The sequence below is a fragment of the Meleagris gallopavo genome, chromosome 8, assembly GCF_905368555.1.
Source record: "Meleagris gallopavo chromosome 8, MGAL_WU_HG_1.1, whole genome shotgun sequence".
Lineage (NCBI taxonomy): Eukaryota > Metazoa > Chordata > Aves > Galliformes > Phasianidae > Meleagris > Meleagris gallopavo.
Window position 1 is genome coordinate 1,202,385 of NC_139411.1, and position 139,152 is coordinate 1,341,536.

Genomic DNA, 139,152 nt, shown 5'->3' on the forward strand with positions numbered 1-139,152 from the left:
CTTCTAATACATTGTGGGAGCAATATATTGCTCATCATTCACTGGGATCCTGACTTTCTCTTCTGACCCTCCGTGATTGCTGTAACACGAATTTCCGTGTGAACTGTATTGTGTCTTCCTTTCAAATTAGATTCTAGTTTTGCATGATCAGTTTTTTGTTTTGTTCTTTTTGTTTGGTTGGTTTTTGCCTAATTTATAAAAATACAAAAAAAAAAAATCAATTCCATGTTTAGTAACATACATGCTCCTATCCCAGTCGTCAGTCAGGTAACTTTCTTGCAATTGTACATAACATAGCATACAAATGGCTTTTTTTTTTATTTTTAAACAAAAATCTTCAGTTGTCAAAGCTGAAGTTGGCAATAGTCAGTATATTCATAATATCTGCAATTTCTCTGACTTCCTATTTGCCCAAGGAACGTAACTGTGGATAAGAAACAGTTCACGCTAAAAAACCTTCATTTAAGCATAAAAAGCATCCAAATTCCAATGACAATGAATACAATTGATAATAATTATAAACTTCTTAAACACGTAGAGATGCCATAAACTCTGCATTTATGCCATATGCTACATACAGTGTTTTGCCCTTTGAAATTATCTCTTGCTGCTGCTGCAGAATATCCCAATTGTCTCCAGCAACTTAGGGCCTGAGGAAGAGATCTAAAGACAAAATAGCTACATAGTAGAACCAAACACATTATGAAGTTGAATAATATGATGTTTTATATTGCCATTCTGCTCTCTTGCCATCTCTTTTCTGATGCCAAGAGTCTTCTCATCTACTCTTTCATCTCCTCTCAAACTCTGTAGCTAAGACCTTTCATTTCATCTCTCGAAGAAGTCTGAGTAATGTGCAATGTAATTAAATTATACATACACACAAAACAAGAAACAGAATAAATGTAATTCTAGGCCATGTAATATAATTCTGGAGAAGTTCCAGTCAAAGACTGCAGTCATTCCCCTGACTTCACTCTTCCCTAAAATATCTCTGAAATAATGCTCAAATTGGTGATGAAATCCTTCTGTCACTTCATTCTACAAAACAATCTTCTACTCAGCACAAAGTATTACAAAACTTAAAAACACCACTGCTTGTACACCCAAAACTCAGTGCTTTCCCAACCACATACAGAAAGGCCGTCATCAGCATCAGTATTTAACCAAATCTCATCACTGCCAGTGCCTCCCCACAAGGCCAAATTTTCTCATTCCAGGAGTAGAACAGGATGTAACAAGGCAGATGTCAAGATATTATCCTCTATCCTCCTTATCTTACAATAGCCCAGTATATATCATTAAAAGACAGGTTGCCAAACTTATCTCTAACCAAGGAAGAGCAGATGTTCAGAAATAATGGCCGAGTGCTGAGCGAGCAAATGTTATGTTTTTGGTATCTATAAATTACTTACAATAGGCATTTTCCTACTACCTATATGAATAAAATTCATCTAGAGGGCAAGTGAAGAAAAATCGCTGGATGAAAATAAAAGGCTGTCAGTTCAACTGTGAGGATACTAAAAAGATGCTAGACAATAGAAGAGACCATGGAATAGAAGACTGTAAACCTCATAAATCACTACCTGAGATAGGTGTTTATATGTTAATTATCTTGCAGGTAATTGATGAATATGCACTACCTGTGGAAATATAAAGGGCTCTGAATTACATCATCTTTGAAGTGCTTCCCAGTGCTGCTAATAAAGAATACCTGACTTAACAGCAATAAAACGCTGCTGTTAAGTTCCTACGCATCAGTTTCTTCGATTCAGTATGGAACTGCATTCATCCACGCAGAAAGAAAAGGCATCTATTGACATGCATCAATGCTTGATGAACACGTATGGAGACAAAACAGCAGGGAGAATAGTGAGGTGGTGGATACGTTACCAAAAACCTTAACCAAGAAAACTCTCCAAACTAAATGATAGTTTAGAAAGCTGACACAGGTTTATTACAGCGCTGAGTGCATGGGATCTCTTCCCAGAGCACGTGCATCTCAGAGCTAACTCATCTCTATTGTATGCTTTTAACATATCAATATTTTTCTATTTGTCTGGAAGCTCAAGAAGTCTATTCTTTGAGTACTATATAAATTGCTGAAGTCTTTTGGTATCCGGTGGCATGTTTCAACATTAGCATCAGTGATGTGAAAGACACGCCACGTTCTGGCCACGGTGACTTTTACAAGTGTGGCACGCAGACTCTTGACCATGCTGGAAGAAGTGCATAGCTAACGGTGGTCATTATGTTGAAAAATAGAGCTGAGAAGCTGCTCTCTCAAATAGTATGATTGTGCTCTTTATATCTGTTGTCATTTCCATGGAAATAAATAGGAGGCATTACTTTCATTATTATTCTATTTAAGCATTGTGTCTTAATTAGCACTGAAATTAAATTGAATCTTCTAAGCACCGAGCAATTACGGGATGAATTTCATGAATTCTGTACACAGAATGACTCTGCATACATGGCAACGTTGTAAATTTTCTGCTATAAAAAAAATAATCACAAAACTGCTAGATGTGCATAGGCAAAAATTGCATTAAATTTGAAGTTACACACAGCTCTGAATCTGTTATTTTAAACCACTGTCCTTCTTTTAAAATTAGTATTATTTTGAAATCAACTTGTTTCAGAAAAGTAGAAAAATTGATCTATTTTGTTGCTTACCGCAGTTTCAATGATCCCATGAGAATATCAAGATAAAAGAAGGTTGATATCGGGATTTGCTGGACAATAGCAAAGTCGTTTCACTGTCCTCATCTTACTTTGGAGCCATGTGAACTTTGCATAAGGAAAACCTGCGTCAACAGGTTTAATTCTGTAACCCTTATGAACTGGATGGTGTTCTGACCCTCTCTGGAAAATACCTATCAGTGAACTAGAAGCTTTCTGGACCTCAAAAAAATCTTTGAAGTTGAACAGGTACCCACCTTTTTAGTGAGTTGAAGATTTGACCATTGTTTAAGGCCTTCTACAGATGAATGTTCAGATATCGCACTAGAACTTGCTCGCAGTCTCTTCATTATACATGTTCCTTTGGTGATTTGGCTGCTGTGTATTTCACTAATGTATTCAGTGACATAATTCATGTGCAAATGAGATGCCCTTTTCAATTACAGTTCTGGAAAAAAAAAAAACTTTTTTCTAGCCAACTTTTTTTGACAGTATTTGGGAAAGAGTGGGAATGGAAAGAATGAATTCTTGAAAACCTGCAAGTCTTTTGCAAAGAAGAGGAGGAGGTTCCATTGAATTTTGTTGGTTCATTTGATTTTAGTTTGCTAGTTTTATACTCTTCCTCTTTTCATATTCCTTCAGTAACAATTATTTGAGTGTTTTTGTAATTAACTGCTGTACTGTTTATAGCTATATGGACAAAACTTTACTGTGATTAAATTCAAATTAATTACTTTCACTCAAATACTAGCAAAGTAGAATTTGCAGAGGAAGAAAAAAAAAAAAAAGAACATCTTGTGAATTCCCTCATCTGTCTCAAATGGAAACCCTTCCTTGTAAAGAAAGGGTTTTAAACAGGCAGTTAGAAATGAAAGGAACTAAACTAACATGTCTCATTATGTTTTAATTAGAAAGCTGGATGATGTAACTGTATGACAGGATGATTCTGGCTATTTGGCAGCTTTAGATGATAAGCCTACAGAGGTTTCAAACCCTCACTAACATCTTAGCCATAAATGGATTAGAGGTCATAAGGAACACCACTCTCAAATTACAAAATGATCTGTTGTCAGAAAAAGTGAAGAGCCTAAGTGAATCATTCGAGCCTCCAATTATTTTCTTCCTGGGGCAGAGATGACACCACTTCCTCCCACACTGCAGCACACTCCCAAGATGATGCCACAACACCCTTCTGCTTTGGTAGCCTGAGGAAGGAGTTCGAGAGCAGACACGAGTTTCATTTTCATAGCACATTCTGCAGAGCTTTCTCTGTCTTCTAAGTAAATAATCAGGCTGGATTACTACCATAACACAGTACAATCTTGAACTGCCATAAGTTGTCATCAGTAGAATAGATCTCCTTCCTTAAGCCAGAACCAGAATGCAATTAGGGGGCACAGATCAAATTCATGCTTGAAGGCAACCACTGTGGTGTACAAACAAGTTTTAAGGATTAAGACCTTCTAAAGGCTTGGTTTTGGAAAGGACTGACTCAAACATTACCTAGATAACTCACAGTTGGTACGAAGCATTTTCACCACTATCTTCCCAAGCATCTGAATGAGTACGTGGAGAAGAAATAATTTTGCAACAAGAGTTTATTATAATAGAGTCTGACATTCTTGAAGTAGGCATCAGAGGACTAGTAAGAAGTATACTGGGTGTACTTCCTAAATAACTGAATAATAGAAGTAGAATTCTTACTTTTCATAGATACTGCTCTGTATCACACAGTACTTTTTCCTATTTTGGTTCAGCATGAACATTTTATGTTCACAATGGCACTTGTCTCTGAGGAAGTGACAATTATGACAACTGATGACAATATCTAGAACATGCTTTATAACTATTGCGCTAAAACAGAAAAAAGAAAAAAAAAATCCACATAACCAATAATACCTAAACAAGATTAATCAATGCTACATTATTTGCAGTTCCTCAAGATGAGCATAGGTTTTCCTGATCCAGTCTTTCAACTTAGGTTTTACATTCTAGGCTTCAGTGACTCAGATTGGACATTAGGAAGAATTTCTACTCAAAAAGAGTGGTGATGCATTGGAACAGGATGCCCAGGGAGCAGTGGAGTCACAGTCCCTGGAGCTATTTAAGGAAAGGGTAAATGTAGTACTTAGGGACGTGGTATAATGGGCAATATTGGTGATAGGGGACAGTAGGACTAGATGATCTTAGAGATCTTTTCCAACCTTAATGATTCTACGATTCTAGTATCTAACTAACAGAAGTGACAGTGGTGCTCTTTATATCATTGATAGGAATAATCACATATTACCTAACAGCTGCTACCCTTAGTCGGTTATTGACGCATTTTATAAAAATACTTGTTTAAAATTCAGTTTGGCTGAATTGAAAATGAGATTTTGAGAGGAAATATTTTCCATGGCCTGACAGAGCAATTGGTAAAATATAAATAAACATAAACCAGTGTTACAAGCTTATTTCTTTCCCATGAAGCCTTATTAATGTAGATATAAATGAAGGGAATACAGGGAGGTATTTTGCTGAAAGAGTCATGTAAATCCACACCTGCCACTCACCCCTTATTTAAGGAAATAAGCAGTTGTTATGCAAAGTGTTTCTCCTAACTGGGTAGGAGCATTTTTGTGCTAGATTAAAACATAATGAAGCAAAACAAACAAACCAAATCATACTAAAATCAATCTAACCAACAAACAAAAGCTACCTTAGGGTACTTTAGGTTGTCACGTTTTGGAAACACCTCAACAAAACCACTCTTCAAGTCATAACAAATCAGATGCACTCTATATTCCACTCATACTGAAGGATCTGATCAGTGACATTTTGAGAATGCGATCTGAAGAAGACATCAGGAATGTAAGACACAGAGAAGCTGTGAGAAGGTTACGGACTAATTACACATTTAAATATAATTCCTTTCCATTAGTAAGTTGATAAGCAGACATTTTCATCAAGGATCATAGTGAATAACTAGGAAACCTTTTGCCCTCTTCAGCTCTTCAGCCTTCTGTTAAAAAGCCTAGCTCAGTGATGTCATCAAACAAGTCCAGTGTATTTTTGGTACATCTGTGGGAAACTCTGTTATGTCACATAAAATGAACTATGCAATAGTGAAAACCATTACAGCACAGAATACGATAGTAAGAGTAGAAAATATGCATGTCCACATAGAGAACTTCATAGCGACGCAAAATAAGTCTGTAGTCTGCAGTTAAGCAAACAAGATAAAATTTCTCAGGCATTTTCGGAAGGCATTTTGTATTTTCTCATTTGGATTATCTGGTGCACTGTTCCCTAAACTTTAAAAGTGCCATAGTCTTAAGAAAGGATAAATAGCTCAAAGACATGAAGTGAAATTTAAAACCTAACTCAGCAATAGAAAATTTTTAAAAAAAGTGTTATTTGCTGTTTTTACCACAACTGTCCTTGATTCTCTGAAATGCAGTTTCAACATCAGTGAATTCAGACAGAAACAGAATTTTTTTTTTGGTAAATCTATTTTATTGCAAGCCCACTCTACTAATTCTTCACAAGTTGGTTATACAGGAGAAAAAGTAAAAGGAAATTCAATAAAATTATATAATGCAGCAGTTTCTGGTTCTGTGATGCCTTTCATGGACCAAACACGTGGCAAATCTTGGGTTGCATTCCTCTGAGTACAAATATCTCCAAGTGTATGAGATATGACACATGAATCTAATTATTTCCAGAATTAAAATTAGCAAAGAGAAAAAACGCAACATTCCTGCAATAAAATAAAAATGTTAATCATCATCATCATCAAAACATAATGCTTTTTTGTAGGTGTACCCTGTTCATAGTTGATTTGCCCACCTCCTGATGATACTCTTCAAAACCAGGAAGCCATGCAGGACTTAGCAGAAATCCCTCATCCTCTATTTAGTTTTTTTGTGGGATGGTCTTTCTCTCTACTGGGTTAAAGAAACAGATGTTCATAATGTTGACAATATGGACAGACCATGGCTGAAGAAATAGACATAATTACATTTCTTAGTTTGTATTCCCTGAAAAATACGAAAACTCAGTTTATTCTATTTGACTCCTAAGCACTGAGTCAGACCCTCAAAAATCTACTAAATGCCCAAAAGCATATTCAAATCTGAGCTTATTGTACATATGTAAAGGTAGGATTTTTCTTCTCCCTACACTCTGTTGCTTCGTATTCGTCTATCTTTGATTTTATCTGCCCTTTTAACACTTCAGTGACACACTGCAGGAAAAATGGGTTAGCAAACTAGTGTCTGATCACTTGTGTTAGTAACAGTATTGAGTTAAAGACCAAACATTCTCAGCTAACTCCACTAACATCTGTCAAACGGCTCTCACAAGACAGATCCAACCATCAGGCATTTTTGAATGTGAAGTAGGATTTTATCTTAAGCAGGGTAATTATAAGAACATTATGAATTTCATCTTGCTCCCCTTGATCACTCATAAGTTAAGAAACTCTTTATTCTAGCTGAATATTTGAAGCTTTTCTTCCTTTTCTACTCCCTTATTTTTAAACTTCAAAAATGAATTTAAAAAAAAATAATGCTTTCTTATCCTCTATGTTTTCTTGCTACTGAGGAAAAAATGAGGTAGCATAACTCCATAAGAGGTTTGATCTGATTTTTGTGAAGGTAGAAATAATTACTTCAAAGTAGGAAGATATTTCTAAGTAAACATGGCACACAAAAGCATCTCCGCCCTCTCCGCATGTGATATAATCATTGGTTTCTCCCTTCTGATGAAAAATTTTTTAAATCCTTTGAGACTTGGATTTGTTCTGGTTGAAATAAATTAGTTTTTTTGCAATAATAATTAATTTTTAATTATAATGTATGAATGAAAGATTGAAGTGTGAGATGGAAGTGCTGAAGACGTGAGAAGAATGGAAATTCCTTTTCCTTTCCAGCTTTGGAGATAAAAAACAATCCTTTAAATATTTCACAGACAATTCATTTTTGAAATGCTCAATACTTAAAATCATATGTAATCTATACTTCTTACGTTTTTTTCCACCTTAAATTATATGTATGGCTCTTGTTATGCTCCTCTGTATGCCGCTACTGCTACTAGTTAAATTAACTGCCTAAATACGTGTAAGATACAACATTTTAGAATTGATAAAGTTATGATCACACACAGCACTATTTCTTATTTACTATGGGGTTACTTGCAGGCATGTGAGAACTGAGAAGGCTGAAATCAGACAAGGGATATTTACTCTTCTGCAACAAAACATTTTCATTTCTGCTGTCAAGGTCATTTATTTTAAGTGATGCGAGCCTTCAGTCTTAATGCCTTTAGTCTTTAGCTATCCTTTTAGGATAGCTAAAAATGTACCATCTAAAAGGAAAATTAGACAATTTAGAATATTTAGGAAAACTAGAGAATTTATCTTAGAATATTTTCAATAGTTTCATTTTCAGAAGTTGGAAGTTCTTTAGAGTGGTGAGAGGAGGGGAGAGGAAGGGAGGGGAGAGGAATACATTTCAAATGTTAGGGCCTGTTATGATTTATCTAGAGAAATAGTGGCAGCTCTCTAGATATACTACAAATATTGTTACCTGTCTCCAAGAGGTCACTTTCTCCTCAGCCTCTTAACAAAGGCACTCTTAATGTTCACAGTGCTGGAAAACATGAAGCTGAATGATGTTCCTTTTCCCTTTTTATATTATGAAATCTTTCTTTCTTCTTCACAGTTGCAGAATAGTACTTGATGTGTTCACAGTATATCATCAATCCTACAGCTTTCCTACATAAATAAGTATTCTCTTCTAATTGGACCAAATGAATTAAAGTCATTGAAATATTCAGACTGGAAATTAGCTCCAAGATCATCAAGTGCAGTTATTAGGGTTGGCAGTGCTAGGCTACCACTGAACCACGTCCCTAGACACACAAACGTTTTTTTAAATATCTCCAGGAATGGTGACCTAACTATTTCCCTTGGGAGCCTGGGATGCTTCGGAACTGTTTCAAGGAAGAAATTTCAGTGAAGAAATTGGTCAAGAAAAATGTTCATTATCTCCTAGAGGTATCTAATCTTATGCAAATCTCACAGTCTTTGTTTCACTCCATCCGTCTCAAAGGTTAAGAAAATCTCTATATTACACTTTTCAATGATATACATGTAGACATTTATGATAAGTGACAGATCAGCATATAATTGTAGTGGAACCATGGATGGTGTTTACTTGAACACCTAAAGATCAGCTAGTAACAAAATTACTAAAGTGATTCCATAAAGAGCAAAGGTCTGATCTTCTGTTACTTAAGCATCTTGGCTCGACTTATACTAGTAAATATCAGTCAGCATCTAAGCATGTGAAAACATCACTTGAAATCTTACTGTCATGATGTTATGTTTATTCATCTTAAGGGGTTTTTACCTTCCCCCCTGCTGACCCACCCACCCCCTCCATTCTCTCCTAATTCTCACTCCAGCCTATTCATTAACTTTGACTAAAAAATTATCAAAGTACCGGTAAAAGGGAGAGAGCTTTTATGCTGCCATCACTCAGTGAACCATCTTAAGGAATCCTGAACCCTATTTAGTGGTAAAGACTCAGATATTTGTACCATTTAACCCAAAGGCTCTATTTTCCAATACTACTTCTACTGAATCTGAGTAGGATGGCAGGTTGTGACATACTGTTTTTACTGGTGATATCACCTTCTTTTCTGCATCATCCATAAGTAATTAAATAGGGTGAAGAATCGTATTAGAGGCTGGTCTTGCTGAATTGTCCCTTCCTGCTGCAATCAAAGTGCAAAAATATTTGGAGTCGTTACAGTTTCATAGACTTCTCCTGAAATCCAGGGTTCCAAAGCTACTTATTGTCTTTTTTCTTCCATATCAGTTCCTTATCACTATTTCAAGGTCACTGCATCCAAGCCTGCCCCCCACCTTCCCAACCAGTCCTTTCTTGCTTGTAATAAAATTTATTTCTTATAAGCAACTTCAGCTGTCACATAGTATTATGAAAACGTATTCTGCATTTCACACCTGTGCCAATAGTTAACTCTAAAAAACTTTTGCATAACCACTTGAAACTGTAACTTTGCTAGTACTATTCTGTCTGCAAAAAGTTCTCAAGTCCCACGCTATCATTCACTCCAACCTTAGCTGTTCAGATCAAGCCTAGGCTTAGAATATCTTGCACAAACAAGGTGAGCAGTCTTCTACAAATCATCTAATTACACAAGAGTAATAACTCCTTCCACACAGGGAGCAACGGAAACACAGAATCAGCACATGATTACTGAATACCTTAGCAACAAACCAAAGAAAAAATAAAATAAAAAAAATTAAATACAGTTTGCTTAAATGAAGTTTAATGGGGATGCGAGTTGATTTGCCGAAGTGTTAGTTCTTGTCATTAATCATTACATACAATACGTACAGAAAACGTCATTGATTTTAACTGACAAATAAGTTCAGGAAAGAAATACAAAACATTGCACAGTCTGTAAGGCTGCTGATCAACAAAGCAAGAATTGCCAGACTACGTTGGATCTTCATCCAGCACTGCACGTCCACCCTAAAAAGACCCATGATGAATGCTGGAGTAAGAAATAACTGTTTTGCAAAACATATTAATTTACACAAAAGCACAAAACATTAACCCTTTCAAGGCTCTTTCTAGCTACCGAATAACAACTTAATTAACCCTGCTATTTTGTTGCTACTTAGAGAAGGCACATATAAATAGTATGAGACATTAAAAGTTCAAAATTATTTATTTGCAAACTGAATGATAATGGATCCAAACAAGCTGCTACAGTCAACTACGCCAGTTTTTTCTAGGCTACAAAACAGACTAGTTTGTCTGTTCTCTGAAGTTTTAAAACATTAATAGCACAAATGAACAGGACTTCAAATTCACACTCAATTTCAGAAATTCAGGGAAATTCAGAGACAAGAACAAAAGTGCAACGTTCCAGATTCCCAGCTGAGTAGACTGTTGTGTTACTATAGATTCAGTTCTGTATGCCAGCTCACCTATACAACATCTACATAAGTACGTATTATTCTGAAGAGCTAACGTAATACATGTGCTATCTGTTAAAGTGGACAAGTTCAGAGCAACGTCTCAGCAAAATTCACTCTTACCTATCCTGTTTTCTGTTCCTTCTAAATATCTGTTGAAGTCATTACAAGCATACTTTATAAATTGCTTCAGTAACATTAAATTTGAAGCCAACTACTCCAAATGAATAAGATGCACAACTTAAAGGTACATAGGCTCCAGGATGGAGCTTAATTTAGGCATATCTTTTTTTGTGTCTGACTGCAAATGAATTGTTTGTGATGCCTCTAATTTAAGTCTGCACTAGTGTCGTTTTTAATCTTTTTATGTCAAAACATGGATGTCATTTTAAAACAGCATCATGCTGAGGGCATCCCTGAGGATGCATACTACATGAAATTAAAAGGTTGATACCACGTAAGCCTGTTTCTCCAGGTCTGTTAGTCTTCAATATCTGCTTCAATATGAACCAAGAGAATATGTAACATTACAAGAGCCATCAGTGAGTCGCGAATCCTCACTTGGTCGGGGACCATGTACTCTTAGACTAGGCAAAACTGTAACTAATTAAGCAGTTACAAAGTGATCACCATATTTTGTTTTCTATCAATGTCTGATTCAACTGTTGAGCCTAGGAAAGCAGTAGCTGACCACCTTTCTGATGGTCGTGTATGGCTCAGACTTGCACACACCTTTGAAGCCCCTCAGAATATAAGGTTGCTAATTTAGAGGACCAAAGGCTGTCTCCATATTGAAAAAGAAAACAGAATAATTTCACTGGCTGTCATTCCTGTTAGATTACCTTACGCATTGTCTAAAGCCCCGTATTAGTTTGCTTTGAGTGACCCAGCCTGTAGTGATGGGATAGTAAATTTATTGCTCGAGACAGATGAACAACAGAAAATCACAGACTACAGAGCTCCAAATCCCAATAAATTCAGGTATGCTCTGCTGCCTGTGAGGATCTCTGAAGTAAAACACTGTATTTAAAAGTTTGCACTTTGTACACTGATGCAGAATTCATTGGAGGAACAGAAAAGAAAATCATAAGAAACCCTAGCTATTGCTCAAAATATTACTGCTTTACTTCTGATGAGGCAACATTCTCTGCTGTTTCTCAGTGTATTCCCTTTTTCACTCTCCTTCCCATTTCTGATCCCCACTCTTAAAAAAACATATATATTGTTCTATGTGTAGCCTAGGAAACAGTGAAGAGCAAAAATCAGATTGAATATGAATTTTGATGTCTTCAAGCAAAATAAGAGCGTAGTAGAAGACTACCATAGCATACAAAACACCTTGTTACAGCGGGTATAAAATACTAAAACACTCTAGATATAATTTAGTTGATTTATTATGCACTGCAGCTAGTCATTGAAGACATTCATGTAAAAGGGATTATTTTATATCAAAATATTTAACTGAGTGTTTGTGTTCACATTTTCATAACCTGTGGCTTAAAGATGCCATGTTAAGGTCTGATGACCCTAGCGTCTGACCATCTTCAGATTGTTTAGGAGTGACCTTCACTAACCTCCATTGGTTAAGACCCAGAGTCCTTTCTTCAGTTTTCATGGGCAAATAAGCCCGTAAGTCTGTCATAATTCCTTCCAAATCTCAACTCACCATATTTTTTATTTTTTAACTCAATTGTATTTGGTTGTAGACTGAAACGCGAGCAGCTATACAAAGTTAGTGTTCATTAAGGTTAGATGGAAAAGTGTCATTTTCTCAATCACATATTTTTAAAAGTTAACTATGAAATTAACTGATTGAATTTCTAGACGTCCCTTGACAAGCATAATTGCAATGAATAAATTATATTGCTGAAATACAGAAAATCCTGATGAATCTTCTAGCACGTCTCCCTCTCATTTTTCCAAGGTGACTGCCACATTTCCCTCTGTTCTGCATCAGTAATTTGGTTAGCAAAAGAGTCCTGATGCGAAGAGAGAGTAAAATATTATCTCAAAGTTAGAAGTTTCCATTTTATGATTATTTCATTTTCATTCAAGATTCAGTTTCCTAACATCCAACTTCATGAAGTCATTCTCCACCGAACAGCCTTTTCCTACTCAACACTTTTGTACTTTGAAAGCATTCGTAATTCTGGAATGGATGCCACCTGTTAGTATTCCCTGGTAGTCAACTAATCAAGTTAGCCTCTTTGTTTCTGTCTACAAACAATAATCTCCAATTCAGGGTTTGGGGTTCATTTTTTTCACCATCATAAGATTTTCAAAATTCTTTGAAGAACGCAAGTACTTGCACTTCACATAGAATCCCAGTATCACCGTTACCTTTGGCTAAGAGAGATTAATTTACACAGTAAACAGCCAAGGACTCCCTTAAGCCTCTTGCCAGAGCTTTGTCTTGAAACTTGCTTTTGTTTATCTACCCTAACATCTAACGTTGCTATAACATCTTCACTTTTCAGAGAAAGCACAAAGAATGTTATCGAGTCCATTTTCAACATCCATATCTAATAAAAATTATTGAATCATTTATCCAACCAGGGATGCAATAATCCAATGTAGTTGAGAGAATTATTGATCAAAAGAAGTTGAGAGCACTTAATATCTTCCAATAAGTCCCCTTCTGAACCCTAAAATACTGTTGGCAGCTATGTCTTCTGGAAGTCAACATATAAGATAGTAAAGGAGGAAAAGAAGAAGAGAGCAATAGACCTCTGCTTAGGCCTTTTCTCTCTCTCTCTTTTTTTTTTTTTTTTTTTTAATTATATCTTTTCTGGCCAAAACAGAATTTAGTGGATTTCTACAGAGAACAGAGGACAGGTTGCACTGGGAAGAAAAGTTGTGCCAGTAAAGAAGGGAACTCAGCTGGCTAAAGGAAGCAGCTTAGGTAGTCCATTTCCCTGTAGAAAAAGGAAGTACAGAATCCCATTCTGTAATGAGAAACATATTTGCTTGCTACTTTTTCCTGAGATACCCAAAATAATTTAACAAGAATACTTCTCACAGACAGTTGATTTAACTAAGAGACAAGATCAGCACTTCTCAGCTCAATATAGTCTTTTGTAATCATCCATAAAATTATTGTATAAGAAATGGAGAAACAAGTTCACCTGTTCCCCTTGTTCTGTATTCTTTTTACAAAATAAGAATACAAAGGAAGTTTTGATAGTCCTCTATCTGCTTCTAAAAGGTTACTGTGATCCCCCAAATCCACCACCTCTCTCTTAGTGTCTTCTAAATAAAGGAACGTAAGTTAGCACAATGTCATAGCCTATTACATGTCATTGTCAAAGTTGCAAGAGTGTAAGCCTTAATTTGAGTTCAGGTAAAACCATTTAACGTCTAAGAAAACCTCAGCAGTTAACAACTACGAACAAGGGGAGGTAGGAGGGAAATAAACTTTACGGACAGTGCTGCTGAGTAACAATATGAAGTATGAGAGCAACCTGAGAAAGACTTATCTTTATTCTGTTTTTCTAAGAATATTTATTCTAATAACAACCCTTTCTGAAACTTTTTACCCAGTCATAATCATTCTACTGCTCTAGTTAATTGCCCAGACACATCACTCGTCCAATTCTTTCTCAATAATGAGGACAGTCTGTGCTGTACGTATTAAGCACATAGGTCATTCTGACATTATATTACCAGGTGCTGTGCAATCAGGAGATTTTATAGCATTTTTTAATAAACAGGACCATAGATTCTGTGGAGAAGTTCTATGATTGAGATGCTGACTAAATAAACTGCCACATTTAAATCTGTAAATATTTTAGCCACTCTAAGTTCTTTAGATGATAAACTGTGCAATAAATAAAGACCAGGATGGCCTCCGTCTTTGACATTTAACAGGCTACATGGTCTCAGTAGAACGAATAAAACTGATACTAATATTCATCTTATTTATAAAACAGGCATGACCAAAAAGAACAGCTCTTTTACTATCAAGACAAAAAGAAAGCAAAATCAAAAAGGAAGATGAAATCACTTCATATATCAAACTTTTGATTAACTTTTTTTTTTTTTTTTTTTTTTTTTGCCATCTGCTGATGCATTTATACGAAGAAAAATCTCTAACAAAAATGGCTAGTAGAAATTATAATCTATCCCACATTTAGGACCAGAGTAAGGGAACTTACTAGCCTATAAAGACTCATAATAGCCTAGAATAAACTTCTGAGCCTGAAAAGGAAGAAGGAAAACCTAAGTAAAAAAATCTCATCTGGAAAAACCACTGAGACGAAGGATATAACAGATTATCTCCAAACCAGTTTGCCTGTTTTTGTACCATACACTGAGTTTACAAGCAGTCAAAAATTATAGAAGCTGTCATTATATGTAGTATTGAGCATCGAAAATGAGAATTTCATTACATTCCTGGCAAATGACTGGCATGATTTTTTCCTTGTTCCTTGTTTGTTTCCATGTCTATCTCTTCCTTCTCTCTTTCCCACTCTGACTGTCATATAACATCCATCATGAGGATAAACACACAAAATAGGAAGAAATTCATGCTTCTATTCTTTAAGAGTTTAAACTGTTCTAGACAATAACCTGATGGTAATACTAGATGAATCAGCAATTTTGACAAATACTCAGTATACTGGTATAATCCTTTCATCTTCTGTCATGCTAGTAGCATAGAGGTTGCAGCCCTCTGTCCCCCTGCTTTTGTGAGACCCCCACCTGGAATATGGTCTCCAGTGCTGGGGCCCCCAATACAAGAAGGACGTGAAGCTGATGGAGCAGCTCGAGAAGAGGGCCATGAATAGAGGACTGGAGCACCACCCCTACAAGGACAGGCTGTGAGAGCTGGGGCTCTTCAGTCTGGAAAAGAGAAGGGTCCAGAGCACCTTGTAGCAGTCTTCCAGTACATGAACGGGGCCTACAGGAAAGCTGGGGAGGGACTTATTATGAGATCATATAGCAACAGGACGAGGGAAAATGGCTTTAAATTGGAAGAGTAGAGATTAGATGTTGGGAAGAAATTCTTTACTGTGTGGGTGCTGAGACACTGGAACAAGTTGCCTAGAAATGCTGTGGATGCCCTCTCTCTAAAGAACTTCAAGGACAGGCCAAATGGGGCTTTGAGCAATCTGGTCTAGTGGGAGGTGTCCCTGCCTAAGGGATTAGGTAATCTTACAAGTCCCTTCCAACCAAAACCATTCTATGATTCTATGAAGACAGATAATTTCAGAGGGAACTGTGAATGAAAACAACTTTCGGGGACAGTAACAACAATCCATTGATAACTAAATAACCATCCAGCAGCTCTCAACAAACTCTGTCATGACTTCAATATATGACTTCAATAACTTCAGTACTCTGGCATACTTACATTTAAGACTGTATAATGTTGAAGTATTATTTTCACCTAGAATTTATTTTCAGTTTTAACTCTCCATATAGCCTCATTATTTCCTTTTCGTAAGATAGGGAAGAATAAAAGTACTACTTAAGCTTAGGTGCTTGTGGATATTTGATTATTCTTTTTATTAACTGAAGGTAGAAGAGCCAACAAACAGTTCAGCACAGGAACAGTGCTCCATCGCCCCTATCTCTTTATATACAGTTGCAGTTCGCATGCTAGCAAGTAGATGATGGACATCTAAGAAAAACTTGTTTCGTTAACAGAATGACAGATCACCAGAACGGGTCACCAAACCGAGTAATATCTGGCTTTGCAAGTTTTTCAAGTCAGCCAAAGACATGATTAGCTAGATCTACTGTTGGCAAAAGTTCTTTTTCAAGCCTAAACGGTCCAGATAAATGATCATTAGAGATCTCTCCCTGCCCAGATCTATGTGACCCTAGGTAGCTGCTTGCCAACCACAAGTCCAGTGGAAATCCTTCCTTGGGCACATTCCCAAACCTCGGCTCAGACAGCTATAGTTTTCCGGTGCAACTAGACTCAAGACAGTTAATCTATCTTTACAGTACAGTAATCAATAGCAGATGATGGCTCATCTGTGCCTCAGTTTTCCTGTGTGAAATGGGATTAAAACACCATCCAAGAAGAGCAGTCAGGATGGCACAGCTAAGTGTGAAGCAATTGGATGTTTTAAGTTCAGACTTCTCCCAAAAGCCATTTCAAATCTCAGCCTTCACATATCTCAGCACTGCTGTCATGATTAGATTTTAACAGCTTGGAGGAAAAAGGGAAAGAAAAAACAAGGGAACAAAGGCTTAGAAGATGACAATCACAATCTCCTCACTGACCATAAGTAACGCAGGAGAATGTAATCTCTCTTCCAAGGTTGGCAAATTTCTCATCATATCCAACATGCCAAATTCCTGAAGCGCGCATCATTGCACATACAAACGTCCTAATACATTTTTTAATTACAGACTTAAAAGAATACAAAATTAATTGTCCTAAAAGAAGCAAATATATTAAAATAGTATTACATCATTTGTTTTGAATTTCCACTTCTCTATACTTAATAAAATTAGTTTGCTAACTTACAGGCAGGCAACACAAAGACCCAACCCGCTCAGGATTGCTCAAAACAAGACACCAAATGTATCCACGAGCTCTGAAGAAACATAAGCAGAGCAGCTTCTATGCTAGAAGCCTGACCGAAGGGCAGTTAAAATAAATCAAGCACAATTCACTAAGGAGGATGTCTGATAATTGCAAAGGCAGTGTCGGACAAATAACAACACAGTGACAAGAATGTACAGTCCGAGACATTTTCATACCATATCTAGCAAACTGGACTTATCACAGAACATGAAGTTTGCAGCAAGCACAAGACTGCTGCAGTGCTAGTCTTCACTAGTAAAATATGTTTGGGAAAACTACTGTGTTCTTTACCTACTGCCACGATGGTTTGCACCAAGTAATTCTAGCATCATTGCAGTAATACACTGTAAGCTTGTTTGGGCAGGGAACGTGTGTTTGTGTATGTGTTGACAAAGACACCCTGAATGACCTCCTCTCAGCAGCAAGGCTAATGTTTTTATAAAACTAAGAACAAAATAATTTGTATGCATCCAGATGGCAGTCATGTAAGTAATTCTCCAGAGCAGAGATTAAACTCCACAGGGTACAAGATACACAGCTGTGCATTACGAGAGTGCTGATGTTATTCTACGCTATGTTAGGAAAAAAAAAACTATCTAGAGGATTCACAAATCCTTTGAGCAACATAGGTTCAGAGGCAGATCCTTGAAAGACGTCCTATTTCTGGGCAGCACCTCTTCAGTTCAGTTATTTCTTATTGGTCTTAAGAGAAATCAAGTTCTGATGTATCAGTATCATCTTGCAGTTGCTGAAGCAATCTCCCATGATTATTCATAGGCATTACAGAAACACCTGTGCTAAAAATCATATATATTTTTGATAGATAGAATATCTACCCCAAAGCTGCTGGTCTCTCATAGGTGAAGAGTAAACGTCCTTTTTTTTACCAAGTGAAAAATCTGGGCAGTAACTGATAGGTCAACAGATGTTTTCTGAATGCAACTCCAACACCCTTATTAGAAATGGTCAGTATCACTCCAACTTACCATGCTACATTTTAAATCTATCATGACCACAGTTAACAACCAATATCATTCTCTTAGTCATCTTCACTTGTTATTATTTGTCCATGCAAATAAGTTGAGCAAAACTGAACAGAAAATTTGCAATGTGTTCTTGTTTCAGTTTATTGGGCATAGGGATATAGCTGACATTTGCAGAAAAACAAATCGGTAAAAATAATGAATAAGACATCAAAGTACATGCACAGGAATAACTCAGACACTTCTATGCTGTATTTTGTCATGGGCACAGTTCACTCCTGAGACAATGTGATCTACATAAAAAAGAATGGAGGCTACCCCTGGATGGAAATGTTGAACGCAGGCATATTTAATTGCATTGTGGAGCCTACTTGCAAAGTGTTACGCACGTAAATGAGGATGTAGGAAGGATGTCATTATCTACCTGCTAAGAATACTAACATTCCAGTTGTAAGCACTTCCAAGAGACAAGGTATCTACTTTCTTTAAGGTAGAATATCTCCTACAAGTTACACTGACAAATTGTTCACAGAGCTAATCATCTTAGTCATCATGTGCCCTCGACCCTGCTCTTTTCAAGTTAAAAAAAAAATACACAAAACTCAAATAACTTATACTTCTTTACAAATAGAGGAAGCTAATTCAGATAGTAGACATTCAAGAATGAGTCAGGAACAGTTAGCTCTTTTAAACTCAAACTCGGCTGTGACAAATCAATATAAGAAGATTAGAGCCTTGTTATGTTCAGGTTTACATCAAAGACATCTAACATCTCTTGGTTGTGACCCAGCAGGGGTGTTATGTGAGCATTCAACCATTGGAAACCATTTTGATATATACGAGGAAATAAAAAGCTTTAGCCAGAGTAACCACAGTAGTCCTTATCCAGAAAATACTACATTCGTTAATACTTTTGCAAAGCGTCACTGACAGCTTAGATAATTGGTTGCCACGGAGGCAACTACTTATAAGGATGGGGCAAACATTCATAAAGACAATGCAGGTTCCCATTGTAGGACCTCTTACACGTTTGGAGCACAGGATAAGTTTGAAGACTTCAGCCTTCCACAACTTTTTGCTGTGCCATTATGCATTCCATCTCAATACATACAGCTTCTTTCAAGTAAGAAAGGAATAAGATTAGTTATTAGAAACATAGAACTTATACAAATGGATTTCTTGCAATAACAGAACAGTTTTTATTTCTGCAGCAGAAAGCAACGTGCTTCTGGAAGGATCAACGTAAGAAACCTCACTCTTGCACTTCGTCGACTCTTACAGAGGTACAAGAATATCCTGCCATGACTTGCATTTTGAGACTCACGCAGAACGCATCACCGTGATATTAAAATCATCTAATTATTAAAAAAGAAACGTGCAGGAGGGGTAACGCGGCGAGGAAGCGGCCGTGCTACAACGACAAGCTCAATAGCGCCACCTGCTGAGCCCCAGTTCCGTGCTCTCGTACCTCCGCGGCCAGCGGCTCGCACCGACAATCCCGTTTTACACCGCCTGCTCTGCTCCCGACCCAATTTTTTCACAGTCCCGCTGTGCTTAACACACACAGCCAAGTTCTCTTCTCCGGCGCGGTTTCATCCTCCTCTAGAGGAAGACAAACACGTGCAAGAATGGCATCTATCTGGCAGTTGCCCAGAAAGCAGTGTCAGCTGAGATGCGGATGAGCTATGAGTTTACAAGGTGGCAGTTTATCTGTCTCTCCCTCATTTTACAATGGCAGTTTTGAGGAATCTATCTCCAAATCATTGTTTATTTATTCTTAATATGACATCCTTTGTTTGCTTAATCAAGCTTCTATCACCCTGTATTAGTAGATGCTAGCTGCTCACATAATACACTCTCTCTTCCTTTCTCACAGCTCACAGAGCTGACTTATTGCAGAGAAAGGTACAAGCACAGGGAGCACAGAGTTAAAGAGAGGAAGGGAGGCAGACACGAAGCACAGTTTACACCGTCAAGCTCATAAAACTAAAGAGACCACAGCACAGACTGAACTGAACACCTCTTTCTGAGGGTTTCCATTTTCACATCAGAAGATCTTAGTCTTTAAAACACGGCTCAGCTTCTACATCACTCGACACAGCTTTCCTGTTAAACCTCAAAACACAGGTCTTACAGTCAAGGTCGTGCACTGGCAAAGGGCAAACGCACAGCTAAAGATCTAAATCCTGTTTCAGAATGAACTTATTTCCTCATGGCACCATGCTCGCTCAGAACCAGGGAAATATGTTTTCAAGTACTTGAAAGGAATCCAAACATCGGAAATCCTGCCTATTTCCAGCAGACATGGACTGCTGGTTGTAGGAAGTAGGCAGGAACTCCATATGGATATCTGTAGCATTACTCCTGACATACAGAGCACAATCTTGCTTTTTCTTATCTGCAGTATATTTTTCCCGTGAATATTTGTGTTCCACATACATGGATGATGCATATGAGAGCACACTAGGTTTGTTTGTCCATTCACTTATAACAATTATCTGGAAAGAAAAAAATACAGAGCATATTCCAAAGATGAAGAATGAATTACACTCTGAATGGCAGATCCCAACAATGTATTAAGCAGATCAAGTTATGGGCAGATTGTCATTGAGCTTCACAGCTCAATGCCAGCTCTATGCCAGCCTCCCTCCCAGTTTTCTGTTTCCTTTGTGTAACCCTGACATGAACGTTTAGAGGTATGCACAGGAACGCACTGTGTTTGAAAGCTTTCAAATGTGACATGCAGAACTGTTTTCATAAACACACTGAATTTTGTTTTTTTCTAGCATGCCACATAAAGTGTCTTTTGCTTGAAGTAATTTATTCCAAAGGAGAAAAAATTTCTTTTTTTCTCCCCCATGCTACTCCTGACTTCTTTTATCACACGCATACTATGCCATTTTGGAGAAAGATGAATCTATTTGCCAGGCACATGCACTTAATCTTTCCAGACATATTTCAGTCTGTGCTAATTCTGTCTTGATAAGTATTCTGTCAAAATATAATTTCCACTTCAATTTCATATGATGAGGAAATTTTGTTATAATTATCAACAGGATGATGCTGTCAGCCGACTTCAAGTTTGCACATGCAAATGTGAATGCTTAAGTTAATATGGAATACATGCATTGAAGTGACCAGTGAGGCACACAAGCACTATTTTTTGTGGATTGATTTCTATGGTATGTTACCTTAAATAATGAACAAAGTGCCTATTTAGTTGCATAGTAGGGGCAGCCAGAGCAAAGTAGTGAATTCCGTATCCTATAGATCAGACAAATAATTAAAGTAGGACACTCCTCTGATATTAATATGAATGAGATGGTTTGTACTGAAGTCCTATTTTAAAGCCAAAAAATAATAAACTCATTTAGTTTCAAAACAGTGTTTGTTTTCTTCAAGTTATTTAGGCACCTTCTGTAAGTCAACTGATGACAACTGCCATCTCCCGGGTTTACCAGAGCTCACATTTTCTCTGCACTTTCTCCTCAAAGCTGCATAGTCCTTTTAAGCTGGAAATTGAGAACAGAAAAAAGGAATTCTATCTGAAATGACAATGGCAGATAGAATCATTTCAAATACATAGTCATAGAAACTATTTCCTGTCGTCTCTTTTATTCAGTACTTTGTTTTTTCTTATACTTCCAGAGGGAACACTACAAACTCATCTTGAGTTCAACTTCATTTAAACTTAACGCCTCATTAATTGGCAAAGCAGTGGCAGAACGCATGTTTTCAACCTTTACTTTCTGTTTTTTTTTGTTTTTTTTTTCTCCTGATAGGAACTCGCATGAAATCTTGCAAAGAAATAACGCATTCATTTTTCAGGATAACTCTTTTGCCTCTGTATGGTGCTGGCAGAAAGAATAAAATGCTTCTCTCTGCACAATTTTCTATACCTCTGTTAGTGGGATATGAGAAAAAGCCAATGAACAGAGTCACAGAAGCATCTGCTCTTACGAAAAGCTTCCACTAAGTTTTCCAAGAGGAAACAAACAAAAAAAGCGTACACCAAATGCCATGAAATAAGACATATGCTGTAATACAGCCTAAGCACGGATGGAACAGAACACCAGAAGGACCTTGCCTTGCTCTAGGTGGGCAGCCAGAGAGGCCCTTGGTATCAGCAGTTACCTGCCCAGGTACTAACAGCTACCTGTTAGCATACAGAACCAAGCCACATAACCTGAGTGAGCTGGCAGACAAATCAAACCTTACACCATTATTCAAACAGAAACTAATTCAGTTATACTCCAGTTAGATTTTATCACCTAGAGTCAGCTGGATATGGGCAAAGATTGAGTTTCTGAGAAAATTCTGCACTAACTTTTTTCAGAAAACCTCTCTACCATCTATCAGGGGTTGGCTAATCCCTGCTTTGTGTTCTTGGCACAATGCAATTATGAAATTAAGTATTCACAAAAGTCTATTTTGGACTGCAGACCTTCATTATTATCCCAAATGAAATCAAGATATAAATCATGGTCACAAGGTTTAATCCAGTTTCAAATAGAACCTTTTTTAATATTCACCTGTAAAACTTTGGTCTGATCTGTTTCTGACCAGAGAGTAATTTCAGGAATGACAATAAAATGCTGTTAAGTTTGAATAATGAAAGCTGAAGGGACCAAAGCTATCCAAGTCTGTGAAAAACAACAGCTAGTCAAGCCTCTGGCATACGTGTAAATTCATATATTCTCTACTACAAAAAAAAAAAAAAAAAAAAAAAAAAAAAAAAAAAAAAAAGCAAAAAAAAAAAGCCAGGTCCAACACAAAGCTTTTCAGAAAAGTCATTGAAGTTCCATTTCCCCAGGCTGGAAAACACATAAGGACTAAATTCTCTCTGATCAGCAAAACCACCCTGTGCATAGATGAGTGAGAAGCTCTTTAGAGATCACTAAAGAAAATTAATGTTCTTGCTGTAAGAGTTCTTCTAATATGAGGTTTCACTGTACAAAATAATAGAGAACAGGATTTTAACTAAATGTTATTTGACCTGTCCTCACAATTTTAATTGAAACATAAAATTCTTTATGATTTTAAAACGTCCTAATAAATTTTATCTTAAGCCACAAATATATTGGCCTTACTTCAGTCTTCGGGAGTTTGCAATTGGCATCAGCAAGGACTCGATTCAATTTTATCAATAATTTTACAGCCAAAACCAAAGAAAGCCAAGAACAACCGATTTCTATCACAATGAAAGCTGCCAGACTCGCTCATATTCAAATGTATTGAACAATATTAGACGAGAATATAGATCTTAAAACCTTGCTGAGTAAGTGAAATGAACAGTTGGTGGGAAGTAGCCAAAACACAGGACGTGTCTCCTTCTGTGCCAAGGAACACGTACATAAAATAGCGAAGAAGAATATCATTGGATGTAGAAATTGAATGAGCAGCATGATCTGTAGTTCTGAAGTCAGTTTTTCTTTACCGTCTCATGCTAAGGAAATAGAAGAGCAACAAATGATTTTCTACTTGATAAGTTCTTCTAGATCATGGACTTCTGAGGAACATGATCAAGGTCATTCATCAATTAGGAATTTCACATACATTTAACATATAATATGCTCCATCCTCTCTGCCCTATTCAACACTTCTGTTGTAGTATGATTATCAGTCAGCAGCAGCTCCACGATTTTCACAGACATATAATCTTTTACTTTGACAGACCTGTAATCTGCACAAAAACACCAACAGGTATGCTCAGCACCTTCCCAGTACACCTACTTTGGCACTACGTAGAAGAGGACTTCACAAGTGTTATCATGCTATACTATAGCAACCCAAAAAATCACAGTGCTCCTGCAAATTCTAGAAAGAAACTACGACTACAAGCAGCAATGCAAAGATGAACATTTCACAGTACAGAATACATTATCTCTCATGAAACGTTATGCAAGAAAAACTTGCAGCATCTCAGGGACATGCAGTCAAGGGTTTCGCTCTGCAAGTACCACCGACTTCGCATCATGTAGGATTTTTTTCCCTAGTTTTGAATTCTCCATTCTTGATCTCACAACAGCCTTCTCTCAGTTTCCCAGACTTCTTAGTGAAAGTTTTTTCTTCCGAAATATGAAGTCAAACTAGTGAAGGGATTTTTTGTTTGTTTTTCACTTAGTCTTGTTGAACTGCTAAAATAAATAGCACCACTATTCACATTGATTCTTCTGTGTGCCCGCAAGGTGTCCACTGAAGCATTTACCTGAAATGCACAGAATTTTTCCTGGCTTGCTTTCAATTCTGTTGACCTCATTTTTCTGGGTGCCCACAGAAACTCTTGATGGCAATAGCAGTAAGTACAAGATTGCAAGAATTCTCTATAGAAGGGCTCAAGTCATCATGAAATCAGATACACAGGACTCCCAGAGAACTGATGAAGAGACTTGACCCTTAACTATGTGGATCAGAGCTAGATGAAATGGAGTAAAAACACTTAGATTACTCTGCTCAAGTTCTAGTCCCAGCAAAATCAGCATGAAGCTCTCTCACTTGTGGGGGCTGTGGCACTGCGATATGAACTTCATAATTATGCCTGCCAAGCAAATGGTTTGCCAATACCCATACACTACACATGCAGTACACCTAATTCAAGTACCAACAGACATGTTTTCATCTAAGGCTATCATTCTCAAAGATGACTCATTTGGCTCATAATAAATTAATATTTCACAAGGTCAAAGTAATAAAAAAATATGAAGTTAGACTACTCTGTAAGTACGAAAATCTCACCTTTACATTAACAATGGGACTATTGTACATATGTTACTTTCTGTCTTTTTTCACCATTAACACCATTCTCCAGGTTCAGCATTGTCCCCTACCTGATTTTTGGAATAAGAGTTTCGCAGTGAAGCTTAGATAACGTGCCTTCCTCTTACAAAAGGATAGAATTCAGACTGAGAACAGTTATCAGTTCCTCTCATCTCCAACACATGCCACAACAGATTATATACACTTACACACATGTAGTGCAAGCCTGCAACTATATAAATCTAGAAAGCAGAAAGTGAGGGCAGTAGCAGAAGACCTTGGTGTTCTATCAAATCATTGGGAATTAGAAACGATCTTGATTTAGCTAACTACTGATAAGCTTAATATGGTCCACGCTAATCACAATGCTATACCTTGAAAAATACTACTTGAGATTAGAAACGATTCAGAACTACAGCAAGAGGAATGGTAGTTTGCAGTCACAGATAGTTGGCTAGAAGATAGAAAGTTGGATATAGCTTTTTTTTGGAATGTCTCTTTTTTACCTCCTCTCCATCCCCCATACTTTTGAAAAGTCAAAAACGTTTTTACTGTTAATATTCTTATTTGAATCAAAAGCTTCTGGAAGCATCATATATCCATAAGAAGACATAGAAGTTACATCCACTTAAGGACTGATAAATAATAGCTACCAAAAACCACGTATAAGTAAAAAAAAAAAAAAAAAAAAAAAAAACACAACCCACACTCATTTTGTCTTCATTATAACTACGTTCTTGCATCTATCCAGGCAAATCTTAACAGCAGCATATTCAGTTTTACAAGAAAATTTAATTTCAAGGCCTAACGAGCATGATGAAGTCTGAGGCAATAAAATGTACCACAGCTTGAATGTGTCATTCTTCTCTTTCAACTTACAGAAACATTGCTCAGTTATCAGAAACGTGTTTGTTCCTCAGTTATCAGAAGCAAGAATCCCCCTGAGCTAGGTGAGACATTTACTGTAACCAGAGCCGTTTATACTATTAGAGAATTTCTGAAATGTTGGAAAGAATTTTTTCAAAGTTGAGACTGTGATGAAAGACCACATATTGGGAGAACAGAATCAATTTGGGGATTCTGGAGTTGAAAAAACTTAGCCAGGCTTGGGGGGGGGGGGGGGGGGGGAACATTGAAACATTATCTGTTTAGTACTAAAATCAGAAATTGAGCCTTTAATGTAAAAATCAGACCACTAAAGTAGGAGGCTGTTGTTTTCTTATTTTTCTTTTTTATTCAGTCTACTTGACTGAGTATAATGAAAAAAAAACAAAATCCACTGATACATTATATCTAAACACCAGTGAGAGGTAAGACCACCTACTTTTATGTTTAACTGACATTTAATTTTCATTAATTACTTACATATTTAGAACATTTTTTCCTATGAAATGCTAAAGCTTAATTCCAACGTAAACTGTAGCTCCCAAAAAGGAAACCCAGCAAACCCGTTTCCCTGTCTTATTGTCCATGCCACTTGTAATGCTACAATGTGATAGAAACTACAGTAATAATAGCTGGGTGGTTAAGTCCTTGGCTGCAACAAATGAGGACAAGCCCAAGTGCAGCAGCCATGGACACAGAAACGAAAGGGGTGGAGGGGAAGGAAAAGAAAAGAAGAAAAAAAAAAAAAAAAAAAAAAGGCTATTCACCTTCAGAAGACCTCAGGTAGGCAGATCTCCAATGAAAGATTCCCTCACCTCAACTGCCAGCCCTTAAATGAAGTCTGTAAGGTGTGGATCCTGGCTCCAGCCCTCCCTGTCACTCAGCAGCATTGCGTGCACCTGAACTCCCCTGGGTTGGTCCTGCCTTCCTACCAGGTGCTCCATCACTGCTTCAGGCCATGACTTAGCATTTCCACTATGCCATGGTAGAAATCTTCTGCTGATGTACACTGATAACGATTCAACTTATTCTAGAGGAGTCAAGCAACTTGCACTGAAGGTCTGATTTCTCGTTATGAGAATCTGCAAAACTGCCTTGTGAGATTCCAGCTGAATTCTTGATGTGGAAAAAAGTATTGGCTACTTCTAGATGTCTTGCTCCAAGCTGCATATTGATTACCGAAAAAGTCATTCAAATAACTTATTTCAAAATCAATCCTGACTTTAGAATCTTCTGTCTAACCTTGTATCAGCCTCAGCCTGCCATAAGGATTCTCACTAGAAGTAAGTGCTCAGAATTATCTTAGGGCAGGCAGGAGTGGGGACAGGCCGGGGGAAAGACCTTTGAGAAAGGTCTGCTCCATTTGTTAGCAGCTGAATTATTTCACCTGCAATAGTCAAGCCACACAGCTCTTAACAGAGTTTATTAAGCGCATACTTTCCCACTTTTATAACATAAAAATATGACCTGGCATTACTCATAATTTTTGCATGCATAAGATATTTCCTGCTTTCAATTGGTCTTTGGGTTGACCTGAGCATTTTCTTTTATGATTCAGCCTTTACTGTCACTTTGTGCAGTAAGGGCTTCCAAAATTTTCTGCACACTCTTGTCTTGGAAAGGATCACTTGGAATCTGGTAATCACAGCTTTTTTTTTTTTTTTTTTTTTTTTTTTTTTTGAGAAAGCTTCTTTTCATTTCCTGAGTAATTTTAGGGTATAGAAGGTAAGAAAATAATTATCCTACATTCCATACCTTATATATTAACTTACATCTATGTATAGAAACCTTATGCATGGAACCTTAGAAAGTAAACCACCCATTTGACAGAGTATAACAAAATTTCCATCTCACGTAACAGATTTTTAGAAATATGTTTCAAAAAATGATACTGTGGCAGATTTTTTTTTTAATTTTATATCACTCTTTGGACTCTCTCCTAATTTTTCTTAAGTCAGTTCTTTCATACAAAGGCTTCTGCAAGAGACTGAATGCATGCATATCTAACTATCACAGCTAGATGAGAAATTCAGTGGGCCTGCATGGTGAATAAAACTACAGCTGGAAGGAACTCCCCCAGAAACACAGGTGTATATACTTGTAGCTCAAGTTAAAAACTGATCCTAATTTTTAGAGAACACTTTCACATGGTTTGCAAATGAAGAAGGAGAAAACAGTACCAATTTTTAAGAGGTTAAAGGAATATCTCAGAATCACAGATCACTCAGTCTTATTCAAAACCTGATGAGTTGCTAAGTGTTCTGAAAAAACCCTTAAGGTCATCCCCTTCATAATGCCCTGTTTTATCAAAAATGCCTGACTACAGCAACCCTTCTAGCTGACTTAACAGCTAGTAGCATAATCAGCACACCTGCTTGCCTACAAGATATCCCCCAAACACTCTGATGACAAACTTTGGCCTTAGTGAGGCACTTGCAGAACTGCAATCAAAATTTCTAAAATTAACTATTTATTATCAGACTAAGAGACTTGAAGTGTTGTCTTCCAGAGGTCTGATCTGAAATTGTTCTTTATTTCCTTTTTTCTTTCTTTTTTTTTTTTTAACTCTTAAAACTCTTTTAATCATAATCTCTGTAAATTATTTGACTAATGAAATAAATTATGCAATCAAAGCATCATACTGAGAGATTTATTATGCATTTTGGATGAGAGGAACTAATCTGAAGATCCATTCATTTGAGACCAGGGCATAAGGAGGAGATATGACCCTAAGACATTCATGTCTTACAAATGTATCCGTAAGGAGGAGAAATAAAGAAACATAATTCAAAGGCAAACAATCAGTGTATGTCAGGAAAGAATCTGGCTGTCAAGATTAAACCTAAGAAAGTGTCAACAATACAGGAAAATTATTAAGAACTGCTCTAGCAGGAATATTGTAAATCTGAAATGGAGCAAATTGGTTTGCTTTGTGTGTTCCTGGTGAGAGCTCAGCCAGAACACCGACTGCAGCTTGGCCAGTCTGCTTATAGCAGACAAAAGTGAATTACAGAGTCCTAAAGAGAACATAAAAAAGAAAACCTGCAATAATAGGTTTTAAAAATATGACCTAAAAGGAAAAGCTGCAGAAATTCATCAGGGTTAGTCCAGAACAGAGAAATCCTACAGGTAACAATGACAACAGCTCTCTAACATCAAAGTTGGTAAAAATACTCTGGTGATAAATAATAAACAAATATCTAATTCAGAAGCATCCTATGCTCGTCATCAGAATAGAAGGGAAGTTGTTAGAAAATCATAGAATGGCCTGGATTGAAAAGGACCACAATGACCATCTAGTTTGAACCCCCCGCTATGTGCAGTCACCAACCACCAGACCAGGCTGCCCAGAAAATGCTTAGAAAATGAAGGACGGACACCTGCTATGAAGCCTATCTCATTGAAAGGACATGAGCTAGATAAAGAGGTTTTTCTAACATTACATTTCTATTACTTACATGCATAGTTTTGTGTCTTTTATGAAAAAAAAAAAAAAGTACTGGAAAAGATTGGTATTTGCAATTTTGCCGTCAATAAAAAGTCCACATGGTTCCTGAAGTTCTTCAATTGTATTCATCATCTCCTTTCTGTATCCAGTCTACATTCTCTTGTGCCTTTAAACTCTGAAGATTGTAGCCATTTATACAGTTTTACAGGGAGAATGATAGGTATCAGTAATCTTTGATTAATAGATAAGTCACTACTGAATAAAAATTCTGCCCATTAGAAGCTTATTGACTTCCATTTTTTTTTTTAAAAAAAAGCTTTTTTTCTTAGTCATTTAAAGAGTTTGAAGAACGACTCAACCATTTTCTGCTAGTCAAAATTAATAGCTTAAATTTGTGCAGTGTTTTGCTGACTTACCCTCAGCAAAGTTCGTAGTAAACAAACAAAACAGCCACAGAAGTACTAATTAGACAACTTTTTCAAAGCACTGATTCACAGTGTACATTCATATCGTATGTCTGAGAGCCATGAAATCAAGTGCTGCTGAGGATTTGCCCATCTTTAATTACTTACCAAAGGAAAAACAAAACAAAAAACACTTTTTAACGTCGATTTTGTATGGAAATGTCAATACTGTCAATAATTTGTCTCCAGTGGTATTTTGGGAACCACAGTGTCATCTTACCATTTGGTGAATGTGACTAATAAGACTATACTATTTAAGCCATTAGGTTTGTAATTTAGCCTTGGCAGTGCTGTGCTGTATCACAAGAATACATTCCCCAAATTTAAGACTGCTTTGTGGTTTTCCTATCCCTGTAGTTACTCACTTGAGACATGTAAACAATCATACAAACATATACAACTGCCTTCTGATCACATGATAAACCTTTATAATACAAGATAGATTTCTTCTCTTTCTTTTCCCTCTGTTGCCAACCATCCTCCAGGTTTCTCCTTGATTAAGTTAATGAACCCAGTCTTTCTCAGTTAGGAATCTCTTGCTCAAAGTTGTGGAAGGAAAGGTCAAAATACATCAAGGGAAAAAAAAAAACAAACAACCAACACAGAAACACAAACCACAAATCTATTTGTTTTCTTCATCTACTGTTAATATCTCAGCCAGAAAGCTATAAGTTAGATTACATATATTCAGCTTGTCTGAATACAGAAGTAAAGAAATGGAAGAGAGGGAAGGAAGAAAACCTTTAATCACAAATACTCAAAAGCCTGCTAATTGTTAAAGGAGCAACTTGATAATAGAGATTGAAATTCAAGTGTTAAGACTCTCACAAGGGTCCTTAAAGATCATCTGATTCCAGTCCCCTGCTGTGAGCAGGATTGCCACCCACCAGATCAGGTGCCCAGGGCCTCATCCTTGAACACCTCCAGGGATGGGACACCCACAAAATCTGAGGGCAGCCTACGCCAGTGCCTCACCACCCTCTAAGTAAAAATTTCTTCCTCACATCTAACCTCAGTCTCCCCTCTTTTAGTTTAAAGCCATCACACCTCGTCCTATCACTATCAGACCATGTAAAAAATCAGTCCCTTTCCAGCTTATAAGCTCCCTTCAAGTACTGGAAGGCTACAATGAAGTCTCTTCTTCAAGCTAAACAATCCCAGCTCCTATAATCTTTCTTTGTACAAGAGGCACTCAGCCCATTGATCGTCTTTGTAGCTCTCCTCTGGACCCAGCCCAACAGCTCCACAACCTTTTTGTAATGACAGGCCTGGATACAATACTCCGGATGGGGACTCATAAGTGCAGAGGAAAATGAGGACAATCACCTCCCTTGCCTTGCTAGTCACTCATCTCAGTCGTCTTCACGATTATTTTCAATAGTCAGAATTGTGAAACTCTTTCTCTTCCAAATTTTTAGTGAAATATTCAAAGGGTGATGTGAATCTGCAATATCAAAATAAATAATACTGTCTGTCCCTCTTGGACTTCACAAAAAAAAGAAAGTTTTCCTAATAAAACTTCTCTAGAGACCTTGAAAGAAGACCTCTTTGCAGTGATAACATAGGAGAGGAGAAGCAGAAGCAGCAAATCATGAAAAGCAGACAGGAACTTTAGCCTGACTCCTGAATGAATTACCGCCTAGTGATTTTCTAGCAGGGATTGATTTTCTTTCCACTTCATCTCAGTCTGCATTCTCTACACTACACCAGTGATTCCTATGGCATTCCCAGACTAAAGAGAGTAGATATTGCCAATAGGTATACTAACGAAGTGGTGGGGCAAAAACAGTGCTCATCATTCCTCTCACCTGCAGACCAACTCTCTAGGCAGCCTTATTCTCCAGTTGTTTCACAACCAGTGGAGGGTAAGTCTGCAAAAAGGGCTGATACATTTCTTAGCATTTATTTATTTTGTTGGCAAATGCATCTCTGATCCCACATAAACAGCCTCTTCTATATGCATGGTTGGAGCAGGAGCAGAATTTACTATTCTGGCAGCACATCCCTATGTCTTCTCAAAAAGATGGTGGTGAGCCAGACAGGAGCCGGGCTCTCTCAAAAATCATCCATTTGATTAAGCTGGCCAATGTATTTTCATTTGTCTGCCATATTTACATAAAAATTATCAATCAAAATTGAGACCGTCAGCTGAGCATTCTTGTTGATATCCATATTCTGGATCTTAATTTCCCATAGAAGCTCTAATCAGGAATTGCTGAGAAGCATTTGATCAAATAACAAGGAAAGAAAGATCGTTCAAAAACAACTAATGATTTTAGATACCTCATTTTTTCATCTGAGTTCCTTTGAAAGGATCTGTTCTACGAAACACTAGAAAATATGAAACCTTACAAAACGCCTCCAACCAACAAAACAAGGCAATGCAAAACAAAACAACTCATCACATTTGAAAAGCTGGGCTGTGGCATGCTCCCGACAAAAGGCTGTTTTTGAAATTGGCACTGAGATACAAATCATATGAACTGCAGAACGCTGTCTGCCAAGATCAGCCCTCTCTGTTCTTACACTTCTTGGATGGGAATTTAATCATTCTAGCTCATAAAAGGATGCTGCATCTACAAAACAAGTCAATTTTTCTATTGTTCTCTGGCTTTAATTTCAAACACAGAGCACCGCATGCACAACAAAGTGCAAAATACTATTAAAATATTTATTTTGAAATAATGTGCTAGCTACTTGTCTCCCATTGCAGAAAAGCAAAAAGAAAATGAATTCACTGACATTTCAGTACTCAGACCTTTCTCAGTGACTCAGGGGACTTTCTGTGCCCGGCTCCAGCTTCAGCACAACATTTTCAGTGATTTGTCTGCCAAACTTTGACAGGGGTCCAATTGCAAATGTCCACACAAAAACAGAATGCAGCCTGATTATGTTTGTCAAAACTACTTTAATTACACATTAAGTTATGCACACTTGACAAATTTTGACAGTATATGGCAGCAGGGGATCCCTAACTTGTAAGATCACAAAATAAAGCCAGTTGCAAGGGGTCTTGGATGCTATAGTTGCTGGAAAATCTATTTATACCATGAACAAGTGGGGAAAAAGTTCACCCATCAGCCGGGTTCAATAAAATACCAATGTAGAAGTGGCAGCTTATCAAAGTACTGGGACTGTGTGAGCAGGACAATCCGAACTCAAGAACCTTGTCCTAGTGAGTAAAACTCTTGAATATTTATTCAAGTGAATAAATACTGTCACACAACCATTTCTCAGAAGAACGCTAAAGCTTACGAGAAATCTGGAGACAGAGTTTTGAGAATAAGTATCACTGTTGAATTCTGCGAGTTGAACAAAATCAAGTAGCATATTAACGCACATTAAAAGAGAAAGTGATGATAGTCAAATCGAAGTACTCTGGCAACATCTCTTTCTTTCTTCACAGACATTTGGCCCAACAGGAGTTTGCTGGTTCTAGAATTACAAGTGATCATCACACTAAGCATCCAAAATAATGAGCTTTTCTTAATGATTCGCACAGGGTTAGATCTGAGCTAACATATGCTCACTTGTTTCAGGATTTATACGTCTCACTCAGCATTTTCCTTGCTGCCTTCAGGTCTCTGAGTACAGGACAAATACATTCCCATCTGCTTGCTACATGAATACTCAGAGCACAAGCAGCCATTCACATCTGCATAAATAAAACTGTTCAGACTACAGTCCTATTTTCAGAATGTGTATACCAGGTTACAAAGGAAGTTAGGTGAGCTGAACTTCCGATGGAATTAATTTTTTGAAGCCCTTCTTTTTACATCTGTTCTTTTTACATCTGTTCTCATGAGGTTTTCTCATGAGAGAGGGCAGCACATACATTACATTATCACAAACATGCTGTGCTCTCTGTGTAACATGATAGTAAGGCAAACTATTTTCACCTAACAGTTTGTATTACATTATTTACTATTTGGCTTGAAGTTATTCCATCATTAAGTTACAGCTGCGGTGGACCTTCACTGGAACACAGTCCATCATGAAGCGAACATTTTTTTTATTTTTTTTTTTTAACTTTTATTGCCAGTCCACTTGCAAATGTATTCTTCTACAGGTTGTGGAAATACAGTTTCCACAGTATTTTAAGACCTCTTCTGCAGCACTCAGGAGTTTTGAAACTGTAATGTTTCAAAACTGTGCCAGCTGCATCCTGATACTCTGAATAGGACTGAACTTCTCTTTGGTGGAGCAAGAGGGATAGAGAATGTCAAAGGAATAAAAAATTGTCTAAATTCCTCTGTCGCAGATGAATTGAAGCTAAGGATTACATGCTTCAGAATCATAATACACAAGGCATAGAATATGAAAGGGTTTGATGTACATTAATTGGCTTTTAGTTCACAGAGGCTGTTGTGACCATCTAACCTTACAACCCCATTATTATTATTCTTTATATCAACATCCTGCTTTCTGCATTTTGAAGTTTGTCTAGATTATTCTCTGGAGCTGGTATTCTCTGTCTCCTTTTTGGATGGAGCTGTTCAAGAAAACGCAGCTCCAGCTGCTTCCAATTCTTCTCTGGTGTTAAACGAGGCATACCAATGCAGTATGTACCATCACAATCTGTACTCCTGCTAAAAAGTGTTTCAAGATTCAACTGTGCTGTGCACACAACTCCTGTGCAGTGACAGCTGCCCAGTCACAGTCCCCTAGCTGTCAATGTCCCAAAGCTCAATAATTGCCCATGACAAGCAGTGTAGAAGGAGAAAGAAGATGAAGGAAGGATCATAAAATACATTGGAGAACCAAAAATATGACAAAGAAAATCTGTGCAGGCATTCCGGCTCTAGTGAAGTTAACTAGAGGTCTCAAGCATATGAGTAATAACACTACAAAAAAAGAACATGTGCTTGAAGCTTAGCTACTACTATTCATCAATCTGGTTTTAAAATAGTTTGGTATTTGACAGTGACTTTGACATATATTTGTGACAGTATGTTTTACTGAATCATTTCTGGAAATCAAAGCTAGCCAAGTTTGATTTAAAAAAAAAAAAAAATAGTGAGCTTTTTCCTTTCAAAAACATCTTCATTTGAAGGTCTAGCGCTGCATGCTACTGGAAGAATGCTTGTCAGCAGTGATACCTAACGTGAAACAGATGCTTTTCCAAGATAATTTTCACTGTTATTCTTTTAGAAAGAAATGTACAGATTTACTTATCTCTCAGTGAGCTTAATTTTTTGTGAGGTATGTTTTACAAGTTCTCCTAATGTTTTATGTATGATTCACTGGCTAGCAGCTGGCAATCAGATACCTAGACCAGCCCTTGTGAGTCAGTTGTTCAAGGACAGCTCAGTTCAGGCTAATGGCTTACGGAAGTTAATGTAAGATGAACGCTATATTAATAGGGTTCCCAGTACGCAGCTACCTAATCCTGTCAGAAAACCTCTGCAGGTGAGTCAAAAACAGAGTCAAATTCATCCTCCCAGCCTTAAAATCTTCATAAACAAGAGGAAATGTACAGTAACATGGTGCTGGAAGCCCAGCAATGCAGAAAAAAATTTTTAATCTTTAACCCAATACCAATGCTTATCACCACGTTCATTGTCTTGAACATCATCACGTTTTTTTCTGAAGGTATAAGATTTCATTGTATTTTTTTCACAGACCTTTTTTCTCTGCTCCTCATATAGACCTAACACTCTACCAATGCAATCAGTGAGAATTTTGAAGTTGATATGCATGGAAAAAATAATAGCTTTATACCTATTGCATTACAGTTTCAAGTAACGTTAGACCAAGTAACATTAGAATGCTGACTCTTCTACTTCATACAAGAAAGCAAGTTGTTAAGAAAGGTGTAGAATAAGGAAACTCAACACAAGTCAGAGACTCAAGCTCTCAACAAGATTAATTTAGTGGCATTCAAGTCAGTATTCAGTGCACAGAAATAATTTTGTAAACAATATTGTACTTTTACTTTAAAAAAAAATGGTTTCTGAGCAGATAATAAAGGGTTTTTTTTTAATTTTATTTCTTAAAAAGAGTAAAGATGAGAATTAAAAACATCTCTAAATGGTTTCATATAAAACAGTATTAAAATACAAGTCCCTTCTCCAACAGGAGTTTATAAAACCTTCACTTGAGTTCTTTAGGGAAAAAAAACAACAGATCTCTCTTGCATTAAACCTGAGTGATGCTGGGGGGATTGCTACTAGCTAAAAGGTTTGTTAGGATATGGACTGGAACGTATTACAAATGGCTTTTTACTGAATATCAATGCTGTATTATTGATAATGAGGGATTTGCTGACTGTTTACCACTGACATTTTGAGAAGTTGTTCTGTAATCCAAAATGATCTCCTATGATACAGTGCTCATTTTTAAGCTAGGATCTAGAGGGAAAAGAGCAGGCACTCTGCACAAAATGACATTTTGATGTGCTCCGAAGAGTTATTAGAGGACTTATTTCCAAAGTAGCAGGACAGATTAGAAAATACAGAAGGACAGTATTATTACAGATTGGCTGTTCTCAGACAGTTCCTAAGATTTTATACAAAGCACAAGTGTTCAGATGCTCCTCTGAAATTTTTTTCAAGGAATTCAAGAATGGGGTTCATCTGATTTATTCACAGAAAGATCTTGCTTCTCATCCTTTATGTGTCTCCTTCTATCAGACACTTAAGTTGGAAAATTAAGATTAAAAGCAGACATGCACAGATTTCCAGGAGTTTTGGATTAGGTAGGGCACTGGAAGAGCATTGTTATAGCACTCAGTTCAAAACTAATAAAAACCAAGAGCTTATAAGAATCTCAGAAGACAGCAGAAGAGGAAACAAAGAGGTATTCCTAAATTTCAAGAGTTCAGTACTATTCAGGATAAAAACAAAGAATTCAGCTTGCCTGAAATTGCTTTCCTTTACTTAATCAAATTGTTTGTCCAGTGTTTTTCCTCTTTACTTTTTCTACAATGAAGAATTTTGAACAATTCTGGTGGCTGTGAGAGGTTTCAAGCACATATTAATGGTACACTCAAATGACTACAACTTACTGGCAAACACTTGTGCTTTCTAAGCTGTGGGGGAAAAGAAAAGAGATAGAAAAAAAGAAAAAAAAATAAAGCAGGAGAATCATATAGGGATGATATAGGTCTTTGAGAGAAGAGAAGCAGAGGACCCTGCTGTCAGGAAACTGAGGAAGAATTGAACAAGGACCCTGAAGCAGTTCATAGGCTGTTTTGCAATAATTAGCTGTTAAATTCTTGCAGAAAATATGATCCACTTGCCCCTTTTATAGCCTTACAATTCCTACTGATGAGAGATTCTCACGATGTGTGTAGAAATAAATTATCCAGAAATGCTAAAGCTTTGTGACTCAACGTACGCTCCACATTTTCCAAGTCTTTGCAACTACACTGTATCTTAACTTTTCCAAAATGATAGATATCTACTGTATGCATTAAGTCACATAGAATATCAAAGACTTCTCAGCTTAGCCACTTTTATGTGGGTGCCAAAAGATGAATTCAGAAACCCAGATCAGAACAAGCAAATACGAAAATTACAACCATTTAATATTTTACAACACAATATAATGCAATAATTTGCATACTTCTTTAGGAAGTAGAAGACCACTGGCAAAACTACAAAGAAGATAGTGATGTCACACCACAAATTCACAGCCTAAAATGAAAGATCTCCATCAAGGAAATAAATAACATCAGTCTACTAGCCTTCCTGAGACAGGACGTCTCTGTGATACTAATATAAATTCATTGAGTAGATATGTATCTATTGCAATATTTATTCATTTTCCTGTTGTCAGCAGTGACAGATTGTTTCCTTACTCCCTTTGGTTTGAAATTGACTTTTTTTTTTTTTTTTTAATATCTCTTGTAACACTTTCGCAGTTGTACCTGCAACTGTTACAGAAATCATAGCAACTGTGTTTTATCAGACACAAAACAGCAGTCACTACAAAGCACTGAGCTTAAAGAAGGCAAAATTCTCCAGGATTTTCACCAAAAAAATGGACAAGCTGACTTCTGAAGAGGCTTCCATGACTCTCCAGAAGCAGCTTTTGGGTCAGCTTGCAGTCAGTGTTGCTTAAGGAAAGAGAAATCCCACCACTGCCACAGATGTGGCACATAAAGACACGGTTTAGTTGGCATGGTAGTGATGGGTGAACAGTTGGATCTGATGATCTTAAAGGTCTTTTCCAACCTCCCATGATTCTACAAATAAGCTAAAGTTCAGTCTTAAACAAATCCCCACCAAGCAGTTAAAACCAACATGCAACACGTGGGTATTCTTGTTTCAAACATCATGCAATAGCTATCCTAAATACCAGCACAGTTACCTTGACAATGGTGGGAAGCTAAGTCAAGAGTAAAAACAAAACACAAACCTCACCTTACAGTCTGAATGTTTCTGGAAAACGGGCTCCTTCCTTCAGCTTGAGGCAGCATGGCAGCGTGCTTCCTTACTGTCCTCCCCATTTCTACAGTCCAAACTGGGCAAGTCCTCTTCAGAGGATGGAGAACCACAAACCAAAGTAATTCAGTGTGCTCTTGTGCATTTCCTACTTATATTTCACCAGCTTTATTCTGTCAGTCTGCAGTTGTCAGAGAAAGAGTTATCCTTCCAGATTTTGAGAACTTCACTTGATAATGAAATAGGTAAAGCAGTGTTAATTCAGCCTCAAGTAGGAGCTCTGTTCCATTAAAATTTCATTGATTTGCTGCTGATATAAAACGAACCACCAAAGACATTGATAAAAAAGCTTTGTAAGGGGATATGGCAAGTGATCATCAATTACTAAAGTGTAACTTGAAATGAATTTTAGCACCGTGTTGAGATGCAGACACCATCTTAAAACAGAGCGTTAGCCAGCAAGCAGGCTTCTCCTTCACTGTTGTGAATTTAGTTCATTATTAATAGGGCTGAAGGAGAAAAAGACAGAGATTTAAATTAAAAAAAGCCCTGACGCCTGTTAATTTATCTGCAGCCTGTGGCCCAAAGTAAAAAGCATCCAAGCCTTTTCAAATCACCCTGAGTGCTTGGCAGATGGAATATTTTTAGCCCATTGGATTTTGAACAACTTCTAAGAACAGCTAGGTTAGCACTTCACGACTGTGTGTGGTGCTGTAGAACAGAATAAATAAAAAATGACCTGGCTTTGAAATCCTTATTACCCATTTGTTTCTCACAGACTTCAACAAATTGTTCAAATCTCTGCTCACCAATAGGAAAAAGATGGCTGCAGCAGTTTCGTAAAGCTTCCTTTTAGTCCTTTGCAAACTGGCTGTTATTTAAAGCAGAGAGGAAAAAATCCTTTTTTTCTTTCCTATCAGGAAAGCATTTCAAGATTTCAAACATTTTTTCATTCTCTGATAAACCTACATACCCTCAAGTAACCAATGATCTTTCACAGAGAATCTGATACCAGCCTGATCTGGAACTCTGAAATCAAAGTTCCTTTTCCTATATGATGATGGCTATTCTGTAGGATGCACATCCACACGTAACATATCTTTATATAAAAATTACACGCAAAATCTCAGTTGAGAAATTCCAATGTACACTGTATGTAAAAAATTTCTCATTTAGGTGGATTTTGTTTATTTTTTTGTTTTTAAATATTTACTATTTGCATGTAACCTGTTCACTGCAAATGTTTCATCGAACATTTGGCTGTGTAGTCAGAACTTTGTATTTCTTAATCAGAACCCTTCATCCATGAGGAGAGTGCTGTTGTGATTAGTCACAATGACAACTTAGAAAATTATATCTTTTCTCCAACAGAAAGTTAATTAATAGGCTTAGCCTTTTACATAACTACAGCATAGATAGTGTAGTCCACTTTCTAAGAAATTGGAATAGTATTTTTAATTTCCAGTGTATTACTTATCATTTCTCTTAATGATTTTTCAGCACTCAAAACTAAGAGCATAAATTGAAATCATACCAAAAAGATCCAAGTATTTAATACAAAATATTCAAAATCGTGATGGATATTGTTGTTTTTTTTTTTTTTTTCCTGAATCATCTAACTTGCTAGCTTGATTTTTTTCTGAAGAAAACTCTACTTGGGGTCTTATTTAAGCCTTCATATATACACTTCAGTTGTCAACTCAGATTATTTAATGGGCTTGAAGTTCTGAATAGCTATTCACTGCGTATTTCCAGTCCTCCTTAAAAGGAAAATAAGGAGCAAATGGATACCTATTCAAATTTCAAAAACACTGAATATCTGTATTGACTTTGGTGCCTAACGCAACACATTTTTGAGAACTTAGTAAAGCATAGAAATAGTTTGAGATAAACTTTTGCATACTTCTCATATTTTCTCCAGTAAAAAATGCCTGTAGATACTTCGAAGCTATTTAATTATAAAACATGGCTATGTTTAGAAAAGCTTTGAATATTTCAAAAATAGGACAGTTTTGAAAATGTCAATGCAAGGTTTTAAAAAAACATTTCTTTCTGGGAAAAATGAAGGGTGAATGTAAGAATTGCCACATGAATTCCAGTGGATGTTGTGGTTGCTCGGCATTGGAACTGGGTGAAAATTTTTGACCCACACAACAGTTTACTCATATGCACAGCACTTATCGGCTTGTTGTCTTGTTGGTTTCTTTAAGTGCAAATAAGTTGCCGCGCAGCACATAGCAGACCAAAATTCAAAACAGATCAACCAGCACGCTGTGAATGCAGCACTGAAGAAGTAACAAAATACTGCCTAACAGACCAGAACTGTGTGCATTTAGCCATTGCTTTCTGATTTTTTTTCTCAGATACTCTGAGATAAAAAGTTAATGGTAAAAATGATAACATCTTACATACTGCAGTACATCCTTCATGAAGTTGGACTGCTATCACAAACAAGAGGGGTTTGAGAACTAAGAAGAAAGCACAACAGGTTATCTAAGAGTGGTGCAATGTTTAGTGTAGGCCTCTGAAATGATTTCCTGTAGTATTTAAGTCCATTATTAAGTTTAATCTCCTAGATGAGTTTCTGTTTTTTTATGACATGGACAGCATTTCCTACAAGAGAGGAGTATAACCTGGGACAGCTTTATTCCTTGTTGAATTTCAAGTGCTATAAAAATGACAAAATTTCATTATGGTTTATGTGGTGAGCAGTGTTTATCTCCTACATTCTCATATCCCAGCAGTTATGTACAATAAATCTAAAAATTCTCTGCCAAATACCACATAGTAATGCATAATAATTTGCCTGCGAGAACTATTTCTGATTTCCCTTTCAGGCAATCTACACCCCAGGAATCTCTGGAATAATAGAAATAGCAATAATATTGCACATGACTTCACATGGATTCAGCATTAATGACAAGAAAAGGAACTTCTACAGAACAAGGATATGTAAACACTCCTAGCTCTACATAGATATACAAATATACAATATAACAAATATACAAATCTACAAATAACTATACAAACTGTCGTTACCGTATTCTTCATCTAGATTTTCACTTACTCTTTCCACACAATACTTTCATACCACTCTCGGAATACCTACTGTTACTCATTCAACTCCATTTGGGAGTTATATGCTGTTTGAGTATTTTCCTGTTGCTGTTGTATAAAAGTAATGTCAGTAAGTCTCACCCTAGATCCTCTGAATGCTAAGCAGGTAAAACACCGTGTCTTATGAAATATTAAATGCAAGACTTGGCCAACTGTTATATGTAAAACTCTGTGAAATAAAGACAATCTGAGCTCCTTTTCTTTCCTATTCTCTAAATTGTTCATGAGTGCATGACCTTCTTACACACAGAATTCTCATTAAAACTGAGTACAGGGCAGAAATGGCAGCAGAACTTTAAAGGAGAACTTTAAATGTGCTAAGTGTTTCCTTCACACACACACGTCAAAAGGACACAATTAAGACCAAACTAATATCCAACATCTTTTAAACTGATTTATTCTCCATAAGAAAAATCAAATATCAACGTTTAATAAAGATACTATAAAATTGTTACCTTAATTTAAAACTACTGGAAGAAATTCCAAGGGAATAGAAACAAAATTCACTGAAGGCTCCAGCCTAGTAGAAAATTTGCATTAGCTATGGATCATAATGTAAGTGTACAAGCTACAGGACTAATTGCTAGCAGTAAACAAATATTTGAAGAGGTTTCATGCAGCACTTGCATGGCAAGAAACTAGCTATAAAAATCAATTAAGTATCATTATCATCAGACAGTATGTCAAAAGATTCATCTCAGGAAACACAAATCAAACATCTGGTCAAGTGCAAACACATCATTCTGTAACTGATAGCCCAGCCAGGGACACGTTATTACTTCACAGAGGTCACTAACCCCATTCTCTCAAGAATAAAAAAAGAAATCCTAAAGCAAAGGCAGAATAAGACAGAAAAGAAAGCCAGTCTTTGAAAATCATTGAAAAACAGACTCAAACTAGTAAAAGATGCAAATAAATTCACTAACAGAAAAGAAGAAAAAAATGTTATCTCATTGTGAACAGCCCTTTTTCACTTGAGATCAAGTTTGTTTTGTTGCATTAAATAAAGAGAAGAATTCAGACTGCAGTGAAATGCGGTGTAACTCCATTAATGCTCTGCAGCCAGGCTTGCGGGGGCTTAGGGGAATGAACAGAAGCAGATCTCTAGTTCTGAAAACTGAATTGTTTTACTGTCGTCAGTGTGTTAACCCTGGTTCACTTCGGCAGAGAAATGTGTTTTCAGGATTTGATTCAAAGCCATTGAAATCTAGTGGAAATTCTCACTCTGAATTCATGGTGTATATGAACAGTTTCTACTCAGTAAGTCTGAAACTAATCGCCACTTCAGCTAGCATTTTTACGTAGATATCTGTTGAGGCAGGAGCTATCTTTTGTTCAACACTTCATCAGCACAAAAAGGATAGTTTGGGTTATGCTTTTATGCAAGTAGTAATATGTAAATACGCTCATTCTAGATAATTGTTTCATTACAGTAATTATAGGAGATAATAGACTACCACCTATCTTCTTTGAGGAGCCTTGAAAATCTCATCCATGACTACTGTCAATTCCTTTCTTGATTTTTGCTCTTCCTTACAGGAGACATCAATAGCAAATAGGAAATATCTATGTATGCACATACAACAGATTAAAACAAAACTAGAAAGAACAAATTCAAGAAAAAGTAAGAATAAATCCTCAGGAGCTGCTTTTTCAAAGATGTGTGCAAGCAAGCATGGGAACTTGCATGCCATTTATCTATTGCTATCAAACAGACATAAAGAAAAGTGTTTAAAAGTTTTCCTTATTGCTGTAACATTTTTCCCTGTGAAACAGAATTACTGTAGTAGGTCTCTCATATTCCCTGTGGTCTCACTGACAAAAAAGAAGGCCTGGCAATTTTATAATGAAAATCCATAACACCTACCTTGTATGACCCAATAATAGCTACTGATAGAAAAACATATCAGAAAGCGAGGCTTAAAGGTCACTGCAAAAAAGAATAAAACTGCCCATTCTAGACAATGAAACTGCAGCAGAGGAAAAAATTTTGTACACGGAGATGAACAGCTTCAGAAAACAGCAAATGTAGAGGTAGACAGGATAGAGCAGATACAGTGTTCAAGGCTTTAAAATGGACCAGGCCAACTCTTGTGAAAGGTACACTGAGCTCAAACTCACCTTACTGCTGAAAGCTCTGAGGCAGCAGTGCCTACTCTTCCTCCAAGGGCAGCAAACTGCTAAAATGCTTCCAAAACTATGAGATAAGCACATTTTCCCCTATTATTTATCAGTGTATATTTTCCCCCTTTTTTTCTTTTTTTTATCAGTGCAGACAGCAACTGCACATCTCTACCAAGGAAAGTTTCTGTTCTTAATTTCTCCTTGCTATGATCTCCCTTTGTTTCTTTCAAAATTTATCTTCAGTCAAGTTGCACTCTATTTCACTGCTGCTGCTGCTGCTTCTTGTTATATATTGTCGAGTTTTTCTTTGCTGATTCTCTATGAATTGGCTAGTTGTTTTTCATTGTTTCTGTGAAGCTATGGAAAAAAAGCAATTCCTTTATTTGAGAATTCTGACATTTATTAGCATAATAAACTTCTCAGATGAAATTGCAGTTTTCCAGACAGCAATTTCATTTGCAGAGGAACTTAAAAGAAATTTATTTTAAAGCCAGGTAAAAAGTAGAACGAGAAGTGGATGGAATCAGCAGAAAAATTAACAAAACTAAGGAAATGTAGTCCCAAGTGAAAATGATGAGGCTGTTATGATGTTGACTACATCAGAACAGGACACATAGGATAAAAAGCTATATGTCCAAGCCTTCTTATCCCTAAAATAAGCAAGTAAATAAATAAATAAAGGGAAGATGCTGAGAACTTTTTAATTAGAAATTAATTGAACTATTCTCAACAGTCTCTGTGAATGTCAATTTCTTTCTTCAACATTCTGGCCTCAGAAATATGTATGGGTACTTACAAGTATGGATACTTACCTCTGAAAGGTAAGAAAGCAGCTAATAGATACGGGGGCTCTTCGGAGGGTTTAGATAGCTCTTACTGAATGTTCTATTGAGGGCAGAGGGAAAGGCAGCTTACTTATGGCTTCTACAGTGTCCATATTTGAAATGCACAGTGAATCACCACTGTGCTGAGCTCCATGTTCCGGAGCACTGTTGTCCCAGATGAGACATACCATACCAGGCTTCTTCTTTAACAGAGATCATAGATTGTACGAGAGGAGTTAATTAAGTCTACATTCAGAATTGCAGAGCTATATTCCATCCAGACCATGGTGATCTGTAGAGGACCATACTTTTAAAAAAATCCAAGACACCCTAGGTATCTTGGCTCTTTATCTAGCTTCCAAGTCACTTGGTATCTCAAGAGATCAGCTGCAGCTAAATCATGTCCTATCTCAGAAAACTCAGTTGCTGTGAAAAGCCCAGATGTCTTATCTGGGAACTGTACACTAAGAGCAACTCCAGCTAATAAACATTGCTTACATACTGCATTTCCTGAATTGATTGAGGTGTTACAGTAACCACTTACAGCTCAGCCAAGGAAGAAATCTAGTACTAGAGCATAGTAAAAGTAGGAATCTCCAGCATGTATCTCATACATCAGAAAAAAACCTAAACATGACAAGGTCAGTATGAGTCGTAGTTGCTGCTACAAATCAAATAGTGGTTACGAGAATAACAAGTTTATTCTGAACTGATCGTTTTTTTGTACTGTAGAATTCCTTCCAAGGCAGCTCAACTGCATGTAATTGTAAACAGAATGAGAGTGACTGTTCCGACTGTCTCTGCTGCAGTGAACTTTGTCAGTCTGTATTGAAAAGCAGGATACAAAGACTCCAGCTATATCTAATCATTTGAGCAATCACAAACTGGAAAAGGACATGTTAAGACTGCATCGCTTGCTTCCAAAAGTGCACAACTGAGTGAAGAGATCATCAATAAAAACTGACAAATTTTGCTTTGGAATAAAGAGCCTGTTCAACAATATTGGTACATTACACAAGGCTCAACGAATAGTTCCCAGCCATACTTCAATCTGTTAAAAGTATATGATTTTGCATTTTCAATCTTAAACGTCAGGAAAATTAGGACAGCAACTTAGCTTTCACTACAATTGGCCACAACCTTTTAAAAATTCCTGGAAATAGTCCTCATCTGTAATCTGTCAGTAGTTTTTCATCTTTAAAAAGCTTGCAATATGAATAATCTTGATAAATCACATGTGAAGCAGAAACATTTGGGGTCTTCTAATGAGGATACTCTTTGGCCACAAGACCAGTGGCTTATAAAGTCTGTTAATTACTTTTTGGTGTTTACTTTTGTGGCTATCTATTATTACTGCAGCTACCCAGAACACATTTCAATGAATCCTGATTACTCAAATAAAGGGCTGTAGTCTGGTGGATTCTTCTGCTGTCCGCACGGCTCCAGTAGCAGCTCCCCACCTGAGGATGTGATGATTTCTTCCTAGAAAGATAAAACAAATTAGAGTATAATTCATAGACATCTAAGTCTTTCCCTGAATTCTAAGAAAAGCTGATAGCGTTAAAAAAAATCACTTGTTTGGTAATCAGCTACAAAGCATCCTTTATAAAAATAAATAAAGATCAGCTAAGGGATCCTATCAACTATGTATTTTCTTCTTGCTTTATTTCGTATTTATGTCAGTGATAAATTGTGCCAGTATCAAACAGGTATCAAATTGGTATCAAATAGCTGATGCACCAAAAATGCTGTGATTTGACTCACCTCTAAGTTGCTATGCTAAGACAAACAGCTATAGATGCATTAAAGTGTTCTCAGTGATTAATTTAACAGACATAGCGGTCCTACTGAGCTACTCCCACAGCCTCTGTGATGCTGGAAACTTTCCCAAGAAGACTGAGCAAGAGCTCAATGCTGAGTGCTCACACACAACAGCCTAACAACTTTCTGGCTGACAAGCAGAAGATAGTAATCTTGCTAAGGTAAAAATAATTTTAAAAATAGCACCTCTTTTCATCAATTAGATATCCACATGACAAACCTGTAATCCTAGTAATTGATCACTAAGATGAATAATAATAATAAGGAACTTACTAAAACAGTAGAGAAAAGTGGTCTTTGCATTACTTCTATAGTAACGATAATTCATTTTTGTTATTGCATAAGTTGGGGATTTACACATGTACTGTTACTGACTGCAATGGCATAAAACTTGATTCAAGTTTTAGGCCTAAATTTTTCAAAAGGGATCCAGTTTCCATTAAAATGCAGTGGAAATTTGGTGCCTGGTTTCCTCAGAACGCATGCAGAGTCCAAGATGCAGTTCCACCCAAGTCACTCATCAGGCTAAGTTCAGAAAATTCATTACTCAAATTATATACTTTTGAGAAAGTTCTGAGAAAGCAAATACAAGGATTTAGCAATTACGTGGGATATATTATTGCTGCTTGCTGCACAATACATGGGTGCAAAGAACTGAAAATGGAAATTTACATTCTTTCTGCAAGATATTTGTTCTTCCCATTAACAACCAGTGGAGTGATTTCTTGGTGTTGACTTTTTTAATTGAAATGAAGCAGTTGTAAATGAATAAGCGCTAATAACTGAAGGACTAGTTATGCCAGCCTTGCTCATTTTGATTGAAAGTCAAAAGGAACCTTCAAGAAGTTTTGGCATCTTTTGGGTTAGGAAGCTCTACTCTTGGCAAAAACAGTAATGAGGAAGCAGCAATTCCTCAAATAATACAGCAATAGCTGGAAGAGAAAGGTTTTTGATTTGGAGAAATCAAAATTGCATAGCCAGTTACCAAAAGGCTGTAGGGCACTTGGCAATGTACATCACCAGGATGGGCAGGCAGAGAAGCTTCTGAGGAAACCATATGAGAGAGAAGATAAGAAGCCTGCAGAACTGGTTGTCAAAGGGAGCAGTTTTAACGTAGCTGTTAAGCTAGACACTTAAAAGAGAACTGTGTGGTGACATTAAAGGTGAAGGAGTTACTCTGATAGGCCTAATATAGGGGGAACTAATATCTATTATCAAGGGATATCTAAAAAAACCTTTAAACATAGGGAACTAAAAGCTATTCAGCTTCTGAAAAGTACTCTACTGCTGTCTGTAAATAGATAGGTTTCTAGTACAGCAATTGCCTAGGATGAGAAAAGTCATAACAAAAACAGAACAAATACATCATTTTCAGTCAACCTGAATGAGTTTGGGATTTTCCGCCCTTGATGACCATCTATGTTTCTATGAAGCATATCACACTATAATTCCTCTTCCTTCATAAAATGCAAATTCTGAGAAACTCAACTTCATTTTGTTAAACCAATAAAATCCAAAAGAATTGACTTACAGTATGCTGTACTGCTAATAACAGTTGTAATTTAAGGAATGCAGCTCCAGGTTTGACGGAAGAGAAGTTGCAAACTAAGTGAAATGCCAAAGATTCAGAATGGAAGGGAGATTAGAAGAAAAATAATCTCTGCTTAGTGTCTGTGAGACTGAATATTGGAAAAATTAAATGCTGTGAATGAAAGAACAAAAAAAAATAATAGAATTAGTTTGAAGTATGAGTGAAAAAATGATAAGGGGGTAAAAAGATGAAAAAAGAAAAAGGACAGAAAAATAGAAAAGAGGTTGAAGAGAAACTGAAAGCTAGACAGCTTTCAGTAAGAGAGAAAAAGAGAATTAAAACTGATGAAGAGGATGGAGAAAGAGATGAGATGAAAACAGCCTATGCTACCAGAAACAGCGCTAATATTTCGTCTCCTTTTGCTAAACAGGAAACAAGAGTTACAGACAAAGTAATTCAAATCTATCTAAACTCAGGTAAGACCTCAATTAAGTTACTCTCATCAAGTCATTTTGGATGATAAGGAACAACTCTTAGCACCTCCCTACAACAGAAAACCTCCATATTCCTTTCTTTCCTGCAGTGCTCCACTGCTCTGCTTTAGCACATTACAGCCCTCACATCAAAGGCTAAAAATGCTGAAATTTCATTAAAAGACCTTTCCCGTGGTATTTCTCATGCAATTCTGTAAAGCAAGGAGGCTCAAAAAGTGTTCGTTCTCTCAACCCTTACTAGTCTGTTTTTTGCCTATGAAAGTACAAATGGCATAAGACTCCGCTTAGAAGAAAACACAAACAAGAGATGTCTGCAGAGAAAGGAGAACAGCTTTCTGATTCACTGCAACAAAAGATACCGACTATAAATGTTAAAGCAAGGCTTACTCTAGAATACATACACACACATATATTCCTTTCCTTGCTATCCTTACTTCTCTCTAGTGTGGTTTCAAATTACATGGCTACTCTTTAAATTATTAATGACCTCCACTCAACTATTGATCTCTACCTAGTGAGTGTTACCTTGTGAAAATCAATAAGGTCTGTCAGTGTTGCATGTCGGTTTGGATCTACCCCCAAGAAACTGTAGAAATCCCCCGAAGCATCAACCAAGAAGTGTTTGAACCCGCTTTGTTGGCGATAAGACAATGCGTAGCCCCAGATTTTCTCACTGACTCGCACCAGGAATGTTCCTTCAGATTTATTCATCAGCAGCTCTTCTGCCTCCTGGCGGCTAATAATGCCTGGCAAAGAAAAAAAGCTGCAGTTAAGATGACAACAGATTGGCAGAACTTAGCAGAACCAATGAAACAATTGCAGAGTATAAGTAAAATTAAAATTGCTTAGCTTCTTAATATTCAAATGATTGTAGGAGGAGTTACAGCTATGGAGACTACATAACTGCTATCTGCTTTTGAGAGTTAGCTATAGAAGATGTGATGGTGTTGCATTAGATATGTCTTTAAACTATCTGGTTAAGAATCACTTTTTCCCACTTTACCACACTTTCAGAGGAGGTGCATAAACACAACTGGTACATCAGACACGTGGTTTGTGAACAAGAGATCATTTATTAGAACTAGCACAATTTGGCGTTGCAATTTGAACCTGAACTATCTCGCTGATATTTGTGATTGCATTGCTATGCTTCTGACTTTCAAGTGTTTCAACAGATCCTAAGGAATGAAAACTATGCCAGTGCCTGAAGTGCCTGAAGAAAAAGCATTTTGCTAGGGTTTTCTTCACCCAACAACTTGTTTCAGATGCATACAGATAAACTGGAGCAAAAATAAACTGGCTCTGGGCAGCCTGGTCTAGTGGTTGGCAATCCTGCCCACAGCAGGGGGGTGGAAACTAGATGAACACTGAGGTCTTTTTCAACCCAGGCCATTCTATGATTCTATGATTGTATGAAACCAAATCCTGCAGCTATCAGAACTGTTAACAGAGATGAATGTATTAGGTTATCTGGTCACAGGCTTGCTTTTCTAGGAAATGCTGTTACAGAGGAGAACAAAAAACAAAGATTGCAGTCCTCTTCTTTTAGCCTTAAGTTCAGAGTAATAGCCTCCTTTAATTAAAATATCTGTAGCCATGAACTAGATACAAACACAAATAAGTGGATATTGGATACATTAATCATAGTTGAGCTAGTGTTTATGGCTCATAATGAACAATAATGAGTTATGCACCTTGCACTAGAAAAAGACAAAATTTTGTGAAGCTTCTTGCAGTACATAGCTGTCATCCTGTGGTTTTATGCTATTTTTCCCCCTGAGCCAACCTAACTTCCTAGAAAATGTGTCAGGGAAAAAGCTCTCAATATCCTGGTCACTAACTGTTTGCTTTTTACATTCCCCCTCCCTGAATTCATTTCTTTGCTGTATGACAAACCTATTTCTCAGGAAACAAGAAGGATTACAAATTCAGATCAGTAAGCAAAGGAGAAAGTTTAACAACAGCAGAGCTTTCAACTTTCCCATTTTATTCTTATGTGCTGGATACATCCTCATCACTTCTTTCATTTCTAATCCTAGGATATAGCACTGATGTTGCTGGTACTTTTGCAGGCAAACAGGGTACAACAGATAAACCCTGAGGTACAACGCAAACGGTGTGATCAGAAACATGTCTCACTGTTCACATGGAGAGTTTGGTTCTTATTTGTCTGATAGGCCTAGAGGACAATAAGCTCATGTCTCATAATTATCTGTAAAATACCAGATGCTCACTTTAATCAAGAACAGATGCTGAGTTAGGCCATCCTGGATGCAAGCAGGGCATATATGTCAATAAATAATATATATACATGTTCCAAAGTTACTCTCTGTAAGCTAAATACATAAATATTACAATATATACTATATTTAAGGGAACTGGTTGTCATTATGTAACGCTGCACACATCCCAGTGAACATTCCATGGAGTTCAAGTGCTGAAAACCACACTGTTTTTTAGTGTATTAATAAGCACATCCCAGGAACTGACAGTACAAAGCAGAGCCTACCTCAAAGACCAAACTGTGGGATGCTCTAATTAAGCCCATGCAGAAAATGATCACTCTGGAAGGTGTGGGAAGGGACTGACGAGATTTGGATCCTAATAGCAAGCAATGTGTGCACTGTTAAGAAAGACAGAAAAGTTCTTCCTCATTCCATTTTTGTCTACCTTGAGGCAATGAGTTTCTTTTACAGTTTTACTTGGTGCAACGCTGACAATGATGACAAAGGCTCAGAGCCAGAGGGACTCAGAGGTCCCTAATGAAATATCAGTAGGACTGAGTAGAAACATATACATACATGCTCTGCTGAATAAGGTACAAATCATTTATTTGGAGGATATTACATCATCTTTACACCTGCCACACAAAATAAGCAGTAAACATGCAAACATATGCACTTGTTCAGAAACAGCATGCAACTGCTCTGTTATCAGTGTCAATTGCTACACTTTGCAGTACTAAAAACGGAGTTACTGGGAGAATTCCAAGATGAATCGTTAAAAGTAACTCTCAAACTCTGCTCAAATGAAAAGACAGTACAAGTATGAATCCATATGATACAGCGTATTATGCAGAGCCATATACCAGGTGACACATGCCGAGAAATCCAACTCTTCGTTAAGGCAAACATCCAGCCTTTAAACTAACTGAATTTGAATACACTAAGAAAGATTTCTATTATTATTACAATACCTACTTCCATGAAAAATCTTTCCCAGAAACAAATTTAGACAAGGTATATACCATAACAAGTTCACAGCACTCAGTGGTGCAGGAAAGAACAAACAGTTCCATCAGCAACAAAAAGCATATTAGCTCCAATAATCAATGTTTATACAGTAATTCTAGGTTAAAAACACACTGCTAACTTTGGGGATAGGAAGTGGGTGATGTTACAATTACCCTTCTCTAAGCCTAACCAGGGCCTGAATGGTTACACAGCTCTGATGATGAATGAGTTGGCCTAAGCAACTCGCCAGCTACAAAAAATTGTTTATAAAATCATAAAATCAAAACAAAAAATGGCTTGCATTATATGATGAACCGTAGTCTCAAGATACCATCGGGTATACAATATCAAATTCTTTAAGCAACAATTAGTTTAATACTAAAGAATCTGTGCACCCGCTGTCAGATCCCACCAGTAGAGCTAAAACATTGCAAGGCTTCCACATGATGTTATCTTCCTTGCCAGAGTGTATTTCTGGTCTGGGCACTTTTTGTCATTGAGTAGGTGAGAAAAGCTACATTGCTCACAGCCAATTTCTTTTTGTTTTATTCTCTTTTCTACTAAAGATAGTGTAATAAACTGTCAGCCAGATACTTTCCTCTCTTTTTCTCTCCTGACTCTCAAATAGTGCCATTTCTTCCCCCCACCCTTCTCTCTCTATCTTCCAATTATTTTATTGTTCTATGGTTCAATTCTACATTGGGTGGTGATGGCAGCACTGAAAGTCTTGCTTCACCCCTTCGAAAATATTATACTATTCTCAGGACAAGTAGAAAAAGAGTGGCACTGCACACTCCTGGAGTGGCTTAGAGAAATTAACAACATCTGTGAAACCCTTATGAACGTTTAACATCGCTTGAACCGAAGTCAAGAAACTTTGATTTCCCAAGGCTCTGGTAAGAGGTTTAGAATCACCAATGCTCTTCTTTGTGCTAGTTAGGATATTAAATGGACTCTGGAAGAGGAAATCACTGGTTATTTGAAAGGGATTTTTTTCTTTCTAATCCTTGCCAGTCTCTTAAAAAAAAAAAAAAAAGTAACATATTGTTGGTGTACTTCAAACTTTTGTAAATAACATTAAGAGAGTTACATTTATGTATGCCAGCTGAAGATTTGGCCCAAAGTTGCAAAATCAGTGCTCTATGCACAACTTTCTGAAATAGACAGTAAAAAAAATTATTCGTCAATCATCAGTATCAGCATTTTAACTCTGAGTGCCCCAACACATACCAGTGTGTTTGAATAGAAGTTAGCTACCCCACTGAAACTCGCTTCAGTGCTACCTTAATGTTCCACCTGTCATTTCAAATAATGCATCTCAGAGGAAATGTACTACCTATTGTCTACAGCAAACTACAGAAGAGCAATAGAGTTTTGACTGGGAGAGGATCAAAGGTGTAACTCCTCTTGAAAACAGAAATCCTAGCAGCTGGCTTGATTTTTAGTCTCTTTCACATACAATGTATGTACCTATCATATTATACAAATCTACATGCCCACTTCAAACATTCTAATTGCAATGCTGTAAAACAAGCATTTTAAGTTTTTAAGGAGAGAATAAAATTTTGAAAGACAGATTTTTCAAATCATAGAACAGAAACTTATTAATCATCAACTGATCTGTTCCCAATTACTGGCTTTCTTTTTATATACACAGAGTATATGATGACAATTTGGAGATGATATGCAAGTCTTAACAATTCTGTTGTAATCATGATTTTTTTTTTTTTTTTTAATGCCAGCAATCCTCCAGAAAAAGAACATCCTGTTATTTAGAGCATAATAAGATCATACAACAACTGCAGATTCCATTATGTGTTTAGTGGGCACAGCCGAGAAGTTCTGGTGCTGCCTTCAGGTTTGCAGGACACTCATTAGCAAGAAAATACTAGTCTGAAATATTATGCAACGATATTTCAGCTTCCCACTCTTCTCTCAGAATTATCCTACACTCATCCTTGATTGAAACTCAGGAGAAGTACATAAATATTTGTTAAGACAATGCCATAACAAGAATGAATCCAAACTAAAAAAGCTGATAAAATTTGCCAAGAAGGGAAGACAATATACTAGTCTACAATTATTTTTTGATGATTCAATTCAAGTCATGTCCATTGACTGTGAACATGCCCATGTGATCTAGCAGTGACCTAATACATAGGTAACTCCAAAACTAATGTCTCCTCTTTATTTCTATGGAAACTACAACAGAAACAAAGAGAACAATAGCACTATTTCAGAGAGCAAATTCAGAGCTACAAAACAGAATTTTCAAGATAGTCACTACCATTAGCTGTATGTTTTCAGAATTGATGAGCAAAAGCCTCCATGTCAGTCATAAAAATCTGTACTGCCATCCGTAATGTGGCTTCTCTCTTATCACTGTTTGCACTGCTGAAACACCTCACTGCGCTCACATCTGTTGTTTGGTCTTGATAAATTTTCAGCAAGAATTGACAAATGTCAGTGGGTCCCATTGTTTCTGTGTGGAGGAATTTAATTTGCTTCATACAGACTTCCACTTGTTGGCATTGTGGGCCATCATAATAGGAGACATTACTTTTGAGATTGCCCTGCTACCATATGTAATATAAATGCCAGTACAGAAACTTAATTTGCCTTTAATGATCAATACGTATTTAACATGCTCATATGCACTGATTTAAATCAGAGGTTGACTGAGATTAGAGGGACAATAAGTATAAACACAGCCCAGAAATGCTCACCTCCCCCCTTGCAACAGAAACTATGCATTTACCTGATGCGTTCTCGCTTTTCATCTCCATTTTCCTCAGTTTGAATTCACTTCAGTGCGAGAGGTTTTATACCCAGAGCAAAAGCAACACAAATGCAAGCTTGAATAAATAATTCATGCCAAAAGTGCTTTCATTATCATTATGAAAAGCATTCTATTTCATGAAAAAAAATTGATTTGTTGAACAATCATGAGCATTTGCAGATAATCAATGATTAGGAAAGAGACTTATCCTGTTTATGCAACTGAAGACATGTAACTAGGGAAATGTGTGATCTATTTCTACAGTCAAAATTAGGAAGGAAGATCCAAAACACAGATAAGCCAATACTATTATCTCCCTTCTCTTCAGCAAAATTTGATCAAAACTCACACAAACTTAAATATTACTTGGCTATCATCATATGAATAACTCACATGCTAAAGTTCATAGGGACACAAAACTTTGAGAAAGTATATATGACAAAGGAGCAAACACAAGGAAATACAAGAATTAGCAGAATAATAAAAAGGACTGTAGTTGTTCAATTATATGGGCAGGTCTAAACTATACCTTGAGAGAGAATAATTGAATTACAAAAGAATTTGCTAAGCTAATCTTTCCCTTTTCTGGAACCGAATAAGTAAGCTGGACAGACATACCATTTGGAATAAAATAGTTTTTAATTGAAAAAGAGAAGTTGTGATTTGAGGATATTTCTAAGCTTTTTCTGCCTACATGATCCCAAAGGTAAAAACACGTAGTTGGATGTAAATAACCAACCTACTCAGAACTTTATGACTAAAGGCAGTTAGTTTTGAAAGAAATCATGAGAAAAGTAAGTTAAAATTTCAAACGGATCCTAGTGCATCTGGATGGTTTTAGATGAGCCTACATGGATTTGTTTGTTCCTAATGTTTACTGAAATTATAGCAGGGTAGATAAAAATCTAAATACAAGTTCAAAAGGGACTTCTATGAAAAACAGAATTCGCACCTCTTATACTTATTGTAAATTTATCTCTTTATTGGCAATATTTTGGTTTTATATTAGCCCCACGTGGTTTAATGTGCTTACTAATTGGTCTTGTCTTGTAAGCATCCCACAAATCCATCTTAAAAAGCATTTCAAAGACAGATTCATTCAAATTTTGAATACAAGAAAAAGAAACTTTGTCATAAATGCTTACAGACCATAAGTGTGAAGAAAATACAGAGAAAAAAAAGAGGTAGATCAATACTGACAATATCTAGTAGGGGTGAATTTGTATTTCTTTATTCGAAATTACTACATACACAGCTCACCTAAAGAATTTCAATAGATGCCTTCCATATTAATTTGAGAGTCCCAGATTATTTTAGAAAGCACTTGTGACAGGTAATTGCTACGATCCATGAAGAGATGTAAAGGTATCCTTCTAGTAAGCAAGGTATATAAGCCAAAAAGAAGCGTGAAATCTGTTTATTGTGAATATTCAAAGGAAAAAAAACAAAACAATATACCCATTCATTTCATAAAACTAAAAATTATAAAGCAAATAACTGTTTAAAATTGCATTATTTAACATGGAGAATACCATAAAAAAAAATTACTCTTGTGTTTTAAAATGCAACATTAAAAGGAAAATATTCAGTACCTGAGCCAAGAAAATGTATTAAAAAGTAGTATAAAATCATAAAATAAACTGTGATTGTACCAGTGTAAAAGCACTTAAGTCTGTTCCTATAGTAACGACACCAGAAAATGTAGGGATTTTAAAAGGACATAAAGGCCGTAGCAACGTCACCTCCTTCCTGATAGTGGTAGGATAAGTTCAGTATGTGTACTCTGCAAGTACACATAGCAAAAAAAGGTAATCTACAACTGAAACAGTTACAAACCTCACTTTTTTTTAATTTATAACCCATGCTGAACCAGCGGTACAAGTTCTTGAGAAAAATCCTTTCCTCCTTCTGCATAAGAATTCCAGCTGGGTAAAGCTGTCTGACAGGCAGTGGCAGCATACCAGCAGTGGTATAAACCACTGTAAGGAAGTACAAGAACAGTTAGTAAGAATACTGTGCCATGAAACTAACTGAAGAGGAGGATCGTGGAGTCTGGAGACCACAACAAATGAAGTTATACACAAGTAACAAAGAATAGTTAAAAAGAAAACTGAAGCTGAGGAACCAAGGGCTAGAATATAGCTCGCTTTTTTCTTTTTTGTACGCTTAATAAATATTCCCTAATAAGGTGGAACAGAAAAGGCTCAAAATACATGTTCAAATGTGTGACAATAGCTACTAGCTCTGGCCTAGGAAAAAGTCAAACATACAAATCCTTCAGTCACTCAGAAACACAAAAAGAATAAAAGCAGGGAAGGCGAAGTGATTGCTTCCCTCAGTGCAAGAACTGAAGCTATAGTTCATGCTCTCAAGAAAAGCAGTCTCTATATCACTCAAAGCAAGTTTCCTCAGGTAGCCGTTTTCAATTCTCTCCCACGGGTGCAATTCTCTATGTGAACTCTCAACTGAACACATTACCGGTGTTCGTTGGGAAGGGCACAATTCATCAAAAAAACTATGAAGTCTAGAATGAGTTCTTTATGTTATCCTTGAGACTACCAATGTCACATACAGTTTAAAGAACTTTGTTACCAGTTATAGTGGCTTATGGACTATCTGTAGCTGAAATAGAACAGAATGCACGTGCGTCACTCGAAAAGTAATACCTCCTATTTATTTCTTTAGAAACTACAGAAGCTAAAAAGAGCATAGTAACACTATTTGATAAATTGTTACCTGAAAAACACTGTTTTTTAACACAGTCATCACCATTATCTATGTATTTTCAGCAGCAACGAACAACAGCCTTCATGCCATGCTCTTAAAAATCTGTGCCAGTAGAGGTGACCCACTGTTGTTGCCACCACTTCTGAAACACACCACCCACTGCCTTGCTGCGCTCACATCCACAATTTGGTCCATATAAATGTGAGCAAGCATCAATGAATGTCAGTGGGTGATATTTTTTCTACAATGAGGAACTCAATGGCACACCTTTGCTTCAGATACATTTCCATGCCAGACATCACTTTGACACAGTGCCCCTTGGCTGCCATCTGTCACCTGGCAACCAAATTTAACAGAATATTGGCAAGAAGGTTCAACTTCTACTGCCCTACTACCAACATCCACCTCTGATGTTGTGGACCAATATAGTAAAATGAGAGGGATTATTTTAGACCTTGTAGGTCAAATCTCTGGCATTTACAGCAGAATTAGCTTGCACAATTTAGTATATGCACAAGTATTTTCAGCAGTGGGATCTTGCTGTGTACCAACTTACTAAAAGGTTTAATTTTCTTTTTCACTTTCCTTTTAAAGAAACTTTGTTTTTTAAATATGGTACAAAAAACAAATAGTGAAAGAAGAAATCAATAGTACTGTGTGAGAAAAGCTATGGCTGAGACATAACAATAGCTCTATCTCTGCTGTTTCAGAATAGAAGCAATAAAGACAAAAAAGCAAAGCAAGGGAGTAAATCAAAGCCTAGTGGTAATAGAAACAAAGCTGCTAAAACCATTCACCATCTGCTGTTAATGCAGAATAAACTCACATGGGACAAGACCTTCAAAAGAGTTCTACTCCCATTTAGGCATCAAAATAAATGCCCAGGTTTTCAAATAATAATAGATAAAATAAAATGCCACACACCATCATACTAACAGTTGAGGTTTTTGCTTGTTTTTTGTTTGTTTGTTGTTTTTTCCAAAATCTGACCACAAGTGTCACAAGAGCCCAAAATGTCCAGGACTGCAGTGTTCCTATGAAATGCTCTTCCTACTTACAGGTGGTGATAATGCAGGTATTGTTTTTCTTCACGTTGGTAATATGATTTAAGTCCCAGTGTCCATAACAGTTATCAAACAAAGGTCTATAGGCCTTTGTGCTGATAAGAAAGAAAGACTGACAACAGGTCACATAAAGCAAAACCTAAAATATAGGTTGAATGAAATAAAAACCTTCCTGTATGTTAAGAAGAACAATGGGAAGGAAAACCAGGATGTACTTAGAAAGTAACTGGTAGAATGTAAATTTGAAGTACACTGGGCATTTCACAGACAGGTTTCTGGTACTCATTGGTCAGGGAAGAGCCAGACTTCTCTGAGTTACAGAGGCAAAGTGAACAGACATTTGGTTAGGAAGCCTGTGCAGACACCTTTCTTTATTCCAGATTCACAACCTTTTCTACTGTGCAAGCTCAGCAGCAGTGTTAGCATGCCTGAAATAGAGATTAATCTGCACTATGGAAAAATAAGCAGGAGTTCACTACCCATTCTTCTTCATTGCTCTTCTTTTTAACCATCCTGGTAGATAGAAGATACAAACAGCATTGGGAAACAACACTTCAGTGAATTTCAGCTACCTCCCCTCCAAGCCTTGCTCAGCATGGACAGCATGTTCTGGGCTACAAACAGATACGTATAGAAAATGAAGACTCAGAGGAATAATGTGCTTCTGATGGCATGAGATCCCTTCAGGCAAGGATGAGGAATATTAATAACACACTATGCTTTTGAACAAGCTCTCCTTGAAGACATAAGGTGAATAGAACTACCCTTTGCCTCTACTTACAGGAGAAATTCACCAAGACAAAGTGTCATAGGAATAAATACACACTACTGATGCTTTGTTTTGTTTCATAATACAGGTTCATCTCTCTGTTCTATCAGGATCAGCTCATAAAATAAGGAAAGCTCAGATCTCAGAAGCTTCCTTAATTCCCTGAAGTAAAGATTCCTTAAAGCAATTAAAAAGGTACTGAAATTCAGAAAGAAATTAGTGCCTTCCACTCCCAGGGATCTCTGAAAATCCTATCTAAATGAGTAATACAGTTATAATGGGTATTTTCCTTCAGATCTACAGAAAATCAGATGTGCTACATTCATTGCTGCCAGTGTGGCTCAGAGTTAATTCCCTATGCACTTTGCTGAAAACATACCCATTAATTGTCTCCTTTAAAGTTCATTCTACATCCAGACTATCAAATACTGTAAAAAGCCTTTTATATTCACTGTCAAAATATTTACACCACATTCACTAACAAGCAGTGCAGCACATAAAAGATAGGCGTTTGCATTACTTGCCTGAATACACCACTGGTATAATAGAGCTATAAATTTGTCTGTTAATGTCTCCTCAAAGCACAGTGCTGGTTTCTTTCTTTCCTTACTTTCAGATCAGCATATAGAACGCATTAGCCAGAAGGAAAACAGATTTCAAACTCTTCTCTTTGCACATTATTGTTGCCCATCAGAAAAAAATAGTACAATAAAGGGATTTAATTTTTTATGTTTCTAATTTTACGTCATATATACGTATGTATTTGAACTTCCCTTTAGAGATGGGCTGTCCTGCATTAAACTTCTGCTATTATCCCTCAGTTTTTCTCATCTATACAGTTTTTGAAAAGTAGGTCATTTAAAAAAATGGAACAATTTACCATTCTATTCTCAATGTCATCTTCAACCATATTCCATGAATGTAATTTAACTACTTATTATCAGTAACTTAATAAAAATTTAGAGGCAAGAATATTTTATGTTATAACGCTCACACTGACTTAAGATGGAAGCCTCTACGTTCTCGTAAAGTCAAGGTAAGACTGACACCAGGGAATGCCCTTCATAAACAATGCAAAAATTCTTCATAATTGTGTTTTTCTCTTTGGATGACAGGAAAATAGAAAATGAAAGTTTTATAAAAGGAAAAAAAAAAACACATCCAGGCCTGGATGTGTACAAGCAACCCAGACACCACTGTAGTTAGTTGACATTTTTAAGAAATACACAGGTCACTCTGAAAGTAACTTCTTGCATTACTACGTAGTAACAGGACAGGGCAACTAATGGATGGGAGATTTAGAATACATTCCAGGGTGAAATTTTTCACAGGGAGGGAGGTGATATGCTCGAACAGTCTGCTCAGCGAGGCTGCAGATGCCCCATCCCTGGAGGTTTTCAAGACCAGGTTGGATGGTGCCTAGTGGATGGTGACCTAGTAGGTGGCAACCCTGCCCATCGCATGGGGCTTTTAACTAAAGGATCTTTGAGGTCCCTTCTAACCCAAACCATTCCATGATTCTGTAATTCAAGAACTGTCAGACCAGACTTTATAGCATGGAAATAAGCATATTCATGGAGAAGTCTGACGATAAGAAACAAGCAGTCTTTGAAAGAATATCAATATGCTAATCCAAATAGAGAACTTCATTACAAATATTACTCCTGTAGGATATATTCACCTCTTTATCATATAAATGGAAGCGTATTTTTATTTCTGTTCAATGTGAAAAAAGCCAACTAAACATACTATCAATAAACTTTTGTGATTGATGTATGATGTGACTACTGCAAAGTAGATGTTAAAACCTTACTGTACCTCTTGAAATATTGACATTTGTAAAAACAGTAAAGTACACACAGGAACACACACAGCTGACTTGAGCAGCCCGACTAGGATAGAAACTGTAGGATGGTGTAACACACAAAAAAATATCTGAAGAAGCTGATTTAAGCTTTGATCCTGGCCAAGTAATAGAAGAGAAACAGATCTGCTCTAGTACAACAGTCACTGAGAAAGTGTTGTGTGTGAAAACTGAAATGCTTGGCAGTTTCTTAGAAAGCTGGACAATACTGTACTTTCTCCAGGCAGGCAAAATAGTTGCACTCATTTGGTCCTGATCATGTAAGTAACAGAAGAAAAAGAAAAACAAATTCTAGGTTGTGGGCATCGATTGCGAGCAATTCTTCTTAACTATATCAGTTACTGATCTTGTAACCTCCCATTTAAATCCTCATACTTTGATTTACTGAATTTGAATTTCTGAATTCAAAAAGGATAGAGAAAATCTTCCAGTATGCAAATGAAATCTACATCAAGGGAAAAGATAAGAAAGCCAGTCTGCAAAAGGAGAGGATACGAGATCAAACGCTCTCCCAGGATCTGCTTATGTTCTCACAGCTCCAGCCATCATAAATCCTTGCTCCTCCTGACTACTTCTGAGGGCAGCATAGACACAAGAAAATATAGAAGATCAAGCTTTTATCAAGCCAATTACACAAATGAACTTCTTGGTGAGACTCTTTTGCTTGAGTTTTCTGTAAAAAGACAAAGTTGAAGAATTAATTTTAAAAGTAGTCCCTTTTTACATGGCTCCTTCCTGGCTTCATACAACTAATTTTGAAGCAACGTTGTCAGATTACACTCCAAAGGTAGAAAATAAAAAAGAGTGGTGCACAGAATAGCACTACTATTAAATAGCCTTGGCCAGGATGACATCCACACAGAGATGTTTACAATAAGATAATTAAGCTGGGAGGTACAGTTCTAAACATGTATAACATTTAGAGAAGTATGTGAGGCTGGGGGAAATTATTCTTTGGATAAAAAGTTCATTTTAAAAACAATTTAAAGAAAAGGTAATATAAAAGCGGAAACCATTTGCAAGTCAAAATTATCCATCACAGGAAATTTTGAAAGTTGAAAGCATTAGAATCAAAATTTTGTGCAAGTTCTCTGATGCAGCACTAAGCTGCATTTGGAACCTAGAACTCAAGACATCTGCTCTCTTAGTGCGTGTGTATTACTACTTTCTGTAAGTGGAAGGCAACAAGTCTGAACAATTGCAAACAAAAGGTTTGTAAATGAGACCAGACTTACTACTGGAGAAACAAGATTTTAGTTAAAGATCTTTGCTCAGAACAAGACTTCAACAATTAACAGTAGACAAAAATGAATGGGCATCTCATCACCTGACAGATGGGGAAATTCACTGGTTTTACCCCAGCAAAATTTGCAGTAAATCATCTATGTCAGCAAAAAAAATAGTCAAATTGATGATCCATAAATATATTGGAGCTGGTTAATATGAATATTCCAGTCTTATAATATTTTTAAATATTACTGCATTTTGTTTTCAACTTTTAAAACTACAGATTAATTGAAATTTCAAAGCAAACGTTTTCTGTTCAGAAGGAATGGCTTTTATTTAAAAACTGACAACATTATTTTGAATACTTTTATGGTATTTCCAAGTCAAAAGATTCACCACAAAATAAAAGTCACTAACAACTTCTAATTAACAGTTCTGATTTCAATGAATATTTCCAAATTTCAAGTGTTCCACAAGAAAACATGCAAATAACCTGGATAACCTGGAGAAGAGACTTGATTAATAATAATCAATAAAAAATTAATAAGCTTTAATCATTTAAATATGCAGACATACTGACTACAATAGATCTTACTGTGGAAATAAGTAGACAGATGAAAGAGCACGATAAAAGCAGAAAGGGGCATAGGATTTATGAGTTGTTCATGACAAGTAGCGAAGTTCCTAACTAACTTGAGTGAACAATGCCCCTGCAGAAAGTTGTTTTAGAATTTATATCCTAATAAGCCTAGCGAGAAATTCTTAAATGGATAAATTGCTTCTGAGAATGAATCTCCTTTATATCCCTAAGTTCGTATTCCCAAGAACCAACGCTGCTACGGCTGTGCTCAAAACCACAGTAATTATAACGTTTACAACATTTCTAATATAACATATCCACAGGCAAGAAAACACTGCACCAAAAGTCGTCCAAGTGCATTTGGTAACTCTACTATACATTTTTTGCTTTTGCTCACATATGCATGCAGTGTCACTTCTAAAAGTGCTTTGCAGTTTCGTTCAGTCACTTGTTAAAGTGGCACAAACCAAATGAAACCCTGTCCTCTTTCTGAAGCACAAGAAGAAGAATCAGGATTCAGATACAGTACTAATACTATTGGATGACAGCATCATGTAAACGACACTTCTGTACAACACAGTACAGAGAAGGAAGAAACAAATTAAACAAATAATATCAATTAAATTTCAAGTGTTATGCTTTGAAATCTACCTATCACAAAATTACTTACAGCTGGTTAAAAATATTTTCTACCTATATGCAAACACAGACATGTAGGTGGGTTGCACTTTTCTGGATAACGCTCCATCAGAATATTTAGGCTTTTAAATTTTGGTTAAACGGACCTTCTCCTCTTTTGCTTGGTGACATACGTACCTAACCAATAATAAGAATGTTTGCTATTGTCAGTGTTTAACATTGTGTTTTATGCTCTTTGAAAGGAAAAAAAATCACTAACATTTGCACCATCATAAATAGGATCAGGTACCCGGGAATCTGAAGAAATGAATTTAAGTCTCTGAAAGGTTTTTTGTGTACTTAGAAGAGATGATATTGCATCTTGACTAACGTTAGAAAAACAGATTTTTAAAATGGAAGTGAGTTTGTTCAAACAAATAAATCTGAATTACGAAAGCAAGAGAGTAGAAGAATATGGAAAGGAGCAGGGTATCCTCCCAAGAACATTCAGAAGGACAGAAACAGTGCTTGTGCTGCTTCCACACAAGTTGTTGCTGTCTCGCTCCGATTTATAGGAGGGAGATGAGGTTCTTTTAATATTATATACCCGGCGTGAGATTAAGAAACAACGGTTCAAATGTTGGTCCGACCAGTTTATTATAATCTTAATCAGGGAGACGGGGAAGGGAAGGAGGGCGATAGAAAGGAGAGGAAAGAAGCAAGAATTGCGTAAAGCGGGGATAGTCACCACCAGGATCCAGCAGCGATCCCGTTGCACGACGTTTCGATGGTTCGAGGTAGAAGCAGTAGGGGGGGGAGAGAGAAGCAGCGTGGCCGGCCTTGGGCAGCAAGCAGGTGGCAGAAGGAAGTCGCGGAGCCGATCCAGGAGGAAGCGGCAGGACTCAGGTAGCAGGCCCAGGGGAGTCCGCCAGCACGCAGGAATTCCGTGGTGAGGGATCTGATGGCAGACACCTACCCTCATGGTTTTCGGTTCCTCTTTTATTCTCCTTTTTCTCCTGCCTACGTGACATCCCTGGGCGCTTGAGCAAGAGTCATGTGCTATCCCCCGAGATGGCCATCATCCTGAGATAAGTCCACACAAAAGACCGCTTCACAGCTATTTAGCTGCAGCTTACCTTCCTCTCTTTGCCCCTGGCCTTGTCCATCAAAGTTCTCCAGACAAAGGATTTCACCACCTTTGCCCAGAACTTGCCTGGACTTGTTCATCTATGTCCTTCAGACAAAGGATTTCACCACCTTTGCCCAGGACTTGCCTGGACTTGTATAAGTCCATCTGTGTCCCCAGCAAGCTTTGAGACACTGATGTTAGCAGAATAATATCTTACAGTTGCTCAGAAGTTCTTACTAAGAAGAAATAGATGTTGAGTCCCAACGTGGCAACAGAGAAGAAGATAAAAAGGGTTTAAGAAAGATATTAATATAAACAAAGCCTTCCCTGCACTGAGCATAAGTTCAGTACATCCTAATCCCCTAAATTAGTTTAAGTGCTCTACAAAAGAGTAGTTTCTTGATATGTTCAGAGCAATAATTAAGTAAACCACCAAAGATGGGCTTCATTTCATTTCTCCTTTTCAGATGTGAAGACAACTGTTAACCTGAAACATCTGGATCCCTTTGTTAACAGTGTTTTATCATCTCAGTAAAGGTAACATCTTGTCCTCATTATGCTTTGCGTGAAGCTGTCAGAAAATATCTCGAGAGTAATTAAGTTGTGCAGTACAATCTCTGTCATTTAATTTTACTGCTTTAGTTTTCTTCAGATGACTTCTCTCAATTTTGGCACGAACTGGATTTTATCAGCTTCACTATTCTCCCTTCACTCAACTATAAAAGTACATTTAACAAAAAAAAAAAAAGAAAAACAGTGCAAGAAGAAATAATTGTATTTGCAAATCAACAAGTGTTTAATCTGAACAAGAAACACAAGTCAAGGACAGAACATCTATCTAGAAGGATAAACTGCACAGTCCTTTAAATTTTCCAAAATAAGCATTACTGACTGGATTCTGGAATACTTCACATAGCATATCATTTCGTAATTGTTAGTTAAAAGATTAAGAACTATGTATAGAGTATAAAAGGAAGAAGTCCAGATGAGCTTTAGATTAGGAAACGTGATTGATAGTTCTATGGGCCCAAGTAACTTGTTTCTATTTTATTTTTATATCTGTAGCAGAAATAATATTTACAAATACTTAGCTAAAGTGCTTTACAGAATGGCAATTAATACCTAAAGCAAACACGAAGCTTCACAGTCACTACTTTTCAACATAAGTAAGGACTACTAGACATATAAAGTGTGCTTATGTGTAAAATGAAAAGCATATCTATCTGTAAATAGGCAAGCTTCAACATTTTCTGTAAACAAACATCCTGAATGGTGTAATATAAAATGTGCAGATGTATGGAAAGTTATTTTTATAATTTTACCAGCTAACTATGGAGAGGTGACATCCAGGTTGATAGTGTTCAGAGCCTTCTTACAGAGTCTTCTCGGTATACTGCTACATTAACTGGCTTTATTTTATGCAGGTATTGATCTGTCATTCAGCACACTGAGAATGCATTATGAATACAATTTCATTAATTTAACAGTCTCAGTGTAAGAGCATTTGCCCAATGAATAGACACTGAAATGTCTAGAAGTTAATTGAGTAACATGGTAGTAAACAAAATATCACATTACAGCCTTGAACAAGCTGCTAATTTACTAGAGCTGCTAATATTTTCCACTGGCCTTTTATACTGATACCAATTTGTATTGATGTACCTACGTCATTTTAATTTTAATTTGCTTTTTATCTGAGTCTATGAAAGTTTAGATTCTTCATTGCATCCAACAAGAGTCATTAAAGTTCCTGTTTGACCTATAAACAAGAGCTGACTTTTTCATTCTGAGTCTGTTCTACAGCAGCCCTGGGAAGGCAGCCAGGGCTCACTCGGGTAGGGTCCAGAAAGGCATTGTCAACAAGGTGCAGAAAGATCCAGCTTCTCCTTTCCCATGTTAAGTTTCCTTGCACCTTACAACATAGGTGACAGTTGCTGTATGATCCTAGCATGAAACAACTAATTTCAGAAAGAACCTAGAGTAGTGCTACAAATTTGGCCCACAGTTTGTAGCCAGACACACTAACACAAACACACTGAAGATGATATCAGTTCTAATGACAATTCAATTTTCTCTGCGATCACCAAAACTACTTAACAACGTAAGATAAATAAAAACTTCCCAGAGGCTCTATTGATAATGTTCTTCATTGTGAATTAGACACAGGAGAAAGGCAGTTGAACACACAAAGACATTTGGTTGATGACAAAAAATACATCCACCACTAAAAAATAATCAAGACATCTCCTTTCTATAATGAAATGAACAGATCCAAAAATTAGGAAAATTTAAGGAATTTTTTTTTACATGTGTACAAATAGCCACGTGCCTATCACATAATGTTTACTACCAAATGAATATGTCCATGATGGTCTTCAAAAACACATTTCACAATGTACATAGAACATCTCATAGATGTTGAAGAAGCTGTCAAGACTTGTTTTGGAAATCTCAATGACGACTGTAACGGCAAACCACAATAACAGAAGAGCTCACTCAATATAAGGAGAAAAATCAAAGTCACAGATAACATGCAGCCCTACAAATGAAATTTTACAATCTATCTTACAACAGGAAACTAAGCAGAAAATATACTGAGTTCTTCACTTTCAAAGCTTTTTCACTGGTGAAGGAAAATGTTTTTGCCTGAGAGTATATTCACTATAATAAGGTTTAAGAATGCGTTATTTTTTTTTTAGTAGTAGTCAAACTAACATTTGTTCTCCTGATCACATTACTGGACTTAGAAGGGATCTTTCTACACGCCTGTTTGTTTGTTTTTTAACTAAGCAGTCATTAAAGATTTTATTCCTAAATCAATACCAATTTAAATCATGCTACAATTTAGAACATTTTCCATATTCGTACTAAAATAACATCCCAGATAGATTTCTATTAAGCAGTTTGTTCGTGGTATTTTCTGTAAGTACTTAAGAAAATGTACTTCTTTTTCTAACTCAAACTAAAATAAGTCAGGGAAAACAATACGTTATTTTTCTTGTCATACAATTGACTAGATTTCAGAACTTTAAGCTAACTTGTTAATTACAGTCCTTTCTAGGTGCTTGCAACTTTCTCGTGTTTTGATTTAGTCAGTCAGACACTGAAATACTGTTGGAAGTAAAACGAGAATAATATCTGGATAGTGAAAACATGCCCAAAGAACAGCATGATAATAACCATATGTGGCTCTTGCAGTGATCCAGATCTGGACATCCTTTAGAGTCCACCCCAGTTCTCTGTTAAACCATTAAAAATGGTCACCATTACCTACAACTGCAATTAAAGCAAATGAGCTAGCAGCTAGACTCACTTGAACATTGTTATCTAATTTTCATCCATCAAATAATTTTACTTTTCATCATAAGAGGATCTGGACACAGGTTCAGAGTATGCAGAATCCCTTACTGCAACCGGCACCCTATGATCTCAAAGCTTACATGCTTTTACACTCTGAAAACAACAGCATGGTTAAGAGTGAAAACAGAAGCAAGTTCTGTCCCATGGTTAATTAACTCTGTTACCTTGCACAGAAACATCTATAAATGTTTGCATCTCACTACAAATCCAAAAGTACATCATCAAGCACAGTGGAATGGATTTACAAAAGCTATGTGCACTCAAGAAAGACAACAGTGACAGCATTAACAGCAATGGCAGAACGTTCTGTGGAATTCCATATAACTTAACTTCCATATCATGGATTAAGGTCTATTATGTGTTATACTACAGGTATAATCCTGGATGCAGAAGTAAGGAACGATACAGGAACAATATGCTAATCACTGTGTTATTCTATCGAGCTCTTTTGGAGTTTTACCTCAAAGTTTTACAAGAGGGTGATGTGACAGTCCCATTCACTGAAAGACAAGGAAGTAGAAAGAAGAACTGACTTTTCTGAAATTCAAGAGGAAAGAAAAGAATTGTCATTCCCTTGCAGGAAAAGAGTGAATTTGTGTTTCCCACTCTGCACCTCATCCTGCCTTCATGCCAGAATCATATCGAGAAGCTACTCATAAAGGTTTAGCTGCCAACAGACTCAGAGAAATCTCTTTGCTTTGTTTCATATCATCTCCTACTGTTTATCTCCCGTGGTGAGAGCACTTTAAGTGTCACAATCTGCTTCTAACTGGTCGATCTATAGTTAAGACTAACCAGCAACATAATTTTGTGCAGGTGCATGCTTTCCCCCCCTGCATGACTACGCAACATACCTGCTGATACCCTGTTTGAGAGAGGTAGGTTTGCTTAGCAGGAAAATAGCATGGTTTCAAAAGAGCTGTCCAACTGATAACTTGTCATCCTTTGCCTACAGGCCGGATCAATAGCACCGTGTTTTCAGTACTTTGCGTAGTAAGACGGAAGGATCAGTAAGAAGGCTGAGCAACCAGGAAAATTTTCTGACCTTGAGTCTAAAGACATTTGCTGTACTTCAAAGAGAAAATACTGCAGGTAAAATAATAAATGTGACTTACTCTAGTGTAAGCTGAAGAAGGCTAAGTGGATGCCTGTAAAGCAGAATGTATGTTAGTGTAACCCTGCAGGCAAAGAAACAACGGCTGCAGGAACACATGACAATCAGATATGGATCACTAATTGGTAGGATATCAGTAATTTGTCCAACACTAACAAGGTTCTACCCAGAACACATGTGCTATGCTAGAAAAGGAGAAATATCCAGAAAAAGAGAAATATCCAGATCCAGTATTTAAAGATATGTAGTATGAGCTGAATACCTTATGCTGGCAACGACTGACATCTAAGTGCACTTTGCGTGCAGATGAAATAACTAATGAAAACACACGACTGACACTGAAAGGAGAAAACATGATCCATTGCCTATGGAGCAGACTACAGTATATGTAAAACAGAAGCACAGCTCAGATTCAGGGAGTTGGTCAGACAAACAAGGCCTTCTGCATTCACTTTTATCATAATACATGATGAACATAATTTTCTCCAGTCATAGAATACACAACCTTTGTAGGTAGAAGGGCATTGTACTTGAACATATTCGTCCTTATTTTCTTTAAAATGCGTAAGTTTTAGGTCCTTGTATATGTTTTTTAATTTTTTTTTTCCAAATAATCTATGCTCTCACTTGATACTTTTTTTTAATATAAATATTTCTTTCATTTCCATAGATAAACAGCAGAGCTCTCAGCTCAGGAACATCCTGCATCAATGGACAAGGGAAGAGCCACTAATATCATCTATCTAGACTTCAGCAAGGCCTTTTACACAGTACCCCACAACATCCTTCCCTCCAAACTGGAAAGGTACAGATTTGATGGATGGAACATTCAATGGACAAAGAAGTGGCTGCAGGATGAAGTCCAGAGAGTGGTGGTCAATGGATCAATGATGGATCAATGTCTAATGGAGATCAGTGGTTAGTGGTGTCCCTCAAGGGTCAGTGCTGGGACCAATGCTCTTCAATGTCTTCATCAGTGACACTGACAGTGGGGCTGAGTGCACCCTCTGCAAGTTTGCTGATAACACCAAACTGTGGGGTGTAGTTGACATAGCAGAGGGACAGGATGCTTTCAGAGGGACATGGACAGGCTTGAACAGTGGGCCCAGACGAACCTCATGATGTTCAACAAATCCAAATGCAAGATATGGCGCATGGGTTGAGGCAACCCTCAACCAGCTTGTACCAATACAAGCTGAGGGATGAAAGGATTGAATACAGCCCAGTCGAAAAAGACCTAGGGATACTGGTGGATGGGAAGCTAAACATGAGAGAACAGTGTGACCTTGCAGCCCAGAAAGCCAAATGTACACTGGGCTGCATCAAAAGACGTTGTATTGAGGGACATGGTTTAGTGGGAGCTATTGGTAATAGGTGAACGGTTGGACTGGATGATCTTTTAGGTCTTTTCCAACCTTGGTGATTCTATGATTCTATGCATGACCAGCAGGTCGAGGGAGGCGATCCTGCTCCTCTATTCTGTACAGGTGAGGGCTTACCTGAAGTACTGCATCCAAATGTGGAGTCCTCAGTACAACAGAGACATGGACCTAATGGAGTGTGTCTAGAGGAGGGCCACAAAAAATGATGGAACACCTCTCCTAAGAGGGCAGGCTGACAGAGCTGGGGCTGTTCAGCCTGGAGAAGAGAAGGCTGCGAGCTGACCTGATAGTGGCCTTTCACTATCTAAAGGGGAGCTGCAGGAAAGAAGCAGACAGACTCTTTAGCAGGATCTGTTGTGACAAAACAAGAGTAAATGGATACAAGCTCCAAGAAGGTAGATTTAGGTTGGATACAAGGAAAAGATCTTTTACATTGAGGGTTTACACTTAGGGTGGGAAGACATAAGAACAGGCTGCCCAGAGATGTGGTTGATGCCCCATCCCTGAAGACTTTCAAGGCGAGGCTGGATCAAGCCCTGGACAACCCAATCTAGCTGTGCACATTCCTGTTCATTGCAGGGGAGTTGGACTAGACGACCTTTAAAGGTCTCTTCTAACTCTACGGACTGTATGATTATACAATCTCTCCTTTTTACTTTATATAATGTGATGTTACGTACAGTCTGAATGAAATAGCTATAGTAATTGAGAAAAACTAACCACCTACAGTCCACTTCAATAAGGCGACAACACAGAGCACTAATGTAAAATTACTGGCAAATACACTAAGCCATCACTGTGGCCTACTAAATGAAATCATAAATGCTCGTTCTAATAGAAGCACACAGAGAAGAAAATCTTTAAAAGTGTTTTAAATAGAGGGGGCAACAAGTCTCCAGAGTGTAAATCAATTTCATTTTTAATAGCAAAATATTTTTCCATTAAGCGATTAATAAGCTCACCCAGAAGTAAGCTCTATGAAAAAGATTCAAAGAACTTTCTGGCACAAGCTTAAATTTGGAAGGACATACTTAGAAAAAAAAAAACAAACATTTTTTAATCTTTGATCAGGCATGGCACCTGATCAGTTTGTATTAATGAAACTGTTAACACTTTAAACTTGTTTCCACTCCTGTGGTCACCTGTGATTTATAGTCTCACATTTTTAGCGTCTACAATATCTCCTTAGTGAAATTGCCTTTCTCTATCTCATCTACATCTTTAGAACATAGCTTCCAGTTAACAAGCAGTCAAGAAGGACAAAGTATTGTAGAAGAATAAGAAAACTAATTTCACATTAGCAATTAGCCTATTCACATTAATTATTCATTTACCTCATTCTACAATTTCCCTGCTGCTCTTTTGAGCTTCCTTTCTCCTTGCCACACGCTACAGCTCACATTACCTCACTTTGATACTTTGCTCCCTTCCAAGTGGAGCCATGAGTCTAAAACATTTATTTTGTTTGCTAATAACCTGCCTGTGTAGACACTTTGGAACTGTAATGGCACTAGAAATACAATTCCAAAGCCTTCAAAAGAACCAACACACTAAAACAATCATCATGAGCTAAGTAGAGTGACTTGGTATATGAAGGATCATCTTAGTTCTCAGAAAACAGCAAAACATCTATTATTTCTTAAGGAAGAAGCAGAGAACTGAATTAGAGCTGATGAAGGATTTGGATTTTTGCCACAATTTATGTATCTGACTTGACTTGTAACATCCATAATCAAATGCAGAAACCTATTGCAGGATCTGAACACAACTCCAAATTTTGTCTCAGAAAAACACTATCAGAAATGCAGTAGATGTTTGATAGTGAATTATTCTGGGAGTATGAAAAACAGCGTTCCATCTCCCAAAAAGTGAATAGGTAATCATGATTCTAATAGCTATGTTTAAATCCACCCATGTAGAGAACATGTAGAGCCCTGCAAGGACAAACTTCCTCTTGCATAGCATTCCAAAACATAAAACCTATACGTGCAGGTTATAAACACTACTACTTTATAATTATTTAAAATAAATTAAAACTACAGTATGGCTATTATCTACAGGCTATGGTGCAAAACCAGATTGATCCTGTCGTCAGTCCTCCAAATGCTAGACAGATTTTCCAGCCTGACTTGCCTCATTCAACGTGTAGCGAACTCCTTATTATCCAACAGAGGGCTCTTTTTCATCCTGCATAACAGTTGGCATATGAACATCATTCATCTCTGTGTCTCAATTCAGCAGTGATGAAAAGCATGAGACTAACAGCCTTGGAGACTAATGTGCTCTGTGTAAGCACAGAATAGGGTCAGTATGGATGACAGAAATGTATACCTTTTTACTGATGCCTAACAGTACGCCTCTATGTATTCTCTAATGTAAAGTTACATGATGAGAACATAATTTGGGGACCAAACTTGTTTCAGATCTGCTCTTGGTAAGACTTCCAGAAAAGGTGATAGCAAGTCCTAAAAACACTTGTGGTTATATCTACGTAGAATAGGAATGACGACTAAAGGCAACCTGTGTATTCCTTCAACCAGATGGCAATAACCATCAGCGTGCACTGACCTGGTATTCTCCCCCAGCACTCACAAGCCATGAAGTTTACAGATATTCTTTTCCTGGAGAAAAGAAGGCTGCGGGGTGACCTCATTGCAGCCTTTCAGTACCTAAAGGGAGCCTACAAACAGGAGGGGAATCAACTCTTGGAAAGGGTAGATAACAGCAGGACAAGGGGAAATGGTTTGAAGTTGAGGGAGGGAAGGTTTAGGTTGGATGTCAGGGGGAAGTTCTTTACTATGAGACTGGTGAGGCGCTGGAACAGCTGCCCAGAGAGGCTGTGGATGTCCCGTCCCTGGAGGTGTTCAAGGCCAGGTTGGATGGGGCCCTGGGCAGCCTGGTCTGTTATTAAATGGGGAGGTTGGTGGCCCTGCCTGAGGCAGGGGGGTTGGAGCTTCATGATCCTTGAGGTCCCTTCCAACCCAGGACATACTGTGATTCTGTGATATTCTGAACAGAAGCCTTTGAACTATTCTTTCAACCTCCAGGCAAGCGGAGGTGACACAATGCTGCATTAAGCACTTAGCAAACATACATGAAGCCACATTACAGGCAGGCAATATGCAAATTCCTCATTTAGTCATCTCACATTATACTCAGCATACTTATGAGAGATCCCACTCATATTGTAGATAAATAACATCAACAGTAGTAAGACATTGGAATCAACTAAGCTGGGGAAATATTTAGAAATCAACCACTCCCCAGACAAAAAGGGAACTAACACTATTGTATGTTCTGAATGAAGAATAACTAAATACTGAACAGAATATGTGATGGCTAAATGTCCTACATTTCTGAAGTTTCTTCCAAAAATAATGGCTGGAAACCAGTGGGAATAGGAAAAAAAAATAACACGATTAAGCAGATTTCAAGCAAAAGAGAAAGGCTAAAGGACAAAGGAAAAACAGAGCAAACAAATTATACTATCACAGAATATCCTGACTTGGAAGAGACCCACAAGGATCATTGAATCCAACCCCTGGCTCCACTCAGGACCACACAAAGATCAAACCTTATGTCAGAGAGCATTGTCCAAATTCTCCTTAAACTCTGGCAGCTTGGGGCTGCGACCACTGCCCTCACAGACTGTTCCAGGGCCTGACCACTCTCTCAGTGAGTAACTTTTTCCTAATACCCAACTTGATCCTCTCCTGATGCAGCTTAATAACATTCCCTCGAATCCTATCACTGGTCAACAGAGAGAAGAGATGAGCACCTCATCATATTAATGTAATCCAAGATAAAGATCTTGGGTTCTAAAGATAACAGCAAAGACATGTTTTTTTATTATTAGTCTTTTTTAAATTTAGCCAAACAAAAACAACCCAAAGCCTTCATCTCTATACGAGTAAAAATATCAGACATTTATAGTACAATTTGAAGACAGCAAATAGGCGACTGCTTAATCTTGAATAAAAAGCTGAAGGACCTGCCAGTCAAACCTGATAAGCAAGGGCCTACTGACCTCAGCAAAACCATGTAATTCTGTACCTAACTAATGCACTTCTTCAATAATGCTGTAATAGATATCTTAATGCACTGCACTCAAAAAGATCTTAATGTGAGCAGAACAGTATCCTCCCATTTTATGGTCCAAAACTGGGATAGAAGAAAATACAGAAGTTCTTCAATGATGTTTTTAGAGACTCTTGAGGTTTTGAAAACCCATTACCATAATATTAACAATATTAAATACTAGGCAGTAGTCCTTTCCATAGAAACACCCACCTATCCAAACAATTATTGCGTTATTGTTTATTTGGTTCAAGTAGTTAGCCATAATTCTGGCTTTGCAGAATAGCTTTCATTTGTAATGCCAATTCCTTATGCAAGACAGACACATTCTTCTGTATTCCCAGGACACTCAGAAAAAATTAAGACGTCAATATTCCTTGTTTGCAGAACAACGAGAGAAAAGAAAGATACCACGGTATGCAAAGTGCAACAAGTGTTAGACACATGAGTTCAAATCTTGCTTGCAAATCAGGTAAAGAAAAAACTTAATGTGATATGTTCACATAACATACCACTACATTATTTGCCACTTCATTTTAGTGTTCCCCTCATCCCATCTTGGTCTGTTCTTCCTGCTTGGCTTGCCATAATACAGAAAGTATATATATATATATTTTAATCAAAATACTTCTGAAAAACATCAGCTATTTGAGTCACAAACCAACTTAATCAGAAAAAGAAAATAGGAAAAGCACATACTAAGAAAAAGGAATGATGCAAAAAAAAAAAAACACTGAAAATGCACCAGGTTTCACATTGTCAGTAGACATTCCTTTCTGAAAGGAAAGGTCAGTAAGATTTACCTCCTGAAGGTACACTTACAGCTCTATTAGATGGGAAAGTAAAGACCAGGTTATTACCGTGAAACCACTGAGCAATCCTGTTGGTGTTCCTCTCAAACCCAGCACGTCGAGGGACCTGCTCTTCTCTGAACCAACGAATGATAACTTCTCTTGAAAAGGGTCTAGAAGGACGTTCCCAGATTTTACTACATTAGAAGGCAAGAAAGCGGTCACATAGGGAATCAGCAGTGTAAGAAAGCAAAGGTCAATATAATTCAAAATCTCTTTTGTATGTATTTTACAACACACACCTAAAAATACAGCATGTTCAGTGTAATTGCTGTTCAGTATAGATCACTGAACAATTTTAATTGCACAGTATGCAAAAGGAAAAAACTGAATAAGCAAATGGGACAAGGTAAAACTACAGGGGTTGTGCTTCACATTGAAAAACTAGAGATATGACACTAAACCTGCATTCCTTAGAAGCTGAAGGTCTGCCTCAGACCAGCTGTAAGTAACCACGTACTGTACATCTCCCCTTGAATTCCCACCTCATCAGAGAAGGAAAATTTTATATACCCACATCCTTTCTTCACTATACTTTTATTAAGTGTAGGAAGTTGATCTATATACATTTACTTATATGCTGTATCACAGTATATGTTTAAAGCATAGCTTATAATAAATAAGCAGTATTGAACATGAACCGTATAACCATCAGAACATATCTCAGTATTCTTTTTCAAGCCCTTTTTCAAATCATTCATGTCTGGTACTACCAAATTCACAGAATGGCATGGGTTGAAAAGGACCTCAGGGATCATCTAATTTCAATCCCCCTGCTATGTTCAGGGCTGCCAACCACCAGAGCAGGCTGCTGAGAGCCACATCCAGCCTGGCTTTGAATGCATCTAAGGACAGGGCATCCACAAATTCCTTGGGCAAATTCTACTGAAAGTATCCTCACTTCAGAAGCTCAGAACTTCTTGTTACAGATCATCTCTTTTAAAATACATCATTTTCAGTAGTGTTTATAGTACTCCATTTCAAAAAAGACTTTTATTTAAGTTGCTCAGAAAAATAATAACAGCTCTGACAAGTTGATTTGATGGTAATTTTAAATATTCTGCTATCTCTCAGTCAGTGATATTTTGATTCCTTTTCAAACTGCTTTTGCTACTACTGTCAGAGGTTTTCTGATTCAACACAACACTGAAAAGAACTTATTTATCAAAGCAGAACAGATTTCCACACAAGAGGGGACTCCTCATTGGTGCAACACAAATCGGTAAAGCAAAGTTAGATCTAATGTCACTTTCAGCATTTAATGCTACCATTCTGACAGAATTCACATTGTCACTATCATCGCAGGAAGCCAAATTAATGACAGAAGATGTATTCAGGAAAACAGTGACTAATCAACATTCTAGCACTTATATGCTGAATTCTTTATACAACACTCCCTGAATGGTTGGATGGAAGACTAATAAACAGAAAACACTGAACATATTTGATTTTGCCAAGAGAAAACTCTTGGAAATTTAGGAGTATGACAAGTGTCCATAGCATGTTTTCAAAGATCATGTGGCTCTGGGCAGCCTGGTCTAGCAGTTGGCGACCCTGCACATAGCAGGGACGTTGAAACTAGATTATCATTATTTCAAACCAGGCCATTCTATGATTCTATGATCCATTGAGAAGCAGACAGTTCCAGGCTTGAAGGTTAAGACTTGCCTAAGAATTTGTCCATTTGACTTTTTTCATGTCAGAGCCTTGCATGCTAATCCAATCATGATTTCTGATGGGCCCATCTCTCAGTATGGGCTCTCACAAATCTGCCTGAAAAATAATTTAGTTGGCATTAAGTATTCAGTTGTTTCCACCCTAAAAACACCCTGGTAGGCAGTGTAAAGGGAACAGTTCAACAGAACACGCATTTTCAAGTTACTCTTGTACAAACAGACCTGGATGTCACAGCGTGAGACAGCAAAGGACTCGCACTGTTGCTGTTCAGTTTTGCCTCCTGATCGTTATTCAGGCTGGTTCCCTGGAACAAATTACTCAGATCAGCCACTCTGCCCTTCTGGATGGCCCGCAAGGATTGCCGCCGGTACTCGTCCCGCGCTCTGCGTGCTTTGTGGCTCCTTTCCTCATCCGCAGCTTTGGAGCGGCGCACTGAGTCAACGAAGGAGAGGGGTCGGGAGGAAAAGCTTTTGAAATACATGAAATACTGACATTTGCCCTTATTTATGTCATTATTACTCATGTTACCTGATTTTAAAAACACACAAATTACAATGCGCTATCAGTAGAAAACTAAGCAGATAACCTCCCTGATGCTTCAAATACAGGCCCAACAGCAGAGGAAGCATGCCAAATTTGTGCTATCAATGGCTTGATCGCTACAGGCAAAAACTGAGCCTCCACAGACTGTGATTACATCTGATGCTTGCACTGGATGTAATAAGAGAAATTCTGCTGCAGGACATCTTTTCCACTAATGGTTGATCAAGTTATACGTTTCAAGAGAGAATATTAATTATTGCTTGAGCAGCAGAGAACTAGAACTGCAGGAGGTTTACCCAAAATGTACAATTGCGAGCACTGGTATTTAGATTGCTCTATTTCTTAACATTGCTTTCTTTCTAAAAGTGGATGCCATCATCATTACGATGTTTAAAATCATAAACATCTCCACCTTAAAAACTCCAGTCTTAAAATTGTTTCAGGAACAGCACAGGAAATGAATAGCCAACGTAAAGCTTATTCTGATGCTACAGATGGTGTTATCTCCTATTTCAGTCTCTGAAATTGTATATAAAGACCCAGAGTCTGGTCTGGCACATTCAATAGACAAGATGATCCTTATGGGAATATCCCATCTTAGGATATCCTATCATTCTAATACACACGTATCAGTGGCACTGACCAGGAATACATAAGTAAAGCAAACTAATTTCCATAGCCTGAAATGATGGAACTGCAGCTCTGGCCACCACAGATCACACATCTTTCACTAAAGCTTCTTTATTTGAAAAACAGCGTACTAACTATCCCCTTGTCAAACTGGTGTGACTTAAATGCACAATATGCAAATATTTGCCATCTATCTGCTCTTTCCTGGTGCCTCAAGCCCCATTTTGATGATTTTTTCAGACATGAATAACTTCAGGCAGGAAAATTATTCCAGTGCAAAACAAACCTTTAACATTCAGTGAAGCAAATATTAAAGCAGGCACGCTATTGCCTCCAGTAGCAATTATCAATCCTGCCATGACTATCCTGGCTCAGATCATACCCAATTCATAAAGTGCACACGCTATTTCCTACTCTGCTGTGATTGTACCTGTGACTTGGAATGCATGATATAATACCAGACAGCTGCATTTCATTAGGCTGCATGCCTCTGGTTTACGCTTCTGATTTCCAGCAAGCACAGGTTATAATAGATTTCTCTGAGTTATGTAAAGGTTTAATGGAATAAAAAAATAAAAGCGCTTAACAGAAAAGATAAAATAAAACACTTTAGGCAAATGAAGGAATGAGAGAACACCTTTAAGTTTAGTTATAAAATATTATTATAGGTAGAAAGATATATATGACTAACAACTAATCAAGACAGAATAATAAACGAGTCATCATTACTTGCTATGCACACAACTTCAGTGTATTTTCACTTAAATACACACACTGTCATTTTAGCTAAATACAGTAACAGTCATACAGCACAAAAAAATGAGTACTGTGTTCTACTATTTATCTTACAGGTCCTTTTTAAGGGTAGATAATCTTATCTAAATACGCTACTTCAGTATGTCAAGCGTACTAGATACAAAAATTTCTATGATGTATTCTTTGTAAAGCCACTGAGCAATGATTGCTTTAAACGTGGACTTCGTGTTAGCAGCAATATGAGAGAGAGCAATGAAGATGAGTAGAACATAGCTGGGTAGGACATTTGGAAACCAGTCATTGTTCATTACAGACAGATTGAGGGCAGATTGCGTGGAGCTTTTCAGAACTCCTTTCTACTGATGTACAGACTGACTGGCAAGGAAAAAAAAAAAACAAGGTATATTCATGCTCAAGTTTCCTCAGCGATAGATTTTTCAACAGACATTCCTACTGTCTTTTTGCTAGCTAATAAATCTATGTTTTCTCTTTCACAATTGCGAAATAACTTCCCAAAAATATTCTGCAACAGGACTTGACTTCAGCAACCTTTTTATCTGAAAGTACGTGAATAATTCCATCCCTATTCAGCAACGTGCTCTGAAATCTATTGAAATTCTATGAGCACATATTAAGATTGAGCATGTGCTTATTTAATGCAAAGCTGAAACGGGAGCTGTTTGCCTTAAAAAACAGCATTTTATCAAATGTTCCTGCCATTAAATTCCTTCACTTGAATTTCTGTGGAAGGTAAGTACCAGAACAACATAAAATCCTTTGAACCTCAACAAGTTCATAGGCACATCTTGTTGTATAACATAAAAATATAGAAGAGGCCCTACCAGATCAGCCTGGTATCCCATTTCCAACAGAGACCAAAGGTGGGTGCTTCAGAAAAGATATAAGAATATGAACAGAGCAAGTCACTCAAATCTATTTGCATCTTTTCAGGCTTATTAACTGTCTGGAGAGGGGTACAGTTGGTCAGACAGTATCCAGGCATTTCTTTCCTTGGTGCAGTTTGCAGGAAGTTGGCAGTGTACTGACAGAATGCCTTTTGCACTAATCAAGCAGAGGAATCCTTATGCTACAAGTTCTCATATTATGCAATGTAAAAACCTTCTTTCTGGTCTCACACAGCGGAGTCACACTCAGAGAGCATGGCATAGAGTATCATTTCTTGAATACTCTAGAAACATACAAAATAGACCAGCCTGTAGAACAATTCAAAACCAATCAGAATACATACTCTTCTATCCAAGCTTAGCTTCAGTTCTCACTTCTCAGAATAAAAGCTTGCGAAAGTGGACAATCTGAATCATTCCTTTTTACTATTTGTCTTCTCATTTACCAGCCTATATACTCCACATATTAACTTGCAACTGCTCTCTATAGTACCTCAACACATATTATGTGCATAATTGCTACTAAATCATTTTTTCCTTAAAGTGGTGCTTTTTCAGGTTTTTCCACATTTGTCATTTGTTACATTAAAAAGCACTGAAATTATCTATTTCAATTAACAAAGCAGTTCTATGGGATTTTATTGTTATTTGGCACAATCAAGCAAACCACAGAAGCAAACTGAACAGAACAATAGAAACTAATATTAGCAGCACTTTGCTTATCGCGTTGGCAGTAAACTGAGGGGATAATGCGACGAGGAGAGATGAATCCTCATCACATTCTAAATTTCATCTGCTAAATAAATTACTGCTGTCATCAATATCATTGCTACATTTGCTCTCCACAATAGCTGCACTAGCACTGCTGTTCCTCTTCAGTACTGACCCCAGCACTGTTGAATATGAAGGGCTGACTACAAGGTCACAAGACACAAAGGAGCTTGGCCTACTACTGGCCAATACGGGCTCCATTGCAGGTGGACAGGAGACAAAACATGTTAATATTATGTCTGCTTAGACCTTTCTCACACGTTCATGCATTTATTTCTTGCTTAGGAAAGATGACAAACGGACAGCTTTGCCCATCTTGACTAAATTTCCTCTCAGTGTGTTGAAGAAATATATGAAGACACAATGAAAGGATTGCCATGAAAAGGGGGAAAAAAGATGTCACTCGAACTGAACTTAAAGCTGAGAAGTCTGGTGAACCTGAGCACTAGCTCATTCCCTAGCAGTTTAACACGTTTCCTCTTCCAAATATTTGTTGCTGTCTGTTTGCTGAAGGTTCTGATGTTTTGGCAAAGTTAAGGGAACAAAAGATATGAACATTCCTCAGGAAACTCACCGTAGTTGGATGGCAGAGTTTAAACCAGCCCAGGAACTGGTTTCAACCAAGGCACTAAACACTATATCTTCATATCTTAAACTGTCACAGCTATTTGGTAATGGAACACAGTTCTAAGCCCTCAAATCAACTGGGATAAATTGAGACAATGAGATAAGCATAAGAGGATAAACAAAGTTATGATACACTCCAGTCATTACCCTGCAGTTAGTTTAATGCTAAATCAATTCCTGATAACAGCATAAACTCTGAGAGCACAGAATTTATAGCAGGCTGCAAACCTTAGCCATGGTGCAGCCAAACAGACCGTGCTGACCTTTTGTTTTGCCACAGCAGCACTGTTACTGGTGGTAACACTTGGTATCTCAAAACTACCTGAGAGCTGCAGTCAGTCACTCTTCTGAGCACAAAGATACATCCATACAGGAAGCAAAATATATAGAGTGAGGGTGACAAAGGATGTACCGGTAATTTAGAGTTCCTTCAAAACACATAGAACACTCCAACCAGAGGTTACATAAGAAAAAATAACCATTACGTCAGTCAACATATGATGTAGTTGAAATCTTTTTTGGACTGAGACCGAATGCCATTAAAGAAATGGTCCCATTCTTCCATAGCTTGTTTATTTTCCCTCTGCCTCTTCTCATAATTCCTTTGTTGCACTTCTGACATCTGTCCCTGTACAACCAGGATTCCTTGAGAAAACTGAAACAATTTCAAAACCTTCACTTCTCTCTTCAATGCATCAAAGTAAAATAATTGCAGTAATAAAAAAATATCTTTTGTTAGTAATGTTTAGAGTATTTTTTGTTGCCACTCTCAGTATCAAAATAGGCTGCACTTTTCTTTGTAACATGGTTGCAGGTGTATTTTCTTTCCTTATCTACCATCGAAGAAATATTTAAGTACATTATTAGTACATAAGTACATAATAACGCCATCCTCTATGCTATGTTGCTAGCTGATGGTAATTGACAACATCTAATTTTCAACAAAACTAAAGACTATTTCTGACCTAATTTAGTCCAAACATAGAAAACTATAGTTTTCCTTTCAGAATAAATACATACACCTAGATTTAGATGATTTAGGAATCATTACCTTTTCTTTATTGACAGCGTAATATGCAGAGGTTCTATTGATCAAAAATAAGCCTAGCCCTGCTACCACCTTGGAAAATGGCACCAGTGTATCTTATATAATCTTAATTCATTTTGTTAGAAAGATTCACTGTCACACCAATCTCAGGTAATAGGAGTTCAGTAACTAGTCTTCAGGAACTGCTGAAGTGATTACCAACACTATAAAATTAACTCATAGCATATTCTGAAACAGTACAGCAATATTTTCTTCTACTTCATGAGGTATTTCACATAATACACATGCTATTTGTCAGTTCCATAAAGCTCTATTTACAATATTAGTTGATTAAACTTTGCAGTGTATATAATTAATAGAATACACCCATGTGAGCTATAACATTACAAACATCACACTTTCTGAAAAGTAATCAAACAAGTATTACTGCAGGAAATAATAATATTCTTCCTCCAAGAAAATGCAAATTTCCTTCTTCTACAGTTAATTTCACAGTAGATTTCAGATCAAGTAGACCTACAACATTTTGTTCACAACAACCTATTGAGGTTATATCTACAATGTATGTATATACATTGAGTCACATGCTTGTCCCGTTCTTTAATGTCTTTAAAAAAACACAACTATATTTATAAATTAATCACAAAGACGACAGTAAATAATTTCAGAGTGGCCAAAAAAAAAAAAAAAAGGTCTCCACACAGGGAGAGCACCACCATGCGCATTTTATTTTTTTTTTTTTCTTCAGGGAAATCTAAGTGTTATTTATTGTAATCCCTCAAACTGAAGAGCTGAAATCATAGCTTTATCCCATTATCATATGGAAGGAATTAAAACACAGATGAGGACAGATTCTACCTCTTCAGAGATAGCAGAGAACAAGGCATCTGAATAAGTGTGTCCATTCATTCTAATTGATACATTTTTTCTAAGACATAACATGGACTGATATTCAGAAACGTGAAATTGGCAAACTCATAGAAACTTTCACTTGTAAGATAAGTTTGTGATTTCCTGAAAAATAATACACTGTTTTGCATTGCTCTTGGTACGAGAGATTTTTTGCAACACCTCTTTTCATTCTAGAAGCAAACAGAAGTCTTTCAGAAATACATAAATCTTGTGAAGATAGTTTTACTCACACTGTTCTTCCCACTCCTGATCATCATCGCTGTGTTGACTATGCTGCTGAGCTTGCTTGAGGCTCAAATACAGCTCTTTTGCTCGGATTTCCTCCTGCTGCCTTATTTGTTCTTCACCCTTTTGTCTTTCCTCTTCTTCTCTTTTCTAAGCAAAATGAAGCAAAACAGAAATGACTAACGCAGAACAATATGCCAAGTTAGGACACTGCTTCAGTTGCTTCTGACCAAAGTAGCTACGGTACCTTGAAAAAATGCTTTCTTTCAACTTAAGAGTTTCATCCCATATAAGTATAATAGAAACTGCAGCAATAAGGAACTTCAAAGGATCTAAGATCTAAAATTTATAAGGAAAACACCTCATCACATGGCACCAAAACTTGTACTGTTCTACAATTCAGAAGTAGCGCTCTTGTTTTCAGTACGCACAGACTCCTACTGGAATCATCACTCCCACTCAAGCTTTATACACATCTGTAATGCTATAATGGGATGATAACAGCAAGGTGGCAAAGTCTTCAGCTACAGTAAATGAGAACGAGCACAGAAATGCAGGAAACACAAAAACAGAAATGAAGGAAAAGAGCTTTGGAAGACCTCAGGTAGGCAAGGATCTCCAGAGAGAGAGCCTCACCTCTACTGCTAACACTTCAATGAGATCTAGGAAGGGGTGGCTCCTGGCTCCAGCCCTTCCAATCACTCAACTGCATTGCATATACGTGGGTTGGCCCTGCCTTCCCACCAGGTGCTCAGTCACTGGTTCAAGCCCTGACTTAGCATTTCTGCTACAACATCTTTTCTAAGATCTGTACTATTCCGAATCAGATTTACTAGTGTTCTTATTTGGGCAACTATCACCATGTGCCTTCATAACCAACACAGAGAACAATGTTCTTCAAATATCAAGACCATTATGTTCCAGAAGAAAAGCCAGATCCTCCAGCATATGCTAAACACTTTGCAAAATGTAACAACACACAAAAATTTCCTGTGCAAGAAGACCATCACAGAGATGGAAACCTGATAGAGTAACGTTACGGCTGCCCTTCTGCATACTATCGATAACCGAGGTGCTTAATTAGTGCAGGAATAGGAATCCACATCTGTTTTTCTATATTTTTCACTATTACCTTAGGAAGAGAAGTAAATTTATTTTGTTGAACTAACAAGACTGCTACTACAAACTAAGAAGTTTGTGCTGTGTAAATAATTATCTCGTTAAGAACAGAGGTCTTGAATGAATAAGGAAAAACCATTATAACCACAACAATAAGAAACTTATGCAGAATACTTTCATTAGTAGCCTCTGAGTATTCAGCCACCCTCAATTGCTAACTCAGCTAAACTCAACCTAAGCTAGAAATGAAGCCCAGGTAGACTGTCAGTTATTGCAAATTGTTATCAAATGTCTAGCATCAAGCAACTGATCCAGCTGAATAAACTACGATGAAACTGCTTTCACATTAGGGACTTGGGAGAGATACTTCTGTCTTACTTAAACCATTGCATGTGGGGTCTTTTTGGTTTGTAAAAGGTCAGAAGTTTCCTAACTTCTTCCTTTTGGGTGAGATTTTCATGTTTAATTACAACGAGACAGGCAATAGGTCAGCACAGAGAAAGAAAAAAATAGGATTAAACCAGAAAACGACTCTCTCAAATGCACCAACAGGACTGATCAATTTTCAGAACTCATATTTCAGCAAGCAGATCTTAACCACGGGGCTTTGCATGAGTTATTTCTTTTTCTTCCTTAAGACACAGTCTGAAACTAAGTTCAGATAAGACTGCTCCTTCTTTCAAAGGGGAATCAGATATATTTAGCTTCATTCACACCCTGTTTGTGCACTGTGAACTTTTTCGAAGGCCATTCTTTACAATACTGAAAACAGTTACCTTCATAATTTTCAGCACAGAAGGATTCACAGCACAACCAACACAATACGCGGTCTATCTTAATAGGAACTACAAATATGAGTGTTAAGATAGATGAAAAACCTGACTTTGAGTATGCTCTGTGCTACATGCTGCATCAGGAGATGCACTGCCAAACTCAAGTGATGTTGCTGTTAATCCTGCAAAAAGTATCTTAGTCATCTAATTTTCCACATTTTGGTTCTTCCTGTTGGAAGATGTTACCAAACAGCATTGCTTTTTTAACACATTTAAGAGTGACCATCATCTGTGTTTTTCCAGTGGTGAAACACGTCTGGAATACTCATCTGAGAATCAAGAAAAATTTTATCCACCATGGCAAAGGTTATTGTTTGTTCACTGGTTTGCTTTTTTAATTCTCTCCAGCTCTGCCAGAGTTATTTTTTGTTAACTGCTGGAATTGAAGGAGCACAGTTCAACTTGTTTTCTGAAGACAGCTTTTCAAAGCAAATAATATTGTTATTCACCATTTGTGACTCATGGAAGCCTAATGAAGACCCAATGCAGCAAAAAGAATCAATACTGTTTGGTTGTTCCAGTTAGGAATGACACAATGGCATGTTTAAGTAAAAACGACATCTTGTAGTTGCATGAATGTGGAAATAACAGTGCATAAACAAGGACAGATGCCTTGAGTTTCACCAGGGTGCTTTGGTTTTTGAATAGTCAGACAGCTGACACAGTTCTGTAATGCTTTTGTCCATTGACAATTAAAAAAGACTGAGAAGTAGTAAGCAATTTAGCAGCAACAATCAAACATCTTTTTCAGTGGAAAAATGGAACAAATGCAAATCTATGCAGTCACAAGAATTCTGCAATTTTTCCATTTCCTCAAGTAAATGAAAACAACATTTCTCCATTTAGCTAAGCTGAGCACCACTAGTTTACACAAGCAGAGGAGGTCCCCTTGATCCTATTAAACTAAACCTAAAGACCTGAAAAACTGTTTATTGATAGTGATGTACATGCGTAGCGAATAGGGGTTTTATAGCACACATGATGAACAATAAATTAGGCTGATCTTATTGTTTCTGAGAAAGAAAAGCCCGGTATTGTTCTTCACTCAATTTTTCATATATTAATGCCAGACTCTCTGATTATTTCTAACATTGTCCTCGCACTGTTATCTCCTGAGTCTTAAGAAGATTAGTTGAGTGGACACTTCATTATTTCTGAAATGTCAATGCTTTTATGCAGCACTGATTTCAAAGCCCAGAAGCTTCTTCAGAAGAAAAAAAATCCCTTTTACATCTCCTGCAGAACTAGACTTTTCTTATTTCAGTCGCTAGCAAATGTTTTTAATTCCTTCTTGGAAAAAGCATCCAATCAGCTATTCTTTATTCTTAGGAGGTGAATGTTATCCACCAAACTGCACTGCTTAGAAAAAAATTCCACCGCATGGAGGCTATCCTTTCAGGAAGGCAGATCAGCATAGAGGTAATCCTCAATTATCAAAATGTTTCTGTTCAACATCTTAAACCACGAAACCAAACAACAAACAAAACAAAAATTACCAGAACAAACCCCACAAGAATCCACCTCAGCAATTTCCCTGAATCATACAAGGGATTTGTCAGAAGTTTGGTTTCAATGCAGCTGTTGTTGAAGAATTTCTAGTATAAAGATGAAAATCCCTAAAAAACAGAACTCAGTTCAGTTCTATAAGGAAAACAGCAGTGGCTATTAAGAAGTGTAGCTTTTTTTTTTTTAGTGGGAACAAGAATCTGTAGGTCAAAGAAGAAATAACAAAAGCATTCAACATTAGCACTTGACTCTGAATTGACAAAACTTGTTTTGCACCATTCTATATTTTTGAGCAAGTTCGATTTTAAATAGCATTTACTCAAATTAGTGCATGAATGCACGTGTAAGTATATTTGGGAACAACTGTCTGTGAGGGGAAATGACAATTCATAGCACGACGTAGGACAGATGAGTAAGCATTTGGATAAGTATGAATAAAAACTGTGAATTTTTATTGAAAATGAACAGCAATTGGACTTTTCGCACTTAGACCAATGGAAAAAGAACAGCACCACGTTTTTCTGCATCTCCCTGCGAACCTAATCCTTCACATAGAGTTGAAAGAAAAGAACTGTAATAATCTCCAACCATCACCTTCTGCCTCGCAGCTGGGAGAGACTGCACTGTGTGCAGTGATCCTTTCATGTCTTCCAGAATAATTAGGAAGGTGACAATTCAGTGCATGGTTGCAAGTTGCCAACAAATACCAACCTGCTGCAACAAATCATGCTGGCAATTCAATAGGCAAGAGTAATACTCTCCAGCTTTAACTCCACTAAAGAACGTGAACATGCTAAATGATCTTATCTAGCCCCTGGCATTTGAGCATTTACCACAAACTTGTTACTGTAAATGTGCATCGCACAGTGTTTGATAGTGCTACCTCAGCCAGCTCTAAATAATATTTAATCCTAGCCAGGGTTAGCTTCAGGTTTTTCAGTCCAACATGGATGAGAGAAGATTAGGTCAGTATTTGGTTTCTGCTGCAGAATGATTTTTAAAATGGCCTGGGACAAGACAAACACCTCACCTCATTGTTTTCCAATGGAAAATGGAGCTTCTGGCTGCTGAGGCTCTTGGGGCTTCTCTTGGAAGGAAGTATGCAGGGCAGCTGAATGACTGCTGCTCTGCTTGGGGCAAAACCCACACAGAGGGTGCGTTACAGCAGCCCTCTCTGAGACAAAGGATACCTGGGATTCCCTCCACACTTCAGGCTGTCAGGAAATGTCCCTGGCAGTCTGAGAGCTGAAGGCAGCCTGCTGCAGCACAGCTGCTATGCATTTACTTCAACTCCCTGCAGTCAGCCTTGTGTTAGGGCACATGTCCAGGCCACCTGCCAGAGTACTGTGAGCACAGCTCATCTTTACATCTGAGGCCTTAGGTCTCCCAGCCCTCAGTCAGAGAATCTGAAAAACCCAGGGTCCTCGGCTCCAGGACAGTATTCAGTCAGCAGGACTGGAACAGCAGGACTGACTTCAGAGATCAGCATTCTCCACAAACCCACCTGGCAGTTTCCAGCAGAGCTGTGTGCACGTATCAGCAGAAATACATCCAACCACTTCCCAATGTTTTTCTGAGAAAATCCTCCCACTTGCCTCAGAAAGAAAAACGTTTGCAGAAACATTTTCTCTACTATCAGTGTTTCAAGAAGAACAGGGGGTTTGCATTATTTCACCAGTCCATGCACACATTTGCATGAAGACAAATGCCATCAGTGCAGTTGCGCTTTATCTAAAATTCACATTTCACTAACAAATGAGCCCCAGGGCATGCTATTCATATACAGCTCATTTGGGCAGGTGCCAACATCACACTCAGCTTTGCAAAGACCATGTTTTAGATCAAGTACAAAACAAAGGTGAGGACTAATCCTGATTAGGAACGATCTGAGATTCATTACATGTGCTGGAGCAGACCATTCTTGAGCAGAATCCCCTGATGGCCTGTTTCTTCTTCACAGTTCAAATTCCTGGTACATCAACATTCCCCTCAGTGGTTCATATGTTCCCATTTACCCATAGGAAAGGTCATATTTATGCTGTGTCCAGAATAAGGACATCAGCTTCAGCAGCACAATCAGTACCCATGTTACTAGGGAAAGGATTTTTCTTTTAAGTTAATGTCACAATTCATTGCATGTAGGATAGGAAAACTTTAAGATCTGTTTCCTTGCTGAAGATAAAAACCATTACAGTATCACTAAAGAAACATCCACATTAAAAAAAAAATAAATCTTAACTATGGTGTCAAAAAAGTACAGAAGTGAAGCATTACCAAAATACTGCAGTTGGTATTGAATGTACCGAAAGGATTTTCAGAATGAGTTAGATGCAAAATGCTGTCAAGAAGCTGTTGTCTTATTCCTGCATTCTGAATATGCTATCCTTGGGAACGAGTTCAGTGTTTTCTCAACACAGGGCACATAGCTGAAATTACAGCTTATTTGCACTTAAAGATAAAAAACAGGCCCACTTAATTACCTGATATTTACTTGGAGACAACTTTTTTTTTCTTTTTTCTTTTTTCTTTTTTTTTTTTTTTAGAGTAGAACAGAATGCTCACTGCTAGATTGCATTAAGTGCAAAGTACTGTAAGTGGCCATTGTGACATTTTACTGTATTCCTAAGCTCAATATCTGGCAGCAGCTACCTGAAAAAAAAAAAAAAACAAGTCCACAGCATTCCGGGCCCAGGAAAGCACTCACAAAGCATGTGTTGAAAGCCCATCCAAGCCAGCGGGACAGAAGTGTGCTCTGAGTACTAAGCACAAGTGGTCCTTATTACTTTCCTGAGCTAGAGCACTAATTACTCTTTTTCTTCCCAGAAGGTTATTTATAAACCTGCCTTCTTTCATGAGAATGAGAACAGCCAGGACACAGAAACTCTCCCGTCACTCAACACAGTCCCAATGGGAATTAGTCATAAACACTTGAATAAAAATAAAAATTAAAATAATGACAGGAAATTGTAACGCTATTCTTCTCTTATTGCCTATGATAAAAATAAGCATTATTTCTCCATAAGTGCCAATGTCATTAAAAGTCCCACTAAATATTTTTTTATACATGAAGACACACAGTGTCGATTAAACTCGATACATAATTTCTGATTAATACCCATAGATTTTTACAAGATACAACCTAGCTTTATTGTCAGTTGTGCTTATATAATTACATTTGACAGGTATCTGATGTTGTCACATCACAGATAGCACTTTACTATTAATATTTTCTTGTTTTATGGAGACCACGAAGAACTGAGACAGTATCTCTCATTCCTAAATGTAGCTGAAGGATATTATCCTCTTCTGGCTCACTGAGGATCGCATGTTTAATTTATCCTAGCTCTGTACATTGTTCAAGACTCTTAACAACAGATAAAAGCAGGAAATTATGTCTATGATCTCACAGCCTTTGTGAATTTGGAAAAAGATTAATGATAGTAATTGGCTCTCTTATTTGTCCTTTGCAATAGATGCATCAAAGAATAGCAGTTCTTGAACTGCAAAAATAGAGCAGTGAACATTTATATTCTAGCATCATAAATTAAAGGCATTTCTGTTTAAGAAACACCAAGGAATGCAGTATTTTTTCAATAGTGTTACAAAATGGAGACAGGAATCATCATTCACTTTGATATGTGAGATATCATTTATCTAGCGTAGACAGCCTTAAAGTCCCATGATAGGTCAAGAATATAAAAGTGTTTTAAAAAGGAGACTTTGTGATACAGTGTGGCCAGAAATTAAACATATCAGCAAAACAGACAGAGTTCCAATCTCTCAAGTCAAAATTCTTCAAGAGGACAAAGCCTTCGCAGACACCGAGGTTTTTCATACCCTAGCCTTGGGGACTGCTTTAACTACATACTGGTCATTATCATACCAAGATGATTACCATATCTTAAGTATCTTAAATATCTTAAACCTGCTAAAGTGGGCTAGGTAATTGATCTGCATTTGATTCCACACTTTGAATCATTCATGAAAGGTGCATTTCTTCCTGATTTCAATGATTGCAATCATACATAACAGAACTGATTAATTCATCTCTTTCCCAACAAGGAACTGAGAAAAATTAAATAAATTGGTGGACAGAGAAGCTGCTGCTGCTGAGACATGACCTTCTCATCAAGCAAAGTACAACGAGCAGAATTTGGTACCACTCTTTTCAAATTGTGGAAGGCTAGCTTTCCTTAAAAGAAAAGAATGTGACTACTGGCCACTGAATTTTCTGTAGTTGCTCATTCAGCTTTTTGAAAAAATCTCTTTGAAACAGAAGAACAATGAGCTTGTGGACGTTTAGACCATCAAATGCATTGTGAAACAGCCACAGAGCCACAAGTGAACAGGCCTGCAGCAGTCTTAGTTCAATAGCGCTTTGCTTTCTAGAAAGCAGAGGAAGGAAAGCAATTTAATTAGTTGCTCTGCTCATTATTCATACATTAATAAAGCTACTTGAAAGGTATAGTTTCATTTCTCATTGACATCAATTTTCAAAAGCCTTGTTCTCTCCTATGAGTTCAAATTAATTGTGCAAAGGTAAATCAGCAACTTTGTGCTGCAGAGACTTTTTGCTATATAGCCATCCTCAAATCCCAGCCCCACTGTTTATAGAGAGACAAGAAACTTGCTGAGTTTTCTAGTTGGGAATCAAACCATATAAACAAACACTGAGATTTTCAAAATTTGTCCTGTTAGAGGGGGACAAGGTGAGGATTCCATCCACAGTTTCTGTGCATTTAATCACCATCCCAAGAAGAGAAAAAATGACATGAGCAAACTGTCAGCTGGGTAAAGTGAGTGGTGTGTAGATGGAAATGGCTGCATGTAGATCTCCTAGGAGTCATGCTTTTCTCCATGGAAACCCAGCTGCATCAATCTTGTGCAGTCCCACAGTACACATCTCAGTCTCTGAAGTCGTGATAATGTCCCTGCACACTAAGACAATTGTGTTTTGCTGTTTTTATCATTACACAATAAATTGAAAGAAACAGAGACCTCCATTTCCTGTCTTGTCTTCAAATTATCTTTGACAGGAGAATCTTAAAAAAAAAAAAAAAGTATTTCAAACCTACATTAAAATACTGTAACTGAGTTTACAGAAAATTCACAACGGTGTCAATAAAAATCAGGTAAATGAACCTCATGAAACAAAGCTTTTTCCCATATGTTGAGTAGGAGAAAGATCCGCTCTTCATTACCTTAATGAATGTGGGGAGAGAATTTTTAAGTCAAATGTATGAGTAATGCACACAAAATGCATCAAATACGTTCAAGCAGACTAGCTCAAAAAGATACGTTCCACAATTGAACATTTTTCCCCCCAATATGATTCACTCAGTGGAGCTGACTAAACAATTCCATCAGTGTGCGAGCTGAATAACCCATATGATTGTCCTGACACTTTCAAATGAGATATGTAATTTTTTTCCCCATCACTCAACCAGCTGTGCCACTGAACACCATGTAGATATTTGCATATTCCAGGATGAAAAAACACAACTTTGGTTCTTAAAACTTATTAATAAACATGCACCAAAGCTGAAAAGAATTTTGCATCTTTGTAAGAATACTTAAAGCCTATATACGATTGCCCAAACCTTCAGATCCTCCTGAATCTTTTCCTCCTCCAATTTTGCTGCTTTTCGATCTTCCATTTCTATCTTCCATTTTTCTGCTACTATTCTGGCTTTTTCTTGAGCCATAGCATCCCGGAATTTCTTTGTAATTTCAGCTTCTTTTTGTCTCCTTCAGAAAAGAATTTGAAAACAAAAATGATTGAAGATAATTTAAGGCACAGTTTTTGAGTTTTTTTTTAATTGAAGATGAAATTCTAGATCCTCGTTTGCAACAAATAATTAGAATAAGACCTCATGAAAATACAAAAGAAAACATATTTACCAAGAAACCTAGGAGGAATGGATTTCAGAAAACCATACGGACAAGAAACTTTTTCAATTTCCGATGAATGTCCCATTAAAATATCATCTTCTACATGAGATCAATATTTCTTGATTATTTTCCAGCCATGCCCTGTCTTGGCCAAAAGCAGATTTCTCCTAACTATCTAGCAAATCGTGGGAATTTATTTTCTTTCAAATACCAGTGAAAATGTCTGCCAAATTTTAACAGTAGAGCATTTATTAGCCTAAAAGGAGCACAGAGCTCAGGGTGAAGTTTTAATCCCTGCTTAAATATGGAATCATTATAAGCAAGAAGAATCTGATATGCAAAGCAATATATAGAATAATCTGATATTTAATGTGTTACTTCTGTGCACTGAACTGCAAAACTAAGTGCAGGAAGCAGATGGCCTACGTCCCAACAATATCACAACATCAAGCATCAAAAGACTTTTCAATCTTTACCAAATCTGGAATCAGCCCTACTGGAAACACCAGCATGGCACTTGTAGTAATCAGCTTCTGAACTGCTGGGATAAGAACTAATACAAACAGCATGCACGTGAAGCCAATTGAAAAAGAAAAAAAAAGTGTTACACGTACAAAATCCCTATTGTGGGCATAGATGTGTGATGCAACAAATATTTTTTGATTTCACCATCTCAAAACCACATTGTTTCACAGAATCACGGGACAGGCGGGGGCTGCAGTGAAAGCTGAGCCAGGACAAGCTTTCTGTTTCCAGTGTTCTGTCACAGTAAACAAGTGCTTTCTTGTGTTCAGGTAAAACTTAGTGTTCCAGTCTGCATCCATTGTCCCTTGTTCTGTCACTGGGCACCAGTGCAAAGAACCTGCCCCAACCACTTGGCTGCTACACTTAAAATACTTATAAGCATTGGTAAGACCCATCCTCAGTCTTCTCTTCTCTTCTCCAGACTGAACAGCCCCAGGTCGCTCAGCCTTTCATTACTGGGGAGATGCTCCAGTTCCCCAGTCATCCTAGGGCCCTCCACTGGATCGCCTCCAGCAGTTCCCTGTCTTTCTTCAACTGGGGAGCCCAGAACTGGACACAGTACTCCAAGTGTGGCCTCAACAGAGCAGAGTAGTGCAGGAGAATAAATCCTCTCGACCTGCTGGTCACACTCTTTTTATGTACTCCAGGCTATTGTTGGCCTTCTCAGTCACAAGGGCACACTGCTATCTCATGGCCAACCTGTTGTCCACCAGGACACCCAGGTCCTTCTCTACAGAGCTCTCCTCTCTAGCAAGTTAGCTTCTAATCCATACTGATATGTGTGGTTATTCCTCTTTCAGTTTAGTACTCTACTCTGCCCTTGTTGTAGGTTCCTCTCCATCCACCTCTCCAGTCTGACCAGGTCTCACTGAAAGGTAGCATAGCCTTCTGGTGTGCCAGTTACTCCTCCCAGCTTTGTATCATTGGCAAACATGCTGAGGGTGAACTCTATCCCTTCATCCACATCACCAATGCAGATGTTGAAGATCAGATCCAGCACTGACCCCTGGGGAACACTGCTAGCTACAGGCCTCCAGATAGATTCTGTGCCACTGATCACAACCCTCTGAGCTCTGCCAGTCAGCCAGTTCTCAATCCACCTCATTGTCTGCTCATCTATCCCACACTTACTATGCTTACTTAGGAGGATATTGTGGAAGACAGTGTAAAAAGCCTTGCTAAATTCAAGGTTCGCAACATACACTGTTCTCCTCACATCTACCCAGCAGATCATGACATCATAGAAGGCTACCAGACTCATCAAGCATGACTTTCCCCTGGTGAATCCATGCTTACACACCAGGTAACCTGCTTCTCATTCACCTGCTTGGATATGAAATTGCTTGGAGATGACAAAGAAAAATCACATGCCCAGGGATGCAGGTGAGCCTTCCTTCTTTCCTTTCTGAAGAGTGATATACATTGGCTTTCCTCCAGTTCTCAGGCATCTCTCCCATTCTCTATCACCTTTCAAAGTCAGTAGAGAGCAACTTGGCAATCTCCTCTGCCAATTCCCTCTTTTTTATTTACTTACAAACTGGACAACGGTTAAGCAAAATTCCCCAACAGAAAAATATTCACTATGATTTTTTGTGCAAGAGAATTTCTGTTTTTTTAAATATTAAAATAAAATTCAATTTTTCATACGATGAAAAATCATCAAAACAAATGAAAGCAAATTTGACAAGACATACTTACCATTTTTTACCCACCATTACCTCACACCTTTCTACAAGGCCATGTGTCCCATAATGCCAAGTGGACCCCGAATTCAGATTCTTAAATCCTCACCATAGCTCTTCTGCCTCCTTCTGTGCTTGTTGCCTGGCGCGTTCAGCTATTAGCTCCTCTGATATCTGTTCATACGGCTTGTCACCTGGGGCTTCTCCCATAACCCAGACCCAGACCTCACCATCCTTCCCACGCAGCCACTGCACATGTTTGCCATTACCTGCAATAGCCAACAGCAGGAAAAAAAAAAAAAAAAAGAAAAAGCAAACACGTAAGTGCAGGCTCAAATTCTTACCTAAATATAGAGGAAAAGACAGTAATATGGAAGCTATTTACTATTCAGAGTAAGATATGACAGACTTGATGAAATCTACAGATTCGACCCATCTACCTATCTAGAAGTGGAGAAGAAAGTATTTGTACAATTCAAAGCATATTATCCTCAAAGGCTCATTGCTCTACCAAAAATAATAATTAAAAAAAAAAATCTGACTTATTCTCCACAATTTAGGGACTACGATCCCTTTTAATTGCAAAACTGTATTGTCTTGCTTAATTCAGTGAAGGATGACCAAAGAGAAGAGAAAAAGAGATGGAGAGATAGAAACAACAAGTAGCATTATACAGCTAAAAATGCTTTAGCCCACAGAGAATTCTGAGTGTCAGGCATACAAAGACCCAAGCTGAACCTTCACAAAATTTGAGGAATTCCCTGCTTCCACTGTGTGAAGGAGAAGTTACAGAAAGCCTACAACATTAGAGCACACCACTCAACAGTAGAAGCATTTCTGTTCCAGTAGGCAATTCACAGGGATTAAGTTCCTGATTCAGTTTTCATGAAAGATACTATGCAAAAATGTATGGCTGCTGTGCTGGCAGAGAGATTTCACCAACAGAGCTTGTGCACTCTTGACAACACAGACATTTGGCAAGCATTCATTTCCAAAACATCTGTGAAAGGCTTCCTGCTGAGTACAAAGGGTACTTGATTAGATCCGATGTGACTAAACTTTAAGTCATATACACCACCTCACTCTTGTACATTTAACTCATATACTTCTATGCATTTTAGAGATTCATAAGAAGGAATAAGTGGAAATACCCTTTGCATCCTTTTTCATTTCTTGCTGGTTTATTGAAATTGTCCTTCACAAAAGGACATTCCACCACAAACACTACAGCCAAGATAGGTAACTTGATAAATATAACTAGATAATATAACTAGATAAAATGATAGGAAAATCATTTAAAAAAATACAGACTAAAAGGCCACAAGGGATCAGCAATTCATCTCATTTGCTCTACATTAAGCAGGTTGTTCCACAAGTTATACCTTATATTTATTTCCAGGGAAAGAACAACGGATAAAGAGAACAATAATACTGTTTTAGAGAGCAAATCCTCAGCTAACAAATAATATTTTTCAGCATAGTCACCATCGTTAGCTAGGCATTTTCACCAATGATTAAGAGCCTCTTGCATGCCATGCTCATACAAATCTGCATCAGCAGAAGTAACCAAACATTGCCACTGCTGAAACACACCACCCATTGCCTCACTGTGCTCACATCCATTGTTTGGCCTCTGTAAGCATTCAGCAAACATCAATGACCATTAATGGGCTTTTCCACACAGAGGAATTCAATGACATATTTTAGCTTCATATGCACTCTCATGACAGAAGCCATTTTGTCAGAGTGCCCCTCTGCTACCATATCATGGCAACAAAATGCAATGGAATATTGGTGAGAAGGTTCAGCTTCTACTGCCATACCACCAACACCCACTTCTGCAGTTGTGGGCCAACATAATAAAATAAAAGGCATTACTTTCAGAGCAGACCTCATACATTCCACTAGATTTTACCCTCTTGCCTTCATATTGAGACCAGTAAATTCTTGGCGGCCACTTATTACCCTCCAGAAGGCATTCTGCCTCATTTCAAGATATGAAGAATTGGACAGCCCACATTTTCCTAGCTAGTTTTTCCCCTGATCAATCTTGTAGGAGTTAAAATAAATTTGGTCCTAACTGAACCTTCACTTGTAGTTTTTTTTGTTTTGTTTTTCCTACAACTTTCCACTTCATTAGCTTTGCTACTCCTACCATCTTCAACTACCTGCTGTTCTACAACAAGGCAATATCCACTTAACCAGATTAAGGTTTCCCAATGTATAATCAATAATATTTTTGAGATCCCAGACTGAAGAGAGAAAACTGCAGAAGGGAACGAAGCAGGGCTGTAGGCAGCAGGCCATGCCAGTGCCAAGCCACTCTCACAAATGCTTACAATGCAAATTGAAGGCAACGAACATATCAAATCTCTCAATGATATTCTACATCAAATTTGAAATGTGATTTGTAAGAATTCCCTCTGTTGGCGTAATGGTGCTAACTTCATTGAGTGGGAAAATTCAAGCTAGTAATGTTTCCCTTCAATAACCCCCAAACGCTTTGTCCTTTCACAGTCTATCAGATTATGTCTCAGGATACAAATGTGAATGTATTCTACACTGTGGTTCTATTGTGTTCTGTTAGCATTGTATTTTTTCCTACACAACATTTGAAAACCATCTACCAAGAACAGATTGGTCATATCAATATGTGTCCCTAAGGCTGTCATCTAGTTCATTTCATGCATTTCACATCCTGAGAAGTACAGAATGATTTCCTAGGAATACTGTCTCCACATCTGAAAGGTGTGGATTTTACAGCTGGACCACTTGATGGGTAAGGAATTGGCTGGATGGTAGCATTCACAGTTTTTGCAGTCTGTGGCTCAGCGTCCAGATGGACATCAGTGATCAGGACTGGGAGAAGCACTAATTTTATCTTTGTTGTCATCATGGACAGTGGGATTGAGTACTTTCAGCAAGTCTGTGGACAACACAGAACTGAACTGTGCGGTCAACATGTTGAAGGGAAAAATGCCATTCGGACAGACCACGACAAACTCGAGAAGTAGGGCCAGGGATATCTCATGAAGCTCAACAAGGCCTAAGTACAAGATCCTGCACTTGTCAGGTACTTTCTCAACATCTCATGTTTCTCAAGCAACATATGCTTGCAGTCCAGAAGGCCATTTGAGTCTTGGGCTGCATGAAAAACAGCATGGCCAGCAGGTCAGGAAGGTGATCATCCTCCTCTGCCCCACTTTCCTAAGGCCTCACCTGCACTACTGTGTGCACCCCCTCTCCAAAAAAAAAAAAAAAAAAAAAAAAAAGAAAGAAAGATATGGAGTTGTTGGAGCAGGTCCAGAGGAGAGTCACGAGGATGCTCAGAGGGCTGGAGGACCTCTCTCCTGTGAAGAGAGGCTCAGGAAAGGAAACCTTTTCTCTCAGGAGAAGATGTGGCTCTGAGGAGACCCACTGCTGCCTCCCAGTACCTAAAGGGGGCTTACAAGAAAGCTGAAGAGGGACTTTTCAAAGGAACATGCTGTGATAGAAAAAGGGATAAGGGCTTTAAAAATCAAAGAAGGTAGATTTAGATTAGAAATAAGAAAAAAGTCTTCAGTATGAGAGTGGCAAGGCACTGGAACAGGTTGTGCAGAGAAGTTGTGGATGCACCATTCCTGGAGGTGCTCAAGGCTAGTATAGGGGGCTTCAAGCAACCACATCTAGTCAAAGGTGGCTCATGATTTTAAGGTCCCTTCAAATCCAAGTTATTCTGTGATTCTTATATGTTCCTCAGACACACAATTTAACCATAATTACCAAGTCACTTAAAACAAGTAATTGATTTGTAGACACATACTGAGATATTGTTCTTTTTCTTCCTTTTAAAACAATAGACCTGTCTTGTAAATCTACAGACAATAGATATTTAAAGCATTTTGAAAAACATTGGTGCAATATACTGCAGGTTAAGTACTATACTACAGTACTATATACTGCTATATAGACAGACACAGTTCAAGTTGGAAGATAAGAGCTATCAAACAATCTGGCAATTTGAAGTTTCAGTGTTAAACAGACAGATTTCTACACATACATTTTTAAAATGTTTGAACTTGAGCACATATACCTATATTCATCTTTTTCTTTAGAGCATGAGAAAAACTTTCAAATTCAACCATCCTTCATTTTACATCAAGAAATGACTCCCATACAAATCATACTTTCAATCTACTTGAGCTTCATTCCCCATAAAGTTGGAGATTGGCTTTACTGCACAATCTGACCATAAAACCTTGCCCTTTCTTAGCACAAAATAACAACCAAAAAATGATGAGTGGTCAGGAAAAGAAATAACTCTGGGAGATCAAGTTCACAGTGGTCACTGTCAGGCATTTTGGGCCAACAATACTGAGCTTGAATTTTCAGACTGTAGAACCAATTCCAAGATATGAGCTGAGAGCACAGAAAAACTCTTTTCCTCAATATTTTTAGGAAACTAGCATTGTCTGCCTTACTAGTGCAGAATTACTACCACTGAGGGCTGATTATATTAAAATAATTTATACTTTAATACACTTCTAAAGTATTACATTTTTCAGAATATACATATCCTATTCATATAATTTATTTCTAAATGTAACAAATTTGAAATAGAGAAACTCAGATAAGTATAAAAGAGACAGATGGGTCCTAACTAAATAAATTTGAAGTCTAAGTGAGAAAGCAGCCAGGGAATCTCATTTCTCTTCTTCAGAAACAGAGACATCTGAGCCTGGGAACAAAACCTAATACAAAATCAGGAAATAAAATCATATCTCTTGAGTCCCAGCCTGGTGCTCGATTACAGAAATACTTGTCTTTTCCTGCAGATTGTGGCAGGCTGTGAACAGTTTGCATTAGGAAGTACTGGACACCAAGATTAGTCCAGATGAGAAAGCCAGAAAAAAAAAAAAAAACAGTTTAGAAACAAGAATTACCTTATCAGGAAAATGTACTGAATAATTCACCAAGATTTTTTTCTAGCTCTACTGCTCAGACCAACTATTTATAAAGGTACAGAATATTGTCGTGGTTTTTGTCTAAATCAACTCTGTAGTCACTCAACAAGGCAACGTTACTTGCAATTCTCTTAACATGTCTATGGAAGAGCATCTCTTACTGAGGTCTCCCGAAGCTACAGCTATACTGCTTTAAGATCAGTGAATAGGTTTCTGCATATTACCACTTATACCAGGCAAATGCAAAATCAAGTGTGCTAAATTTGCAGCACAAAGAGATAACAATGCAAACTTTGAAACCTACAACCTGAAACAGCAGCAACATAAAATTGCACTTATAAACACAAATGCATACACACAATCAAAAATGATCAAATATGACCAAATCATCTTACTATTTATTTGTATTTATTCAGTAAACTGCATAAAAGCTATGTAAGAATGAAACAACGTCCCAGAGAGCAACTCAAGTGTCTCACCTGCAAGAACAGCTAGTCTCTACCAGCAATACTGCCAATCTCACACACACACACTGAGCTGGAGGTCAACCATGGGCTGGGCTGTACACAACAGGATGCCCTTTGAGCCTGCCTTAAGAAATCCTCAGTGTATGCAGCATATTGTTACTGCCACGGCCAAGCGCTGCCAGAGAACGTGAACATCAGTGACATTAGACAAGAGCGAAAGGCTATCGGGAAAGGAACCTGGGAGAGGGATCCCACTGCAGGCAACACTTATACTAAACTAGGGATCAGCTTGCGTTACTTCAGGCTTCCACGCTGTGATTGAGGCTTAAAGCAAATGGAACTGCAGAAATCTCCACCTTTCATCGCCTCTGCTGATCAGGATGGAGGAGCAGAATCACAGTTTTTTTAATGAGTTGGGTTTTATCTAGCTTCATTTTCAAACACGCTTGCAATTAAAGGGCTTTAAAAATAGCAATAATCAGAGCAAACAGGATATCGTTGGAGTCTGTTCCATCCTCTGAGCTCACTCATTATTGTTTTAACAGCTACAACACCCTTGACAATTCCTATTTGTGATCCATCTCCCTGGTTTTCAGGGGAGGAGTTCGAAGGCCCATCAGGGCTCGATACAGTGTCAGGCCTCCCAGCTGTGCTGTTATTTCCCCACACCTGCCCACTCAGCCCTGCCAAACAAGGAGCACCAGTAATCCCCCTTGCCTTTATAGCACAGGGAATATTACAAGCTCCGTCAAGTGCAAATTGAGGAAATTGAAAGATCACTGATTTATAATTTCAGAAGCACAGAAGGGCTTTCAAAGTATGCTAAAAAGTCACTTTCTCAAAACAGCCTGCTATTTCAATGAACAGCCTTGTTTCTATAAGGTTTGGCTTCCCACCACAGCTCTCCCACTTGGAAGCTACAGATCTCTGCAATCGCAAATTACTTGATTTCCTCACTAGCTGAAAAGCTTTGTAGTCAGTTAAATATCTTTTGACCTTCTCTTTAAAAGTATTCTTTCTCTCACTCTGCATTAGAAGAATGCTCCTGAACCTCATCCTGCATTTGAAATAGACTGCGTGAGCATTCACTGCTGACATCAAGCTGATCGGTCTGATCTGCCTTTGTTGGTCAGAGATAAATGCAGTTTGTGGGGTTACTTTTGCTGTTGTTGTTCTTTGGGAATACAGATATGTGGCATACTCTAGACTGAGCACTATGTGTTTCCTATAAGATTTTAGCCCTTGGCTTTCTGAAAAAACAATTGTTACATCTTTAAGACAGAGGCTTGCATTTTCATAGTCAGCAGAGTACGCAAGGTTGTGCTCAGAGTTTTATGAGGTACCAGACATATAGTAGAAACACATTGATAAAGATAGAGGTGAGGATATTAAGCTACCAGTTTCTTGAGCTTACCCACTGTAAGTATCTTACGAATACCTTTTTTAAAATCAATCGCAGCATTTCCCTTCTTTTTAAGGAGAAAAGACAATCCATGTTTCTATGAATGCTTCTGTAAGACTTATAAAATGACAGAATGCACTTTCCTGAATACTAACGTCTGTAGATCCATAAAAATACGTATAGAATAACTAGGTGGTATAACACAATAGAAAGCACAGCAACAACAGCAGAGCAGCAAGGTCCCAAGCTACAGCAAGTGAGAATTTGCTCAAACACAACAACTACAGGCTATCAGAAAGAAGCTGCTTACTTTCAGAAGGCCTCAGGTAGGCAGAGTTCTCCAGCAAGAAACCCTCACCTCCACTGCCAACCCTTAAATGAGGTCTGTAAGGGGTGGATCCTGGCTCCAGCCCTTCCAGTCACTCAGCTGCATTGCGTGCACCTGAGCTCCCCTGGGTTGGTCCTGCCTTCCCACCAGGTGCTCCATCACTGCTTCAGGCCATGACTTAGCATTTCCACTACAGGTGGTAATGATGAAAACAATGAAAGTAACATAAAACCCACAATAAACTGCAGATGTACTACAATTAATTATGTGGTCCACCCCTGCTAGCAGTCATAGGGCCATGAACCCATCTCTTCTAAGAATACATTCTGAGAGCTCCGTTGCTTCAAACTAATCTTTGAGACAGTAACAAAATGGGGAAAAACTCTAAACTTCTCAAGCAGCCCACCAGCATTTCACTTAATACACTGTCCGATTCCGACAGTGAGTTGTGTGCCTTCCTATTTGAAGGAGGATTTGCAAGGGGAGCAAGAAAATTCAGCTGGTTTACGTTAATTTATCAGCAAGGGTTGCAGGATCTCAACATTGCTGAAAAATGAGCCTTCATGGCTCTCCAGCTGCTTTCTGATCATATAACAAACCCAATCTTATGTTTATGGAATTACAGCCTGTTGCCATGGAAATAATTATGCTGCAATATACCCCTGCAGGATTAAATAAAGGAAGAGTGACTGCAAGAGAGCAAACATAAAGCGAGGAAACAGTTACCCAAATCAGAATCCGGTAATTAACAAATGTGGCAAAAATATCTATGCATAACACTCAAAGGTAAATGGTTTTGCAATATCAGATAATAAAGGTTTGAACACTGCAAACAAACAAAAAATAAAATAGCACTTACTTGATCTCTATCCAGTATGCCCCAAATATTTTCTTGGCCCCTTGGGCAAAGCACACTAATGCCTATTAATTTTATGCTTTGCCCACTTTTAACTGTGAAGTAACATTCAGAGCTTATTCTTAAAGACGTTGCTGTAACTCTATGAATTACAGTTTAGCAGCAAGCTCAAGTCTATCCATTTTTATGTCCCTTTCATTGGAAATGGTATAAAAGTGCAGATGCATATGAGATCAGAGAGGAAGCTTATGAACTCATTTGCATCAATAGCATTCATTTATTTTCCGTTCATTAAAAAAAAAAAAAAAGAAAAAAGCACTATAATTTCTGATTCCCAATCCCAATTATCTTTTATACACAGTAAAAGTTATATGCAAAGCTTATTTCTTACTAAGAGCTATCACAAAGCCCCCAAGTTTACATGCTACTACAGAATAAATTAAAGCAAGTCTGCATGGCTACTTCAAGGGCTGATGGAAAGTCATTGGTATCCCACTACAGCGAGATTTTCCATCATCACGGCACAGAAGTGCATCGGGAGGTTAACGAACCATCATCAGTGTCTGACTAAACCCATCACTCACTTGAACTCATCAAGTTTTCCTATCTTTTCCAAATCCTGCCTTCAAAACCCAGTGCTTCTATTGAAAACAGGGACAAATTGCAAGAAAATATAGAATTAGCTTGGGCAAACCTCACTCTCTCCTTGGCTGCAGTGCTGCTCTATTTCCATATCAAGTATTTATGAGCTTGCAACCAGTCACAACCTCATATCATTACCAGAGCACAGCTATGTACAAGAAGGCCTGTCTACCACCGCTGTGTCCCAGCGGGCTCAGCAGCACCGTGCAGCAAAGGAACACAGAACTTGTCTCTCTGCCAGTGACTCGATTAACCCAGTAGCCTCTCAGAACACACATGCAAGAGAGACCTTGGTTGAAATAAGACCTAGATAGCTAGCAATATTCTGCTCTCATGTTTTCTGCAAAACAGCGAAGTCAGCTGCAGGGCAGAGGATGAGACTAAAAAGCACAGACTTAAGGGCTAATCCAAGGAGGGCAGAGAAGTCCCTCTGGATTTGTTCCATCTGGTACATATCCAGGTCACATGGTGGTCAGAGACGTTTGCTCTTCTCAAGCTGGGGCTAGAAACATTTAGAAGCCACTGTTTAAGCATAGCTCAGTACAGAGCCACACTCGGCATGAACCCTGAGCAGCTGAGATCTGCCTCAAGGTATCTAATACTAACAACACTGCACCGCATCACAGCCTGCTATATACATGTTGTGAATGCTACATCAAAGCTTTCCAACAATTTTGAATTAGTTGGCTCAAATCCCTAATAAAAATTATTGGAATGTTTTCATTACATTTTCAGTCCTCTCTGAATTCAAAATAATTCAAAAATAATAATTCAAAATAAATATGAGACTTGACAGAATTCAAGACCACATAAAGCCAGAACCATCAGAAATACTCAAGTCTGATAGTTTTGGTTAGACCCGTATCCAGTGATACAGGGAACAAGACAATGAATGCTGCCAGGAGCATGCCTCTGTAGTGTTAGCCAAGCCTTAACTAAGCATTACCAGGACGTGGAGAAGATTTACTACAAATGAGGATTTACTACAAATGAGGAATGCATTCCTGAGTTCAGAAATGTAGAGGAGTGTCACTGTGTACATCCGCACACCCTTAAATGCAAACACTGAAACATGTACTTGCTGGTCTTCACCTGCAACAGTGATCTATCCTCTAACTATCCATTTGTGACATTTGAAATACTTGCTTTCAAATTGCTTCATCCATTCTCCAATGATTTTCCAACACAAATGTCATTTAGATGGAGAAATTATTTTCTAGCCATGCTGTGATAAACCTACCTAATTTTCTCCCAGCTACGCTTGTTAAAGACAGGTAAATAACAGAGTTTACAAATAGCTCCTGTCTGAACATCCTGAGCTGCAGTTCACAATGAGTAAATGTCAGCATAAGTAGCAGCAGTCCCGCATTGTCTTACCTCCCATATGGCTGCTCTTCAGCTTCCTAGAGCTCAATAGGCTTTGAAATCTCATTTTAGGTATTCTGACAGCTTTGGATAGCACAAGAGTCAAAATCCAAACTGGCAGCATTCTTCACTTAGTCCCAACTCCACTATACTGGTTAAAGGGCTCTTGCCTAATGACGTAAATGCACTTCATTGCAAATTGCAAAGCTGCCTGTCAGTCTGCTGAGAAAATCCCAAAGGAATCCTGAATTTTTGAAGAAGCTTCTCTTAGCGGTATTAGCACGAGAAAAGGCAACCTGTTTTTATTACAATGAAGAAATATCCCTGAAAGATCAGCAGAGAAATAATTTATAAATAGAGGACAACCTCTAAATTCCAATAACTCTGTTCTTCCTTTTTCAAGTTCTTTCGGTACAAGCCATCAGTCATAATAAAAGCTACAAAATACTTTCTTTAACTTTGAGTAAACTCATTAAATACTGGTGTTTTGGGAGGACCCGAAGCAATGCTCAAATTCTACAAATACATTCTAGGGAAAGTACAAACACAGGCTTGGCAGAAACAGTAAAAGCATCAGAGCAGTTCACTGTCAGCTAAAGGAAATATTTCATCCCAAAGAAATGTTGCCTTTATAGTATTCCTTTAACACATTGATTTATATTTTAAAAAGGGAGGAATTTTAAGCTGTTGAAGACCATGGAAACATTTCATTCAGGCTCAAAATGAAATACTATCTTTAACATTGGCTCAGTCTGATATAAATCTCAATTGTGACCTTTTCCTCAAGACACACGAACCAACCAACTCAAACGTAAAAGCAGGTATGATTTAGCTGTTACTGACGAAGGCTAATATTATTTTCTGCAGACTGAGACTGATTTCATGTAGAATGCTATACTGTTTTTATTGCTAAACTCTCTCAACAACTTACATCAAGCTTCGTGGCATTTAACAGGACATCTAAGACAATCTCTGTTCTTTGGTTTCCCTATAAAAAAGAAAAATCACTGTAGGCCTTGGGAATTTGCTAGTTAGTTTCCACACCAACTGAAAAGTTATCACACTGAGCAGCATTCCCTAAACCTGTGGGTGGTTTTAACTCAAGAACAAAGATAATCTTCTTCTTTGACCTATGCGTGCCACTTTTTTCTTCCCCAATGCTGGGCTCATGGTTTCTGCAAAACAACATATCTTGCCTTGTATGGCAAGGCAGTTACACAGTGCAGCTTGCTTTGCTTCAAACCAGGATTTCCAAGAAAGAGCTGACGTGGATGACACCCGGGCAAATCAGAGTGGAGTGGCTTCAGCAGCCTGCAGCAGACAAAGCATCTCCTGTAAGCCCTTCTCCAGCAAGTTCTGAGTCCTGCTCTTACAGAGCAGAAACCTTCTTAGGTTTGTGTAACCACTCTTCACTTCACATCAACACTCTCATTTTCACAGATATCTTGCTGATGTAGTTGCCAAGCCAACCTCAGTCTTATTTGAAAAGTCATGGCTGCAAAGCAAAGTCCCTGGTACCATTACTTCCATTTTAAAAAAAGAGAGAAAGGAAAAACCAGGGAACTACAGGCTGGTGAGCCTCATCTCCAAGCCTGGGAAGATTATGGAGCTGAACTTCCTGGAAGAGACATTAAGATAATGCAATATAATCGAAACTGCATTCACTATCATTGCAAAATTTTGAGAAATGCACCCCTTTTGATTTGCTGTTCGTTTTGCAGAGTAATAAAAGGTGAGCTCTTGAACTGGAGGAGAATTGTACCAGTTGTTGCATAGGACTGTAGCTCAAGCCTAAGCACTTTCTGGAACACTTTTAAAGAAATGCTTATTATTACCAATTCCTTTTGCACTATCTCACCTTACTGCCTCCCAAAGAGGCAGGGTATGGGTTTCATAAGTAAATATTCTATCGATGAGAAAAGTGGAAGAACCATTAGATTAGAAACATTAGATAATAAAAGTTAAGATATATTTTCAGTGGAACCAAATGCCTGACTTCCTCAACTTAATTCCAATAGTTCTCTCTCAAAAACTTCGGTAAGATCAGTTCTCCAGTACAGTTCTGTTGGATGTGGTATGCTTTTATCTTTAGTCAAACCAAAAGGATAACTCAAATTGTTAATTTAAGAAGGTACGTAGGTCACTCCAAAGGTAATGCCTCCTATTCATTTCCATGGAAACTACAATAGATACACAGAGCAGAGTAAGGCTATTTGAGAGAGCACATTCTCAGCTACACAACACTATTTTCAACACCATCACTAGTTATGCATTTTCACCAGCAATGAACAAAAGCCTGTATGTCACACTTGTAAAAATCCACACCAGCCAAGTGACACACTGTTTCACAGCTGTTATGGCATTGTTGCTAGGAAAACATTCCCCATGCAGTCCATCTTTCATTAGCCCAGACAGATTGAACTCACGGAGGCACCAAATCCTGACAACACGGCAGGCATGATAGTACAGTTCAGCCAAAATTGGCAGAGTGCTCCACAGTCTGCAAACCACTATAGGGCCTGGCATTATCACATTGCAAGAGAAAGATCATCCTCTATTCTTGCTACATACTGGAAATAGAAGCCTTCAGCTTAGTCAGGGTCACAGTGTAGTAGTCAGAATTGGTGGTTTGTGTGGGTTTCAGGAAATCCAGAGGAATCACCCCTTTTCTATCCCAAATGATACACATAACTTTACACACTGAGGGCTGTGTCTTGAACTTCTTCAGCAGGGAACCCATGTAGCCACTCCACGTACTGCTGTTTTGACAGTGGCTTATAGTAGTAACACCATATCTCATCATCTCTTATGACATAATTCAGGCAACTGCCATCTGCAACTTCCTATTAGTTCAATAGGTCCTCACAGATATCATACAGTGTTCTTTCTCTTCCTATGTATTGCCGCCATGGTTTCCAACGCTTTGAAGCCAGTATTCCACTCCATCCATAGTTCCCTTGTCATAATCTATCAATTCACACGGACGAGCTGATCAAGACCTCTTCATTTGGTGGTGTGACAGCTGTGTATGAAATGTGGCTTGTCTTTCACATCACTGTAACACTGCTGAAAAGCATGACCCACTGCTTCACTGTACTCACATCCATTGTTTGGTCTCCATAAGTGTTCAGCAGGTGACAACTAATGTCAACAGCTGGAATTTTTTTTTCCACACAGAGGAATTCAATGACACATCTCTGCCGCGTGTGCCCTTCCATGTCAGACACCATTCTGTCCAACTGCCCCTCTGTTGCCATCTGTCTCATGGCAACAACACGTAACGGGTATCGGTGGGAAGGTTCAACACCTGATGCCACATTATGAACATCTGCCTCTGACATTGTGGGACAACATAGTAAAATACGAGGCACTACTTTCAGAGCAGTCTTTGTAAAATGTGAAATAGAAAGGTGTTGATGTGACATTTTACTCTATGCGAATGTGAACATTTTTGTCAGTACAAACACAATCTACAAGTTACTGTGTTGCTCCTCTCCTCCTCCTCTAATTCTTTATAAATCAGGAAATTAATTACCCAGAAAATAGTCTCCTGTAGTAGGAAGCTGAACAGGTTTAATGCATAGTTTATATATGGAAATTTAGATGTCAACACTGTGACAAATCATCACATAAATATTTTTGCAGCTAGAGTTTGCAGCATCCATCTTTCCCAAAGAATGAGCATAATGCAGATTATCTCAATGATAAACGGCTGTTGTGGTTTAAGGATCTGAAAGACATTTTTAATATTTTTTTCCAGCTACAAATCAATCGAGATGAACGAAGTTATTGTGCTATATGAGAGAAGTGATCCTGATGCCATCTTTCTTAGAGGAGAGATATTCACTGTAAGAGCAGTAAGACGAAGAAAACAGCAATTAAACAGAATTTGGTTTCCCAACTTCTACCTTGCCAAACTCGCTACTGCTAAATAGACTGTTCTTAATGTTCCCCCCCTTACTTCTAGACTACCGTTGTTACCTACCCTGGAGTCATTTTACAAAGGCCCTAGCTTCAAGTGAGTCTTGAAAACTAATTTTGCTTTGAAATACATTTCTTTAGTCATAGTGTTTGAATTGCCAAGTATCTGATTGGATATACGAAGTACTTTGTAAGGTTCGGCTGCTCTAAACTTTTTAAGAAGTCTGACAATTGAATCCAATAATGTATCTGCATTGAGATGCTCAAAGCAAAGCCTTCTACTATGGCTAAGAGTTAACAGGAGCAACACTTTACATAGTGACTGCAGCTGTAATCAGCTACCCAGGATTATTAGTGATTTTGAATGTTCAGACTTGAATTGATTTAAAGACTGGATGAGATCTTTAGCATTTCACAGGGAGTGTTTGACACATCTCTGTGACATCTCCTTGCTGAGTGAGGAATGGCTGCAATTACATTTTCATGAGAAAATTGTTTTCTATCACGTGTCCACTAGATGAGGAAAGAGTTGGAAGCCACTTACCCAAAAAGGACAACAAGGAAATATTTCTATTTATTCTAAACCACTCGAACCCAAGATCAAACACTCGGTAATGACCAAGTGGAAAAATTTCTTTCTTTTTTTTCCCCACCATTTCACTTGCTTTCTAAGCCAACACACATTCAGCACTCAGACTGAGGATGGAGCTCTGCAACTTCACTACATATTCCATGAAAACACATCTTCGTGGTTCTTTTTCCACAATTTCTCTGTTTTTGTCCTATTTCCTATCATCGATTTGAAACTGTATAGTTGGACATCTAAACTCACATGGTGTTACTGTTCTTACATAACATCTTATTCATAGTCAACCCCTCCCAAGCAGCTCCAATTCACAAATCTATGTTCTGATCCAGTTACATGTAAACAATTAGTGCCAAGTTAAGAAACCTCAACAGCACAGGTAAGCCTGCCTTCTGCTTGACTGAGGAGCAAGGGATGGCAGGCAAAGAAAAAAGCCTCAGCAGTGGGAGACCTGGTAATCTCCAGTTACCACTGAGAAAATGGGAGCGGTGATTTCTGTCTGAAAGAGTTACTTTGAAACAAATCCCCTTGCTCCCACGCTAAACTACTCCCTGGAGAAAGAATAGCCTTGAGAGACAAAGAGCAGGAACGGTGTTTTTGCTGCCCAAGCCTGTTTTGCCTATGGGGACAGCTGGCAAGCTTCCTTGTAATCTGTTTCAGAAATGCTGTATCACAGCCAGTTGCATGCCCATCTCCCCCAGCTCCAGAGCAAGCATAGGAGGAGGATACAAGCTTACTTTGTTTGCGCCTTGCTGTTTTTGTCAGCATAGCCTCCTCCATTCGTGCTTTTTCTTCCCTCTCCTTCCAGCGCCTCAGCTGCTCTTCTCTCATCTTGTAGAACAAGATTTGCTTTTGCTCTTCATTCAGCTCTGCCAGGAGCTCAGGGTCGATATACATATCACGCAAAATTTGCTGCAGCATCACTACTCCAAAAGCGAAGAGAGAAACTTGCTCCCAACTACCTTCAGTACAGCGAGGAGATCCCACCTACAGCACTCCAGAAAGCAAACTGCAGCAAAGAAATTCTCCTTCATCTGCCAGCCCAGCACAGGCTCGATTCTTCTTCCTCTGTCCCTCTTCTTGCAGGCATATTCTGCTCCTCTTCTCTTACAGTGACAGAATTCTCTGCTTATCTCATCCACCAAAGGTAGTGACGGGTGTCGAGTGAAACGAGGGGGGAGGAATGTAGAATGATGAGGAAATAAATGAAAAGACCAAAAGAAATAATAAGACCCTTCAGTGTTCCTGACTGCAAACAGGTAAAAATAAGGGATTCTTGACTGCACCCATCATTTTTGCTCCCTTGAGTAGAAGGAAATTCAATATAATGCAAGTCTGAGACTTTTGGCTGAAGTGATAATACACTCCCAAGGGTGCTGGTGTTGCCCTGGGGGTTTTAAGTGATGTCATGGTTTAAGGTATCACCTACTCCAACAATATCTATGTCACTTTGGGAACTGATCTCTTCTGATAAGAGAGGAGAAATGAGTTTGCATATTATTTCACAGTGTAACCTGTTAACTGCTCTCCACGGGTAGGTCATATCAGCTCATATTTACCTGGTGCTGACAAATATGGTCATGCAAGTGATTAAAATGTCTTTAAAATTAAAAGCAGATGTAAGAAAAGCCGCAAGAATCTTGTTATCACTTTATAAATAGTAAATTAATATTAATTAAACAAGAGGTAGTTCTCAGCAGTTCATGTGGACCACGCGCATCCTGCTGGCAATTCACTTTCTGCTTTGTGACTGCAGAAACATATAATGCTGCTCTTCAAGCAAATTGTGACCTTATGCTATTCAGAGTTTTTACCATAGTCTGGAAAATAAAATTTCAGCAGCAGGGCCAAGAGCCACTAAATTAGATGAGAACAGTAAACACTGAATTCCACATCCAGCTTTCCCTGGGCACTCCTCCAAGGAGCAGCAGCACGCCATGAGGAGGGGACACTGTCCAAGAAGAGAAAAGATGGGGCCATCCTGAGTTTTAACAAAATGAAGAACACACCTCAGGCTGTAGCATCCCATTGCATGATACTTGCACAACCTATCTCTTTTAGGGTCGACCACTAGAAGGTAGACTGTACAGGGAAGACTCACACTGTGTTGCCAGAGGGATAGGAGTGCCACTCCTGTGGCATTCAGAACAGGGCAATGGAACTGCCGTGGAGCAGAACTGCAGAGCAGACATCTTACTTTTCCACTCCCTGTCATTAACAATTTTCAGAAGCAAGATACCTACTTTGCAGTAGCACTAGATTGCCTGCAAGGGAAGAGGAACACCGATGATCCATCCACCATCCACCTGTATCGTTTTTCAAATTAGATATTAATTGCTAATATGCTTAACCCCATCCCTCACCTGCAATGGTTCCTTACTGGCGTGCACAACAGGTGACAAGAAGATGCCTGCTCACTTAATGAATTAGTATTGAGTTACTAATTATTTCTGGTGCTTGCCCTCACTCAAACCTGAAATGAAAAGTTCTAAAGCTTAAGGTCTTCTCAACAATGCTACAAAGACTCAGGGCAGAGACACCACAAAATGATGCATTCCTCCTGCACAGAGAAACAAACCAGGGAAACTCACATGCAGGTGCCTCCCTGGAGAGTTGCCTCTCTGTTTCCTCCTTTCCCTACTCCTGAGGGTTCTTCCCTGTTTTCCTTGCTCCAGGAAATAAATGGAAGGATTAGAAGACAAGAACACAAACTCACCAGTCTCAATACAACCTACTGACCACCCGTATTGTCAGTGGCCTTTCTTCCCCTGTTAATGCAGGTAATTACCAATTACAGTGGCAGCTGTCTATGTTGCAAAACCGAGCAACACCTATCTTAGTGACATTCATATGCAGACACACAAAGTTAAAACAAACCCTCAAGGAATTTTGAGTTTACTTAGAAAAAAATTGTGTACCAGCTCCATTTGCCTTTTACAACACTATCCTTTAACTGCATGATACGTTACATTCTTCCTCGAGAAGAAAATAGCTTTATATATGTCTTAAGCTCTTACATGGCTTTCATTGTCCTCATATTCAAAAACTTACACTGTTTTTGTGTTTACTCATGTTAAGCTCCTTTGAAGTAAACAAAATATCACAATTTAAGCAGAAAATACTTCTCACTTAAATTAAATTTCAAGTTAACAGACTCTATCACATGGAAGCACAAATCTAAAGATTCTCCTTGAACAACGCCTTCAGATGTTTGCTCTGAACAGAGTCCAGTTCACTCTGCACTTCAGGTTATCTCTTATGCGCAGGTTTTGTCTCATAAAACAACATGCTTCAATTTTATTTGGCTTTTGTTTGTTTGTACATTTTTGTTTTCCTTAAAGAAATAGAATTTGGCAAGAAAATACCTAGAGAAAGAAACACTTTGCTTCTATTTGTTTCTTCTATTTTTCTTGGTCAGGTATAGAAAGAGGAGAGCCTGGGGGATTTGGCCTTCCTTTCTCTGCTTTTATTCAATTATACTGAAACCGTGGCTTCGCATTTTGGCACTAATTGAAAAAGACTCGCTTTTGTAAAGGCTTCAGGGCAAGCAATTTTGCTGTTCTAACCACTTGTCATCTTTCCAATTTTATTTTACTTGACTTTGCAGAACAAAAATCAAATTGTGATCACAAGCTATCACAGTGCAAGGAACAAACTCTTCATCAAGGATTACGTACGCTTAAGCATGATAAGAAGCAAGTGCTGTTTCTGAACAGCATTCAGCTACAGAAGTAGCTCAAGACGGAGATTCGAGATGCAAAACAGCGTACAACAAATTTTCTGCAGCTACTGGTAATGTTCAATGATCAATCACACAACAAAAACAGCAAAAACAAGGAGATGAAATACCTACTTCATGAATAACCCACTAACTGAAGATTATTAACTCAAAACATATGAGAACACTAACACACTAACCAAATAAGAATGGAATTAGTTTATTAATTTGTGGGTTGGTTTTGTTGGTTTTTTTTAAGTTCACATGTGGAAGTGATATTTTATAAGTACAGAAATTAAACCACTAAACTTCCTCTAGTTTAATCTGACTTCTATCGCCCTAGGTAAGAGGGTGAAAACGAAGCAAAGCTGCCTTGTTGCCTGCATCTTACTGATCATCCTGTCTTAGTAGAACATCCTTAGTAGAAGAGAAGATTTTTAAGCAATACCCTTTCCAGAAATTCTCTTTCTTCATTGGAATCATTTTAGACATTAATGTTCTCCTCACACTAAGCCTTTGATGATCATTAAAAGTAGACTTTTCACAGACTACTCAACAACATCTAAGAGAGATGTCTGACTATTCAAGTGATGCAAGGGTTGCTTCTCTCTTGACTACCTCAGTGAACCTGTTGGCAGTATGTGAGACATTCACCTATGCAAACCTAAAATTGAATTTTTAACCTAGTACATACTGATCTTGTTATACAGTTTAACACATCTTAAATAATCCAAATTGGTAAAACAAAGCCTCAATTGTCAGTAAGAAATCACCATGTGTTCTTACCATAGAATGGCCTGGGTTGAAAAGGACCATAGCAATCATCTAGTTTCAACCCTCTGCTATGTGCAGGTCACCGATCAGCAGCCCAGGCTGCCCAGAGCCACATCAAGCCTGGCCTTGAATGCCTCCAGGGATGGGGCAGCCACAGCCTCCTTAGACAACCTGTTCCAGTGCTTCACCATCCTCTGGCTGAAAAAACTCCTCATATCCAACCTAAACCTCCTCTGTCTCAGTTTAAAACCATTCCCCTTGTTCCACTATCCACCTTCACAAACAGCCGTTTCCCCTCCTGTTTACACGCTCCCCTCAAGTACTGGAAGGCCACAATGAGGTCTCCCCAGACCCTTTCTTCTCCACACTAAACAAGCCCAGTTCCCTCAACCTAAACAAGCCCATTTCCCTCAACCTTTTCTTCTGGCTTCTGAGAAAATATAAAAACCTTACAAGGGCTGAAACTCAAAAGGCAACCTTGAGGAGACACAAATGCAGTATTAAAAACCTCTCCCTTTTCCAGGATTAGTTCACAGTTAGAAATAGCTTGGCTCAGCAGATTCAGACAATTCAAAGGAAGAAGACTATTCAGAGAAAACATGAAATGAAACTTCCTACTGACAAACAAAATTTCTCTTTCCTTCCTTTCTCAGACCTGATTACAATGTAGATGAATTAATGACTGGCAAGAGCAGAGAGAACTGAAGAAAGGATGACTGACTGTGGGCATTCTTCATCGCCCCAGTCTTTCTGAGAAGTTTATATGGACAATGATTCCTCCATTACCCTTTCTCCTTGGTTACCCCTACTGCAACACTCCAAACTAAGCTAAAATAATTACACAAGGATTACATCTCAAGAGCATATGAACAAAATAGAAGATAACAATCAGTGCAGTTCCTTGCTGGCCAGTTGTTACCCTACTATAACTTCCATACAACTTGATGCTCTAATTAGTACTAGTCCAGAAAGGAGCTCAGAGCTGTTTAAAATTTAAGAATGGAGATTTCTTTAATCTTTAACAGCATCTTGTGGGACTAGACACACAGCCTCTGGTTTAGCCATCTTCCTGGCTAAACAATGTTCAGCACTGTCACTAGAATTCTCCTGCTGGGGAAGTAAGGAAGAAGAGGAAGCACAGAAAGATGTTGTAGCCCCATTTTCAAGAAAAGGGGAAAGTGTTTAATTGGCCAGGGCTTTCTCATCTCTTCATCCATTTTCTTCCAAGCACATGCATCCTTTATTCCCTGGGCTGAACAGCTCACTGGCAATGCTGATGAATGCTGAACCAGCAGAAGAGCATTTTCTTTCAGATTTTATAACACAGCTACCTAACCTACTTTAGCCATGTCATTTACATAAAAATATTCAGCTATAACCTACATACTAGGAGGAAAGATGCAGGAGTAATAAACCTCTGTCCATAAAGAAAGGAATGAAATTGTTAAAGAAAGCATAAAAAAAAAAAATGCGGCAATGAAAATGTGGCTGAACTCTGCTGTCTTAATCTTCATCTGTGTTTTGTTCCTTTTTAAACACATTTTTCTTCCCCCCCTCCCTGTCCAAGATGAAGCAGTGCACGGTATCTGTATTTTTCAAGTCCCACTGCATCAGCATCAAAATGAGAAGAGAAGAAGCTGGAACTGAATAGTGCAGGAAGGAGCTGGCTGTGACACAGGAAAGGTAAAATTACTATTTTTGTATGAGGCCTCCTAAACACGAACAAACCTGTCACTAGAAAATTAAGTACATTACAGCACTCACCATAACAAACCGGTCTTGCATTTGGTATGCACATTGCTGCCAATTAAAAATTAGAAATAAGCCATTGAGAATTATCCCTTCCCCACCTCCTCCATCAGAGATAGGATGTAACAAAATGTGCCTTTCTCCTCCAGTTCCATATTCAAGTCTGTGGCTCCCTCTAAGGGCTAAAACAAGCTGTGACTCAAGACAAACTCATAAAGCCGGCTGGAAGTCTACAGCACAATCTGCAGAGCAATCAGAATGATCAGCAGATCATTCCCCCGAAGCTGCTATTCCATTACAAAGCATCACATAGAATAAGGATGAGTGAATGTTTTCCAGGCCTTCCTTCTCCAGATCGAGCTAGCAACGGTTTTTTTTACTATGAACTCACTCTGTATGCTTATCACCTTTTGACTGGCTCAAGATTGGTATTTCTATGGGGCAATGCCATAGCCCCCTTAAAACTCCATCCTCTGCAAAAAAAATAGACAACCCCAAAGATAGATAGCACTGACAATAGGGAAAGAAGAGGGATGGAAACTAATCCAGAGAAAGCAGACTAAACCATAGATGCAGACTATAGAGTGATCTGTCATTGTACCACTTCCCTAGGGTTAATTCTGCACTCTGCAACACCACTTGGCCTTCAGAAGAAGTCACATCAGTGATTTCTGCCTAGCAGCATAGCAATCCTACCGAGCAAGATTACCTAGGCCTATCCTTTTGTGTTCTTCACTACAGCTGCTGTATGAACAATTACACTGGAGCCCAAAATGCCTCCATGGTTCAGCACAATTTATCAAAGATTTGAGAAGCTGGGTAGAAAGGGCAGCACTCCAATTTTTTTTTCACATTGATAGCTGATATATGAAATTCTGACCTATGTCACCAATGTCAGAGGTTAACACAAGTTTGTCTACTTTCTTAAGCTTAGGCTTGTTTTAACTTTAATGCTTCTATAGTAATAGACATGGACACAACCCAAACTAGAACACTGCATGTTTATGCTATTAATACACTCACAAGACCAAGATGTATCCAAGAGCTGCCAAGTCCCATCACAGTTTTTCAATTGGAGAATGAAAAATCCTCATAACAATTATTCTGAGTGAAAGCTAATAAGGTAGACTAAACAGAAAAAAGTCAAGGTTCTATGAGAGAGTCACCCTAAGAAAACACAGTCTGCTGGCCTGCAGCAACTAAGGTCCCATCCCATAAGCCTAGCACTGGAAAAACTTAACTCACAGGGTAGGGGCTAAAGAGGAAGGGAAAACACTCACACTGCAGTGAACCCAGTCAGAGCTCTCAGTGCACCACTGTCCTCTCACTTGCACTGTGCTGTCTAATTCAGTTGGTGTCTTTGCAGTTATATCTCATTTACAAAGCAGTAACTAAGCTTTTCAGGTCAGCCCCTCAGCTCTGAGCAGGGTGTACTTGGTTGGCAGACAGCAGGTCCTGCTTAGGAAGCAATTAGAGCTCAGTAAGTGTCTGCAGGGATCTGTTCTGGCCTTAAATAGACTAAAAGGCCCAAGGGCAACTGTCTCCAAGGAACCTCTTAGTTAAAAATATATGCAGAACACAGTGCCCTTTGCTCTCCTATTTACACTTTCTTGCTTATGTCAGACTCCGATGTTACACCACGCTGTATTAGATGTAGCATGTGCTTCCCCTGCATGATGCAGTTCAGCTTCGTGCTACTTAAGTACAAAATGCATCAGTCCATCTGTTTCTCAGCAGAAGCCTGTGTAGCTGAAGGAAGCCATCCGTGGCTCTTCAAAGCAGTATTGGTTGCCTTTCAACTCAGGATTGATAGGCTTTTCCCAAGACCCTGAACATCTTTTCTTTTTCTCTATTTACTTATTCACCTCTCTACGGTCTTTGTAATGAACTGCCAAACCGAGGTGGGACTTTAAGTACAGACAGCCTCCTAAAAATACTGGTTTTGTCAACTCTTCTCTTCCCTATCCCTCAGCATACACCTGGCTGCACAACAACAGGATACATTTCTTTAAGAAGGAATTTGGTATTCTCCTTCACATGAATTATTCACTTTGTGTATCTGCAAAGCCCAAGAGACCTTTGAATACCATGACCCAATTACAACATTAAATTATTCCAGAGTTTGGTACATTTTCAATGAAATCCATTACAATAAGCTACCCAAGAGATACCACATTCTAAATTATGTGAGTTTCTTCTCTCAGATATATATTAACTTTTGAAGATGTTTGCTAAATTCACCTTTTTCCATCTAACTGTAAGTGCATCAAAATGTATCATGTGAGGCCTAATTTTCTTTAATATACTCCCTGGCACAATTTATCCACATTATGTATAATGTAGCAGTCATATCATATCAACTTCTCATCATATTAGACACTGCATTATGGCAGCTAAACTGATTACTGGTATAACTGAAGGCCACCAGTAGGAGAAATTTTAATCACTTAAATGACTCATCAGCTTTACATATGTATTTTCTTGCCTTAGTGGCATCAAGCAAGTGATTTTCCTGCAGGACATAGCATTTTGATTATTTAAACCACTTCTTATTCTTTTCTTCCTTGCGGGCAATAAAATCCTACAGACTTACACAAGGCAATCTGGACAGGATTTCTTATAACCACGGGACTTTTGCTTGCAGGACTTGATCAACATTTCAGATACCACAAGCTAGCTGCCATTTGTGATGATTTCTGTTTGTTGCTTTCATAATTTTTTTTAATACATATTTCAACATAAAAAGTCAGACTACTTCTTGTTTTCAGATGTCAAATATATCCACAAGCACTTTTTCATTGTATTATTCTTTAAAAGGCCCTGTGATTTTCAGCTTCGCTTGCTGCCCGTCCCATAAGAGAGAAAATCCTCTGCCACAAGATCCCTAGCTTTCTGCTGCAGGTCATATTCAGCCCTTTCCGTGTTCTGACACTTCGATGCTGGGCAAAAGGTTTAAAAGACCAGAACCAAATTTATCTGAAAATCGTTCTCTTTTACTTTGTAGCCTTTTTAAGACCTTCTCCATTCTTGTCATGGACTGTAGGACAAAGAACAGCTCAACATTGTTGGGACCTTTTTTTTTTTTTTTTTAAATTTAATCATCTCCACAGTTTCAAGCTACAAAACCTGGATTAAGCCTGCTGAATCATTTTCACAATACAAGACTTAGCAGCTCTGGCATTCCTGCCCGTATTCCATTCGCTCGACTGAGAGAACACACGCTTCAAAGCTTTTAGCAAATTCAAGACAGATCCAAGTTTCACAATGGGGATGTGCCCCATCACTCTCTTATGAGGTAAAAAAAAAAAATAAATCTCCATTTCTCGTCATCCTCTTTTCTCTCACCATACTCTCAGTAACAACAGTTAACTCCTCAGCTTTTTCCAGCAGTGTCACTCAACGCGCTTCTTCACACTCTTATTTTTTCCTTTCTTCCAAACTTCTGTACTGGGTTCCCCGCTGCTGCTTTCTGTGCTAAGCCTCCAACCCCTTCCAACTGCTTCCTTCAGAGAAAGAGGACCAGCTCATGGAAATTCCTCCAGAACTCCTCACTGCAAAAGAGGTTTGTGCTATCCCTGAGGCATCTCACTTTTACTCTATCTCAACAGAGAGGTGAGCTTCCTCTACATTCCCCACGACTCAAAGATGCAGAGGTTATACACTGTGTTACGTAACATATACTGTACAGTACAAGTGCAAAATGACTAACCTACTCACATGATTGAGCAAGTTTTTGCTACAGAAATTCTTGCTCTGGAAAAAAACTGTCACTGTCCTATACAAGTTAGTTCCCACAAAGAGACAACGTTGGCCAAATTTTCTAGCCATTCTTGAGTGAGGCGATGGCTAGTGGTCCAGGTCCCTTCTCTCACTAAGCCATCTTAAGCCACCTACACATCTGAAGAGGATATCCTGGGATTCCCCAAAATAAGATTATATCCAATTGCCAAACAAGATTATTTCCGTGTGTTCATCTTAAAATTCTTTAAGTACCTATGTAGCTTGTCGTAGGGCAGTAAGTATGCCACCCAGGAAGGAGATAATACACTATTACTGTTCCGCATTTCTTTCCTCTCTCTCTGCTAACTGTATGGCTCCTCAGCAGTTCAAATCTCTTTCATTTTCTGCCAAGTATAGAATGACATAAGCAGCTGTCGGCCAACTTCAGACATCTGCAGGACAGTTAGCAGGTTAGCTGCTGCACTTCAGTTATAAGAATTTGCTGCTACCACGAGCATATTCCTATTTTTCAGAGCTCTCTTCTGGCTGTAATGGCTACAGCCTCCAGCTCCCAATCACACACAGTTGCCTGCAGGCACAATCCCATTACAGATGGAATGACTGGAGCTCCATGATGCCTTTTAGCACGGCTGGTTTGGCTCCTATGACATTTTCAGGAACCCAATGGCTCATAACAAATTTTACACACTATCAGTAGTTGCCATCCTACTCAACCCTGTCTTCTCTTCCAAAGGCCTCTTACCATAACTGCACAACTGAGTTGCTCAGAGATCTCCTCCATCCACAACACCTTAACTATTCTGTTCTAAACTACAAAGAAACTTATCTTTTTACCCTTCATTTTCTTTCAGTTTATTCTAATAACTCCAAAATCCAGGCCAGCATGGCAAACAATCTTATGACCATTTTCTCTGTAGCTCACTGCATATTCACAAGGCTGGCCCTCCCATAGAAAATGGTCTTACACCACCCTTGAGAGCACTTCTACCTTTCAGCTAAATCTATGAGGCAGAAGAGCTCATTCGCTCCTCAAGAGAGCACACAAGTAGATCAAATTAGCTTATGGAAGGGGAGGCATCAGAGTACTCAGTCATTCCCAAAGTCTCAAAATCGTTAGCATAAACAGCCATCTGGCTCCCAGTCTGAACTATCAAGGTAGATCTGGTCCCTCCCATTTGACGACATGTGATTTTAACATTAATACTATTGAGTTTGAACTGAGCCATCCAGTAAGTTATATCTTACTGACACAAGCAGCAACTTTGAATACATTATCCTGATGATTATCAGTCTCCTAGTGAGATTACTCATAAAGCTAAAGCCCAACTTATCAGCCAGTTTTTCATTTTTCTCCACTGACACCACAAGCAGCTCTTTGCAAACCAAATTAAGTATGATACCTGAGTGCTAGAGTGCTCCAGTAATTCCTGTGAAGTCAGTCCATTTTCTCCTATGGAATTCAAACAAGTCATAGAACTGTTATTTGTAGCCTTGGGAACAAATGTTGCATGGATAGCTGGGTGATTTTTTAACGGTCTGTGATGATCAAGATGATCTAACAGTGCCTTCTGGCTTATTTACTGTGAATCTATATACTCACTCAAGAGTCAGACAGACTGTTCCCAAATGGAGTTGTCACCGAATAGCACAAAGGAGGACTTAAACATGATAGCTGCCAGAAGGCACCACAGTAATGCAGTACACGGGCTGATCATTTTATTCAGTCTTTACTTTGATCATATAAAGTAATAATCCTTATAATCATAATAACCATTAGAGAAATGAAAACAAAGCAGCCTTCTATCCCTCCCTAGGATTTATTGGATTTGCTCGCAGCTTTGTCACCAGCAGAGTCCTTCCTTTGTTGGCCCAGCTGTTAATGAAAATACAGACAGAAGCAAGCACTTAACTTGATACAGTAAAGGCAACACTACTAAAATCAATGGGATTAGCTAGAGTGTGCAATATTAACCAGCTTTGTAGGTCACTGAAGAATTGCCATTAGACTACTCTTTGATGAAAAGCTTAGGAAAAACAAGCATACATGTGTGAGTATTACACGATATGGAGGAGAAAAGGGAAATACAGGTCAAAGTGTTATAGCTCTTCAGAAGCTGCAAGGAGCATATAACCAGCATAGCAAACTTCCAGGAGGCTCTCTGTCCTGCAGGCTGTGTACTCCATAGTCTCTATAACATCTTCAAAAATATATATATAAAGAAAAAATAATCAGCAAACAGATTGGCTCAAGGCTGAGATCCAAGACAACAACAGGATGCTGTAAACAGGTGGCTTTTTCGGCAAAGATATTCGTATATCCAGGTCTCCCTGGGCCACGATTAGCAAGTAGAGCACTAGAGCAACCTTGAGGCTTCCCTATGCTACACAGCTACTTAACTTGTCCCAACTTTGCTTCAGACCTTTCCTACAAAACTCCACACAAAGAGCTGAAGACTTGAAGACCTAGATATTGTCAATTATCCTTTATTTATTTTACTTTATTTACTTCAACCTCCTTTCGTTTTGATTCCAAACATGTTCTGAGGCTGTATTTCTTTAGCTTTTATCGTTGTTACCAAAATGTGCATTAGAACTCTTTATTTTCAGAAAATAAAATACATCATGGAGCAACATGGACAATATTTGCATTCTTTAGAAGTGATACTACAGACATTCATCACGTAGAACAGTAACTCAACAGCCTATTCAGGAGAAAATGAGCTGCAGGATGATGCAGATGTTTGATATAGGAAGTCATTTTAAAGTCAAAGCTGCATTAAAAACAGAGGGGGAAAGGAAGAGCTAACAGTATTAATAACTGAAAATGAAATTAAGGAAAAATAAGGTACCCTGGGTTAGTAAGGTGAAATCTTGTATTTTACCTTATAAAAACAATAGTCTGGAAAAGCAATGCAGAAATTCTTCTGCTAAAGGGATTCATTTGTGGCTTAAGGATGGCGTGCTGATAAGTTAGAAACTCTGAAACTGGAGTTGAAACCAAGGGCCAGATTTAATGATGAGGGCCTTCCAGAAACTGATGAAATGTAGAAGTAGCTCACACCATTAATGGCACTTGATCTTCTCAACAGACATTTCATGGTCTTTGGTTAACATTCAATAAAAGCCGCATACTGGAGTATGTTTCCATCTTTATATACTCCTTTATCATATGAGCACTGTAAATCAATATATATATATATGAGCAACTCCACTATAAAAAAAGAAACCTTATCATCACATAACTTTTTATATCTAAAAACATGCTGTCATCACTGAACGAGATGAAGAAAGTCCACAGCAACCTCAGAAGAAAACAGGCAGTTCTGAGTAACATAAACACTTGCACATATTCTCTTCTTGACATCTCTTTTCCTAAGTTCATGTGCACCAGCAATAAAGCAATATATCTTTCTTGTGGGTTCACATTGCATCTTACAGGCTACCCTGTATCGTACAAAGTCAGACATTGCTGCAGTTTCAATCATGCCATGTGCCCTCTCTTAAAAAACTGCACTGAATCCTAATGCAAATTCTTAGTTTTCAAGGAGGTTTTCAGTACCATCAGCATAATATGCAAGCCCTTTCCTCCAAAGAAAGCAGCTACTGAATAGCTCTATTACTCATCAGATATGTGTTCAAGATCAGGTAACCCATATGTGAAATTATTCAGAAGAGTATTTCATCAGGACTCTGTAAAACACCACAAAAAACAACCAAGGCTGGGTTCACTTTAACTTCTAGATTTCTGCTCAAGTCCAGCAGCGCAATCCTCCAACATCCCTAGCAAGAACTACGGTCAATTCCTACATGGCTGAGCTGTACAATGTTTGCTTCCTTCCCTTGATGTTAGAATACTCGCACTCTCATGAGGCAAGGATCTGGGAGCACCTCTAGTCAGAACTGCTCAGCTGGCACTGAATCTGCCTCGAGAGCCTCAGCTCTCGAAACTGAGGGGGAACTGTTCTAAATAAACAGCTATTAGTGAATATTAAAGGAAGTGAAACTTTATTCTCCGAGGACTGAAGAAAACAAGTGATGCTAAAAAGAGTCTTAGCAGAGAAGAAATCCCTCTGATCTCCATTGTAAAATGAAAAGAAACAAAAGAATTTATATAATTTTAGGTAGTTGAAAAGTGACATATAAGGCACTGAATATCTCACTAGCATTAATTTCTGCTGTCTGGCTCAAGTTATGAAGTAAAAAATGTGGTTTCACTGAGCATAACGGGTGAAATAACTTGAGTAAAATATGTACTCATGTAGAAGGTACAATCAGTCTTCCCTTTTGTGCTGCATATGCTGCAACTTGGATGGACACGATTACAGCTGATCAGAACAGTATTTCCTAAATCAAGGTCTATGAAAACCTCAATATTTCATATTTATCAACAGGTATCATAAAGAAAGGATAATCAGGATTAGGTCTGTAATGCTATAATTGGATACAGAGTACCACAGTAATAGCAAGGGAGCAAAGTCTTTGGCTACAGCAAACAAGAAGGAACCCAAATGCAGCAACCAGATATACAGAAACAAAGGAAAAGAGCTGCTTAACATTGGAAGGCCTCAGGTAAGCAAGGATCTCCAGCAAGAGATATGCTGGCCTCCCCCTGCTAACCCTTAAATGACTTCTGGGAAGGGGTGGATCCTGGTCCCAGCCCTTCCGGTCACTCAGCTGCATTGCGTGCACCTGGGCTGGCCCTGCCTTCCCATCAGGTGCTCAATCACTGGTTCAGGCCATGATTTAGCATTTCCAGTACAGGTCTAAGTATGAATGTCAGACATTCATTGCATGGGCCATATTATTTAAGTTTTTGAAGTGCCTGGATGAATTTTCATTCAATCCCTACTCTCAACAGATATCAGTCTGAATAGAATCTGCCCATTTCCACACCAGCTTTACCCACATAGCTGTATACATGTACATGGTCTTCTAATTGAAATACCAGGGTTTCCATTCCAGAGATGTCACCGCAGTGAAAGTTTATTTTTGTGGAAACCAAAATACACCAAAATCTTCCCAGTAGAGAAGAAAAAGAAATGTCAAAACCTGAACAAAATGCCTGAAACCAATGTGGTGGTGTGTTGGCAGCTGCTACTGTAACTCATGTTACGAGGGAAATAATTTTCCTACTGAACCAGACAAGATGAATGAAAAATCTATAGCTAATTTAAAATTTGCTAGGTACGCAAAACACACAGAACATTTCACAAATGCAGAGTAGATAAGAGATTTGCTCAGTAAGCCCCCAGATCATTGCCAATATGACATTTCCCAGTCTCAGAAATAGCTAGGAAACCCAGGGAAAATTGAACGCACATTTATTTCTTTATTTCTTGTTTGTTTGTTTGAAGAAACTATATCACGCTCAGTGAGTGACAACATAGAATTTCATCTATGCAGTATATTACAGTCGTAGAATCAAGAAATGGAAATCAGTATCACATTCACAACCATAAGGGATTTCCAGGCAAAGGAGGCTGCTCGAGTTATTAATTGCACTTTTCTTTGGTCACACAGATGCACAGCTCTTGTGCCATTAAGATTGCGTATGTTTTAACTCCCTTCCTGCAATTCACAATTAGATTTCTAATTCACTGTGAGCCAGTTAATTTTCTGCCTAGTCAGTTCAGGCTCAATGTTCCAGGGTGTGAGGAAAAGTCTTATCCTTGTTTTAAGTATGGGCACACTGAGAAGAAACGCATCTTTTCACACAGCATATCAAAAGCAGCCCTCAATGTGCCTCTCGAGCAGTCTGACAATATGCACCTCCACTGCTCCTGTGCCCTACAAGGTCAGAGAATGAGAGGCTTGCTGGGGGCCTCAATGGGAAATTCTAGATCACCTTACTTCCAATCCTTTCCAAATAGTTTGCTGAAGTATGACCACAAGCTCCTGCTCCGTCCTCTGATGTTCTCACCCTCCATTCCAACTCCTCTGCTTTCCCTTCTGTTTCCTTTGGTTTATTTTCATCATAGTTACAGAAATAACATCATGTTAAGTGAGTAAGCCAATGACAACTCCTCTTCTAAAAATCTTTTGATTTTCCCAAAATAATTGCGTCTACTAGACCTGTGAACCAGACTAAAATATCCTTTCATTCGTATTCAAAGGCAGAGAAGAAAAATGGTATCGTACATGAAAGCACTGCATATTCCCTGTGTAAAGAGACCACCTCAGCAAGTCTCTTGGCATTCTGGTGTAACGACCAACACAGGTATACGTTGCTGACTCTCTCCTGAAGACACAATCCATTCGTCAAGAACACTCTTATACTTACTCTAGATCATTCCTTTTACCTTTGTGAGTATTTTAACTTTTAGAGTGCTGTTCTACAAATCTAGATTACTACCTGTCTTATTTTGCTGTAACCTATGTAACCGATTAGTTTGCATATAAAAATCATAGTTCATTTGGACAGGATTTCCATATCTGGCTGCTTGTCAGTGCTTTGTGCAGTATTATGAACCTGTTTTCCCATTAGCATTCACTGCAGCAAGTTGATGAATAACACCGTAGATGAGTTTATCTGATGTGATTTCTTGTCTTCACCAACTTACTATGCACCTCATTTTGTTTCCTTCAGCCTTTTACAAAGGACAGGTGTTATTTTTCCCCCTATTATGACTGTTTTGTACGTATCCATGAGTGTGATACGTTAACTGAAATCTTTTTAAATTTCCCATTAACTTCAGGAGGCACTGGAACCGGCCGCTATGCAGGCTGAATGCTTCTGGCATATGTAATGCCACAGCAGCATCACCACTTCCTTCTCCCTGTTGTACTTTGTATTTTACCTCCTTAAGGGCTTCCCCCTTTAACATGCCTACCCACACAATGCAAGCAGTTACCCTCCTCCTTTGCCTTTAAGAAATGTCATAGCCTCTGCCCACACTGACAGCTTGTGGCAGCTTGGTCAGCACCCCAAACACAACAGCAGTACCTGAAAGATATCCAAAACTGGTCATGAACCAGTTCATCTTGTACATCCCTGAACTGGCAGGAAAGTCTCACTGGGTTGGAGCAAGCAGCTTACTCCATGAGTGATCTTGGTCCTTCTTAAACAATCACCAAACACATGTGCTTGGAAGAACTTCTTTACTGTCAGAGTGACGGAGCACTGGAACAGGCTGCCCAGAGAGGTGGTGAAGTCTCTTTCTCTGCAGATATTCAAGACCTGTGTGGATGCTCACTCATGTGATCTGCTGTAGGGAACCTGCCTCAGCAGGGGAGTTGAACTCGATGATCTCTGGAAGTTCCTTCCAACCCCTACAATTCAGTGATTCTGCGCTGTATTTCTCCATTATCTGTGGAACACACTTTTCCAACTGCGACAATGCAAACAACTGAAACCTACACAACCAATTTCCCCTGTCAGATTTAGCGTAGCAATCTTTACCTTAGGATTTTAATTATCCATTTGCAGCTTTGCAAGATACCCCATTATGACTGGGGGAAAAAAAAATGCATTCCGTTCACCCTCCCTCACCCTGTAAGCACAGCCAAAGGAACCAGCTTTTTAATTACCTAGGAAGAGAGTCAGGAAAAAGTCCCAGCCTCCTTAACAGGATCCTCAGGCTCCAAACTCATTATCAGATTGCCTTCCATCTGTAGGAGTCAGCGATTTCAACTCCCCCCAGCGTTATAACCATCACAGTCATCACAGCACAAGCAGTGCAGCAAAGTTTTACAGCACTACAGACTCAGAGCCCAGCGCCAAACCTGCCGCAATACATCGTGCCGCCCTGGGAAGCTCAATCTGCTTGTTGGAGCCATCTTTAAATAGCATTAACAGGCAGACAGCTTTTCTTCAAACTCATGCTACAGCAATGCCGGGGGTTGCAGAGGATCCCGAGGAGAGCACAGTATGTACTTTCTAAGCCATCCTGTAACTGGCTTGTATGTTAGAAGCCCTACTCTCAAATAGAATAAAGAAGGCTGAAAAAAAGGCATGTACATTTTTTAAACTATTGCTTAAAATATATCGTTATGTTTTCTTTCCATAACAATTACTCCTCCCCAAACGCAAAACATTTATAACACATCCCCCACTCGATCAAAAACAGCGAGCCAGAAATGGCAACTTCAGGTTCCAATGTTATCTTTGTGAAAGAGAAAAGAATACTCCCACATGCTTCTGTCACACAAACTTGAAAGGAGAGTGCAAAGCAGAAGTTATAATAAAACAAGTTTGGATCAGACTTTTTCAAGTGCTCGGCTCCCACCAGGTGAGTTTCATGTGTTGATACAACTTGGCTGGACTTCAGAAAGTGCTTCAAGGAACCAAACACTTCTTAAAATGGCCAGTGTACTTAGATGCCAATAAGGGATCAGGGCTGTCTTGAAAATCTGTCCCTTATTAGATTCAATAATCACTTTTCCTGAATGATAGCAAAGAGAAAATCACTATAAATTATTCTGAGGACCTGAAAGGTTCTTTCCCAGCATGATAACTGCTGTGTTTCCATTTCCGTTAATGACATCTAAGAACTGGAAACACAAGCGGTGGTGGAGGATTAAGTAATTATGGAGTATTAGATGCATTTGAAAAGCAGGGTCACAGAAAAGAGAAGGAGAAAAGAGTGAAGCGTGCTGTGGGCTGCTCATCAGCAGGAAAGCTATAAAATATCGCCCTTGTTCATAGCTTGCTGACTGTAAAGGACAAAGACTCACAGCACAGACCAGCTATTCTCTATTGTCCCCACCCTGGAGAGCTGCAGCTTTTATGGGTAAGTAAAGCTCTTGTTAACTGTAGATAGATACGATCTCTAAGACATGATTAATTTTCTTTCTCATACAGGAATTGAAAATATATGTGCTAGAAATAGAAAACAAATTTAGGGTCATTTAAATATAGCAGTGCAGCTCGACAATAAATGCAGCGCTGTAGGTGACCTGAAATCTTACGTGTTCTATTTCAAACAATGCTTTACACTTAAAGTCACATGAAAACTAAGGTTTGTTTAAATAACACCAGAAAATCACGAGGAGGGTGATGAAAACTGAAGAAGGCATTGGAAAATTATGAGTTTTATGAACATAAGTATTTTGAGGGGAATTAAAATTTGTCATTCGCTATTGACAGTACAACGTGTACCAAAGCAAAGCTGCTCACATGCCTCTTATTCCACTCTGTCAAGCAGTACTGAAAACACAGAAGATGCGTTTGTATAGCCAGGCCTATGAATGCTTCTCTATGACTCAACTCTTAACCTAGATACAGACTGAGTGTAAGCCTTGAAATATGATCATTCCATGTGAAATTAATGACATGCAGGCTGGATTTAAAATACAACTCTGAGATTTTAGTTTTCGTTACCGTCCAGATAATCAAAAAGTTTCAGGTAACTGGATCAAAGGGTTCAAAGCCTCCCACCTTCACTCACATGATGGTAACTTACTCCACAATTAGATCCCATGACATCAGCGGAACTAATCTTAGTATTACTCAACATGTTTAAAGGTGAAATAATCTGCCTCTAAGTGGAGTATGACAACTGAGCAGCTTTCGATAATAACTATCTTCCTAGGCAATTAAGTAATTGCTCAAGTGAAGTAAAAATCTCAGTAGTTCTGGGATGCTGATAAAGCAAAGCATAATATTAAAGGGCCATAAGCACTCAGAAGAGATTCAAGTTATCTAGCATAGGCTGCAGCTGTTATAGACGTGAAGTCTAAAACTGCATCACAACTAAATGTGTGCAGACTGTTATATTTCTTTCATTAGTTCATCCATTGTTTTCTCAAGGTGTCAACACGTCTGAGCTCCCTTTCAAACTGCACTGTTTGACATAATCACTCTATTACTCCCAGAACAGCTACTGGCAGCTCCTGGTAGCAAGTTCCTTGCAGAGCCTGGGAGCTACACACCAGCATCCCGTGTGCCCAACCAATGTCCAGGCAATGCCAAGCCTCTGTGCAGCGCAGTTCAAACCATTCATACAGCAGAGTTAACTGTAGGCAAACGTATTTTAGTTTAAAACAAGAAAAATTATCCAAATCAAATTTTCAAAAGTTAGGTCAGCCATGTCTACCTAAACACCTTTAAAATCTGACCCTTCTTGTTGCACTAGTAACGAGCACAAAATTAATACTTGATAGGAACCAATCAAGTGATGTATCAATAAGCAGATTCTGCTGAGCAACTCAGGGTTTGGAGCAGAGGTTTAAAATACAGGGCATGCATTACAGCAATGCATTACTTGCATTAAGCGCAAATAGATCTCCTAAGACCTTATTTTTAAAAACATATTAGAGCTCAGAATGCTCGTTTTTCATTACGTGGTATCTTACGCCACATAAAAAATGCCATCTTCTGCTACTAACTTAGAAAAAAAATATTCCTAGCATATCCATCACATAATCTACCTCAAGTGTATCTTCCAAGGGTTTCCTTCACATCCCTATGAAGAGTACAGTGGGGTCAAGTTCACATCAGGGTTCACACTGTAATACTGAGTACTCCAAAAGCTTCAGAAATGCCCATAGAAAAAAAAAAAAACTGCCAGAATTTACAGAAGTTGCCACTGTAGTCTTTTTTTATTCTGGGAACCTCTGAGACTAATAAGAAACTGTGGTAACTGCACTGTAGGTCATGTTAAGTGGAACTCTGACCTTCTCGAGGAGTGTGGAAACAACAATGCAATGTGATTTTGCAGGTCTTGGTGGAGGCCCATAGGCAATCAGCAAGGATACACCAGGTGCAAATAAAGGATGAGGTGCAGGCAATGGAGTGTGGGATCTTTTTGTCCCATGCCTGTTTAGGTAGAGTCCAGTACTTGCATTTGCTATGTTCCCCAGCATATGCTCAGATAGCTCTCAGGCTATTCAGTTTCCTGACTGGTTCCCCAGTGCTCCCGCTAAAGTCTCTTTTCTAGACCCTATGTGAGCATGCTGTGTTCACTGCAGTGATCCTTTCTAGCTTTTAACTGCACATCAATATGATCCAGCAATGCTCATATGCCAACCAAAACATCCACAGCCAAGCAGGTGGCTTTGAGACCCATCCCTGTGGACATGTGGCCTGTGTGCACTGCCAAGCCAGGGAAAAAACTCTTCTACTAGTTAGGTAGGCAGGCAGCTGGATAGGAGGAATAGCAAATCTTTTGAGATGCTCAGCCTACCACTCCAAAGTCACCTCTAGCACTGGCCAGCATCTTTTCTCATGACAAGACACGATGGCGTCTGCACAATACTGACTACATTTGTCACTGTTGTGCATCTGTGATCTCTAATTCCACCTACACTCCTGAAAAACTCAGCAGGAATAGTTGTGGGCTGAGCTGTTGCTTTGATATCAGTGCAAAGGCTTGTTTATTCACAGCTGTTCTTTTACCCAGCTGGAAAAAAAAAAAAGAAAAAAAAGAAAAAAAAAAAACTTGCAGGAGTTGTCAGCCAAAGGAAATTAGTGTTTTCTCTGCTGTGAAGTCTAATTGGTTTTTCCTCTACTGACAGCTCTTCAAGCTAAATTTAGTGAGCCGGGGAAATTAGACTGAATGCTATTTGGCTGAGATTATGGCCTACTTCCCATATACATGTCGTGACCAACAGAAAGGGCTCCTTTAATTCACTTTGTGCTGCAGGACTACAGATGTGAGCAAACAGCAAGACCATAATGTAAAGTTAAGCCAGTTAAGATTTATAGAAACTGCGACCAACAGTACCTTTAGAGACTAACATCACTCATAACCAATTCAGAGAGCTAGGTTTCAGGGGGCTAGCGAGACAGAGATGGAACTACATTCATTTCCATAAATGAAATCAGTCAATTTATATTCAGCTGTCACCATTTGTCCTATTACTTCTCAGCTCATACTGCTGTGGAGTCAACACATAGGTTTGTCAGCTCTGACAACTCACCTCACATTTGACAGTACTTGGTGAAATCAGCCTCTGCTAGAACTGAGCAACTAAGGAAAAAGCCGCATTTTGATTTCAACCAGCAAGCTTTCTGACCTTGTTTACAATGAAAAAATCTAAGAATGTGACCCAAACACAAACTGTTGTTCATGCAGATGAAATATTTTTAGATGCATCGCTCACTACTTTTTAGGTGCACTGCTCTTTCCTTTTGAGCACGGCATATTTGTTCCTGTTCCTTCAAGTCTGACTAGTAAACCTGCACGCTAGCATTCCATGCCTACTTTATGTAAGGGGTCAGGATACCTGGAAGCTTGCATACATCCTTGTGTACAAACTTCAAACATTTTTATTCTTTCACATTCAAAGTGAATTTTCTTCCTGTTTTCCAGCCCTCAAAACGGGAATAAGTTTAGCAGACTTCAACTAAGAAGCTTTTCATACTGTGGGTCATCCCTCCAGCACACGTTCTCCCTGACTGCACTTGGCTGGCTTTCCTCTGACTTATCTCACTGATCTGTTTCAGGTTATCCTAGGATAAACAAACATATTCTTCCTCTTAGCTGTTTTCAGACAGGGTTCTGAAGCCATTCTTCCTGACGGCTCCACAGTGCACAACATCAACCATAAGCCTGTAGGATTGGTTACCAGCCCCTTGCCAGCCCCAGAGCCACCCTCCCACCCTTCCTGTATTCCCGTCACGGTCAAATTCAATGATCCAAAAAGCTACTTTTTTTCCTCCAGAAAGAAGGGTTGGATTTTTTCCTGTTAATTTCCATTTCAAAATCAGTTGTAATTTCCCTCAACAACGTATATTTGTTACCACGCACTTGCAGCTTTGTACTTCAGACACTGCACTGTGAAATTCTATGCTTTGACTATGTAATTGCCATATAGATCATGCAACGTTCCTACATCTCTAACTATATACGTTTTCAAGTTCTTCACTTGTGTTTTCCTCAAGTTAAGAACTACATTTTCTAGACAGACTGCAGGCCCAACAGCAGATGAACAAAACCAAACCCCACAGAATAAAGGCTGAGTGGTTGTAATCAACAGCTCTCAGAGAGAGTGAGGAATAGTTCAAGGCCAGATGATGCACATATTGTAGATGTACCAGCAGCGCAGTGAACTCCCTCTGCCCCTTATCCTCTTTCAATTCTCTTCTGCCTACGAGATTGGTGCTTAGGTGTTAAAAATCCAACACTCCAGACACTGCAACAAGATGCTGACCCACTTGTGTTCATTATCTTGTTCTTTTCACTTTACTGCTAGATGTTCATGTAATCCTTTACCTTAAGAAAAAAATTCTGCTTCTTTCAGACAATTGAGGCACTTGCCTAACCCAAATAGCCATATTTAATGAAGAAAAACCTGTATCTTTAGGGATTTCAATCCAGGAAGGAGGATTTGGGCTTCTTGCTACTAGGAGTGGTCAGAAGGATAGATTTAAATTTCCAGTTAATGGCAGTGCTCCAGCCCTACTACTTCTTCTACGTGGCATGCAGTCACATTTACGGGATATTCTGCACCACCTACAGACCAGGCATTAGTTTAATTGTTACAGGAAAGAATATTAAAGAAGTCACTGTGAGAAAATGGAAGTTTAAAGCTACATAGTTTTGCAGGCAAATAGGAATGCAGGTATGTTTTCATTTTTAATTTTTCAACTGCTAGAAAGATCCAACTACTATTTCCTAGCTTTATGACTTGAAATTTCCGTTTCTTCAGGACTCCTCTCTTGTGTCTTTCAGCTGCTCTTGACCTACAGAACTCTAGCAGTTTATCAACATGGACTCCTAGCTCTTATCTCTTACATAGGATATCATTTTAGTTAATCATAGAGACTTGTGTTCTCTGCATCAGTGATGAAGTATACTTTCAGAAAAACCAGAAGAGGTCAAATGATGATCTAAACAGGAGAAAAGAAGCTCTATCTCTCAAACCAGACTTACTTTGTAGAACTCATCACTGGTCTGTATTCTAGCAGCACAAATAGGAGTAAGTTTAAAGTGAAGACACTCATGAATTTTTTCAGTAATCATCTACTCCCAGAGATATGCTACATCGAGTTAAATGGACTTTTGCTGTACAAAATTACAATGTCTTCATGTTACAGAAAAAACCATGAACTTACTTCACAGCACTGAATAATAATCAAACTCAGTGGGAAAATCTTCTGTAATGAATAGGTTGCTCCAAAAGTAATTCCTCCTCTTTATTTCCATGGAAACAACAGATGGAAAAAGTACAATTAACGCTGTTTGGTAGAGCAAATTCTCAGCTAGAAAATACAGTTTTTCAACACAGTCACTGCCATTAGCTAGGCATTTTTGACAGCAATGAACAAAAGCCTCCATGCTGTGCTCATACTGAACCTGCATCAGCAAAAGTGACCCACTGTCATCACTACTGAAATGGACCAGCCACCACCTCACTGTGCTCACTTGCATTGTTTGGTCTCCATAAATGTTCAACAAGTGTTGATGAATACCAGTGGATGCCATTTTTTCCACATGGAGGAATTCAAAGACACGCTTCTGTTTCATGCATACTTCCGTATCTGACACCATTCTGTCACCAGATCCCCTCTCAGCTTTCTTTTCCGCAGGCCGAGCAGACCCACATTACTCAGCCTTCCCTCGTGGAGAAGATGCTCCAGGCCCTCCATCATCTTTGTGGCCTCTGCTGGACTCCTTCTAGGAGATCCCTGTCTTTTTTGAACCATGGAGTCCAGAATTGGATACAGTAGCCTAACTGTGGCCTCACCAGGGCACAGTAGAGGGGGACAATCACCTTCTTTTTAATGCACTCCAGGATACCCTGGCATTCTTGGCCACAAGGGCACACTGCTGGTTTAAGCAAATTTGTTGTCCACCAGGACCCCCAGGTCCTTCTCTGCAGAGCTCCTCTCCAGCAGGTCATCCTCAAACCTGTACTGATGCATGTAGTTATTCCTCCCCAGATTCAAGACTTCACAATTGCTCTAGTTAAACCTCATCAGGTTCCTCTCTGCCTAACTCCCCCGTCTGTCCAGGTCTTGTTGAATGCTAGTACAGCCTTCAGGTGTATCAGCCAATCCTCCCAGCTTGACATCGTTGGCAAACTTGCTGAGGATGGACTCTAACTCTTCACCCAGTTCATTGATGAACGTGAGAACAAGATCAGACCCAGCACTGACCCCTAGGGAACATCACTAGTTACAGGCCTCAGATTCCTAAGATTCACAGGGGCCCAATTCTCAAGCCTGTCCAGATTCTTCTGGATGGCATTCCTTCCATCGTATCAACTGCGCTACCGACCTTGATGACTTCAGCAAACTTGCTCACAGTGCACTCAATCCCACTGTCCGCATCGCCCACACAAAGATGTTGAAGAGCATCAGACACAGTACAGACTCTTCACGACACCACTAATCATCCATCTCCATCTAGAGATTCCTCCTTTCTCACCACTTGAGGACTTTCTAAGTGGAACTTGTCTTGGGAACTGACTTAGCAGTATATCAGAGGATCCACAGAGCTCACACCACACCTCATGGCTCTAACCCCATAGCAGAGGCCAGATAAAAACACTTGGATGCAGTATGCTTTCTGCGTTACTGTTTCTGCCCTGTGACCAAAAAGCCAATTTCCCATAGGCAAAGGGTGATGCCTATGCTTCTACTCAGTAGCCGGTGCACTGATCTGCGTGAATTTATCTAGCTCATCAACTCAGAGGAAAAAAAAAATAAAAGAAAATCACGTTTTGTTTTTCAGCCTCCAGACACATTCATATCCTACAGGTCATCAGCAATAAAGCAAGATCAGTACTTTCCAGATCAGAGCTCGAGTGCATTTCCCCCCAACGCACCCAACTGCTGTTAAGGCTGATCAACAGCATTTTAATGAAAGAAGTTGATTCAAGAGAATGAATTGATTCCTCATGAACACATTTATTTTACTGAAACCCTTCCCAGAGATTGTGTGGGCAGGCTCCCAGGGCCGGCCAGCCCAGCCAACCTCCTCCAGCCCACTGCCAGCTGGGGAAGAGGATTTGTAAAACTGAAACAAATTGTTCTCTTCTGCCTAAGTTCCACAATGTCAACATTCTGCTCCAGCAAGGGATGAAATGAAATGTCAGCAAGCCAAAATTTTCCACAGAACAGAAATACCTTTTTCTGGCCAATTCTAGTTACAGTCTTCATGCATGCTGCTATTATTGGCTCTCCACAGAACATCTGTGTTTTACAGCATCTGCCTCCTGTTTCCACAATCAGAAGCACGACCTTCAAGGCAATGAGAAAAGCGGAATGCTTCTCATGTTGGTTAAATAAGCTTTGATAAGCAACATACAACATGAGAAAATTCTGAGCGTGTGAGGAGAGGGCTTATTATTTAAGCCTGTTAACAGTTAAATATGGCCTTCTGCAAGACTTTTATAAAAATAGCTTTTTAATAGGCAAGCTGGTTCTGCTGCTTACAGCACTGATTTTACAACACAGGAGACAAAGCAGATGGGTTATTTTTCAAGGACTTCATCTGTCATCATGCACATGGTGTTGCTCTATTGATCTGTTCTCTGAAGGAATAACAAAGCACCTGGATTTCTAATTACCATTATTCCAACCTAATGAGCGACCAGTAACGTAGATGGTCCCCTGCTATTTATAAAACAGCCTCTCACTTAGGAGATTTGGTTGACTTTTCACATTTCTAAATACCATAACTCCATTCAAAATTTAGTTGAAAATATCATTATTGCTCCCATTGGATGAGTGCTCAAAGTTACATTACCTCTTGCTAACGCATTCTGTACCTCCATAAGGAGGAACTCATACAGTTCAGTAGATTGTTTACTGTCACAGGCTCCGAGTTTATTTCATGCTGCACTACCAGAAGATGTGGCCTCCTACTCAACAGACCCAACAGACCCTTGAACATGAAAGCTGACTCAACTGTCAGGTTGCCCAGGTAGTATTACTTGATTTTGTAAGAAAATGGCTTTTTACACATACTTGATCCACACGAAAACCTTTATTCAGCAAATTGCAGTAGCAGAACCCGACTGAAAGTGAAACCTGTGATTAACGTTAATTTTTCAAGCTGGTCAAAAGAAACTCTCCTTGTTGTACAGACATGAATTGTAGGTTTTTAAGTCCATTTCATCAATAAAAAGACAACAAACCCCAAAGACTTAATTTTCTTAAAAACAGTGATCTGTCAATTTTATGGCATGTTCCCTTTTGCACACAGTTTTGAAAAGGCCAAGAAAGGACACAGTTACTTTCAAATACAGCACCTTTCCAAGAGATATCAATACCTACAGCCTCAGTTTCTTACTCAGAAAAACAATTATGAGATATCTTCACCACATAGATTTTTAACCTGATGAATGCAGGCATTTTTCTGGAGATGGCATCTTCAAAGCACAGGAAACTAAAACTGCTGTTCAGAAACAATTGCTTTTAATTAAGCCAAAATAATTTCACTTCTCAAAGGATAACAACAACATTTAATCACGTTCCAATTTCCTTCCCTTTCATTCCTCATTTTTTCAACAGCTCAAGACACTACTGGTTCCTCAGAAAAAGTCAGTTCCTGCCTGTCTTAAATTCATATATTTTAATTAGAAACAAAATGAAAATTTTGCATTAATTAATAGGCACATTAAAGAGATAGAAAATAGGTAACCTATTAAAAAAAAAAGATGAATTATTCCCCTTATGCATGCACCGAAGGATCTCCAAGCCAAGACTCACATTTCATCTTCTTCAGTGAAATGGTTTGCGAATCACAATTTTATTAAAGCTGCTTCAAAAATGATGTCTCCTATTTTATGATGTCGGCCCACAACACTGAAGGTAGACGTTGTTGGGATGGCAGACATTGAACCTTCCTCCCAGAATTACATTACATGTTGTTGCCATGTGACACAGATGGCAGCAGAAAGGCAGTCTGACAAAATAACCTCGGACATCAAGGGTCATATGAAGCAAAGGTGTGGCAATAAATTCATCCACGTGGAAAAGATAACATCCATTAAACATTGAGAACCTTGCTGAACATTTCTGGAGACTAAACAGTGGATGTGAGCACAGTGAGGCAGGGGGTAGTGCACTTCAGCCACTGGTTGCACTGAGTCACCTCTGCTGGTGCAGACTTCTCTTTTTAATGAGCACAGGATGCGGGCTCTTGCCCACAGCTGGTGAAAATGCATAGTTAAGAGTGGTGTCTGTTAAAACAAAGAAGTGTTTTGTGGAATTTGCTCTATCAAATAGTGTTATTGCACTCTTTGTATATGAAGTTGCATGGAAAATAATACAGGAGGCATTACTTCCGGAGCATCCAACATACTATTTTACATTATATTATACAGTAAGTTAACTGCTTCAGCTGCTAGTTTCCCAGTGTAATTTTTTACATTAGTTTTAACATATTAAGATCCTTTTATTTCCAGGGAGTATTTAGAGGAAACTTCAGACTGGAAGGACAGAAGACTGATTTAGAACAAATGAATAAAATAGACAGCAGCAAGTTCTTAGGACTGGATGTTGTGCCCTGGAATTTATAAGAAACTAAAAAATGAATTGTCAGATCATTAACTGTGATATGCAGAATGCCATTTAAATCAACTTCAGAATTATGAAGCTGGGAAACAGCAAGAGTGGCAGGAATATACAAAGAAAAGCAGGAGGAATGGGGGAATTCAAAGAACAGAAGTCTGATCTCTGCACAAGGCGATAGTAGAATTACAGTAAAGCACAAAAACTACTCAAATACAATAAAACAGGGAGGCTATATGACAGTTGAACAACTTCCCTCTCTAAACATTTTTAAGGAGGTGGTATGAAGGTGAGTAGAGGAGACGCTGTTAAGAATACGCTTCCATTTTTGGATGCGAGAGGTCATATGGTGAAGCCCCAAAGGTAGAATGAAGACTGTTTTCACAATAGAAAGCCATAATTAATATAAGTGAATTCCATAATTATATGGAATGGAAGTCCATAAAAATGTGTGAAATACACTGATATAAATAGTAGGTATGTTTTTAAAGTTCAAGGTTGCCAGTAACAAATGGAGTTCTTGCACTGTTTTTATGTCTGCTGCTGACCGCCATCGGAGAAATATATTTAGCTAGTTGAACTGCAAGTGCTATCATTATTATAACAAGATATTTTGAAGTGACAGATATAAGTTTCCTGTCTCTGTCTCCCCCTGCCTCAAACTGTGCCATTTACTATATATAAATTGATTTTCCCAGATGTAATCTCTGTATGCTCATGCCTGCATGAGAACTATGTGTTGTCTGAGAATTGGAACCAGAACTTTGCCCCTGTGCTTTTGGGCGAAATGAGTTATTGAAGGAGCGCATTTAGGACATGAGCTTATACTCATCCATAATACCTGAAAAGCGATCTCAAAATGTATTTTTTATGCTGGCTCAGCACTTTTCCATCCTGTTTTGTTTAGAAACCTTGAGTCATCATCTGGACTACCTTGAACTCTGTGGAAATGACACTGAAGCTGAAGAACAGATCACTGAAAGTTTAAATGGGATTCTCCAGGCTCTGACTGAAGATAGCTAAGTATCACTCTTGATCACTTGAAATGTTTATTCAATATGAAAGCAATCATTAGAGCTTTTCATCTTCATGATAATCTCTATTACAAGCAATTACCATTGGAACTATAGATCTCTCCAGTGTGTTTTGTTGTTTCCCTTTTTCTCAGCCTACTCTCTGAACTGTGACCTAATAAACTCATGAAAATACTTTAAGATGCAAAGAAATTCCAAATCTAGTGTTCAACTTAGTACAAAACAAGCTCTCCTAGAATTAAAACTGATATCCTATCAGAATATACACTTAATAGAAACTGACTACTGTGAAACATTTAGCTCAGATAAAGATACAGAACATATTGACCTCCAGAACACATCTCAAAGAGTATATAGTAATTAATGTGAATTTATAAGTAACAGATCTGGAAGAAAAATAGTAAATTGCTCCAACTGCTCAAATCTCTAAATCACAACAGGGATCTTAGAAAATAAAATCCATAACCTGTATAATAAAAAAGATATAACAGATTTAAAATGCAGTCAATCTGTTACTGAACATATTTCACTTTATAGCTAGTTATGCTGCAGCAAAGTAATCATTATGTAGATGACAAAAAATGACTTCTGGAAGTAATTTTCACATGAATAAGCACAAAGCTTGATGTTCCTGAACAATTATACAGATGACTTATTCAAATACAGTCAAAAAATACCATATATTAGAATAAACAGATTAGATTCTATTCATTTGATCACCCTGCTAATAGCACCAGTCTCATTT

General features: G+C 38.3%; 1 protein-coding gene across 2 annotated transcripts; it reads right to left on the reverse strand.

Annotated features, from left to right (window-relative positions):
* Positions 1 to 41,640: 41,640 nt before the first annotated feature.
* SH2D4B (SH2 domain containing 4B) lies at positions 41,641 to 109,909 on the reverse strand. 2 transcript variants are annotated; one of them, XM_003207781.5, is made up of 8 exons: positions 109,726 to 109,909; positions 94,588 to 94,747; positions 91,980 to 92,127; positions 82,927 to 83,071; positions 76,726 to 76,936; positions 74,837 to 74,964; positions 48,579 to 48,799; positions 41,641 to 45,689 (listed from the first exon to the last, which is right to left on the reverse strand). In XM_003207781.5, the coding sequence occupies exons 1-8, from the start codon at positions 109,907 to 109,909 to the stop codon at positions 45,597 to 45,599; spliced, it is 1,290 nt and encodes a 429-aa protein (XP_003207829.2). In that variant the 3' UTR covers positions 41,641 to 45,596. The 2 variants fall into 2 exon arrangements, 1 of the variants encoding a protein (XP_003207829.2); XR_014884695.1 differs by lacking the exons at positions 41,641 to 45,689; positions 74,837 to 74,964; positions 76,726 to 76,936; ... (2 more) ...; positions 94,588 to 94,747; positions 109,726 to 109,909 and adding an exon at positions 63,891 to 65,045 and having other exon boundaries at positions 48,578 to 48,799.
* Between the last annotated feature and the right edge of the window lie 29,243 nt (positions 109,910 to 139,152).

Bases quoted from the DNA above. Each gene is read 5' to 3' on its own strand.
- SH2D4B (XM_003207781.5), bottom strand. From the start codon at position 109,909: ATGCTGCAGCAAATTTTGCGTGATATGTATATCGACCCTGAGCTCCTG. The intron at 94,748-109,725 runs GTAAGCTTGTAT...TGGCTATTGCAG, and splicing joins AACAGCAAGGCGCAAACAAA to GTAATGGCAAACATGTGCAG. The intron at 74,965-76,725 runs GTCTGTTTGTAC...CTTCTAATGTAG, and splicing joins TCTCACGCTGTGACATCCAG to TAAAATCTGGGAACGTCCTT.